Below are 140,196 nucleotides of genomic sequence, written 5' to 3' on the forward strand. Positions count from 1 at the left end.
ATTAAGAAGGATTAGGGAGTTGGATGCAAAAGATGATGATTTTGATTTGAATGAGCAGGAGAGGGAGGAAAGAAGGTCATTAGTAGCAGAGCTTAATAATAATTTGCTTAAGCAAGAAGCGGTTGTAAAGCAAAAAGCAAGGCAAAATTGACTGAAGCAAGGAGATCTAAATACGAAGTTCTTCCATTCGTCAGTTAAATGGAGGAGGGCTAAGAATGAGATACATGGGGTGCTTGAGAACGGTCAGTGGTGTGAGAATAAGGAAGAAATTAAAGATAAGGTCAAAGATTTTTTTGAAGCCAGATTTGTCGATAACGAAGAGTTGTTGGTAAAGTTAGATAATGTCTGCTTTAATACTATTTCTGAGGAGGATAATCAGATGTTGGTCGAAGCTTTTTCAGAAGAGGAAATTAAGGAAGCAGTGTGGAGTTGTGAAAGTTCGAAGAGTCCTGGTCCAAATGGTTTTAATATAGGTTTCATAAAGTTCTGTTGGGAGTTCATTAGAGTGGATATTATGGCAACGGTGAAGGATTTTGAGTTAAGTGGAAAATGGCATCGGGGCTCAAATGTGTCGTTTTTATGTTTGATCCCAAAAAATGACAATCTGCAATAGCTTGGGGAGTTTAGACCTATTTTGTTGGTCGGATGTCTGTAAAAAATTATTTCGAAGGCGTTATCTTTGCGTATGAAAATGGTGATTAGCAAAGTGATTGATGTCAGGAAATCTGCTTTCCTCGAGGGGAGGGGTTTGCTGGATAGCGTGTTAGTTGCTAATGAAGTTTTGGATGAGATGAAAAGAAGGAAGAAAAATGGTGTTTTCTTCAAAGTTGATTTTGAGAAGACGTATGATTCAGTAAGATAGGAGTTTATTTATTATATGTTAGAAAGGGTTGGATTTTGCGGCAAATGGATTCGTTGGATTAAAAGATGTTTGGAGTCTTTTTCTGTGTCAGTTCTTGTGAACGGTAGTCCGACTAAGGAGTTTTTACCAAAGAGAGGTCTTCGACAAGACGACCCACTAGCTCCATTATTGTTTCTCATTGCGGCAAAAGGTCTGGTGGGAGTGTCTAGGATGGCAGTTGAGAAGAACCTGATTGATAGTTTGGAGATTGGCAGGGAGAAAGTGAAGGTAAACATGTTGCAGTACGCTGATGATACTTTATTCTTTTGCGAAGCAAATGTCAAAAGTGTTTTCAATATAAAGGCGACTTTGTATTGCTTCGAACTCTCTTTCCGGCTCAAGGTGAACTTCTTGAAGAGTAAGTTAGGTGGCTTGGGGGTGGAGCAGATAATGATCCAGTGCTTCGCGGCGATTCTCAATTGTGAAGTGATGGAGACTTCTTTAGTATATTTGGGGATGTCGGTAGGAGGGTGTCATAAGAGGAAGGCGTTTTGGGATGGAGTGGTTGGTCGAATGAAGAAAAGTTTAAGTAGGTGGAAAGGTTGATTTTTGTCTCTAGCAGGAATGATTTGCATGATAAAGTTAGTATTGTCATTTATTCCATTGTTTTATTTATCTTTATTCAAAATGTCGGAGGCGGTGACAAACGAGCTTGTGAAAATCCAAAGGAATTTCCTTTGGGGGTGGGGTTCCGAGGGAATAAAAGTAGTTTGGGCCTCCTGAAAAAAGGTGTGCGAAGCTCGTGAGGACGGGGGTCTCAGGATTATCAATTTAAGGACTTTTAATTTGGCGCTTCTCGGTAAATGGGTATGGCACTTGGGGTCAGACAAAGGTGGTTTGTGGAAGGAGATTATTGTTTCCAAGTACGGGGGGTTGGAGAAGTCTGAGAGAGGAAGGGAAAGACAATAAGGAATCTATATGGTGGAAATATTTGAGGAAGGTTTGGAATTCAAAGGGTTGGGGTCGGAATTTTGAAGATTCCATTAATTGGAAGGTGGGGTATGGAAAGAAAGTTTTGTTTTGGGAAGATAATTGGGTGGGGAGCGGAACTTTGAAGAATGTCTTCTCGAGGTTGTTTTCCCTGAGTTTGTCAAAAGATTCTGCAGTGACAACTTTCAGGGGATGGAATTATGGAAAGTGGGATTGGAATTTTGTTTGGAGAAGGAATCTATTTGAATGGGAGAAGCAAATAGTGGTTCTATTTTCTCAGGCAGTCCAAGGTGCAAGTTTTGACTTGGATAAGGAGGATAGGTGGGAGTGGAAGGAAGGGGAGAAGCTCGGGTATATGGTTAAATCGGCTTACCTCCCGTCTAAGGGGGGCAAAGTTGGAGAGAATGGGACGGTGTATAAAAAGTTCCGGGTGAGTAAAGTTGTACCTATTGCACTAGTTACAGCTTGGAGGGTGTAGGAAAACAAGTTGGCCACTAAGACTAACATGGTTAGGCGCGGGATTACGGTTGCAAGTTCTATTTGCAACCTGTGCAGGGTGGAGGAGGAGACTAGTTCCCTCTTGTTCTTCGAGTGCAGATTTGCTTGGTTATTGTGGAACCATTGTTGTGTATGGCTGGGTGTGCAGGGTGTGTTTCATAATGTCCCATTGTTAAATTTTTCTCAGTTTAGGATGAGTAGTGCACCGACTTTGATGGATGAGGTTTGGGAAGGGATTTGGATTGTAGTAGTTAATGAGGTCTGGAGGCATAGGAATAGGGTTATCTTTAAAGGAGGAGGAGTAGATGTACTAGAGGCTTTCACGTTGGTCCAACTAAAGACTTGGTATTGGGTTTCATCCAGGTCACAATCTGTGTTTTTTTCCTTTTTTGATTGGTGCTTAGATCCGATGGTTTGTATTAGGATGATCTTATGAGATGTTTACTTAATATGTCAGGTGTCTTTCTCTGAATTAAGTTAGGAGTGTCTTGTAAAGCCATACTTAGGTGTATGTCTACTGGGTGTGATTAAAATTGTTATTATGTATAAGGGTTGAATCACCCCTAAAGTGGTTCATATTTATTTATTTATTATTGCCGATAAAAAAAACTGTGTTAAAAAGAAAATATCATATTTACAAAATCTACTAAGCACGCTTCTGTCGGAAAATTATTTTCTTTTGACCGTTAACTCTATTTGGTTTGTTTCAATATATATTTTAAAATATTATTACAAATTTCATATCAATTAAAAATGAAATTAATTTATAATATATAAGGCACACTCTAATTTTATAAATTTGATTTTATAAATATAAGTTATAATATTATTTAGAAGATGAATTCAAATAAAAATAATTTAGTCTATCCATACAACTTTTTTTGGAATTTTAAAACCAACAAACAAATTAAAGAAAACAACCTACACTGAAAATATAAGAAAGAGAAAGGAGAAAAACAAGGGTCAATTCTTTCCTCCCTTATATATATATATGCTAGCTAAGGAACTTCATGTTGTTTATTAGATTTTTCTAACTCAATATACAAGAATTAAAGACTGAAGATATAAGAGAAAGGAGAAAAACAAGGGTCAATTCTTTCATCCCTTATATATATATATATATATGCTAGCTAAGAAACTTCATGTTGTTTATTAGATTTTTCTAACTCAATATACAAGAATTAAATATTGAAGATATAAGAGAAAGGAGAAAAACAAGGGTTATTACCAAGTTCTCCTCTTACTAATATGTTTAGAACCAAATTCTTTCATACTAATATGTTTAGAACCAAGTTCTCCTCTTAAAAACAATGATAAAAGAAAGTTGAATGCGTCATATAACCAGGACATCATCCATTACTCAAAATTAGGGAGTGGTATTTATTTGGATTTTATAAATAAAGTTTATGGGTCACTAATTCTTTTACATTACTCTTCAAATATTATTAATCACCTCAAATACAAAATTTTTATAACTACATCGATAAAAAATTAAAGATAACACAAAATCGGATCAACAATAATTTAGAAAACTTGAGAAAAAATTGAGAAATTTAAGAAAGAATCTAGAAATTTTTAAACTTTTGAAAGAACAAAAATTTTGAAACACAATTTCCATATTTACATAAATGATAATTACATTCTCTTTAAACAAGTGATCTTTCCACCTTAGATACATGCTTATACTTTTTTGAAGTTCACAGAGTTCTCCTTAAAAATTGATAAAATAAAGTTGAATGTGTGTGCATATAAGAAGAACATCATTCATTGTCCGATATTACAAATTGAGCTTTTGGACCACTAATTTTTCTTACATTACTCTTAAAATATTATTAATCACCTCAAATACATTTTTTTTATAACTACATCACCTACGTCGATAAAAAATTAAAGATAACATAGCATCATCAATCAATCAATACTAATTTAGAAAACTTGAAAAAAAAATCTAAAAATCTGAGAAAGAATCGAAATTTTTTCGACCTTTGATAAGAATAATAATTTTAAAACAAAACTTCCATACTTACAAAAATAATAATAAAATAATAATTACATTTTCTTTAAGTAAGTAATTTTGTCATTCTGAAACACGTTCCAAAAGTTTAGTATAAACAAATCATTAAAATACATAATAATATTTAATTATAGTATATAAAATAGTTTGATATTACTCCTTTCATTTATGATTTAAATTTTTGATAAATTTTTAAATTTCTGAATTTTTTTAATATTACTCTAATTAAATACTAATTTAAATTCTTTCATTAGTCATAAACTAAACACGTGAGGGAGAAACTATTGCTTAACCATCAATAATGCCTTTACAAACTAATTAGATAAGAGAAGAAATTAATATCTAATTATTTAGAAGAAGAGTATAAATAGATTTTAGTAAAAAAAGAATCTATTTGCTGGTAAGATAAAATAAATTGGAGGGAGAAAAAATAGTTTTGCCATTAATTTTTATGTTTTATTGTGAAATGCAACAGAATTACTTTCTTCTCTAACATTTGTCTTCAGTGTTCAGACGGTGAAGAATTGTTGTGATCCAGATAAACTGGGTTGGATAAATTCCTTCAATTAATAACAAAACAGTTTGATAAGAATATTTTGGTTAGGTAATAATGATTACAACTAACAGTCTCACCAGATTTAACTTTTGGCCCTAGAGAGCGCTAAGTTACACCAAGGATGCGCGGTGCGCACCCTCCCTCTATCGTCTCTTCTTCGTCAGAGTTGGCTAGTTAAACTAGAATACGGCTTCTTATAAATTCCGATCATCATCACTTCCAACACCTTTCGCCTTCTCTCACTCTCACTTTCGCGGGTCGTTTTCTGGGGAAAGCTCGAGTCAGTGAGAAAATTGATTTTCCCGGAAACAGACTCGCGAATCTCCGATGTGGATCGTTTGCTCGATTGCTTCCGCGGTTTCGCTTTAATTCATGACGATAGCTAGTATGTGCTCGCCTACGCGTTCGCCGTGGGATCAACCGATGGATCGTTGCTTCCGAATTTTTCCATGTCTCGCCGATCCTGGTAACACTGTTTGGTTCCCGAGAAAGCAACACTGAATTTTGTTTTATGTTGATTTTGAACTTTAATGTTTCTATTATCGGAATTTATTTTCCTTTTTCTGGAAATGTTTTTGTGGTAGCTTAATTTTTTTCCTCATTGTTGATGTCTGTTGCTGAATTTCAGGTCGAAGGTCTTCGTTGTGCTTGAAGTTGGCCTTAGTGACGATTCACCTCATTTATGCTGGCGTGCTCTTCTTGTTTGACGGGGATTTGATAGAAAACACTAAGAAGGAACCGTGGTGACTGCTTCCTACTCTTGTTTTGTCTTTTGTGATATAGATTGAAGTAGCATTTTCTGCGTTGTGTATTATGCACAATGCACGACTAATGTATAATACAAGTTAGTATTTCCTGGCAGTTTTGATTATTGCTGTAGTTTTTCTGATTTTCTGTTTTTTACTTGCTTTTTCTGTCAGGTACACTGCTTTATACTTGCTGCTGTTCGTTGTTACTTTAATTCAATACTTTGCTACCTCTCTTTCTTCTCCAGGGTAATAAAACAATTGCTTACTTGTGATGAACTGAATAATGAGTGTGATCAGGAATTGCAGTATTTTCGCTTGTATGTCTACCTGATGGATTTATTTTCCTTTGCTAATTTTCTGTGTGCAGCTACGTTCTTGATGCCATGATGACTGTTAACGATAATACAAATGTGGCATACAAAAAGGCATCAGACACATCCAGGTAGGTAACCCTGCTTTTCCTGTATAAAATTTATTATTAGGAAAAGGGATGTAATAACATGTGAAGTAAAGTTATGTTTCTGGTCTCGCCTAACTATTTATTTCCAATTTTATATTGATTAAGCAAAGTCAATCAGCTTCGAGCAGAAATGGGAGTTTCGTTGTTTCCATGGAGGGTAATCAATTGGGAAGAAGTCTTTCAGGAAGCAGTACAACATCTTGGTCAAAGTTAGTGGCAGACTTGTATCCTTTGGGATCACCAATCAGGTAGATAGGACTGTCACCACTGGTTAAATTTTCATAAACTGTTATTTATGGCTTATTTCTCATTGCAGAACATGGACATGCACCTACTGCAATGTGGAGCAGGTATTTCAAATGACATTCTAATATTCTATAATTCTGCGTTATGTTATTGTGTATGCTAATTTCATATTGTATTGCTTCTTCAATTCATCTTTGGGTGATGGTTTTGCATTCATTTGATGGTTTTAGTTGTCCACATTCATTTTGTACAGCATCATGATAATTCACTGTAAGGATGTAAGAAACCAAGTGTTGACGCTTCCATGTCTTGAAGCATCTTTATTGAATAATTAAGTACAATTTTAATAATATTGTTAGCCTTTCCCAGATGCTACTCTCAATCTTGTATCTGTGAAAGCGTTTTTTGGGTTTTTGGTTTTGTCATTTGTGATCTGAATTTCGCCTGCCTTTTGACAGAAAGAAGTCAGCATGATGTGAATGCTTTTTTTTTTTGTTATTTGTTCAAGACAAAAAAGTAATTCATACTCAATAAAAATGATGGAATATATTTTTCTCTCTGGCTTGGTTGCCTGTATTAGAAGCATGGGAAAGCAATATTTCCACGGATAATGAAATATTTTAACATTAGGAGTTCCTTCTATGCACAATGACTTTCAGGCTCTAATAGTTTGACATCTAGATTTTGATGATTGATTATTCTATTGGTGACCATTATGCAGCCTCCACGAGCGAAGCATTGTCATGATTGTGACAAGTGTGTTCTTCAATTTGATCATCATTGTGTTTGGCTTGGCAACTGCATTGGACAGGGTAATCACTGTAAATTTTGGTGAGTTATTATATTGGATGTGAAATTCATAATTTACATTTGTCAAGATTTTCTATTGAGACTTTATCTAAGCTATAAAATTCCACCTTGACCAATATTGGATTTTTTTTTGCTTCGTAATATTATTATTTCATTTGTAATAGTCTTGATATTCAGATGAAGGATCAGTGGCCTGGAAATTCAATCACTGCTAATTAACAGTCGAATGTCTTTTGTTTGTTTCATTATGATGACATTGTACAAGACTTTTAGTTTCAATGTGCGCTCAGTCTTCTTTTTTCAATATTATTTAAAGGGCAGGAGATGAGTGGATAAAGCCAGAAACGTATTTAGAAACTTAATTAATTTGTTATCCTTGCGTTATATATTTTACTTTCTCTGCATATCTACTTCTATTTTCACATTTAGTTATATGTCCTACTAAGCTTTAATTAAATTATTGATAGTTTTATACTTTTTTTTCTGCATATCTACTTCTATTTTCACATTTAGTTATATGTCCTACTAAGCTTTAAGTAAATTATTGATAGTTTTATACTCTTTTTTTTCTCACACTCATCATGATTCGTTTTTCAAATGAGAACAATTCTCACTTGACATGCTTCCTCTATATATATGTTAGTGTAAGCACGGTGGTTTACTATGCTTGGAGACTTGTCATGTGAAATTTGTAAATGAGATGTATACATCCTTGTGAAGATTTTGCTATGTTTACCTTGTAATCAATATGTCAGCATTGTACAAGGAAGTTACTTATTTTTTAAAATTTGTATATATCTTAGTCTAAATATATTTCTCTCACTGTTATTTTTTCTTCCTTCCTGTCTAATTACACTTAGGTGGTACCTTTTTGAAGATACAGCTTTGTGCCTTTGGACTGGTGTCTTGTATATTTCATACCTGAAGGCTCACATTACAAGGGTTTGGTATGATATCTTGATTATTGAAACTACCAGATTTGTAAAATCTTCTTCATTTGAAAAATCCTCCCTTGGAGAAAGTTATGCACATGAATATTTGGGTGGGGGTGGGGGGTTTACTACCTTGTGTATGCCAATAATTATACTTTTATGCCAAAGGTCACCCTCTCTAGGATTAGGTGATTCTTGACATAAAGGTAAGGCTAATTGTTCAATTTTACATTTTAAACTTATCTTGAGGTCTTCCATAAACAAAAGGGAAAGAATCCAATGCTCTTTATTTCTTTATTTCTGTACTCTGACATTAGATCGTTACTTTTTTATGCTTTCAGGTGGCAGGATGCAATCTTGATACTACTCTTGATCACTCTGTCAGTTTGTCTCATCTTTCTTCTCCTCCTACTGCTATTTCATAGGTAACTTTCGTGGTTGTGTGCTGACCTTTGTATCTAGCATAAGATTTCTTTTTATATAGGTCTTTCTTCGGTTCCTTGCTGTAAGTTCTTTTGGTTGAGAAAATTGGGGGGAGGGGGGGTTGTTCAATGTCAGAATACTAGCTTTACTAATTTATTTTTATGTATCTGAAACATCAAATACTATTCTTTGTTCTTGTCATTAAATACATTTTAGTTTTATATCCTTGAATCTTTTCATTCCACATTGATGCTACAAAAAGTAGGAGTTGAGAAACCATATCTTTTGTCAGACAAAGACCAACTATAGAGATGTCATTATGACAAAACATTTGCTTCAAGGAGAACTTAAACTTAAATCTAATACTCCTGATCTCAGAATCCAATTTTTTATGTTTACTTTAATAAAGTATGCATAATGGAATTTCTTAGTGGTTTGCTACTATTTTCATTTTGCATATAATCTAATATAACTATATGTAAAATGAAATCTGGAACTTGTTCTTCCTCTTTTACACTCTGGCCCTTTCTCTCCATTATGTTAAATGTATAGTCGAGTATTCTGTTTCAGAATGACAGCTGTTTTGTCTTTTCTGCAGTTATCTTATTTTAACAAATCAGACTACCTTTGAACTTGTAAGGAGAAGACGGATTCACTATCTAAGGTTAGATAAGTTAGTTTTCTGATGTTTTTGTATGATTTCATATTTTTACCTTAAATCAATAAATAAAACATTTTGCAAGAATGTGATTCTTTTGTTGGGTTCAATTTATCAGCAACATATATATATGTTGGTGTTAAATGGTTTCTCTTATTTTGGGAATTTTTTTCACTTGCCAACCATGTTTTGGGGATATCTATGATAAACACATCCAATTAATCGTCAGGGGAATTCCGGAAAGAGTGCATCCATTCAGTAGAGGAGTTCGAAGAAATTTATACTACTTCTGCTGTGCAAGGAGCGCCGTATACAGATTCGAACCCTTGCCTACCCCTCAAGAGATAGAGGAAAGAGCAAGGTCGTACACATGCTCGGATGCTTTAACATGTCGATGTTGCTGATGGTTTTTGTATAAGTAAAAGTCTTTTCGTCCAACAGTTTAATTGTGAAAACTCAGAAGTATGTCGGTGTGCGCCGGTGCTTAGACGGATGTGTTATCTTTAGGCAGTTTGGTTTATGATATTCATTCTTTGCCTAATTTTTGGAGGTAGAGTTCCAAGTTTGATGTACAGTTGCAGTGGTAGTGTGCTGTTTTGCCTTTACTTGTTAGTTTGTAGACCTGATACCTAGCTATTATCAAACTCACTATTGCTGTTGCCGTGGAACACCAGAGAATATACAGTATTCATCTTATTGCATGCTTAGGGGTGCGGCATCCTTGATCTCATGATGGGCGTTTGCTTCTCTCCACCTCAACACATGTTTAATACACTTCTGAGTTCTCTTATTTTTACCCCCAAATACTTAGTTTCGACCTTATCTAGCCTCGCCCATGTTGCTAGAAGTCGCAGCATGTTGCACAATTGCTTTCATTATATTAGAAGCTACAAAATACTCATCAGATTCTCATGGCCTATGCCAAAACAAAGTCTTTAACACTCTTGAGGAGAATGTCTTGAAATATATCGGCTTACCATTTCCATTTCCAAATTAAATTGAACTGAATTGTTTGAGAACTAAATTATAAAACAAATTGATTTAAAAAGTTTTAAATTAAACTATTTATTAGTTTCATGAATTGTTTTGTCAAAGTCAAACTGAACTGTGTCTTGAGCTGAGTTACACTATTCTGAATTCAATCAATATTTTTTACATTAATATTGGAAGGAAGAGAATCTTTTTACCCCTCATATTTTATAGTTTGGTTCATATTGGTTGTTAAACAGTTTAGTTAATTTTTTTTTTATATAGAAACAAGTTATGTTTGATTTAGTTTTTTTAACAACCCTATTTGAGAAATGTTGATAATAATGTGTACGACTCACTACAATGATAGTTTAATTCAGTTTAGATTTTTCTGGCCTAGAACATAGTTTATAATATGTTAATATTGTCTTGAAAAGAAAATTGAAAAGGTCAAGTAGAGAAAATAGTTACCAGGCCTTATTGTGTTTATTGTCTTTAGTCTATTTACCTAAGTAAACATAGTTACACGATAACTAAAGTTTCGCTTAATGAAAATATTTTTTTTTAATTTTATTTATATTTTATTATATTCATAATACAGACAAGACTTTGTTAAATATTGTCAGTTATATGATAACAATATTTTACTCTCTCTTTTTCTATTGTGAAATCTACTTTTCATGACTTTTCTTTCTGATTGTACACAGAAGCTGAAATAGATATGTGGTGGTGGGTTTAATTTAATTGACACACATAAAAAACTCTTGATACTAAACACTCTCCAAGGTCTGAATAACTCATTTATTGCTTTCTTAGAAAAAAAAAAGTTTGATAAATTAATAAACTTATAATTTTCAAGCTAAAAATACAATATAAATCATATAGTATTGGTTCTGATTCTCTGAGTCGTAGTAGAGGGGCTGAATATGAAGTGGTATACAACCTTATGTCATGTGAAGCAGCCAGTGACAGTGTCAAAGGCGACGAACGGTTCATTAGGAAATTTAGAAAAATAGGGTACTTCATTTCAAAGAAAAGAGGTTACTTCAAAGGGCCAACGTCACAGTTGGTCCACCTTCTAACTTCTAAAGCGATGATGGCGGCCAGTGGTATCAGATACGTGTTCATACAAGTTTTGTTTCTCATTGAATTTGGTAAGGACTAGTTTGATAACAATATGATATACCAGTTATGAGTGGATAGAATTATGATAACATAGGAATAAAATATGCTTTTATTGTATGCTTGTATTTAATGATAAGTATTCAATATTAATAGGTAAAGGTTGTACTCGTAATAAATATAATGAAAGTAGCGTTTATATAGCTATGATATTGATATAATTAAAGTGATATATTAATTGTAGTTGATGTAATTAAGGTAGTGAGAATGTATAATGTAATAAACTATTTTATCTTATTTATATATGATAAAAATATGATAAAATAGAATAAGATAATATAATAATATAATTTTGGTGGACTAAATAATTGACTACAATCCCATCTTAATGTAAAATTACCAACTATATAGAGTAAAAACATTTATACTAATTTTTATAATAAAATCATCCAAACATAGATTACATTATTTCAGAATCAAATTTAAAATAATTGTTTTATTTAAATTTGTACACTTTTTACTATTGAATTTGTATGTTAGTATTTAAATTATATTTTAAAATATTTTTTATTTAAAAATAATAATATTTAAATAACCTACTTTAAAATTAAAATAAATATCTTTGTAAATACCCATAAATATAATATAGTTTATAAATATTTTTTGAAGACGTAACAAGATTGATAACGAGACGAATAGTGGATAACTGATATCTGCATTTGCGCGTTACCATCCGGATTTGATTTAGATCCTAACTTTTTTATATCAAAATTCTTATGTATGCAATTTTGTTTTTTCTATTAAATATAATAATGCATATAGTGGTTAAATTTTCTTCTTTTATGCTTTACGGGGCTTTTTAAAAAAAAAATAGTATAGCATAACAGTATCGAATGAGTATATTATATTTTCATTACCTGTTTTTATTATAAAAAAAATTATTATATTCAATATATATTTCATCAACAAATAATAATACACTTTTTATAATAAGTAATGCATAGTCTTTTCATTTAATGTAACAGAAGCATGGTAATAATATTCAAAAAAATATTGTTATTGTGGGAGGGATGAGAAACTGGTTGAATAATTAAATTTCTTTATTCAATCGTTTTATTTTTGTGTTTTTATCTTTTGAATTTAGATTCTCAGAACACTTGCAAGTTGTTCGATATTCAAATAAATATTAGTATTTAAATGTAATAAATATTGTGACAATGAAGTACATTTATCTTAATGTATTTATTTATAGTATATGAACATATTTATTATTAAATCTTGATTAAGGTGATTAGGATTCACATAACCTAATTTTTTATGATTTAATTATTGTTAATATACATTTTAATTAATACAATCAAACTTATACTATTCGGTTCGTACATAGGCATATTCGATCCTTGATGATAGAATATAATTAATTTTTATACTGTCAATGTTTAGGCTAAAAAAAATCCTTTGAGCACATTAATTTCTAAAAGTGAAAAAAAAAACCTGCAATCTTTCAGCCTCTCTTTAAGTATTTTTCAATTTCCAAACAAGAAATTTATACAACCTTGATTTACCTTCACCTCCCCTTATGCAGTTAATGATAAATATCATTATTAGGACAAATCAGCCCATAACTACAAAGTGGGGTACAAATTTGAATTTATATATAAAAAAGAAAACAAAATGAAAGAAAGACATAATTCTCTTACATAATTTCTCTAGTACTTTTTCTTTCCCCCTTTATGTTTTCACTACTGAGGATTGAAAAAGCTAACATTAACACCAGTATCAATGATAACATATAAACTAGCTGCAATCAACACCACACTCAAACACACACCTAATGTCCCCAAGAACCAATTCAAACCCCACATCGCACTATACTTCTTTGGCTTCTTTGTCTTTAGCCACATAAAACAAGGGTATGCGAATGTCACTGGCAATGCCACTCCTCCAATTAACCCTGCCAATTGAGACAAGAATGGAACAGCCACTCCTATGAAGAAGCACATAAACCCAAAGAACAGACGAATCAATGCACGCAGCCACCATGGGCATGGCTTCTTCATCCTTGTAGTGTATTGTGACTCCATGTCATCAAATGCTGGCATGCCATAGATTTGAAACGAGCACAGAGCATTCACCACCACAAAGAAACTTGTCAATCCCAGCACAAATCTTGACACATCATGGGAGTGGAATTGGTATAGGGCTGTCAGCATTCCTCCATTTGATGGAATCTGTAAGTTTTTATCACATTTAATATGTTAGAATATATTATACTGTCTGGTAGTATTCCATAAAATGTTCATTCATTTATTTTAGTTTATATAAAGTAACAAGATATGATAAATGCTTACCAATTGCCCATAAGCCCAATAGCCACCAATGGTTAAGGGAAACAAGCATGCTGCAATGAGTGTGTAAGAAACCTTCACCCCTTTCCACATTGGCACATGTGATGGGTGCTTCTCACTTGAAGGCATTGTGGACTGCAAGGAAAATAAAATAATTGTAAGAGTGCTCATATATTGAAAACTATACATTAGATTACAAATAGAATAGTTTTAAAATTGCATTAGTCCAAACGTAATAAATTTATGTCTTTCAATATTTAGTTCTGAAAGTAACATTTTTTTTTTTTACTTTTAATAATTAAGATGATGTTAAATTTTTTTATAACCCTACACCATGTTACAAATAGAAGGGGAAATAAATTTTGACTAAAATACAAAACTCCAAAAAAGATGAAATAATTTTAAGATTAAACTGTTAGCACCACAGTTGTAAAGTGGTAATCTTTCTACATCGATGGTTTAACAAGAAATGATTTTTTATTTGATTAGTTAATGTTTCCAACACAGATAAAAAAAAATCCACTTATCTAACTGCAGTGATGATGACTTTCTTAACCTTTAGCTCAATTCAATGAAATAATAATTGAGATTTGGATGGTAGTGGCAACGAAAGCCACTTTCGAATCAATAAACAATGAAGTCACCAACTCAACTAACTGTTATCTTTTTCTATTTTAATGAGATTGATTATACTCAATACTTATCTTGATTTCATGTCTTTCTTCCACGTTGGAACATCATTGTAGACTAATTATTAATTAGTATAGAAAACAAAGTCTTCAGCTAAGTTCAATAATGTATGCTTGACCCGTTCTACACAATTTTTTCAACAATTTTGATCTTTACTTTGAAAGCAGCTCTAATGTCAACTAAGAAATGTACATATTTCATTCTACCCAGTCAAAAGATAAAAGGTAAATAAACTTCAAATGCTTTCTGCTTATGTAACTCTATGACTAGTGACAAGTGCACCTTATTCTGTTCTTTGATCTTTGTTCTTATAGTTCATCATTCACCAGTTTCATAAAATTCAACTATGTGAGAGGAATATAAAAATGTACAAAATTCAACATGTGATGTTCCCTTACCTGAATTTCAAGGATGAGATTGTGGCCCCGGAAAGCAAAGGCAATTATACCTAAGGCATTAAGCACACCAAAGGCATTTTCAACACTGTTTTCACCCCTTATAGGATCATAGTTCACACCATCTAGGGCACCCTCTGCTACAGAGGTAATCCAAATGGAGGTACAGTACCCTACAGCAGTGACAGCTCCAATGAGTGATATCCCAGCAATGGAATTCAAGTTTGGCAACTGAGATAGCACCACAGCTGCACAGGTAAACACCAAGTACCATTCCACAGTGGTCATGGGTTTGGCAGTGCATGAATCACCACACACCACTTCATAAAATGTCCTTGCAGTGGATCCTCCTATGATGATTAGTGTGGTGCATGTTCCAGCTGATAGGTACAGTATTGGGAACAGAGCAAGCAATTTCCCAACTTTCTCTCCTGCAACAACACATCATTCCACACATTAAGAAGCTGAAACTATCACTTCAATTTTTTCTTTATATGTACACACTTCCTAACTGAAGCCTAATATTAAAAGAGATTAATATAACAAAAATCTCATTTAGCTTTCACAGAAGTTCGTTTAGTTAATTTATCAGTTAAAAAGTTATTCAAGTTAGAATAATAATATGATGAAACATATAGTATTCGTACCAAAGGTAGCACCACAAAGTTGAAGGTATCGACAGTAGCGTACACCATGTTCCACTGACTCGTGAAGATTGACTAGAAGCCATAAGGTGTAAAGTTGCCATATGAAAGCCAGAGTCAAACTTATGATTCCCCACGTCCTTCAAACACAAAAAAAAAATGTTAGTTTAAAATAATACAATTGTTATTAACTCTAACTCAAGTTTACAAAACTAGATTATAAACTAATTAAATTTTGTATATATATTATAAAATGTTTTTATCTATAGTAAACGTTATGTAAAATGAAGGTGACCATAAAACAAATTAGTTATGTATTTTATTTGAAATCAAATAATTGAGCACATAAAGAAACATTGAATAATGACACAAGAAGAAGAAGAGAAACATCCAAGAAGACTACATGGAACGTGCATCGTTTACTATTATAATAGAATGTTGTCATTTTATATCGTACAAGTTGACAAGTTGTTATTATGATTATCTTTTCATAATAATTCCAGCTATACTTTTACCTACCAAGTATCCTAACTGTAATTTGACATATTATATATTTTAACATATGAAATGAAGAAGGAAAAAGTTTATTATTTTGGGATTACAGATATTTTTTAGTTCTTCTACTTGAAATTGAAATATCTCTATGTATCGGTTTAAATGAACGTTTACAAAATTATTTTTGATGAAGTGAAACGATTTATGTTCAGATGTTTTTACCTAGAAAAAGATTTAATGTAACTTTTCTATTCAACACAAAGAAACTTTTCAGTCAAAGAATTGAGTTTTTGCAGACAAAAATGACTGGTATTTTTCATTCTGAAAACAAACACACGTTAATCAAGAAGCAACAGACAGAAAAAATTACTAACACCAACAAGGAAAGTGAATAAAAGATTGAGGGGGAGAAACCACAGGGATCAAAGAATTAATATTATATTGGGGACTTACCAACCAAGAACAGTTAAGGCAACAGGGAGAACAAGAGCCTGAATTCCAATCCCAGAACAAAGGGTATGAAAAGCAGCATAGTACTGGTTACCATTTCTAGACTCAGTGATTGGAAGCCAAGCATCCTGAGGATCAAGCTTGGTGAATCTAAGAGCTTTTCTCACAGGGCTTCCCAAAGGGGTGATAAACCTTGGAGTTAAATTTGAGATCCTAAGTGGGGTTCTTGGTGTCTTAGGAGTCTTACTTTTAGGATGTGGTGCATCTCCATTCTCTGATTGAAGAAGGGGTGACCTAGTTAGAGATGGTGAGTGAAGCTGAGAGGGTGGACATGACACAGGTGGAGATGCCACAACAGGTGTTCCCACAACTGAAGTTGTTCTAGGGGTTATTGGTGCTGACCATATTTCCTTAGCTTCAGCCATTTTTACAGACCAAGCAACCTAGTCCTTAGTGTCTGTTTTGAACTTGGTTTGTGTTATGTTGTGTTCTCTCCTCCACCTTGTGTGTGCTGCATTTTCTCTCAAACATTTGGATGTATATATAGTGGTGTGGAACAATACAAAATGAAGGACGGGGCATCATAATAATTCAACATTACTTTATTGACCAATTTCAACATATAATATTTTCATTAGCACACTCATTGTGCATGTATATAAAACAAACCTTTGGCTAGGATTTTAATTTAATAATGAAATGAGGGACATGAATCACTTTCAAAACATATATGGTCAATCTAATTAGCATGCCAATTATGGCTCAAATTAACCATGTAGAAACGTGGGTGGAATAATATCAGTGCACCATTATTTTGGAGACTTTTGTGTGACCTTCTTAAATGTTAAAGTAGCCACCCTAGGTTGGCCAAGAATTTTCTGTATTGTATTTTTGACGGCAATATTTATCAGCATTGTTTAAGCAGCAAGTTGGTGGTGAACTCAACCCTGTTTATTTTCAAGGGCGAGTTTGACCAACAAAAATGGCTGCCAATCTGTCCTACTTGTAAAATACTATCACATAATATAATATAATATAATATAATTAGCGGCTGTAATGGACACAATAATCAATGTTTCTTCATATAACTATAAACTTTGTAATACATAAATAACTATCTGTAAAACCCTATTGTAAATGATTTTACAACTACTTTACTTAACCGCTATAATACAGAACATACATGGTTATTTTTATAAGTATGTTGTTATCATCAAAACATATAAATACTTTTATAATGATATTGTCTTATAAATATTTATTTGTGTACTTATTAGAGGACTCATTTTTCTTTGGACTTGTTATATTTTACTTTCTTTTGCTTTTCGATTTTTCTTTTATAAAAACAACTATTTTCTTTTTAAGAGTAATTTTTCTTCTTCTTTTCTTTACACAATAAACTTATTTTCCTTTCTTTCTCTTTCTTTATCTTGCCTACCCAAAATCTTGGGTACAATTACTTATCTTTGCAACAGAGATTCTTGCCTTCTTACGTCCATAGCAGTTTCTGTATTATACAAAATAATTATTCTAAATTTTGTGCACAATCAAATTATGGTAATCTTGTTCCAGCACATACAATTTTAGAATGGATCGTTAAAATGGATGCAAGTTGTTACTTTCTTCAATATAGTAATAGAAATGGTCCCAAACCTACATTTAGCACTAAGATATGCATATATATTATGTAAAAAATAAATGAGTAGTTGGTCAACAAAATGCATCTCATGTCAAATGAGACTTTCAACTCAACTACCGGGTGTGGTGATGAAGGTTCTGGCTATGTTCAGAAGCACGTCACCATTGCACAAGAAATTTACAGTACCATGATAATATATGAAACCATAACGATCACATCGCATGGTCACTTTGTTTTACGACAAGACAAACACTATAAGACAAAACATCAGAAAAATATCTTCTCATTCTTTTCTTTTTGGTAGCATTAATCAATTTCCTCTTTATCAATTTAATATATCTCAGTATAACACGTTTCTCAGATCGCTGTGAATTTTTCTCCCTTCGTGTCAAAGCACTTTTGGTGGTATTTTTGGCGTCACGTATATATTAATTTCATGGCAGAAGGCCAAGTTTGGCAGGATATCTTGATTATTCAGAGGATTGTCGAAACTAAGAGACTTTTGAAATGAAAATTACGTAAAATCTCTATTTTGTCAAATCTCTTCTTTGAAAGTTGTACCATGTTTGTGCAATTACATAAGAGGATTTGATTATTGTGGTGGTAGAACTTTCCAAGGGCGTAGCAGAGTTTGAACATGGTTTTAGTGCTTTGGTCCTAGTTGATTTTTGGATGTTTATATATATATATATATATATATATATATATATATATATATATATATATATATATATATAGTCTTGCAAGGAAGGTAAAAAGTTATTGGCTTGGGTTGGTGGTCAATGTACACACATACTACGACATAATCAGTTGAATAAAACTAGGGTTTCCATAAACAAAACCAAACAAAGTCTTACCAATCTTCTTCTATCACTTGTATTTTTGTAACATAAAACTAGATAGTGATTTTAACTAAAATATATATGTATTAGGTATATGATTATGATAATCAAAGTTTTTAGTGTAAATATGAGTTTCTTTGTTACGAACTAGCATATTAAAATAATAAAAAATAATATTTAAATTAGATAAGATGATTTTGAATAATAAAACTCTTTTATTACATTTAATATAATTGTATATTTTCAATTTGAGATTTTTCATTAGTTAAACACCAAACAAGTTGAAACTTGTTAATCTATGATGGTAACGGCATACATTCTATATTCTCACCAATTAAAATGACATCTTGACAAGTTTTTGGCCTTGACTTTTCTTTTATCTCTTCGGTATATAAAAAGAAAAATATACTTTGACAACTAGCTTTTTTTTTTTCCAAACAACTATCTAACAGCTCCTTTTAATAATAAAAAATTATATTTACGTAATAACACTAAATATAAATAATAATTTAATATAAAATAATAATATATTTAGTGTTAGAACATTATATAAAATTAGGGAACACGCACGTGTTTTTCTATTAAAAAATAATTTATACTTAAGAAATTAATTATTAAAATAAAAAGCCTATACATAAACTAGTTATATTTTATTAATTTTTCATTATAATAACTAATAAAATTAATTATTTTATTATGAGGATAAATTCAGTAGAATAATATAAGCACAGAAGAACTGTTACAGAGCATAATCTTCATTAGTTATGTTTATAAGGATAGAAAAGATAGAAAAAATGTGTAGACTGGTAACAATTACCAAATACATATTTTTTATATATTTATAAATAATAAAGGTGACTCGAATTATATGAGGTGATCCATGTATATTATTCCACCAACTTCTTGCAGATGTTGTTTTACAAGAATCCATTAGTAATGATAATAGTCCTATTATAGACACTCTTTGTTCAGTCAAAGCATTTTCTAATGCATTAACTTTAGCTTGGAGGATGGTAGAGTTCCAATAAGGACGAATTTAGTAAGGAGAGGAGGTATTGTTTTTCTTTCAGAGTTTGCTCATTCTGTAATGAAACAGAGGAAACTTTCCAACACTCTTTTTTGGATTGCAAAATTGCCTATGAAGTCTAGTCCACACGTTACAAATGGGTTATAAGGTAATATATGCTAAATTTGGATTCCAATATTAGGAGTATAGTATATTAGTCTCTCATATTCTCTATAAACACATTAAAGTATTGTATTGGTCAGTATCGATAAACGATCGATCGTGTTAGAACATGTTAACGAACCAATTACGTAACTAATTACGTAACTCTCTTTGTCTTAGTCTAGAGCATTCTGACTTTTCATTCTATAAATACACCAATTTATCCATGCACTCAATAATAAGAAATATATTGTTCTACCTTTTATCTCTGCACCTTACCTTTTTCTCTCCCTTCTCTCATTACCTTTACATGGTATTAAGAGCTGGTGAATTTTTTTTTCATCATGGCAACGTCCCCTTCCTCTGTCTCAGCCACGTCTTCCTCTTCTTCTTCATCTTTCCATTCCTCCCCATTGCTTCACACCTTCTCCACTCCTCTCACACTAAAACTTAATGATGAAAATTTTCTTGTTTGGCGCCAACAGATTCTTGCTCAGGTTGAAGGGCTTGATATTCTCCATTTCTTGACTTCCTCTTCTACACCGCCCAAGCATCTCACCCCTGATTCAGGTTTTGTTAATCCTACCTATCTTTTGCACAAACAGCAAGACCATCTCCTTGTTGCCTGACTGCTTGCGTCTATGTCCACCTCCATGTTAACTTCGATGGTTGGTCTCTGCAATGCGCATCTTATTTGGGATAAACTCACTGTCTATTATGCTTCGCATACACGTGGCAAGGTTCGTCAACTGAAACTTCAACTTAAAACTGAGAAACGTGAATGTACTGTTTCCACGTATCTCCTTGCTCTTAAGCGTGTGGTTGATTCTCTTGTTGTTATTGGCTCTCCAATCTCTGCCAAGACCATATAGATGCAATTCTTGATGATCTCCCTGAAGAATATGACAACTTCGTCACGTCTATCACCTCACGGCTTGATCCTTACACGGTTCAAGATATTGAATCTTTGCTTTTGGCTCAAGAAGATCGCTTTGATAAACACAAATTTCTTGATTCATCTCTTGCTCAAGTGCATTTCTCTTCCACTGGTTGGGTACCCTCGTCGTCTCTAAATCTTCTTCGCGAGGAGGTCATTCTTCCTCTCGTGCGTCGTTTCACCAAAAACGTCAGAATTACTCTCGTCTCCCTCACCCTAATTCTTGGAGATCTGTTGCTCCTTCTTCATCTTCTCAACCACGGGTTCAGTGTCAGCTATGTTTCAAGTTTGGCCACACAGCTTTAACATGCTAGACCCGATCTGACGTTGTTTCTTCTTCACCCATAATTGCTAATACATCTTCTTTTCAGCAACCTCTTCATGATCCTGAACCATCTATTATGGGTACTCCTTCCATAGTGAGTGATCCTCTCTAGTACCAAGATACAGGAGCTACTCATCATATCACCAATGATCCTGCTGTTTTCAACAAGAAACAGATCTATAATGGTTATGAGAATGTTCAACTTGGTAAGAAACAGATCTATTCATAGTGTTAGCTCTGCTTCTCTACGTAATTCTTCTTCTAATCATCTCTTTACTCTTCATAATCTTCTACATGTACCATATATTAACAAAAACCTTCTCAGTGTTTCTTAATTTGCACGTGATAATGAAGTCTTTTTTGAATTTTTTTTCCTAATCATTGTTGTGTTAAAAATCAGGTTACCAAGCAGATTATTCTTCAAGGAAGAATTCATGAGGGTCTTTACATGTTTCCCACTTTACACAAACCTTTATGTTCCTCTGTTAATGCTACTTCCTATAATTTTACTGTGCATAGTTATGATCTTTGGCATAAACGCCTTGCTCATGCTTCATCTAAAACAGTAAAACTTGTTATGCGTTCCAACAATATTTCATGTAATATTGATGCTTCTTTTTGTGACTCTTGTGCACGAGCCAAAGCTCATCAACTTCCTTTTATTTCGTCTCATACTACTTATACTGCTCATTTACAACTTGTGTTTGCTGATATTTGGTGCCCCTCATGTTGCTTCCACTAATGGTTCTCTATACTATGTTGCATTTGTTGATGCTTTTTTCTAAATACACATGGCTTTATCTTATTTCACACAAATCTCAAGCTACTTCTATTTTTCTAAAATTTAAAGCTCTTGCTAAAAACCAAATTGGTTTTTCTTTAAAAACTCTTCAAACCGACAATGCTAAGGAATTTATATCGCTAATCAAACTCTTAAACACATATGGCATCACTCATAGACTCACATGTCCTCACACCCATCAGCCGAACGGTTCGGTTGAACGTAAACATTGTCACACAGTTGATACCGGCTTAGCTCTTCTTGTTGTTGCCTCTCTCTACCTCTACCTCTTGTTGATACCATTCTGAAAGTTTTTGGATGTGCCTGTTATCCTTTGCTTCATCCATATAATCAACACAAATTTGATTTCCGTTCGTCTTTATGCTTGTTTCTTCTAACCGTAAAGGATATATATGCTTAACACCATTTAGTAAATTTATTTATTCACACAATGTGCTCTTTAATGAATTCATTTTTCCTTATTCTATGCCTAGTAGTTAGTCCACGGGTTCTACCAATATCAACACTGATTCTCCTACTTTTTCACCTGTTCTTACGGTTATTTCTGCTCCTCCTACAACATCACCTCTCTCTCTCTCTCTCTCTCTCTCTCTCTCTCTCTCTCTCTCTCTCTCTCTCTCTCTCTCTCTCTCTCTCTCTCTCTCTCTCTCTCTCTCTCTCTCTCTCTCTCTCTCTCTCTCTCTCTCTCTCTCTCTCTCTCTCTCTCTCCTGAGTTCCATCTTCGTTGTCTTCTGCACCTTCACCTCCGATCTCCACTACTTCTTTGTCTATCTTAATGTTCACCCGATGATTACTCGTGCTAAAAATGGTATTTTCAAGCCCAAAGCTCTCTAATCCTCTTTCTTTCTGTTGATTTGCCTTAACCCTCAACGTACAAACAAGCATTGACTCAACCTCATTGGCTTCACGCGATGAAAGCTGAATATGATGTTCTTATCCAAAACAATACCTGGACCCTGACTACTCTTCCTCCAACTTCTAATGTTATTGGGTGCAAATGGGTGTTCAAAAAGAAGTATAATGTTGATGGCTCTCTACAATGATACAAGGCACGCTTGGTAGCAAAAGGTTTTCATCAATGCGAAGGCCATGATTTTACAGATACGTTTAGTCTTGTTATTAAACCCACTACTATTCGCTTAGTTGTCACCATTGCGTTATCTTCCTCTTGGCCAATCCACCAGATTGATATCAACAACGCTTTTCTTCATGGTGACCTTGATTTTCCTGTCTACATGCACCAACCTCCAGGATTTTCCAGCACTGATTCATCTCTTGTCTATCGTCTCAATAAATCCATCTATGGTCTCAAGCAAGCTCCTCGATCTTGGTTTCAAAAACTCTCCACCACACTTGTCCGCATGGGTTTTTCATCCTCCAAAAGTGATATCTCTCTATTTACCCGCTTCACACCTACTGACACAATTTTTTTATTGGTCTATGTTGATGATATTCTCATCACTGGTAGTTCCAAACCTCTAGTGCAGGATTTCATCCACAACCTCAACACTACTTTTGGGTTAAAGGACCTTGGTCCACTCCATTACTTTCTCGGAATTGAAGTTACATGGCTCCCTGATAACACTCTTCATCTTTTGCAGCAGTAATATATTCACGATCTTCTTCGATGTGTCCACATGCTCGACTCCAAACCTCAACCCGCACCCATGGTCTCCTCCCTTTGTCTCGTTGCTGATGCTTCTGTCGTGGTTGCAAATCCTACTCTCTACCGCTCGGTTGTTGGCGCTCTTCAATATATTACACTCACTCGCCCTGGATTCTCCTTCTTTGTCAACAGAGTTTGCCAATTCATGCACAATCCACAACTCCCACACTGGACTGCGGTTAAACGTATTCTTCGGTATCTTGCAAGCACTACAACTCAAGGTCTACGTCTGTGTCCTTCTCCAAGCTACTCGGTTGAAGCATTTAGTGACTCGGATTGGGCCACTGATCTTGATGACCGCAAATCTGTCTCAGGGTATTGCATCTATGTTGGCCGCAACCTTATTTCCTAGTCCTCGAAGAAACAGAAGGTTGTCTCCCGCAGTAGCACTGAGGTCGAATACAAAAGTGTTGCAGCTGCTCTTGCAGATATTGTTTGGATCAAGTCTCTAATGGCTAAACTCCATCTTCCCACTTCTACACCGTGCCTTTATGTTGATCAAGAGTGATCAAGTGCTTTGAAGAATCCAAATCCAAGATGTTTGATGAAAGGTTGGTGTTACTGCTGTGTTTGGGTGAGATCTGGGTAAAATAAAATGTGATCTACTCCCTTGTTGAATCTAAAACTAATCTGAATTAAAACCTTTTTGAAATTAAGTGTTTTTCCAACTAAGTGAAAAACAACATGTTGTTTTTGTTAGAAAAGATGGCTTTAAACTAAAGGGGGGGTGAATTGTTTAAAAGAGTTTTCGCAAACTTTTCAAAGCTAGAATGAATTTATCTTAGAAACCAAATGATTCAGCAACTTAGTTAGCCAAAACAGCAAGCAAAAGTTGTAGTACCAGAAAAGCAATCGGTTGTTTCGTAGAAACAATCGGTTGTTTATACCAGCAAACAACAAATAAACTGAATTTTAAAGAGTTAGAGATAGAGAGATTGTACACAGTTGTTTATACTGGTTCACTCCAAACCAGAGCTACATCCAGTCTTCTCAGAAACCCTGAGGATATCCACTAAGCAATCACCACTTGATCACTTACACAACAACCAAGAGAATGACCTTGAACACCTCAAGAAACACACTCTCCTTGGCCAACACTAAGATTGCTGATCTTGAACACCTCAAGAACACACAACCAATCTTAGCAAACACAGAAACGAATTGTTCTACAGATTACAAAGATTACACTTGTTACAGATGAATATCTGAAATCAATACAAGTAGAATCCTATTCCAGCACCTTGATCAATCACAAACTCTTAAGCAATCTCAGCACTTTCAAAAACTCTTTAGAAAAACTTTGTCAAAAGATTCTTTTTTTTCTCAAATCTGTTTTTCTGAATTTATACAAAGATATAGTTTGTTGTCAAATCTTAACAAACTCTTAAATTGCTTTAAAAGATTGGTCAAAGCATTTAATGATTGGAGCGTATTCAGTTAAATCATTTAAAGCTCAGTCAAACACAAAATAGTTTTTCTGTTATGGTTCCAAAACAAACAATCGGTTGTTTCCTCGAATCAATCGGTTGTTTTGGTACTTAACAGTTTCAACCATTCAAAAACAGTTTTCAATCTTTCTGAAAACACCTAAGTATAAACAATCGGTTGTTTCGACAAAACAATCGGTTGTTTCAACTTAGTTTGAAAAGCCTTTTACTTTGATAAGGATTGAGATGCTAATTGCTTGAGATTTAATACAGGGGTGGATTATAACATATAAACTACCCCAGAACAAAGCTTAAACCAGCACAGCAACATCAAGCAAAGCAAAGGCTTCAACATCCTTCAAAGGATTTGGATTCTTCAAAACATTGAACATCACAAGGTTCAACAGTTTTGTCGAATCAACTGGTTGTTTTACTCTTAAGAGTTTTGAAAAAGGTTGAAAGTTGTTTGACTTGGTTGACTTAACTGTCAAACCAAATCAATCGGTTGTTTCGTGGTTTCAACCGATTGATTCTTTAAAAATCCTAACAAAATTCAGTTTTGAATGGTGAATCTGTTTTAAATGGTTTCTAACTGAATATGTTCCTTCATTAAATGCTTTGACCAATCTTTGGAAAATATAAATGGTTTGTTTATGTTTTCAAACAAGGTAAGAAAACAGTTTAGAGAAATTCACTTTGACAGATTTGTTTTTAAGATTTCAAGATTCACATCTAGCTTTGGATTTTCAAGTGAGAGTGGAATAGGATTGCAATTGTATTCAATTCAGATTGTACTGTAATCAGGTGTAATCCTTTCTAAACCTACTGTATTTCTGGTGTTGTGTTGCCAAGGAGTGTTCTGTGTTCTTGAGGTGTTCAAGATCAATACTCTTGGTGTTGGTGTGGTTTGCCAAAGGTAGTGTGTTTCTTGAGGGGTTCAAGGACACTACTTTGGTGTGTGGTGTTTTGTAATTTGGTTTGATTACATACTAGTTTACCCAGTGGTTTCTGAGAACTGCATGTAGCTCTTGGCTTAAGAGTGAACCAGTATAAACTGTTTGTGTGATTCTCTCTTACCCTGAACTCCTTTAAATTTTGTTTTAAAGTTGTTTAAGTTTAACTGGTATAAACCACCGATTGATTCGAAGAAACAATCGATTGTTTTCCTGTGCTTTGCTTTAAAAACAGTTTGTGTTCTTGGCTAACTTGATTCCTCTTCTGGATTTCTACACAGAATTTCATTGAACCTCCAAAAATTTTCATAAATGTCTTATAAACAATTCACCCCCCCTCCTCTTGTTTAAGGTCATATATTCTAACCCTTTATTCTGACAATATGGGAGCTGTTCAGCTTGCTGCAAATCCTGTGATGCATTCCCAATCTAAACACTTTGAGTTGGATTTGCATTTTGTTAGGGACTATGTCCAAGATAAACGTCCCATCCTTCTTCACCTTCCAGCCCAGTTTCAAGTCGCGGATACCCTCACCAAACTTGTCTCTGGTGCTTCGTTTCACAACTCCAAACGTAAACTTAAGGTTCTTGATCTACCCACCTTAGTTTTAAGGGAGGTTGTTAATGAACCCATTACGTAACTAACTACGTAACTCTCTTTACCTCAGTCTAGAGCACTATGGCTTTTCATTCTATAAATACACCAATGTATCCATGCACTCAATAATAAGAAATATATCGTTCTACCTTTTATCTCTGCACCTTACCCTTTTCTCTCCCTTCTCTCATCACCTTTATAGAACACATCTAAAGTAGTAAATAGCAGTTAAAGTACTTGTAGAGACTCTCCGAGAATCAGGATCACATCCCATCAAATTTGAATAATGTTTTGGGAAATCAGGAACCTTCCTATAAATAAATTACCACTGATATTTGATAGATTCGATCAATCACAACAAATATTCCATGACCAAACATTATAAATAAACTCTGCGCAAAGAAGTAAAATATATTTTTAATCAGTATTGAGTACTTTCTTAATCGTTAGAATACCTTTTTCATGTCAACCCCAACCGAATATCATGGAATTAAGAAAAAAGTCTTAAGAGTATTGAAAAACAAGAGAGTAACTGAACGACCAACACCTCAACAATTATACAATCAATTTCAAGTATTATTTAAACATACTATCTAGTTTCACTTTCTTTATATAAATACAATTTAATTTAACTTTTTGATTAAAAAAAATTCCACCAACTCCTTTCTAATGACTATGTATATTAATAATTTGATTGGTAGGTATCAAAATTCATAGTTGGCATACAAAAACATTACAGCCGTACATATTTCAACAACCGACAAAAAAAATCGATGCACTCAATAATAAGAAATATATCGTTTTACCTTTTATCCCTGCACCTTACCCTTTTCTCTCCCTTCTCTCATCACCTTTACAGAACACATCTAAAGTAGTAAATAGCAGTTAAAGTACTTGTAAAGACTTTCTGAGAATCAGGATCACATCCCATCAAATTTGAATAATGTTTTGGGAAATCAGGAACCTTCCTATAAATAAATTACCACTGATATTTGATAGATTCAATCAATCACAACAAATAGTTCATGACCAAACATTATAAATAAACTTTGCGCAAAGAAGTAAAATATATTTTTAATCAGTATTGAGTACTTACTTGATCGTTAGAATACCCTTTTCATGTCAATCCAACCGAATATCATGGAATTAAGAAAAAAGTCTTAAGAGTATTGAAAAACAAGAGAGTAATTGAACAACCAACACCTCAACAATTATACAATCAATTTCAAGTATTATTTAAACATACTATCTAGTTTCACTTTCTTTATATAAATACAATTTAATTTAACTTTTTGATTAAAAAAAATTCCACCAACTCCTTTCTAATGACTATGTATATTAATAATTTGATTGGTAGGTATCAAAATTCATAGTTGGCATAAAAAAACATTACAGCCATACATATTTCAACAACCGACAAAAAAAATCGAATGCCTTTAAAATTTAACCTTCAATTTTTTAAAGGTAAAAATGACATGTATATTAAGAGAAACATCAACCTTTTTATAAAGAAGAGAAAAGTTTTGTTAATACTATAAATAATAAAAACTACATACATTTGATTTTTTTATAATAATATAATAATATTTTTAAATTAAAAATAAAACAAAAATAAATAAAATATTAATTTATTAAGATGTAAAGTCTAGCCTTTTACGATTAAGAGTGTTAATATATGGTCACCTTATAAAGAATTGGTGTCATCTCCTTACAAGTTCATGTATAGTCTAGTTTAATATATGATAAGAGGAGAAAAGACAAAAGTGAAAAGTTTTATCTGTGTTATCCTTAACCATGTAATCAACATCATGGAGACAGGAAGATCAGAGAGTAACAGAAGAACAAGTTCAACATTTTATATTTCATATTTAACCTTAAATAATTTGAGATAAACTTTTTAAGGAATTTGATTCTTCTTTGGTTGTTGAAATACATGTGAATTGTTGTTGTTTTTTTTTTTTTGCCAACTGGGTTTGTGAGATATGTATACATTTAATTAATCTACAAGGATATTCTAGAACGAGTACATCCATTAGTAAAGGAGTTGGTAGAATTTTTATACAACTATTCTGCAGTGATGGAGCAGCACATAGAGTTTGGAACCTACCTTTGAAGAGAAGTCAAAGTAGATACACGTGCTCAAATGCTGTAACTTTTTCCACATGTTGCTCATGGTATGTAGAAGTAAAATTCTTTTTCTCCAACCTATTTTTGAGAGTTAGTGCACATACATAAGATACAAAATAAAGAAGAAATTTATTAAGTTGGATACAAAAATACATTTGATCTGCTTATTAACATTCTAAAACACAATTAATAAGGTGATATACAAGCAATTAAAATACTCAATTTTAAGTTTATTAAGGCATTATCGAGTTTAATCCTTATTGCAAACAATTTTTCAGCTAAATTAACATGAGAAAAAATATAAAAAAAGAACACATACACATTTGGAAGTGAGAAGACATAAAAAAAATAAAAATCGTATTAAGAAATGAACTTTAAGCCTAACTTAATCCTATAAAACCAACTCATGAGGTAAAATTTGCACTCACTTATCTACCATGAAATATTCTCATCTCTAGTCGATGTGGGATCTACAACACATACCCCTCACGCCGAATGCGTGAGATAACATATTATGGGTGGTCCGATAGGTGACCTGATAAGCCCAACAAATACTTCGTTAGGATAAACTTTAAATGACTTTGATATCTTATTAATAAGTGGACTTTAAGTCTAACTCAACCTCATAAAACCAGTTCATCGTGATTTTGTTTTTTTAATTTAGATTAGTAAAAAAACATTTTTGGTGAGAATTTAAAGTATAAACTAAAATCTAGTTAACTAATTAAATATTAATTTTTAAATTTTATTAATAATAAAAATAATATATTAATATTTTTTAATCTTTTTAGTTAATATAGTAACTATTTAATTTTTGTTTTTAAAATTAAATAATTTTTTTAGTGATTTATAGACTCTGATTATAAAAAAATTATTATTTTTAATACTTTAAAATTTATTGTAGGTATACCTTTTAAAATAATTGTTAGGAAAATTAATAATATTTGTCAACTCTAATATATACTTGAATGATAGCATATGATCAAACTAGTTCAACAGATAATAATGCAACTAACTTATAAATTTTTCTTAATACAATTGAACCACAAAAAATATCACTATTATTTTAATTGTAGAAAGTTAAATTACAAACCCAGGCTGCCCCAACAAATAAAAATGTGCCTACGGCAAGGTCACCCTCAAAAGTCTTAGACTTCACTTTTTTTAAAAATTTCAAAATTTTTAAAACAAACTTATGCATACGTTTGTTTTAATCTATTCAAAACGATCTTTTGAAATGTATTATAAAACTGAAATTTCAGTTGAACCTCCGACAACACATAGGTATGAAAAAAAAAAAAAAAATTCTTTTGAAACTCTATGTCCATGCTTAAGTTTAGGATTAATGTATTATCCGATTATCTGGTGACAACATACAACAAGACGTCCCAAAATGAATTAAAGAATAAATGTTGATGATTGTATGATACATTATACTTTAAAGAATTACGTAAAACATTTTTTTTAATCCTTTATAACATATTTTTAAAGTGCATAATTTCTTATGAGATTGTTGGGTAGGAGTGGCAACGCAGACGGATTCGTCCTGCATAAGTCCATTTCGTGTTTAGTCTGCAAAATGTGGGTTGGGTTGGTCCGTCCCGTGCAAGGGAGTGTGAACTCATTTGACTAACCCACCTCGCATAGGAGGTAATCCGTGGACCTACGGGCCAGCCCGATAAGAAAAATATATTTTTTTAATTATAAAAAAAAAACTTATTCATACTGTTGAATTAAAATTTTATTTCTGTTTCACTTAATTCAATTAAGATAAAAATATAAATTCAAGTATGAGGACGTTTAGAAGGCTTGATTAAACTTGATTAAAAATAATTACAAGTTTTGTTTTGTATCTATTTTTCCTGTATATGTATGTAAAGGTATAAGAATATGTTATCAAAGTTTTGCTCCACAATATTTTAATGAAGATGACTAATTTTTTAACTATCCTATTGATTTTTTTTTATTAACAAATTTTAAATATAAGACTTTACTTAAAACTAAACCAACCGTCACTTTTCATACTAACTCCATGGCTCAACTAAAGGTCTGGTCCTGAGTATCTCTAAAGTCCCTTCTGCTTGTTTTTTCTTTTTTTAACGGGTGTCTGAATCCCTTCATTTTTATGTATTCGACTAAACATAAGTGGATTTAGGTTGATTAGTATTTAGATTGTCTCTTTATGTGCGATTTTGTATTGGATCATCCCTAAAATGATTATTATTTTTTTTATTGCTGATAAAAAAACTAACTCCTTTAAATGATTAAAATAAAACATTATTTTTTTTACTACATTAAATTTAATTTTTTAAATAAAATAAAATAAATGTCACACTACAATAATGAATGAATGAGGTATAATTTTTTAAAAACAAAAATAATTATTTTCTTATTTATGCGAGTTAACGGGCCAATCCGCCTTGCCACACGAGCTGCAGATTATGCGTAACGAGTCTAAACAAGTTAACAGACTAAATTAATGAGTTCACCTCACATTTTTTTGGTAGCGGACCGTGGACCAGCTCACATGACCCGCCCTATATTGTAATTCCTATTGTTCGGCAGGAATGTTGTTTGGCAGGAATGTTTGGAGTTAGTCCCATGAATAAGGATGGCTAAGAAGGTGTAAATTGGATTTTTTAGGTGCAAGAATAAAAAGGCTCTTAGAAAAAATATTATTCGGGCCAAGTAAAGAAAACACAGAAGATTTATTCATACACTCCTATACATTTCTTTTGCATTCCCATAAATATCAAAATTTTCATTTTACCTTTATGAATTGGACGATCCAAAAGTTAAAAAATATTTTTCGTTTTACACAATCTAGAAGTTGTACAAATTGCATAATTTAAAAATTATTTTTGAATTTTAAATTACACAATCTAAAAGTAGTATTTTTTATTAAAAACAGATTTTCAAACTGTATAATCAAAAAGTTATTTTTTGATTTGATTAAGTAATTAATTTTCTTATAAAAGGATTTTAAATTGCATAATTAAAAAATGTGAAATTTAAAAGTCATGTCACTTTCTCTATAAAAAAAGGGGTGAGTGGTAGGTGAGATCGTGTTCGGTGCTTGTGGTCCTTTGCATAAGTCATGACAACAAGATAGAAGACGATCTCATTGACGAGAAGTTCAATATTGATGGTAATTTATTTTTAATGGCTAATACTGTTAAAAAAGATAACTAAAATATAATTCATTCAGATTATATAATCTAAAAGTTAAAAATAACTAACAATTTATAATTCAAAATTATTGTTTTTTTTAAAAAAATAAATTTAAAATTGTCTAATCCAAAAATCACATTCAAATTATGTATTCTGAAGATTTTATTGAAGATTTTATTGGATTAGATAATGTGAAATATATCTTTTATTTTTAGATAGGTATCTTTTATTTTTAGATTACACGTACAAAGGCATTTTTTTTTTTATATTTATAGAGGTGCAGAATAAATGTACGGAGCTGGAGGAAGAATTGCCAAAAAAAAGAATAGCAGGTAAAGGCCATCAAAAGGTAGCCCAAATGTGTTTGCGAAAAGCCCAACCCCAATTTCAAAGGCACGCACCACTCTGATACTGTTTGTTCGCTTCACGACATTGAACGCAGTACAGTGACAGTTCTCTGAACTCACTCTTACTTCGTCGATATTGAAACTAAGCGTAATAATTTTGTGAATTAGCATAACTATTACTTACAAAAGCATCATCACCTAAATTATATGTTGCTGAAGATTTAACAATGGGAGTGATAAAGGATGGAACAATCTCAGGAGTTATACCCGAACCTCAAGGATTTTTGGTGCATTATCCTGCTTATCCTTCGTCTATCTCTCGAGCTGTTGACACTCTTGGTGGAATTCAAGGGATTCTCAAGGTATGTCTAACCCTAATTTCGTTATATGAATCGAATAATTAATCGATGTCATTGCCTATTATTATTATCATTCAAATTATGAATTTTGTATGCCTTTTTCTTTCTGGTTCCTTCACGCTGATTTCAGTTTCTGTTAATTTTTGCTTGTCGAGTGACACTTTAGGCTCGTAGTTCACAATCGAACAAATTAGAGTTCCGTTTCCGCCCCGAAGACCCGTATTCACACCCTGCATTTGGGGAGCTTCGTCCCACCAACACTCTGCTTCTCAAAATTTCGAAGAGAAAGTCTCGATGTGTTGGTGATGCCGAAGAAGCTTCTAGCAGCTCCGGAGTGAAAAATGGGGAGCAAGAAAATCAACCGGAAAGTGAGCGGAAGCAAGAGGAAAGTCTTTGTGCCGATATTGTTGCTCGAGTTTCTGACGCTTATTCTTTTGATGGTTAGACACTTGAAAATGGGCTTGATTTTTTTTTTGTAGAGATTAATTAGATTTATGCAACTTCTTAAGTGAGTTATTCGTTGATTTCGTTTTTGTATTTTAAAAAAAATGAAGGGATGGCGGACTACCAGCATGTGATTCCCATTCATGCTGATGTTGCCCGGAGGAAGAAGCGTAACTGGTCAGAGCTGGAAGAACCGCTTTTTGGTGAATATTTTGTTTCAATGTTTCTGTTACTTCAAATTAATGTCTGTGGTGCGTTTAATGGCTGTTGTTAAAGTTAGTGCCTTGTGTTGTGTCATAGATAAAGTTGGTTTCATGGATCCGGATCATGAGGATGTCATGATTATAGTGCCTCCAATTTTTGCTCCAAAAGATGTGCCAGAAAATTTAGTGTAAGTTTCTCTAAATTTCTTCTTTAGTGATCATATACTTAATTTAAGAGAGAAGTCAGGGAACAGCATGCAATACCATAATTGTTCTACATACAAAGAAAATCATGGCATGGTTACTATGACCTGGATATCAATCTTCATGATGAAGAAAAGTCTTGAGACTCGCTTGAGAGGATATTTATTGTGTTATCTGTTATTCTTTTTGTTTTAGCTCTTCTGATTCCTTTTTAGTTTTCATGACTTTTTTTGTTTAAATTATTTTGTCATCTTTTGTACATTTATAGTGTATTGCCCCTGTGGTGCCTTTCAGCGAGGCTTTATTTCTTTTCCATTTATATATGTATATTCTGTAAAAAAAGTTCTGCAGTTTAAAATTTATGCATTTAATATCTTCATTTCTTGTGTCTTTTCTCTCCACTGATGGAATGGGAGTTGGCAATGAAGTTCTCAGTTATACTTGGTTTTCCTTTAGTTAGGTTATATCCATAAGTTTTTTATTGTAACTTATGTTAGTTACCCTTGTAAAGTTTTGACTCGCAGTTTCATCTTTTGTTAACTTTACACTGAAGTGACTCAGTAATTTTCTTATGTCAGCTTGAGACCAGCTACCATGCCATGCTCAAAAAAGAAACAAGAGGAAGTTGTACAGCAACATTTTGAGGTAAGGATATTTCTTAATAGGTTATAGGCATAAAATTTAATCATTTTGGTATGTTGGAATATATCAGTAACCGTTGGTAAGTGTTGATGACTAGTTCGAGTCTCTTTGGCTCTGAGTTACCATTACTTCTCTGCAGAATCCTTCATATGAGTCTATTGATTCATAGTTTTTATTAATTAGTCTTATCCATTCGTCTGTGCAATCTTCTATCATCCTGACATTTCATACATATAAACATGTAAATACCTTTTTCTTGCGTGGCAGAATAATAAACTATATTAAAGTGAAAATGGGTTCTGATACATCTAGACAGAGCTGAATGAAATACCTATCAAACTAAATATAACATTAAACAAAATACACACACACAAACTCAAGAACACAACAAAGTCTAGGAGGAAAAGAGACCCTTTAAATATTTTAGGATCTAATTGCAAGGTATGAGACTTGAATCCTACATTGGTAGTATTGAATGCTAGTGTGATGTTCATAAGGCTTTGGGCTCTCCAACTACAATGGCTAGCTTCTGTGGTATGGTCTTCCAAGATTCTTATAAATTGGTATTAGAGATTTCCACCAAGTCTCTGCTGCAAACAAGTCGTGCAGAATGTGATGCACATTGCAGTGTTTGCTGAGGACTCGTCAAAGGGCTGATAAGTATTTAGCTGCCTGTGTGGTTGCTAGGGCTTCAGGGTGTGGTGTAATGTTAGGATTCAACTGTAAGGTATAGAGCATGAACCCATGTTGGAAGTATGAGATTCAAATAGGCAATTTTTAAGCCCTTGGGATTTTCAACTATAATAGCCAGCATTTGTGGTGTGGTTCTCCCAAGGTTCTTGTCATAGGACAAACAAGTGTCTGTCAGACTTATGAATATTTAATTGGCAGTTGTATGTCACTAGTCCTGTTAAGAATCACTATTCATATAAAAGAATTGAACTTAGAGGGAGTGGTTTAATGAAATAGGGACCTTCAATTGTTAGTGTTGCATAATTAGGAGAATTATGTTATAATTAAGTGCAGATTCCATTTTATATTTATTAGGACAGATTTGTTAGTGATTTTATTTTATTTGATTTGTACAGCTTTAAACACTCATTATTTCTGGCTTTCATTGCCTATTATTTCTTTCTTTAATTAGGTTGTAAAACAGTCTATAAATAGAGACTGTAATCACATTTGTAAGATATCTCAGAAATATATTTCATCTATTTCTTTCCACTTGGTATCAGAGCCATTTCGAGCCTATCCTAGCGAGTATTTGTTGGGCTTATCAGGCCACCCGCTATCGGGCCGCTATCGGACCACCCATAATATATAGTCCCACGCACGAGTTGGCAGTCTCAGCGTGAGGGGGGGTGTGTTGGAGATCCCACATCGACTAGAGATTAGAGCCTTTCATAGTATAAGTGGGTGCAAACCTCAACCTCATGAGCCGGTTTTATGGGGTTAAGTTAGGCTTAAAGTTCACTTTGTAATATGGTATCAGAGCTTCTGATCTAGGAGACTCTGCTTCCGCAATTTTTTTAGCCTTCATTGCTGTAATCATTTTCCTTGACAGCCTTTATTGCTGCAATTATTTTTTTTTTTTTTTTGGACAGCCTTCATTGCTGCAACTTTCTATTTTCCTTATCCTCTCAGATATGGCTTCAACACAGACGTCTTGGTCATCCTCCATTTAGTACCCTAAAGTCCTTATTTCCTGTTTTATTTACAAAAGTGTCTGCTGAGTCATTTCATTGTGATGTTTGTCAGTTTGCTAAACACCATCGGACAACTTTTCCTCCCAATGGTAATAAAAGTTCTAAACCTTTTGATCTTATTCATTCAGATGTATGGGGACCTTCATCTATTCCTAATATCTCGGGTGCAAAATGGTTTGTTTCATTTATTGATGATTGTACTCGGGTTACTTGGATATTCCTCATGAAAGATAAGTCTGAAGTTTTTCACTTGTTTGTAAAGTTTTACAGAATGATTCAAACACAATTTGAAAGTCCAATTAAGAGATTGCGTTCTGATAATGGAAGAGAATATGTGAACCAAAACCTTTCCAAGTTCCTTGAGGAAAATGGAGTTGTTCATGAATTAACCTGTGTGGACACTCCTCAACAAAATGGGGTTGCTGAAAGGAAAAATCGTCATCTACTTGAGGTTACTCGAGCTTTACTTTTCCAAACATCTGTTCCTAGATCTTACTGGGGGGAAGCAGTCCTGACTGTCACTTATTTGATTAATAGATTACCCTCTCGGGTTCTAGAGGGTGTTACTCCTATTCAGGTTATGACCACATTCTATCATTCTATTCCCATGTTGAATAGTCTTCAGAATCGTGTCTTTGGTTGTCCTGCTTTTGTCCATGTTCATAGTCCTTATCGAGGTAAGTTAGATCCTCGTGCCATCAAATGTGTCTTCATAGGTTATGCCCCCAACAAAAAGGGATACAAATGTTATCATCCTCAAAGTCGTAAAGTGTATATTTCCAAAGATGTCACCTTCCATGAAACAGAGTCTTTCTTTCCTAGTTCTCAGCTTCAGGGGGAGAGTATTCAAGAAGCTGAGGACCTTGAGTTGCCACCTTTTCCTTTGTTGCAGGATTTCGTTCTTAGGGAGGATGACAAAGACCCTGCACCAACATCATTACCAGAGAAGAATAATGAAGACAAATATTTTGGAAAACAATATCAGCGAAGGCAACAAGAACCCGTCCTGGTCGAACAACAACTTCAATTGTCTGAACCGGAGGTAAGAACTCATACCAGTGAGACTCTTGAGGACACCTTAAATACTGCTTTTGAACCTAACCTAAATGATTTACCTATTGCCTTGAGAAAAGAAAAAAGATCTTGTGCCAAATATCCTATATCCCAATTTGTGTCTACAGAAAAACTTTCTATGCAGCTCCAGAGTTTTCTTTCAGCTATTGATTCTATCAAAATCCCTTCATCGGTACAAGAAGCCTTAAAAGATGAGAACTGGATGCGAGCCATGAATGAAGAAATGAGCGCGTTAGAAAGGAATGAGACTTGGGAGATTGTAGAGAGACCAAAAGATAAGAAAGCAGTGGGTTGTAGGTGGATATACACAGTTAAGTATAAGTCTGATGGCACACTGGATCGGTATAAAGCAAGGTTGGTTGCAAAAGGGTACACTCAAACCTATGGGATCGATTATGAGGAGACTTTTGCTCCAGTGGCAAAAATGAATACCGTTAGGATTATTCTCTCCCTGGCAGCACACTTTGGTTGGGCAATGCATCAATTTGATGTTAAAAATGCCTTCTTGCATGGAAGCTTGGAGGAAGAAGTATACATGGAGATTCCACCTGGTTATGGTATTGTTAATGAAGGGAATAAGGCGTGCAGACTTAAGAAGGCCCTATATGGTCTTAAACAATCACCTCGTGCTTGGTTTGGAAGGTTTACTCAAGCTATGGTATCTTTGGGGTACCGACAAAGCCAAGGTGACCATACTCTGTTTATAAAACATTCTCAGAATGGTAAACTCACTCTACTTTTGGTCTATGTAGATGATATGATTATTACAGGTGATGATGAGATTGAAAAACAAAATTTGAGGGAGAGACTAGCTGCTCAATTTGAAATGAAGGATCTTGGGAAGCTGAAGTACTTCCTTGGGATAGAGGTTGCTTACTCGAGACAGGGCATCTTTATTTCTCAAAGGAAATACATCCTTGATCTTCTCAAAGAGATTGGTAAGTTGGGTTGTAAGCCCACTGGAGTGCCAATAGAGCAAAATCATAGGATTGGGAATGATGAGGAAAACCCAAAAGTGGAGAAGACACAATATCAAAGACTTGTGGGAAAACTCATTTATCTTTCACACACTAGGCCAGATATAGCCTATGCAGTTAGTGTGGTTAGTCAATTTATGCATGATCCAAGAGAAAGACACTTGCAGGCAGTAGATAAAATTATTCAGTACTTAAAAGCCTCTCCAGGAAAAGGATTGCTATTCAAAAAGGGGGAAAACTTATCCATGAAAGTATATACTGATGCTGACTATGCAGGATCGATTGTTGATAGGAGATCCACCACAGGCTACTGCATGTTCTTGGGTGGAAATCTGGTGACATGGAGGAGCAAGAAGCAAAATGTAGTTGCAAGATCAAGTGCAGAGGCAGAATTTAGAGCCATGGCTCAAGGGGTGTGTGAACTCTTATGGATGAAGATCATACTTGATGACCTAAAAATAAAATATGAAGCTCCTATGGGTTTGGCATGTGATAATAAGTCCGCTATCAGTATTGCACACAATCCGGTTCAACATGATCGAACAAAGCACGTAGAGATAGACCGACACTTTATTAAAGAGAAGTTGGATGATGGTCTTATAGCCACTGAGTACATCCCTTCAAGACTCCAATTGGCAGATATGTTTACTAAGGGACTTCCCATAAAACAATTCGAAGATCTTACTTGCAAGTTGGGAATGATAGATATACATTCACCAACTTGAGGGGGAGTGTTGCATAATTAGGAGAATTATGTTATAATTAAGTGCAGATTCCATTTTATATTTATTAGGACAGATTTGTTAGTGATTTTATTTTATTTGATTTGTACAGCTTTAAACACTCATTATTTCTGGCTTTCATTGCCTATTATTTCTTTCTTTAATTAGGTTGTAAAACAGTCTATAAATAGAGACTGTAATCACATTTGTAAGATATCTCAGAAATATATTTCATCTATTTCTTTCCACTGTTAGCACTTGAGAGAGTGCATTAGAAGCTAAAAGAAGGCTATAGAAGAAAACAAACTAGAAGAATCCTACCAAAACCATCCTATATAAATTCGCAGAGAAATTATAGGATCTAATAAGACCTAAAGGGTTTGTATTGACTGGCTTACATCAAGTTTCTCTGACTCGTGAAACTATAATTCCAAATAAAAATAGGGTCTTGACGTAAAGGAACATTAATTATGGTTGACTTGTGCAAAGTAGATAGATAATAGTGATGTAAAGGTTCAAAAAAAGGAAAAAAACCAGAGTTTCCTTTGAAAAATTTATACTCTTGTTCCGTTTCTGAAAAAAAAATTCGTAACTGAAATTAAATGACTGTTTTTTTCATGGTAATAAAAGTTAATTTGTCATTTATTTTCAGCCAGTGATGAAAAATATCACATGTCAACCTGTGGATACTAGGTGACATATACATTAAAAAGAATTAAAATGAATTCTGTGTAATTTTTTTGTTTTCATATGCATTATTTTAAGAAAAACTTTTCTTGGGATGTGTGCAGATGGACATGGAGATGGAGCCAGTCCTTGCAATTGATTTTGATATTAAAGATATCCTTTTATCAATTGGTAGAATCATTGTATTTCAAACGTATTTAAGTTGAAAAGTTCTATGTTATTATATTATGCCTATTTTTATCATTTTAGCTTTTTGAATGTAATTTGTTTCTTCTTAAATTTACTCTAGAATACATATATTTGAACCATTTCTTGATTAATTTTAGCACATTGCTGTGCTGATATCAACAAAGTACTTACAAATTAGTACTATTATTTAGTATCTTACTATTGCTGTCTGTTCATTGTATTTTCCAATTTGAACCTATTAATTTTAATTTTAAATTTTGTATAAATTCTATAGGTTGTCTCTTTGTTGATATTTCTTCACTTTTTGAACAAAATTTTGAAAAAAGTTTTGCAACAAATAGATCTTCATGCATAACCAACTTGCATTTTGTGGTTCTAGTTTTACTTAGCTGTCTTACAGATTCCTAAGAAAGTGAATTGGGAGGAATACATACCACAAGGTTCTGATCAGTGGGAGTCACAGATGGTTGTATCCAGAATGTTTGATGAGAGACCTATATGGTCCAAGGATTCGCTTACCGAACGCTTGCTCAAGAAGGGCTTAAGCTTTTCGCATGGCATGCTCAGAAGGTGACAAGTAAATTCAGCTTATTACCTTTTAGAATTTGTAATATTTGAATTGTAGGTGACCATTCATTCTCTCTTGCAGGCTTCTATCTAGAATTTCTTACTACTTTTCCAGCGGCCCATTTCTAAGGTTCTGGATCAAGAAAGGATATGATCCACGCAAAGATCCCAATTCTCGCATGTGAGACTTACTGCTAATTTCTAAATAATCTCTTGGATTCTAGTCATGCATTTGCCCTAAAAAGGTGTTTGGCAGTATGACAAGATATTTATTGCATTATTCTTTCGAAATGATGAGAAAATATAAACCATTATTTTTCATTCCATTTGGTTTCCTATTTCCTCATTTTTTAGTGTGTCTGGCTTAACCTAATTCTTTTTGGTTAACTTTCTCGATAATGGTTGATGGAAGATGTAGGGTAGTATGACCTGGAATGTCCAGTTAATTTAGAGGATTAACTTTGAATTTTCAATATTGTATGATATTAGGTTTAAAAAGGCTTGTCGTACAACATGGGCTAATTTCATGGAAAATGGTGCCTTTACTTTAGGTGCTTGCATGGGCTTAATTCAAGCCTTTTTACCTAGTATTACTCTAGAATTTCTTATTACTTAATAATTTGCTTAAGAGCCATCATGTTGATCCCTACAGTAGTGCACCTTAGTCTGGTCATACTTATTGACTTCCTCTATTAGTTTTGTGAGGCATCAACCAATGACTTGTTGGTATCTATCAGAGCAGTAAAACACAAGAGTCAGAAACATGTGTTCCAGGGGTGTACCCTCTGAACTAGGATCAGTTTTTCTTAGGAGCTTCACAGTTTTTGGTAAGACAAATATGAGTTGGCTTGGCTTTATTGCTAAATGTATGCTATTTTTTGTGTATGTAGCTTTAATCCTTTTTCAAGTACACTTTTTAGATTTTATATCAAATCAGGGAGAGGATTGTTTTTATAGATTATCTAGTGTTTGTTCCATGCGTTTTCTTAGCAGTCCCTCTCACGGATATGAAGAAAATGGATGGCTTATTTGTTTTAATGAGTTTTTTTTGTTTTTCGTTTTGAGCTTTTGATGGGTTGATACCAAATGATGGGTTGTTCTTCTTGGAGATTTGAAAAGGGTGGCGGAAGCAATGGATGTGATGGATCAAGGAGGACTCATATAGAGCTATGGGTTCCTTGTAGGTGCATGAAAGGTATGGAGAGTGATTGGTTGGGCCATATCACTTGGAGAAAGGTGGAGGTGAAAATCAAAGTGTCTAACCTAGAGATACTAGACAAGGGAGTAGAAGCTTGCAATATTTGGCAGCATTTTACTCATAAAATTGATCTTACAAAACATGAGTCAAACACCCTATTATATAGGTGCAAGTGCCTTGGGGAATACACAAAAGAGCGGCTGCTAGGGTTTTGACTAAAGTCAATGCCGCATCCTAGGAGCAAAGTTCTAGAAGCTAGGTTAACTTCTTACCCTAAAAGGCTTTACTCAATCTACAATGATAAGCACACCTCCCCCATTATTCCTAAGGAACCCTATTCTACTGAAATTACAAATAAAGAAATTAGCTCTCATGGCTTGGGCTTTACTTCTTGTGGTCCTCTTTGAACATATAAAGAAAAGTTTCTTTGCCATCAGTAGCAAAGTCCCAATCTTCTTGAATCCTCTTTGCCATGGACCTAGTTGTTGGGCTTGAACTAGGGTCTGAGCTTGGGCCTCTTCCATCAGCTTTACATAGTATTGTTAATCTGGTTTCAGATTCCATTCTGGTTCATGTTTGATATCCATGAGATTCCTATGATATTTTCATATAAAAATATTGAATATGAAAAATTTATATATTTTTTACCAGGGTCTACTAACACAATCTTCTTTCTGTCAAATATTTTACTGAACTTTTATTCTCTGTATTTATATTATTCGAAAAAATTGAATCTTCAATTTGTTGACTTCGTTTAGATTTTTGGTTTAGCAGTTATCAAAGAATCGATTATCGAGTACCTGTCCCGTTAAGAAGTTACTGTGATGCGAATTCAGCCAATAAGTAAGTCTTTTTCTTCATTATATCTCTTGCTGTGTTTACAAAGCTGTTGACTGTAATTTGGAAGCAATTCCATTCATGCGTATCCACAAGAAAGTGGAAATAAAAAACCACAATGTAGATTTATGTATATTGACACGCAAAAGTGAAGAGAAAGAGATCACTGGAATTTATTACAATCACAATCAAATTTATTTGCCGACCTCTCGGTTGATATAACATATCTGGCTTTTGTCACTATAAGTTGTTTTCTCATTCGTTATTATCTTGTCATATAAGTTGTTTCTCATTCTTTGGGCTATTGTTTCATGCAGATTAAAACATAAATGGGAGGATATATGTGCCTTTCGTGTCTTCCCTTACAAATTCCAGACTTCCTTGCAGTTTTTTGACCTTGTTGATGATTATATTCAATCAGAAATAAATAAGCCTCCACTCCGAGCAACTTGCACTGTACATCTTTTATATCAAGTTTTATTTAATATCTCTAGTTACGCTGACACACTTGATATTGCCAGACATTTAAAAGACAAGCATGCTTTACTTATTATTGTGATATTACGTGTTTCATATTTTTCCTATTCCGTAGCATAGAGGTCCCTTATGGGTTATCTATGAATGATATGGAATTGCTCATTTTTCCTTTTTTGCTTGAGCAATCAAGGAGTAGCAAATTTATTCTATGTAATATTGTTTTACTCTGAAATTTGTGCATATTGAATTGTTGTGTAATTTATGCCACAAAAGATAAAATATAAAAAAATGCTTGATTTAATATTTCATGCTTGAAGTTATAAGAAATACCATTAACTGAGTTGCATATAAAATGCTAATCTTGCAGTTTGGAACTGGTTGGTTCTCACAACACATGATCAATTGCATTAGACAACGTCTTATGGTGCGATTCCTATCAGTCTTTCCCAAACCTGGTGCTGAGAATCTACTCAGAGCTGCTACTTTGAAGTTTGAAAAATTGAAGAGGGAGAGCTACAGGCATGCCATGAAGGTCGATGAAGAAGAATGCCAACAAGCTAATTTAGGTTGTCTCCTTTTTTTTGTCCATTTTTTTCACAATTCTTTATATCTATTATTGATATTGCTTTAGTATATTAATAGAGCCAACAGATTAATTCCACATCTAATATTATGACGTATGAAGAATGATTAAATCCCCTTTTAAACTTTGTCTACTTCCTAGCCTTTTTTCAGTTATTACTTCTATTTCTCAAGAAGTCCCTACATATTTATTGTTTATTTAATGATTGAAACTTGTAAATGAGAATCCTTTTCAGGTATTTCCGAGCCAAAGTTTTCTAATTCGTTTCCTCGAAAGGTTATTTGTAGCAGAATTTATTAATGTAGCTAGAATTTATTTTGTTAATTTGTTGCTTAATATGATTGTGAACCAATTGGAAGATTTGTTATCGTTGTAAAACAATAGTTTAATTTATTTTCAAGTAAAAATTACTCTTTTTTCTGATCTGTTGAATAACATTTTGAATAAGTAATTATTGCTAAAAAAATGTCTATCTTGGACACAGGCTTGGAAGAGCATGAAGAACTTGACAATGCTGAAGATGAAGAGGAGGCAGCTGAGGGTAATGATAGTGAAGAAGAATGGGAAGAAGAACTTGATCTGGTAATTTTTGTTATCTATTTTCTGCTTTAATGTTTTCTCAGATTGTGTTAGTAATGACTTTGAAATTGAATATTTTTTTATTTATGTTGTTGACACATGTAGGCTGGAGATATTCAAATTCCTCTGCCGTCTGAGTCCTGTATCCTTTTCTATTTCAACTCTAAATTTAGTCATGTAAAGATTGAAACATCATTACTGCATCGCACCAATTTTTCTGACGAGATGGTGGAACTAAAAATTCGTAATTATATAATTCATACATACTACCTCATTGCTATTGGTAGGTGTTAAGAGAAGAGGATGAATTTTTATCATGTCAAGTCTCTCAACTTGCTTTTTTTTAACTCCATTACAATATTCAGACACCAACATTGAGAATATTTCAAGGATTCATTTACAGGAACTTTTTGGTAGCTTCCCGCCTAATGATGGTGCCAACCTGCAAGCAAATGGCAGCGACGAAGAATATCACATATACGAGGAAGATAGTGAGGAGAATTACTCCGATGAATGATTTCAGACGTTCTTTGAGTTACATACGAGGGTAAATATCATCATACATTTGTTGATTAAATTATCATCATCTAACCTAGTGTTCATTGTTATCATAAGAACAAGTGTCTTTAATTACATCAGTGAAGACATAAGAAGAAAAATAGTAGATGTAGATAGAAAATAGTCGAGAAATGGGCAATGGTTGATTTAAGAAAATATTGTATCATTTCATGTCTATTGTCAATAATTATAAAATATATCATTTTATTTTTAATTTATCTTTTGTTTTTTTGAAAAGATGTTTGTAGAAGGCTAAAAATAATTATTAGTAAATATGAGAAAACAATAAAATATGCAATTTTGCTGTAGAAACGTAGTTGATGAATGTTATCGAATGACAAATATTGTAGCAAATTGATATAGATAAGATAAATAGTTAGTCACGGAAGTTTTTTGGTATACTTTTTTCAATGGCTGAGACAACTGGAATTGAATCCAAGTCTTTACGCATTCTAAGCTGATTGAAATTGTGATATTTGGGACTTTGAAAAATAAAGTGATATCTCACTAATTATAAATAGAGATGTCTTTTTCATTGCTGTAAGTTACAAGTATATATTTACACTTACATGTTATAAATGTAATGTGAAAACTTTAGATAATTGATTTTGGTCAAGTAACTAGAAATCCTAGGGAGTATTTTTTATGGGCAATTCTTGCATAGACACAAATCATGCAAGTTTTGTACTACACCAAATCGTATATGTATTCCTATATCATCCAACTTGAATGGGTCTTGTCTAAACTCAGGCCTATTTGAGTCTATTTGGTCTTGTAACCATAAAAAGAAGGTATATAATTAACTTTTTGGTCTCTACATTAAGGGTCAATAGTTAATTTGATTTAATGATTTAAAAAAAAATAATCATTTTTATTCCAAAATTTGTTAAAAATTATGTAATTTGATTATTTTTGTTAGATTCACTTGAACGACATTAACTGATAATGATGATGTGACAAGTGTGAGTGACACTATTATGCATACATGTCTCTACGTCAGAACCTTGTCTTAAACCCTCTTTTCTTTGCTCTCTCTCTTAACCCTAACCATCTTCCTTCATAGGTGGCCACTTTCGCATGCTTTGCTGCTTGATCTTCGACGTCATCAGTTGCAACGACACCTCTTGCTACTGGTGTCTTCAGCGTGACAATGATGAAGGAGAAGTCAGAGAAGCTGTCAACCTACTAAACGCAACAAAGATGAAAACGGAGGCAAAGGTAGAGAGGAAGGAAGAGGCATTGACGAAGTTGAAGTGATATTATTTGGACGAATTTTAGGGATGTTGTTATGTGGTGCCATCTCCGCTCCTCTTTCACAATGTCTCCATCTCGACCAAGTCCTTTGAAAACTCTTTATCGCATCCTCCTCCCCCTACACGATGACTACCCACTATGTCGTGCAGGGCGGGGCGGAGGGGTTGGATTTGGAGGAGTTGAACGCAATGTTCATAGCAATGGGGTTCCCACGTTGAGACCTGAAGAAGATGCACTTGGCGCTAGAGCACACACATGCGATGTTATGGGTGGAGCATCGGAAAACGCATCGGTGGAGGAAGATAATTAGGATTGGGAGAGAGAGAAGAGAGGAACTGATTTAGGGTTGAAGGTGATGATGAGACTTTGACGTGGAGACATGTGGGCATAGTAGTGCCACTCACACTTGTCACATCATTACCACTTAACGTTGTTCATGTGAATTTAGACATAAATAACTAAATTTTGTACATTTTAACAAACCTTAGGACGAAATTAAATTTTTTAAAAACCACTAGATCAAATTAATTATTGATCTTAATGTAAGGACAAAAAATTAATTATACCTAAAAATAAAGAAGGCCCCATCCAATTTATATATTTAAACACATAAATTTATCATGTTATGAAAATATATGATATTATACACTCCTTATTCATTAAATGCACCATTCCTTTCCCATTCTCTCCCCAACTTCACTACAATTTACTAGTTAGAGTTGAAGACACTGTTTGCAGTTATCCGATGAGATGCATATAGCTTATGGAAAAATGATCTTCTTCTAGTAGTGATCTTTGTAATTTATTCTTTGAATGGATGATGAAGGAGATATGAGGTACAGAAGCATTAAAGAAACTCAAGATAAGTTTTCATGGATTGAAATGGAGTTAGGAATTTGTGAGAGTGAGAGGTAAGGACAACTCATTAGGAAAAAGTCTAGGCTAAGTCTTGAAGGAGACTAACCTAGGGAGAACTTAAGAACAAGTAGAATGACCAAAATCACGCAACATTTCATTATTAATTCCAAATTGAAAATGCATGTATAAGAGACTCCTATTTATAGGGGAAAGTTTCTCAAAACCTCTCAAATGAGAGAGTGACAAGTGTCACCACCTTATTGGTGCAAATCTTTTTCATTGAGGAGAAGACATGTGGAGTCTCATGCATTCCTTGCCTATATTTATATTTACACCCCTCTTTTATTATTTTACACTTTACTTTCTTTTCTATTTACATACTCTCTACTTTGGCCCAAAATACAAGGTCCAAAACTTCCTAACTACTCTATACAATTTTTACAAGGCCAAGAAGAAGAAAAAGACTCTACAAACTCTTCATTAAAGCTCGATTTTCATCTATCTTTTTGGTCGAAATTTTCGAGGTTGGACAATTGTCATCATCCCCTCCCTCCTGAAAAGGATTTGTCCTTAGATTTGAATGATGCTCAATGACAACAACCTCTGTTTATTTGATTGAGTATGTTCCTCCATGGTCAAATATTAACCTATAGTAAACATCAAAGAAAAGTGAGATAAGAAAGTTAAGTCAGCGATATTCGAATAAAACAGTAAGAAAATAAGGCCCTTTATTTTTATAAAAGTTTTATTGAAAAGAAATAGGGTCCTTTTCAAAAATATTTTTGTTTCCTTTATGTTGTTCATTGCCCAAGATAAGCAACAACATCAAAAGTGTTGTTTTTGTGATTTTTTAGAATAAGAGTAAGCATCATGATTTGAAGAACAAAGAGAGTTCAAAGTATTGCAATCTCCTCATTAAGGATTTTTTTTAACTATGCTTGTAGGAGCTGTTGTAAGATACTCATTGTCCTTTCTAGATTCCTCTTCTTCTTTTTCAAACAACCTCTCATTTGGCTTTTCTGTGGAGGAAAGATTTATATCTATATCTGGTTTAGCTCCAGACATAGATTTTTTTCAAGCATATTCTCACAAGGGTTTTCTATGGAAGAAGAGTTTATGTCAATGTCTGGTTCAACTCCAGACAAAAGATTTTCCTTTAATTGTTTTTTTTTCTCTCTCTTCTTTCTTGTATCTTTCTTTCTCTAAGAGCTTGTAATTTTTCTCTATTTTTTTTCTCTTCTATCATATTCTTTTTCTCCACTTATAAAGTTTCTTCCTTTTTCTACAAGCTCTTTCATTTCTTCTCCAAGCTTCTTCTTTCTCACATATGAAGGCGGAAACTTTCTTCTCATACACATCTTCAATCCATCCCAATTCAGTACTTTTGATTTTCTGCCAATTCTAACCTCAGTTTCTCTCTGTATTCATCAAGACCTGACATATTCTTGAAAACTTAGAGTAGCCATTGAAAATCTGCTAAATTCATCCAATTGGTGTTTATCAAAGATTTGATCAACCTTTGTCTCCCATTCTAAATATGCTTCAACATTTTTATTTCCATCAAAGTAAGGAATGTTTACTTCAAGCTCGATAAAATAATATAAACTTTTAGGCTCAAAACACATCCCTTCCTTTTTTTTGATAATGAGGGTTATAAATCTTTCTTCTATAACTATTGCCTTTTTGGCCCAATTTTTCATGTTTATACTTTATCTTCCTAAGCTTTTGTCCTAGGAGAGCTAGACAAATTTCTCCTTTTTTTTCTTAAAATTCTAAGTTCCTTCTAAAAAATGACAAGATGAGCATCTCTTTCAATCTTTTCCTTTTCTTTTTGAATAATCTCTTGTTGCCTCCATAGTTGAAGTGACTTAAGTTCTTGAGAAATATTTTTCAATTGTTTTGATGAAGAACTTGAATCACTTTTATTATGACGAGAAGTATACATAAACATATTAAACTTTGTATTTAAAAGATTTTTCACAAGAAGAAAAGTGAGGTGGGTCACAATGGACACTCAAGTACCAAATTTTTCCTAGCAAGAACTTATCCCAATGCACTTCACAAATCTCTTTCCAATGAAAATTTCTTCAACACAAACATTAATTTAACTACACAGATAAATAAAAAATAATAGTTCAAACTTTATACATAGCCTCCACTTTTGAGTTATAGAATTTAGTTGTACAGTGCTTTCCAAGTTATGTGTAACTACCAGCTTGGTCTTTAGTCTTTTTTTGATCTATATTGATTTCAATTTTCTGCTGCACAATTATGACAATAGTTTTAACTGGACAATAAGAACTAAGTTGATAATGGATAACTTCAAATTTTAAGTTTTTTACTACACCCTTAGTATCCCTTCATTCTTTTGCTACTTGTCTATGTTGTGCATTAATGACACATCTGTCTTACCTTTTTTACTAGGTATTGATGGGGTTAAGCTTAGAGATGGCCGCTTATTGATTGCTTATAATACTAAATCGAGGGTGTACTTAAAGTGGCACAACTTGGATGCATCAAAATATGGTGGCTTGGTCAGGTGCTTATATTCTAACTAGCCTAAATCAATAAACAATGGTCAAGATAGAGGAAGAGAAAAACTTTCTCCAAGACAACAATCACTATGCCACACTTACAAAGCCTAAAGAAAAAAAAAACTAGGTTTGAAGGTGTCTAGTGAGTGTAGTCCATACATAGGGTTAGGGTACTGAAGAGCAACAAAAGAGAAGATTTTGGTGCATTAAAGTCAAAAGTGATTATTATAACATACAAAACAGGATTATGTTTCCTGCCTACTGGACATGGAGAGAAATTCATCTAACAAAATTAGCTTTTAATCAAACAAACAAATACCAATATTCATTTCCATGTAATGGTGATTAAACAAGTACATCAAACTACTAAAAAGTAGTTTCTATTGAATTTGATGACTTCATTTCAGATGCACTAAGAGGTACTGGATTCTATCAGAAAGCACAACTAGAAATTAAAAGGGCTGATGGCAAAGAGGCTAACATTGCTGAAGAAGTTTTTGAGAAAACAAAGGAAAAATTCAGAATGTATTGAGTCTCTATTTTCCGAACACATCTCATGAAGCTTGTTGCTCTCTAAATCCAAATAAATATCAACTACTAACTGAATGATGCCAATCAAAATAAAAGTCTCACTTTGTACTATATGATTACATTTTCACTTTGTACTAAATTCAATCCGAACCAAAATGTAACTTTAAAGTTCAAACACATTTTTATTGAATATAACTTCAGTTTGGGGGAGTAAGGTGTTGGACCAGTTATGGGTGGATTAAAAAGGATTGGACCAAATTTAGGGCAATATATTTTATTCTCATTAAACAAAACTTGCAAATAATGACAACCTACCAGATTTCATAGATATAGATGATATAAGAGGATCATATACTGATCTAGTTGGGAGACTAGTTGTCTCTTTTTCAGCCCAAGACAAGCGTATCTCCAAGGTATTACTACTCACAACACAATAAACTCTTTTGTGATTGCCTTACCAATATCTCCTGCAATATTGAAGCCCTCATTCACCAGTTCTCTCTGAAACATTTTAATTAAAAAATTTGAAGGCTCCATGATGATTATAAGCCATACAAATCTCAAATCATTTTGAAAAATGGTAGCAGATGACCATGAATTATATGAAGTTAAACTAGTAACATAGAAAGTAGAAAATGTATATTGTTATGGTATTCTATTTATGAAAACAATCCAACATGTTCTTAATACAACCTATATGGTGACGACTTCCATTTTCAATATGAAAAATCCCAATGAGAAAGGTTAAAAAAATTGTGAACCTGCCACAGACAATGACAATAACCTACTATGAACCTCCCAATTTGTTATTATAATATACTTTGCCATTATGTTTGAGTGTGTTAAAAACATGGCACATTCCTTCCAAAATTATTATTATTATAGTAAGACTTACTCTCTCTCATATATATATATAAATAAATATAGAAGACATTTACAACACAATAACCAAAAATCAACTTTATATATTCTATTGTTTTCTGATTCCTTTAAAGATGGGAAAACATAAACATTTTGTACGTAGAGGGTAGACACATGATTGATTAACAATAAAACGTATAATCTAATTATCTATATCTCTGTCATCGTACAAACAAACAACAAAGCCGAGCTCATCCTTGTGAATACAAACATTTGTATCTTATGTTAACTATATTACGAGAAATTTGTGTGTTTTCTATCACTCTTTTTAGCTTAATTATATTAGTTTTAATTTAATATGACCCATCTATTTAATTTTTATTAAGATCAAAATAATTGTTTTAACCTTCTTTCACCATCTTCTATATGTTTTCCTTTTTAAGAAAGAAAAATATAATTATTAAAAAAAAATACTTGGGTACCCAAGCTGTCTAGAAACAAGATATTTACATACATAGGCCAAACCATTTACATAAATATGTTGTAAGATCATCTTAATTTAAGTTTCATGAGAAGTTAACATACCTTGATTGACCGAGAGACACTTCTCAAGAAAATGCAAGCTGCAGTACATACATTGGCATCTCCATGAGTTAAGGCACAATTAGTAGGTTCAAGACCTGTATCAAAAAAAGTGTATTAGAAATTGAAAGTGGACTTGGGCTTTGAAATCATAGTTCACTAGTGCAAGGAAGCAGAATTGATGGATTGTACAATAGCATTATTGGTATAAATGAAAATAAATATTTGACAGCAAAGGAAGTGAAGAACAGGCTTACTGATCCTGTCCTTGCCCCACAGTTTAAACTAGGCATGCAGATGTTTCCAATTAATGAACAGGAGTCACAATATCTTTGTTATTATCCACGTAGAGGTTATAATGAGAGCAATCATTTCTATATAGCTAATGGAGAAAAGAGATATGATTGAAGCCTAAACATACAGTACCAATAGTAATGTAATGTAATGTGTACAGTACCAAAACCTTAACAATAAAGCAACTTCACCGCTTCATGACTATCTTAGTAATAAAACATTTTGAGGACATTTTTGTATATAATAATCTATAGGGTTGGAAGATTTCTTGTGTAATTAAGATTAGTTCTCTAAATTGGATACTTACAATTCCAATCCAAGTCCAGAATTTGGGGATGGTTAGGTGTTTTTGGAGATGTTGGGAGAAGAACACGCGATTTAAACTTCTGGATTCTTTCTTGTCTGCATTTTAATATTTGTAAGAAAGTGAATAAGTGAGAGTGAACATTTTTAATGTTTTTTTTTAATAAAGTTAGCGTCTAATGTTAGAACTACACTACACGTAATAAAATATAATTTATTAGTATAATTTATATACAAATTTTAATATACAAGACAAAATTTGATATTTATTTTTGTGTTTAGTTTGTATAGGTTTTATGAATACTAATAACTTTTTTTTTATCCATACTTTCTCTTATCAATTAAAATCCATTTTCCTTCTAGTGAAATGTTCATGATTTTAAGTTTCTTCCTATTGTATTCTTAATTATTTTAGTTTATAATTTATTTTCATTTATTTTCCTTTAGTTTATAATTAATTTGTTTATGCTTGCTGTGTTTGTCCGATTTTAATGCAATGATTTATTGTTTTTTAAATTTTCTTATTTTTATAAGTATTAGTCTTCAGACAATAAAGAATAATTTGTATGATGATATGATCTATTGATTATTTTAACCTCTTTAACTAATTACACTTTCAGATAGATTAAACTCAGGTTTAAAATTATACACATAATAGATAAATAGACCGCATCCAAATTTAAGAAAGTGGAGAATGAGTATGCAGTTTAGCTTGAAAGGCCCTTATTCTTGAAAACAATGTACCTTGTTATATTATTTGCACAAATTAGAAACTTCAGCGTAATACACTTCTGTTTGAGTAATTTTTTTTAATAAAGAAATACATTAGAAACTAAGAAATACATATTAATGTTACTTATATAAAAATTAATGTTTTGTATTCTTAGGCTTTTTTTTTATAATTCAATTTAAACTTATAATCTCATAAAATCATCCAAAATTTTCACCACTTCATGATTTCTTCTTAAGTTTTTTTTGGCAAGTTTTACAATGATTTCAATCTATCACTTCTATGTTAATTTCCAATACTCTAACCGTGTGGTATGTTAGTATGCTGATATGCTTCTGTATTCCTCTTAATTCTATCAGAAAAGTAACACCACCACTTACATTGTTCCTGCTTCCTGAATTGCAAGAATATGATGAATATGCTGAATAAAAAAGAAGTAGGAAAGTTAAAAATAGTTCTATGAACGAAACCAAGTCACAAAAGAAGGCCCAATATAAAGCTAAAAAAGGAGGAAAACAGAGAAAAGAAAATGTAAAATTGCTTCAAAGACAACTTGCTCTAATTACTGATAGAAAATGTCAGTGTATGGTTAACTTGTTTGTAAATATCCTCTGACAAATTGTGAAATCTACATGTGTATCATATTCTACCTTAGGGAGACACTATGTTAAGAAAAGACACTCGAGTATCAATAAGGTGCTTAAACAAGCAATCCAATCCATATTCAAGCCCTTCAATGACTACCACCACAGCCTCAAGCTCTTTATGTGCACATTGAATATTCTCAACTTTAAAATCTTTGGCTGGATTATCCATGACCATTCTACAAAGTGCCAAGTCCACTTTTTCCAATTCGTTCACATTCTCCTGTTGATTGTTGCATTGAAGAAGTGCCCCTTTCCTCATCACTCTTGACACAAATGTCCACTTGTTATTAAGCTTTGACCTTAAGATTGGTGAAGAAAGAAACGACACTAGTGACTGAAAGATGGAGCTGGTGATCAAGCTAGCTTCTCTTAGAACCCTCACAACTGCTGAAAGATGGTGATTAAGATCCAAAGGAAGAGAGGCCCCAAATGATGACCCTTCAGTGTGCTTCAACAAAACAAGAGATTTTGTACATTGTTTCCTTGTGTTTCTTCTGAGACTCCAATATGAAGACAAATGGCTTTCAATCACCAAGTCTCCAACCTTTCTCCTTCTAAGTGCTGATTGAAGGTCTCTAACATTTCCCTTCATTAGCATGATGGCATCCCTTGTCTCTCCCAGTATGTCCAAGAATCTCACTGGACAATCCAGCAACTCATCAACCCATTTTTGGTTGTGATGATGAGACAGTGCTTGTTGAGTGAGTGGCAATTTCAAAAGATCTTCCATGCACTTGTACAACTCTGCAAGGCCTGAGAGACCAAAGAAAATTCTCTCCACTTCAGAGGAAGATGAAACCTCCCATGATTTGAGCTTGTTAAGCTCCTCTTCAATTCGAACTGTGTTTGGATGTGATCTAGTTGGCAAGCTTATGGATCGAATGGCATAGCCATGAGAATGTTTTGGTGAAAAGGTAGAAGCCATAGCTGTTCTTTTCATGTTATCAGTAAAAGGGTGGTGCCTATTAGGAATGTTATGATCTTCTCCTTTCAATAATATATATATACCAAGGCATGTACGTGTGGTTTTCCCATAACGTGGGTTGATAATAATAACAATAACAATAGAATGGTGTTGTAATTGGGATGTTGTTGTGAGGTCTTGTCATGTTTTAAATGGAAAGCTTATGTATGTGTAACAAAGAGTGTAAGGTGGACCTCTCAAATTGCCTCTGATGTCTTTTTTATCTCACAGTCCCTCATGCAGAGTCACTCAACTTCCATACAAAATCATGCACATCAAGGCCCCATGCAAGCCTCCACTTAGGTCACAATTTTGTGGGGAATCACTCAACATTCATTGTCTAAATCTTCATAGAGTCATAATGGTTTCACATATCATTTTATTATTATAATTTTAATATAATTTTTTTTATGAAAAAATATATTATCAAATTTAAAATAATGAGTTCCAACTTGATTTTTCTAAGATGAGTTCTTCTCAACACAATTTCTTATAGTTATTTTTATATCACTTTTAAGAACTAAATAATAATGCTGTTTATTCTTAATAATCAAAATACTTTTTTAGGTTCATGAATATATTCATACAATAATATATCTCAAAGCTGAAAATCAAGAACTAATATGTTCCCAGGTCAACCCATGCCCTAGTAGAATCTACGACCAAAATACTTTGGTCTGATGAGATTTTAAATCATATAACTTTTTTTTTCCTATATTTTTCCTCACCTTCTCTATAAGTTCTTATACGTTCCCTTGTTATCTGTCTAGGTTTAATTTGTTACATATTCATTTTTTTCTTTTCAATTTTGTATTCTTTATATGTTTTAGTTCTTTATTTTAACTTTCGTGGTATTCTATGATTTTACTCTAATTTGAGATATTAAATAATTTCCTTTTATTAGCATAATACATGTGAAATGATGATTTTGATTGTATTTTTTAATATATACTAACAAGTTTTGATAAATAAGAATGTAGCAAAAAAGAATTAGTATTTAAAAATAGTTTTGCAACTAACAAAACGAAGTCAATTACTATTCATGACTTAACACAGTGTATACCATCACATACAAAATAGCATAAAATTATAAAAAATAAATAAAAACAAAAACAAAAAAACTCTTGACCCAACGTTGGAAATTTTAAAAAAAAATTTGGTTAAATTAGCACCTGAGATAACAAGTATTAGGAATGGTACCTAATTTGGTGGCAAAAATCACTTGCAAGTTGCAACCAATTGGAGCAATTATTTTGATTTTTGTTATCAACAACCAATTATTCTCTGACTCCAAATTACAAATTGTGGCTGAAAATTAAATCAATTGCTACAGTCATTAGCGATGGAGGATTTGACAACTGCTATGTTCACCAAATCAATTATGTATTAATTGTGGGACAGAAATTGTTAATACATTTAGCAACAAATTGATTCTCGGCACTGGTAGTTATTATAGTTGAAAAAGAAACATAATAACATAATTCAAATGAAAACTTTTTGTTTTCAATATTTTATTTTGGATAATTATACTATTTGCATCAAATTCATTGACTTGGTTGGTAATACTTTAGTCTTACACTTTTTTTCATCTACAAGGTTTCACTTAATATTATATTATTTATCAATTAGTTAAAAATATCTTTTTTTAAAAAACAAATTAATCTATAACAATATATTAATGACATTTTATATATAGATTATTTTCTATTTTATCTTTTATACTATTTCTAAATCTAAACATAAAAGGTCATGGTAAAATGTGGTTATATTATATGAGAAAAGTAATAGAGAAAAACCATCTACCCTAAAGTAGTAGCTGCATATACCAAGCTTATTTATGATATAAGATTATAATTAACACCAAATAAAAATATTTCATTATATATTATTATAAATTAAAACAATATATCACATGAAGTATCATATTATATATATATATATATTGATATAAGTTATATACAAATATAAATACAATAAAAAACAAATAAACTAAAAAATAACATACACACACATATTATTTAGTATGTTTAAAATTAAAATTAACATAAAAATTAAAATTGAACTTATTAAAATAAAATAATTCCTTTTTATTGGTGTGATAAAAATACAAACAAGTTTACGCGTATTTTTATTGTTAGTAAATATATATATATATATATATATATATTATTTTATTTTTATTTTATTTTAAATTGTGTTTTTTTTAAATGAAGCTTAATTTAATTTAAGGTAGGTCTTCATTTGGGTTATAAAATGGCAAAATGATTAGATGTATAATTGCAACTTGCTCACTAACACTTATGTCTGTTATTAATTGTAGTAATATAAACTGTATTCATCGATTTATATATATATATATATATATATATATAAGTTATTTTTTCTCCTAAAAAGACTAATTTATTTTATCACTTTCTCTATTCCTCTATTCTCTTTTCTTCTTCTCTTCTGGTTGCAAGAAAAAAAACATGATTTAAAGCTATTTGAAAGATCATTCCCTATGAACTTGGAAAATCTATGGAGTTAGCATTGAGATGATTGAAGTTATATTACATATATGACAAATCCAGGTTCACAGGGCACTATTTTTTTCTTTTTATTATTATTATTATTATTATAATTTTGAATTGCACGAACAACACTTCCACAGAGTTCCTTTTAAGGATTGCAATAATCATCATTAGTTGTTACACCTAAAACGTGTTCACGTGTAAATGTATCTTTCAAAAGGGACATTGTTTTCCAAATAGTGACGGACACTAACGTGAAAGTGTCTTTTAACAAAATTGAAACCTTAATTAACCAAAGGCCAAACAAAATCTTGTATTAAACCTACTTTTGTTTCACTGAAGTAAAATGATAAAAATTATTCATGCATGTAAATATAAACTAACTTCCAAAGTGTAACCTTGGTTTCAACTTGGATTAGAAGTTACACTCCCCTATACTCAATATTAATATATTAAGTGTTGAGACAAAATGACAGTTTAATTATATATATATATATATATATATATATATTAATCAATTGAAGTGTCTTAATAGTTATAATAAAATTTTCTAAAATATTTGAATGATAATTAACCAAATGATATTATGTTAATACTGGAACTAAAAACATTCACGATCTTATACTTATTGCAACAAAATATTATCTGTCTTTCACATGACTTGAAAAATTTCTTAGACTACATATGAGGAATGATTAAGGAGGTAAGACATAACATCAGCTTCACATGAGTGAAGAAAGGTGAGAGAAGGCAACATGAATTGCTTATGTATCACATCTGTGTCACTACTTCACAAACTGTCCTTTCTTGACATGCACAACTACCAATGTACACTGCTATGAAAATTATTATTTTTTTTACATCTTACATCTGGAAAAGAAACTGTATTTGTACAATAAACTTGCAGCTGATAAAAAAACAATAAACTTGCACACAACAAAAAGACAGTAGAAAAAAAGGAGATGAAATAGATAATGGAATACATACAAAATAAAAGAATATTATAGAAAAAGAGGGATCGAGTCTATTTGAAAATGACTTTAAAGAATTATTTCTCATTTTTAGTATTTTATTTTATTTATTTAATATAATGATAAAACATGAATTACTCATTATTTAATATATTAAAAGGAAATTAAAAAAAGATAAGTAATTGTTTTTAAAGTTACTCTAATCCCTCAATGTTTTATTAGTTATATAATTTTAATCTATAGTTAAGGGATTCCTACTTTAACTGTTTTAATTTAATTTAATTTAATTTTTATTTTATATTTTATTTTATTGATTTATTTTGATTATTTTGACATTTTATAATTTCAAAAAGTTAATAAAACAATTTTTTAATTTTAAAATTTTATTTTATTTGTTTTCATTAGTGGAAAAATTGGTAAGTTACTTTTAGTCATCTCCTTTTCTATTAAATAAAAAATTCAAGATATTCTATAAATTCTTTTCTTATTTTATCCTTACTTCATATTTTATTTTATTAATTTATTTTAGTTATTTCGACATTTTATAATTTTATAAGTTAATAAAATAGTTTTTAATTTTAAAAATTTATTTTATTTGTTGTCATTTACGAGAGAGTGAAGAGATTAGTACGTTATTTTTTCTGTTTTAAAGTGATCTCCTTTTCTATTAAATAAAAAATTCAAGATATTCTCTAAATACTTTCCTATTTTATTCTTACTTCATATTTTATTTTATTTTGATTATGTATTGATAAAATTTATGTGTCTTTTTATTCAGCTTGAATTTAGTTTAAAAAAACATTATAATACTTAGCAATGATAATAAGTTCCTCTTTTTTAATTTTGATAAGAATATGGAGGTAAGAAAATAATAAAATTTATAAATTTTAAAAACTTAAAAAATATGGATGACGTGTTTTGTACAAAATTACAAAGGATCATTTAAAGGTAAATTATGTTTTCTACTTAAGTAATATAAATTTACTTAATTATTGATATAATTTAATTAGTAAAGATATTTGTTAAGAATAATTTTATTTTTTTAATGTCAGGAAAGATAAAAGATATCTGGAATATTAATTTTTATTTGGTCTCCCAATAAGAATTCATTACAATAAAATCTTAACATTTCAAATGAATGTTTTCTCCTTTTTAGAACATATGTATATAGACAAATTAATGTTTAAAAATTACGAATACACATAAGTTTATACTTCATTTCAATAAATATGAATACACATAGGATTATGATGAAAATAAAAAATACGGATATACATAAAGATAATAACATAAATACAAATTTATATTATTAATATAAGTGTATTAACTATAATATTGTTTATTCAAATTTTAATATTAAACATAAATACATATAAATGAAAAAATAAAAATGCGAATAGCCGCTAGTATAAATAATGAGCTAGTTTTTTTAAAATATTTATTTTAAATTTAAACAAAGTGGTCACTTTTTAATGTATACAGGATAATGAATAATGTGAAAACTAAACACGGAGGATGAATGAAGGGAGTATGTTACATAAGTCCAATCTATATATATGATGGGCTGTTAGAAAATCACACAAACAAGGCGTTTTCTATCTGCACCTTTTTTATGCACATCATATTTTGTGTGAAAAGTTCAATTTAGACTTTTTAAATTGTAAAATTCGAAAAATATTTCAAAAATACTTTTTGAACTATACAATTCGAAATACAAAGAAATAATTTCTAAACTCTACAATTCAAAATACAAATTTGTATTTTAGATTGAATAATTTAGAATACAAATTTTGTATTCTAAATTCTAGAATTTAAAACATAAAATTTTGTATTGTAAAATTCAAAATGGAATATTTGTATTCTGAATTGTAAATTTCAAAATGGACAAGTATTTTTAAAAACATGTGGTGCCAAAAGAAACTATGAAGGTGCAAGAAGAATTTACCCACAAACAATTATTCTACAACAGCTGCTCACAAGTGTCCAACAACCTAGTGTTGTCTTGCGTTAGGCCATTCTGTTATGCACCCCATAGTTTTCGTATGCACCTCACCACTCTTGTTTATAAGAATGGATTAAAAAAACGTTTCTTCAATTATGCAATCCAGAAGAAGTCATCTTTTGCATAGAAAAAAATTTTAAATAAAAAAATGATTTTTGGATAGTGAATTTAATTTTTTTTTCATATAGAAAAAAAGCAATTCAAATCCAACAAACCTTTTTATATCAAAATCTAATTTCCATACTGCAAAATCTAAAAATAATTTTTAGATTATTTAATTTAATTCACATATGAATACTAGATTTAAATTAAAATAAAAAAGGGATTTCAATTAAAATGTTTAATTTATTAGATATCTAAATTAAAATTTATATAGATAAACTTATTAGGTAGGTTAACTTTTTTAAGGCATGAAATTTCGATTAATTTTTATTCAAATAGGGTTTTTTTAAAAGGTTTAAGTATAATTTTTATAATAAATGCATCACATGAGATTAACTCTTATGATTACTTGACTCATTTCTTTCCTCCAATCTGATAAAAAGTATTAGTGAATTGATGGTTTTCTTATTAAATTTCTCTAATGACCAATAATTATTTCACTTGGCTATTGGACATGGTTGTTTGCCCAGTATTATTCACTAGTGTTTAGGCAGATGAGAACAACACATTAAAAGTAATTCTATGTCTCACGACAAAGAAAAGCCGAGTTAAAGCAGAAGAAATCAAAATATAGTCTATGAACTTTTGGTTGTATTTGTTTATGTAACTATTGAATCGTGTATATACACATTTACAAATTTTTAGGCAAAATTTGCAGACAAAATTACGACTGAACACTCTCTATGGAGTCATTATGTTCAGAAGGTTGGCTCTTGTTCTAACTAAGCGTCTAAACATTCTCTCCAAACCATTTTCTATGTTTTCAATGGCATTCTCCAAAGCCTCTAATCCCTCACGCACAGCCTGCATCTTCAAAACATTGGTACCTTCACTTAGAAGGGTGCTTAAAGATCCTTCCACACACTGCAACTCATTGAAATTCTGGGAGTTTTCTTCACATGATATTACCCTCTTCTGCATCAATTTTGCCACCATCAACCATTTAGTTGGCTTTGCTTTTGAAGCTGGCAGAGCCAAGTAAGACAAAAGTGTTTGAAAGATGGACATGTTCATTGTAATGACCTCCCTAAGAACTCTTATCACAGCATCAGAGTCTTGATCTTGATTCAACATTGGGGATGCTCCAAATTTACTTTCCATCTGCTTTAAAGATGAGATCAACTTCTTGGCACTCTTCTTCATCTTTCTTGTGAATAAATTGTACTCAGCTACACTTTTTTCAATGCTTGAGTCTCCCTTTCTCCTGCGGAGAGCAGAATGAAGGGCTTGAACATTTTCCTTAACTTGTGAAAGGGTGTTCCTTGTAATGCCACAGATATCCAAAACTCTCACTGAACCATCCAACACCTCTTCCATGCATTTCTCACCTTGATGGTTCGAAATCACTTTTTGAGCTGATGCCATGTTGAGAAGATCTTCCAAGCAAATGAACAAATCTTCAAGGAAGGATAGGCCAGTGCCAATTGACTCAGAAGTGGACGTAGATGTGGCTTCCCATGTCCTCATTTTGCTTAGCTCCTCCTCTATTCTGATGGAGCTGGGATGAGAAGCAGAAGGAAAACTATTTGAGCGAACATGGTACATGCTTGCCATTGCTACTTTTTCTTTTGTTGTTTGTTCTTTTTTGCAGAATTGTGCACTCATACTTAGTCCTTTGCCTCATTATTTATAGTGGCTATCGATAATCATTAATCATTCCATGATTTCAATATATGCCTAGAAAAAAAGACGAGCACCTCCCTTAATCAACATGCACAGAAAACATGTGGTGCCCTCATGGATTCCCTTTGAATTAGGTAAGATTGTCCCACCTCTGTCCAACATTGTGATATTCTGTAAGACACAACGGTAATAAAATAGGTTTTTGGTGCATAACTGGCATGTTCTCCGAGTGTTGGTAATCAGAAAACATCATAACTCATAAACTAGTTTGCTGTTTTCACATCACCCTCTTGATCTCAAATATAAACTACACTGTTTCTGTTTCTTGCTTCAGAGATGTCCACTGAGTTGTCTCTATATGAAGGAGCTAAAACTGCAACGAATGAAATTGTTTTTGCGAGATACAGATCTTGATCTCATGAGATATACTAGAAAATGCACAATAATTGAAGTGAGAGATAAGTTTATTACAATTCAAATGACAAAATGATGCACAAATTATAGCATTAGATTAGTTAGGTGTGTGCACGAGTGGCATTTGTGCTTTGTTCTAAGTTCGACACTGCTAATAATAAAAAATGCAGATTATATAATCACTTGTAACATTTACTTGGGAATGGTTTATGCCTCTTTTATAACTATGTAAAAAAAATTTCTTCCCCCTAATCTCTGTTCATGTTTCTTCCTCCTTATTCAAGTTTCGCTTTACGTTCTCTGTGATAACCTCCATTAATTTTCTTAAGCAAGTGAGGCAGAGGATAGGAGGAAAAAGAAGAAGAGGAAGACTAAAAAAGGTTGAAGATTGAGATTTTGAGATGGGTTGAACTGTAAGGGTGAAAAGAAACTTAAATAAGTTTAAGAGATCAAAAGATAAACTTGGCAAAGCATGCTATGTCTACGTTTGTTAATAGTTTTTTTTTTTCCGGTTGGTTTAGTATGATCTATGATTCATTTTCTTAAGTGATCTTGAGTAGATTTTCTACTTGTTATAACATATAATCGATTAGGATATAAGGATATGGTTTTTATCGAATATAAAACTTTCAACTCACAGTAGAATTTATTCTTGTAGAGTCTCAACTGTGCTATGCAGTTTTTGTTTAAGAAGCATTGCATTTGAATTCCGCTTTGGAGGAAGGTTTCGTGAAGGGGTTTGCTCGTCACACATTATTCTTAGTAATTATAATGTTTAGTCAGAGGAACACTATAAATTTGAAAGAATATTCTCAAGGAAAAAGGTGACTTGAAACAAAAATATATGGAATATAGGGTTAACATTTTTTTGTATTTGATTGTAATGACTATTGAATTGTGTACATGTACAAAATTGATAGGACAAAAATTTCCAATCTTCATTGATCCCTAAAACTTGGATGCTTTGAAGGATTTGGAGAGAAAATCATGACTGAACACTGTCTAATATCTATTGAGTCATGATATTCAAAAGGCAGGCTCTTGTTCTAACCATGCGCCTAAATAAGCTCTCCAAACCATTTTCTATGATTTCGATGTCATTCTCCAAAGCTTCCAATCTCTCATGTGCAGCTTGCACCCTTGCAACATTGGTACCTTCATTTAGAAGGTTGCTTAAAGATGCTTCCACACACTGAAACTCGTTGGAATTTTCTGTGTTCTCTTCACATGTTATCACTCCCTTGTGCATTAATTTTGCTACCAATAACCATTTGGTTGCCTTTGACTTTGAAGCAGGCACGGTCAAGAAAGCTAACAGGGATTGGAAGACAGACATGTTCAGTCCAATGACTTCCCTAAGCATTCTAATCAAAGAAACAAGTTGTTGGTCTTCATCCAAGAGTGGGGATACTCCAAATTTCCTCTCCATCTGCTTCAAAGATGTGATCAACTTCTTGGCATTCTTCTTCATCTTCTTTGAGAACAAGTTATATTCGGCTATAATTCTTTCAATGCTTGAATCCCCCTTTCTCCTTCTAAGAGCAGAATGAAGGGCTTTAACATTTTCCTTAATTTGTAACATGGTGTCCCTTGTGATGTCACAGATATCCAAAATTCTTACTGAACCATCCATTAGCTCTTCCATGCATTTCTCACCTTGATGGTGGGAAATCAGCTTTTGGGTTGAAGCCATGTTGAGAAGATCTTCCAAGGAAATATGCAAATCTGATAACAAGGACAAGCCAGTGCAAATTGATTTTGAGGTGGACGTGGAAGTGGCTTCCCAAGTTTTGAGCTTGCTTAGCTCTTCCTCCACTCTACTGATGCTAGGATGAGATCCAGTAGGGAAACTATTTGAGCGAACATGGAACTTGTTTGCCATGGTTACTCTTTTTGTATTCTTTTCTTTTACAAAGGAAGCTCAATGTTTTTCTGCTATCACCAAATCCCTCACTCTATATATATAGGTGCAGTTCATGATTTCTATCTGTTATTAAAAAAAATAGGCAGCACAGCTAACCTCTGATGATGAATGTGAGCAAGTGGTAGTAGCATGTGTTTCCTTCTCATTAGGTGAGTTTGTCACATCTCAGCCAAACATTATGCACTATTATTGGTGATATAATACAGAACAAAATAGTATTGAAATGGGTTTGTTTTGCATAACTGGCATGTCCTCCCAGTGTTGGCAATCAGAAAACCTCATTACTCATCACCTAGTTTGCCTCCTTTGCTGCCACATTGCCTTTGATTTCACAATAAAAAAATGGTGTTGTTTCAGCTCCAAGGATATCCATTATCTGGCTTGTCACAATGGTAAGGAGCTAGAATTGCCAAAATAAATGGTTTTTTGTGGATGAGATCCGGATCTCGTGGGATATGACAACAATTAGAGTTGCATATAATTTTGATTACAGATTTTCAGAACAAAATGATGGGTTATTTGCGTGCACGAGTGGCTTGTAACCCTTTTGTCTTCCTTGCTGATTTCACCAACTCTTTCACTATGTTTTAAACCAGTAATGTCCCTCACATTGCTTTATATGTTTTTCTTGAGAAATCATATGGTACATATAAAAGGACATGTACCTTACTGCCCCATTATCAAGGGGTTGGTGTGTATATTTTTTGAGTGCTCAGGAGAAAAAAAATATTATGGAAACATCTCAGATTTCCAAATCTCAAAATCAAAGGTGATGCAGGATTAATGGTTTTGTGTGAATAACATATTTTGTGCATGCACACATCATTTTGGTCTATTAAAAACTTAAATTTTCCAATTGCATGCTAAAGACTTAACTTTACTGTGTTTGTTTCCAATTAATGTTAACACATGTACTTATTTCAACTTTTTTCTTTCTCAATGTCCAAATTATTGTTTAAGTTATACATATTATCACACTAGCATTCAAGTTGACACTCGAGCAATAGTAAGCAGAATATGAATTTTCATTAACATATCACCTAATAATCTATTTTTAGTACACAATCTATGTTTAAATCACATCCCAAATTTATTAATTTCGTCACCTACTATGACAATATAACACTGTGATAATAAAACATACTTTTTAACAAGTTAAATGCATTGATTGATAATTGTACTGGTATGGACGAGACCGAGACACGTGTCACCCTGACCGAGACACGTGTTATCCTTACCGAGACACATGCCATTTTGACCGAGGCATATGTGGGATTGGCCGAGACCTCGGGAACTTGGCCGAAACGTTAGGAATCGTCACGGTCGGCCGACCCATATTACCGTTAACGCTCAAACCAATGTTAGTGAAGCTAACCCGTCATTAAGGATTAGGTAATGCAACCTAAGTGAGATCCACTTCGCTAATCAGGCCCAATAAGGTAAGCCCAATAAAATAATATAAATAGCACACATCTCAAGGAGAAAGGTACGTCATTTATTACTGTGCACCTACCCGAATACTGATCACTCGCTTTGCTGACTTGAGCGTCGAAGTGCCTTCGCAGGTACCCCATTCGGTGTTCACCCGAGACCGAGTGCCGAAGGAGGAACATGAGGACGAGAAGAATCACAGTTCATCACCCAACAACCTGCCCGACCGAAGGAAGGAGAGGAAGACTTCAATAGTTTTATAGGTCTCATCTCCCTAGCAGGAACAATAATCACTTCTTAAAACGACTATTACCTGAAGTTAATGTGTATATCTAACGATTCTTCCTTTATATACTTTGTGTCTATTTAACGATTTTTCCTTTATATACTTTGAGAAATTCAATTGAGCTCTTATTTAGTTTCAATTATCAAACTCTACACCAAAAACCCCTCTTTACAAACACCCAAAAAAGAAAGAAAAAGGATAAAATCCTAGTTAAAAATTTACTTTAAATCAAGAATTAGTTGGTTAAATTTCATCATCATCTTGCTATCTTCTAAGAAATATAATCTAAAATAACAACCATGTTCATATTATTTTTTATTCATATAAAGAGTTAAAGAAACTAAAATTTAAAAAAATTGAATTAAAATTTAATAAAATAAAAAATAACTTCTATACTTTATTTATACTGTACCTTATATTCATTTGAAATTTATTTTTACTAAAGCATCGGTTATTATCCTTATACTCTAACTAATTTTGATAACAAAATAATTCAACTATTGTAATAATGAACCATGGTAGCATTTGCTTGCTACTAAAGCCTCCATAACCTACTTTTTAAGGTACTATTTGAAAGGAGAAACAATGATTTATTTGTATACTTTATTTTTTAATTTGTAGTTTGAAAATATATTTTTATTTCATTTACAGATTTGAAAATATAATTTTATTTACATTTTTTTTATTTCAAATATTAAGTTGTATATGATGAATAAATCGTTTTTATTATTATATTCAGCAAATTTTAAAATAATAAAATAAAAATTAAGCATTTTATGTGTTTGAATACAAATAAATAATTAAAGCTAAATTTTTTTTTTCCAAACAAAAATACTCTAGTAAATCTCTATTTTTATTAATTTGACTTTGACCAAATAATTTAATATATTTTTAGTTTAATTACCTTTTTGTCTCTCGTTATCAATAGTCAATTTGATCTTGTAACATTATAAGAAAAATTTAATTTATCTACGAACTTTAGTTCAAGAATAATTCACAATATTTTATTTTTAATGATTATTTGAATTTTTTTTATCATTTTTAATTATTATTTATACATATTACGTATAGCAGAGCGGGTGGTACTCAAAGCCAAATCTCTTGAATGATCACAAATTCAAAAGTTTTAACCATTAATGCAGTCAAGTTTTGTTGTCATGTTATGATTATTATTATAATTATTAGTATGATTATCAATATTAATATAATTAATAACATAAAAATTATTAATATTATTCATATATTTAATATTATTTATATTATTAATTTCATTATTATTATTATTCAAATTAATAATATTATTAATTATTATAATAATATTATTCATCATACTAATATTATTAATATTATTGTTAATATTATTAATATTCATAATATTAATATTATTAAAATTATAAATGTTATTAATATTATTAAATATTATTTATATTATTATATATTGTTCATATTATTAAATATTAATAAAATTATTAAATATTAATAATATTATTAAATATTATTGATACTATTAAATACTAGAGGGAACACAACCACTAACGTACCTCCATATTTTTTATTTTTGTCATTTATATATAATTATATTTAATATTAAAATTGAATAAAGGATATCATTATTCACACTTATATTATCAATATAAATTTACAGTTCATTTTAATAAATACGAATACATGTAAGAAGACACATAAATTTTATCAAAACATAGCTAACATATAGTAGTAATACATGGTAAATTTACCGATTATTCAATTTAGTTTTATTTTAATTAAATATAAATTTTAATCAAATTAAATAATTTTACAATGCAGATTGTCACCAATAAAAAAAACATAGTATGGAACATTAATAACATAGTATGAAACACTAATAACATTTTTGTTACCTGCATTTTGTATTGATTGATGCAAATATCAAATAGATGTAATCTCATTTATGAAGTAATATTTGTCATATTAATATTGTTGTTTCTCCTTTTTCGATAAGTTCTTCTTCCTGTATTCATTTCTCCTCTCTATTTCAAACATTTAGTCTTCCGTCTTCAAATTTGTGTTTGTCGTTCTAGTGTTGATATTTTATCACTTATATTTTTCATTTTGTTATATAATCTATTAAAACGTGGAAAATTAATAAACACTAAAAAAATATTTAAAAAATTATAAAAATTAAATATTTATATTTACTTTTAATTAGACAATTTTAAAATTCCAAATATTTTTTTTAAATAAGATTATATAATTTTTTTAATACTAGTTTTTGATAAAATTACAGTAAAGAAAACTAAGTTAGTAAATAATAAGATAAATATAGAAGAGTATTGATATATTAATTTCAAGTAAAATTGATATTTGTTAACAATATTAATTTTCTCTACAAAGTAACTTATCTAATATTTCCTTATCATAAAATTTAAAAAAATAAAAAAGAAAACACCCGAAATATGAAATGGATCGATTTTAAATGCAAATGATAACATTATAAAAGATTTTCTTTAACTGATTTCATAACACTGTTTTTGTCTATAAAAACACTTACATATTACAACATAATAAAAATTGAAAATTTATAACTATTAATAAAAGATGCAAAACATACTATCAATTTATTCCTAATCTTTATTTCTCTCTCCAATTATTTTTTCTTTTTTTTCTTATTAATTTTTTTTGTAATATATCAATTTTCCACAAAATCAAGATGTGGTTACAAAATTTTACATTAGTTAATTATCATCAAAACAATCCACTACTGATGTTATCAATTTTCTTACAATCTTTATTTATCTTCACAATAGTTTTTTATTCCAAAATATATTTTTATGAAATTATTTTGATTGTACGATTGTAAAATAAGTATTTAATTTAATTTAATTTAATTTTTTACATCTTATAACTAATGTTATATATATATATATATATATATTATAATGTATTATATTTTTAAGATGTATTCTAAAGTTAATTTTCGTGTTTATAGTTTATTTTTGACTTTTAAAGTATAAGAAGACTAAAATAAAAATAAACATATTATGTATATCATAACAATAAATGTACACTATTTTATTTGAATTTTTTTTTCCTCTTTAAATCCCACTGTACATCCATATAACAACCATAATTACATTCTTTTCAAAAGTTTTTGTTTATTCTAGCAAGTTATTGTTAAAATCATGTAGTGTGAAAAAAATTCTAAAAAATTTTGTACGTAAAAGATCAAACTTATAATTTTTTTATGTTTCATTGTTACTTATAATAAAATCACTGTGATTGAATTTTAAATAAGAATGAAATTTGAAAAAATGCCAGTAACACCCTTCTAAAAACACTTTTTTTTAGTGGTTTAAATTTATTTAAAACTACAAATTCAAAATAGAAAATAATTAAATAAAATTTTGAGTTTCATATTTTTTTTTAATTTTTAATATTTTATTAATTATGGATAAAAATATATATCTTGGTAATAGTTAAAATTTATTTAAAACTACAAACTCAATTGAAAAAATAATTAAATAGAATTTCAGTTTCATATTTTTTTTAATAATTTTTAATATTTGATCAATTATCGGAATTAAACCAATATTTTTCATTAGGTCTATGCACAACCAATAATATATGACAATTATTGCAACACATGTGACACCATTAAACAATAAACAAAAAAATTCATCCTCAATTGTTCAATCAACTTTAATCATTGAAAATATTATATAGAAAAAAAGAAAAAGCAATGAAATCAACTTTCCTTTTCTTCGCCTAGGACCCGTATAGAGATTCATTTAAATTATTCCTATCTTTCACACCAAATCAAGGTTACACACCGCTCTTAACAATGTTAAGAAAAAAATTATTTATATATATATTATTGAATATAATAAAAAAAGTATTATTTTAACCTCAAATTATTGATAATATCATTTTTTTTAATTTTTATCTTTTGTAAAAAAAATATTTAATAAATATTTGGATGCGTATTAGTGTGAATATGAATATTTTCATTATGTATTGGAATGAAGATGAGAAACAAATATATACGAGTTTTAAGGAAATCATATTCTTTTAACCCTTTGTATGCATTTCCATTTTTTTTTCTAATTGAGTTGGTTAAAATTAAACTTTCTCTCCCCAAATTATTAAATTAATTACATATAACTATATACAATAACTACGTATAATTTGATAATTATTATTTTTTTAATAAGACGTTATTTGTTATGTTGTTTCAAAATGTATGCAATTATAATTTATTTATATATTTATTATTGAATATAATAAAAAGTATTATTCTAACATCAAATTATTGATAATATCATGTTTTTTTATTAATTTTTATGTGAAAAAATATTTAATAAATATTTGGATGTGTACAAATGTGAGTATGAATGTTTTTATTATTGTATTGGAAGGAAAAGGAGACACAAATATATAAAGTTTTAAGGAAATCATATTCTTTTAACCCTTTATGCATTTCCATTTTTTTCTAATTGAGTTGGTTAAAATTACTATTTCTAATTAAGAAAAGTTTCTCTTTGAAACAACTTCTTCCCGCACAATATAATTAATAGTTTATATTTATTATTCTGAATTTTCAAATTTAAAATAAGAATAATTTTGAAAATTTCAAAAAATATAAGATGACAAATTAAAATTGATATGGTCCGAAATGATAAGATGCCATTTTTTTTGCCAAACAGAATGACATTTGAAACAACTCACACCTTAAGGCCATATCATATCAGTGCCAATTTACATTAATGTCGAAAATACATGTAAAAAATGTAAAAAACCTTAGAATTGATGCCAGGAACTACAAGCAAACTGTAGTGAAGCTAGATACAATTGTATATTGAAAAAAAAAGATTTTTTATAATTTAATCTGGAAAATAAATTAAAACCACCCTATTTGATTCAAAATTTGAATAAATCACTAAACTTTTCATGACTTCCACAACTTAAATGATACACATGATTAATTCTAACATGGAGTTTAATTTTCCAAACTATAAATCCTTATTTCACTTCTTATAATATCCAAATTGATTAAAGGAGGATAATGATAAAGGAAAATGATGTTTGAGAAGTCTAGAGCGGTATACATATGAATTTAAAAATAAATATACATAATAAAAGATAAATTTATAATTAAATAATATAAAAAAATATTGAAATAATAATTTTAAATATTGTAATGTGGTTAAATAAAAAATGTGGATTGTGAGAATAATCTTTTCTAAAAAGTTTTGGAGAAATTTTTGGCTGCTATGAATGACTCGGTTGTGTCAACGCTCCTTTTTGAACCAAGAGCAAAACCTCCTCATAAATAAAATCATATATGTTATATAATAAATAGAATTTGGGTTTCATCCCGTGGATGTGGGTGAAACTGTGTACAGATATATTACCATAGTGCATGTTGTCCCACCATATAATATATTGTCAGTATTATCATGAAATTCTATCATTATTAAATTAATTGCATATAATTGCATACAATATCGTACAATAGTTGCATACAATAATTGCGTATAATTTGATAATTATTATTTTCTTAATAAGACACTTTTGATTTATTTGCTATGTTGTTTCAAAATTTATGCAATTATAATTTATTTATATATTTATTATTGAATATAATAAAAAGTATTTAACATCAAATTATTGATAATATCATTTTTTTTTATCTTTTGTAAAAAAAATATTTAATAAATATTTGGATGCGTACAAATGTGAGTATGAATATTTTCATTATTGTATTGGAATGAATATCAAATACAAATATATATAAGTTTAATCAAGTTTTGTGTAGGTTTCAAGGACTGATCTTAACAAAGATTCTAAACAGCTTAAACTAAACTTAAACCCAGAAAGCAGCACAACTTCAGGCTTCATGTGGATTTGATACATCAAAGCTCTCATCTTCAACAATCTTCCCCTATTTGATGGAGACAAATTCTTGGGATGCTTTTAAGAAAGTTATTTTTTTAGAATATGTTGAATCCTGCATTCATTGAGCAAACACAGGATAATCTAATCCAAAACAGATAAGAACCAGAAACTAGTTCTCACTAGGTGATTTCCAGAAGGAACATCAGCCAAATCAGATGAGAAACCAACACACATACACAGGTGCAAAACAGATAAACAATCGGTTATTTCGCAGGAATAACTAGTTGAAATTTTGTAAACCAGAAATAACATTTTAACATACTTCAAAATTAAACCAGGTAAAGCAGTTTATAACAACAATGTTCTAAGCAGTAATAAATACATTTATTAAGAACATTACAAAACCAACACAAACCAATACTTCTCCCCCTATTTGTCTCATCAAATAGACAAATGGTAGAAAAAAAAAACATAAGGAAAAAGAAAATTGAAAGCAATGAACTAGAATGAAGGACTATCCTCTCTTTCAAATTGTAGTTCCAAAATCTGTCTTTGGACTTCTTCATTTTGCTCATCCAGTGTTGAAAATCGTGTATCCATGTTGCTAAATCTTGATTCACACATGTCATAGAGGTTCCTTTGATTGTCAGCAAAGGTGTCCATACGATTAATCATCAACCTTTCAAAAGGTGACATTGTAGTCATCCTTTCTCCCATGTTGGTGTCATTTTGATCATCCTCTTGAACTGTAGCAACTGGTTCATCTTCATTCGTACCACTTGGGCTAGCTTGGTCACCATCCTTGCTTACCCATCTTCCACCAATTTTAGTAAATCCCATCTTACTTAAGGATCCACTATTGATCTCACTAGAGGGCTTGATTACCTCAACTAGCTCTCCTTCTATATTTACTTCAAAATAATGAAGAAAATTAGAGATCAAAATAGCATAGGGATAATGAAAATTACATAACCTCATGGATTTTTACATGTGTTCTTTGATTGTGTGAATCCAGTTAATCTTCACTTTGTTTATGATACAGTAGATCAACAGGAGATCTTCTTCAGAGAGTGATGGAAGAGGCCCAAGCACAAGCCCACCAAATAGTAGATTTCAGCCAACAAGTAGAGTCATGACCAAGAAGATTCAAGAAGATTGGAATGCTGCTACTGATGGCAGGGAAACCTTCCTATACATGTTGAAAATGCCACAAACTCTAGTGTAGATTAGAATTTAATTTCTTGTTAAAATTAGCATAGGAAATTTATTTGTATTTTTTGTTAAAATGAAGTTTGGTACCTAAATACCAACCTAGATTAAATTAGGGTTTCTTAAACTCCTAATTTAACCTAGGTTGGTCCTAGACAAGCCCATTAGGAAATGCACGTTCCAAGAAAGGAAGCATGCTTTCCATGTGCTTCATTTAGGCGCCAACTTCAAAGCTAGGATAGTTTGAATTTCCCTCCTTTTCATTTGATTCAAACTGGCCCTCCTTTGCTATATAATGAGTGGCTTGGTTCATGTAATTGGAAGATTAATCATATGAGTGAATTGATGCCCGATTTGAGCCAATCACACTCTTATCTCCTACTCTCCCTAGGATAGACGTTTGATCTTCATTCTTCACCCTCCAAGTGATTAGGCCTCACCTATCACTCACCATACATCTCATGCACCTTCAAGGATACCACACATCTTAGGAGATCCTTGCAGGCCTCTTTCATAAGCTTCCGTCACCATCCATTCAAGTTTCGTCACACATGAAGGCACTTCTTCCATCATTTGGTATAATGAGCTATGGTCTTCAAGAGATAAGTGCCTTATCTTGATTTTAATTTTGTGTTCTTATTAATTCCGATTTGTTTATCATATTCCTTACATGTCTTGTTGTTTTAATTTCGTTTTTGGTTCATGTTGATGTTTGAACAATTTTAATCGGTGCATTTGGCTCAAATTGTTCTTAAGTTTCCATTTACAAACAGTTTTTAGGTTCCTAATTGTGGTGTTGTTATGTTTTTGCTTTGTTTGAGTCTTTATTGCAATTTTAATTGGTTCATATGGTGTTGATTTGAGTCATTTTAATTTTGGAATCCAATTGTGTTTTGTTAAGTCATGTGTTTCCAAGAATTGTCATCAAATCCTATTAGTACTTTTCTTGATTGATTTGGTTTCTTGATTTGATTTTGAACCCAATTTATAATCTGAATTGTTTGATCCTTTGGTACATTTTTCTTTTAGATTTGAATTCATGCTTGACTGTTAGATCCACACAAGTTCTTACATATCACTTCCATTGTTTTTTTTGAAGTTTCTTAAAACTGTTTTTAATTCCAGAACTAGGCTTCCTCTGTTTTTGATTTTGTGTTGACTGTTTTAGCTTATGAAATTAAAAATTCATTGGTGAAAAATTATGAAATTTTGGATCTGAATAGTTTGAAGTGTTAAAAAAAAGTGAATCAAAATTCAAAATAGAAAAAAAATGATAAATCAAATTCAAAAAGTGTGCATTCTGGCGCAAACAAAAGCGGTGATATGGCAACAAATTTGAAAACTTTATCACAATTAATTGGTGTATTGTTTTGGTGTGATTCTAGCGCCAAAAATTTTGCTAAGATCTTGAACTGTTTGTGATTTAAATTTCAAATTCAAATTCAAAATATACAGCTCATCATAAATGTTTTAAGTCACGCATTTTGTGCCTCAAAATTCTAGTAGTACTGTTTTGGTTTTATTAATCAATTCTAGTGCCATTCTTTAGGTTCAATTTGTGTGACACCTTTTGTTGAGTGCCTTATTTGTTGATTGTCATATTTATTCAATACTCTTTCAAATTGTGTCATATAATTACTTCCTTTGTTGTTGTCCAATTCCAAATTGATTTGTTTCTTTGCTTTGAAATTTGTTGACCTCTTTGATTGGTGAATTTTTTTTTCAAAAGTGGTGCTAGATTAAGTTGGAGCTAACCTTTGTCACTTAGTAGGTGCTGTTTTGAAGATCTAAATTGAATATTTTTGGGAGGTTGAACAAGAGTGCAACAGCAAGTGAGTTTACAAAAATACACAGAGAGTGGGTGTCAATAACAAGAGCAACAACAAAAAGGAGTGCCAACAAGAAAAAGAAGAACATAGAATAGGATTTCTAATTTTTGTCAATTCAATTTGTCATTGTATTTCATTGAGTTGTAATTGCATTAAACTTGATTAATTCAATGGTTCTAAGTGCCTAGAAGCCTCACCATAGGATTCATCTATCTTAAAAGTTTTCTAGATAGCTACCTTTAATTGTGTTTTAGTTAATTGCTTTGCATTGTTTACTTGCTTTGTATTGTTTAATTTCTCTGCATTCTTCTTGCGTAAAATTGTGTTTTTCATCCTTAATTGTGATCTAAGTGAATTACATAGAAAAAGATTTGTGAAAAGTCTTGAGGGATAGATTCTGGCAAGGAAAGGCTTGGTACTTAAGAGATCCAAGTGATCCACCTCCCTTTCCTGGGAAGCTACCTTCATTACTCTCCTTCTATTTTTTGGGGTAAATTACTTACAACACATAGTTATAACCATGTCTTTTCCTTCTAATGAAAGTAAAGGAGAGTCTGTTAAATCTCTTTTGAAAAAAATAGCACAAGACGTTCAAGCACTTTCATATAAACAATTGCAACATGAGACCCTACTCAAAGAAAGTGATGCTCAATTTTCTTTGACACAAGATGAGTGGAAAATGGTTAAAGAGAGAGATGAAAATACCAAATCCAAAAAGAGTACTCATGCATCTAGCTCTAGGAGTAGTGAATCTTTTAGGGAACAAAGTCTTAGAATTAATGAATACTATCAACCATCCCTTAGGAAAGCTAGAAAGGAAAGGAAAGAAAGCCCAAGAGAGGTTAGGGTAGAGCTACCTCATTTCTATGAAAAAGACAATGTAGAAACATACCTAGATTGGGAAATGAAGGTTGAACAATTGTTTTCTTGCCATAGAGTAAATGAGGAAAGAAAAGTACCCTTAGCCACTCTAAGTTTCCAAGGTAATGCAATGTATTGGTGGACGGCCCTTGAGAGAGATAGGCGTCTTCATAAGGATCCTTCCATAGAGTATTGGAATGATCTTAGGGGAAACTTAAGACGTCGCCATATTTCCTCCTACTACAATAGGGAATTAATGGAAAAGCTTCAAAGACTCCAACAAAAGACCATGAGTGTAGAGGAATATAGGCAGAAAATGAAGTTATATATGATGAGAGCCTCAATTAGGGAGTCTGAACCCACCACCATAGCAAGATTCTTAAGTGGGCTTAACTTTGAGATTAGAGATAGAGTTGAACTTTTGCCCTACCAAGACTTGAATGATTTAATTCAATTGTGTATCAAAGTTAAACAATAAAATTTGAGGAAAACTTCAAGTCATAGGGAAAGCTCATACTCTAACTCTTATCCAAAAAAAGAGTATAAGAGGGAGGAAACTGTACCTAAAGAAAAACCAAAAGAAACTCCCAAGAGTGTAGGAAAAGATGTGCTCACTCCACCCACCCGTAGTAGGGATGTTAAATGTTTTAAATGTTATGGTAGAGGTCATGTTCAAGCCCAATGCCCAAACCAAAGAACTATGTTCTTAAGAGGGGTAGATGAATATAGTAGCCATGATGATGAACCTAGTGGGAAAGAGGAGGAGAATAGTGAGGGAGCATATCCATGTGAGGGGGAGTTAATGATGATTCAAAGAACCCTCAACAATCAATCTAGCGTGAACCTAGAGACACAAAGAGAGAACATTTTTCATACAAGATGCAAAGTTTTAGAAAATGTTTGTTCTCTCATTGAGGATAATGGCTCTTGCTGCAATTGTTGTAGTGCTAGAATGGTTGAAAAGATAAATCTACAATTAATACCTCATCCTAAACCTTACAAACTTCAATGGATTAATGAAGATGGGGAATTAACTATAGACAAGCAAGTGAAAGTCGATTTTTCTATGGGAAACTACAAAGATAAAGTTTTATGTGATGTAGTTCCCATGGAAGCTTGTCATATTTTGTTGGGTAGACCTTGGCAATTTGATAAGAAAACTATACACAATGGTCTAACCAATGAGATTACCTTCACCCACAAAGAAAAGAAGTTTATACTTTATCCTTTATCACATTCACAAGTGGTAAAAGATCAAGTACAAATGAAACAAAAGAGGGATGAAGAGAAAATAAAAATAAAAATAGAAAAACAAGAAAAATCCCTTAGGGAGCAAAAGGCGTGGGAGAAGAGTATTCCTTTCCACAAGGTCATTCAACAAGAAGAAAGAATTGAAAATACATTTGAAAACATGCTTCTTGTTGAACAACCCTCAAGCCTTTTAATTTGTAAAGGAACACTTACGTGCACTGCCACACTTGTTGAGACTTGTGTTCTACCTCCTCAAGTAAAAGAACTTTTAAAAGAATTTGATGATATATTCTCTAAGGAAGGCCCCATAGGACTTCCTCCTTTTAGAGGTATAGAACATCAAATCGATTTAGTTCCGGGAGCTAGTCTACCCAATAGACCAACTTATAGAACTAATCCTGAGGAAACTAAGGAGATAGAATCACAAGTACAAGATTTGTTGGTGAAGGGTTGGGTTCAAAAGAGCTTAAGACCTTGTGTTGTACTTGTCTTGTTGGTCCAAAAAAAAATTGGCAAGTGGAGAATGTGTTGTGATTGTAGAGCCATCAATAACATCACCATCAAGTATAGGCATCCAATTCCAAGACTAGATGACATGCTTGATGAATTGCATGGGTCCATCATATTTTATAAAATTGATCTTAAAAATGGATATCACCAAATTCGAATTAAAGAGGGTGATGAGTGGAAAACCGCTTTTAAAACCAAATTTGGACTATATGAATGGCTAGTGATGCCTTTTGGTCTCACTAATGCACCTAGCACTTTCATGAGGCTCATGAATCATGTCTTAAGGGATTGTATAGGTAAATACGTAGTAGTTTATTTTGATGATATACTAGTCTATAGTCAAAGTTGGAAGACCACCTAAGACACCTTAGGGAAGTTCTCTTAGTGCTTAGAGTTAATAGTTTGTTTGCTAAGTGTGATGCATCGGGAGTGGGCATAGGTGTTCTATTGTTGCAAGGTGGACATCCAATTGCTTACTTTAGTGAAAAACTTCATGGAGCCACCCTCAACTATCCCACCTATGACAAAGAGCTCTATGCACTTGTGAGGGCCTTAAAGACTTGGGAGCACTATCTAGTTTCTAAAGAATTTGTCATTCATGAGTCTTTAAAATATTTGAAAGGTCAACATAAGTTGAACAAACGCCATGCAAAATGGATGGAATTCCTTGAACAATTTCCTTATGTTATCAAATACAAGAAGGGTAGTACAAACATTGTGGTTGATGCTCTCTCAAGGAGACATGCCCTCTTTTCAAAATTGGGAGCCCAAATTCTTGGATTTGACAACATAATTGAACTTTACAAAGAAGATCATGATTTTGCATCCATCTTTGCTAAGTGTGAACGTAGAGCACAAGGAGGATTTTATGTGTCTGAGGGGTATCTTTTTAAAGAAGGAAAACTTTGTATACCCCAAGGAACCCATAGAAAACTCCTTGTAAAGGAATCTCATAAAGAAGGTATCATGGGCCATTTTGGAGTTGATAAGACTCTTAAGCTTTTAAAAGGGAAATTCTTTTGGCCACATATGAGAAGAGACGTCCAAAGACATTGTTTTAGATGTATATCATGTTTAAAAGCTAAGTCTAAAACAATGCCTCATGGACTCTATACTCCTTTACCTTTTGCAAGTGCTCCATGGGAAGACATTAGCATGAATTTTATTCTAGGACTCCCTAGGACCGCAAGAGGTTTTGATTCCATCTTTGTGGTTGTGGATAGATTTAGTAAAATGGCACATTTCATTCCATGCCACAAGGTGGATGATGCTCAAAATGTTTATAAACTCTTCTTTAGAGAAGTGGCAAGACTTCATGGGTTACCTAGAAGTATAGTTTCGGATAGAGATCCAAAGTTTATAAGTCATTTTTGGAGAACCCTTTGGGAAAAACTTGGCACTAAACTACAATTTTCAACGTCTTGTCATCCTCAAATGGATGGTCAAACGGAAGTAGTCAATAGATCTCTTTCTACTATGCTTAGGGCAGTCATAAAGGGTAGTCGCAGATCTTGGGATGAGTTCCTTCCCCATATTGAGTTTGCATACAATAGGGTTGTCCACAAGACTACTAATATTTCTCCATTTGAAGTTGTATATGGGTTTAATCCTCTTACTCCTTTGGATTTGTTGCCCCTTCCTAATCCACATACCTTTGTGCATAAGGAAGGAGTTACAAAAGCTGAATTTGTTAAGAAAATGCATGAGAGGGTTAAAAGACAAATACAACAACAAACAGAGAAATATATAAAATATAACAATAAGGGGAAAAGAGAGATCATCTTTGAGGAAGGAGACTTAGCTTGGCTTCATCTTAGAAAAGATAGGTTTTCGACTAAGAGAAAGTCCAAACTTAGTCCCCTAGGTGATGGACCTTTCCAAGTCCTCAAAAGAATCAATAACAATGCACATAAACTTGATTTACCTGCGGAGTATGGAGTACATGATACCTTTAATGTCATTGATTTAACTCCTTTTGTAGGTAATAATGAAGAAGAAGAAGCATTGGATTTTCGGACAAATCCTTTTCAAGAGAGAGGGGATGATGGAAGAGGCCCAAACACAAGCCCAAATGCAAGCCCACCAAAGAGTTGATTTGGGCCAACCACTAAAGCCATGGTCAAGAAGATTCAAGAAGATTGGAATGCTGCTACTGATGGCAGGGAAACCTTCTTATACATGTTCAAAATGCCACAAACTCTAGTATAGATTAGAATTTAATTTCTTGTTAAAATTAACATAGGAAATTTATTTTTAATTTTTGTTAAAATGAAGTTTGGTACCTAAATACAAACCTAGATTAAATTAGGGTTTCTAAAACTCCTAATTTAACCTAGGCCGGTCCTAGGCAAGCCCATTAGGAAGTGCACGTTCCAAGCAAGGAAGCATGCTTTCCATGTGCTTCATTTAGGTGCCAACTTCAAAGCTAGGATAGTTTGAATTTCTCTCATTTTCATTTGATTCAAATTGACCCTCCTTTGCTATATAATGAGTGGCTTGATTCATGTATTTGGAAGATTAATCATATGAGTGAATTGATGCCCAATTTGAGCCAATCACACTCTTGTCTCCTACTCTCCCTAGGATAGACGTTTGATCTTCATTCTTCACCCTCAAAGTGATTAGGCCTCACTTATCACTCACCATACTTCTCATGCACTTTCAAGGATACCACACCTCTTAGAAGATCCTTGCACACCTCTTTCATAAGCTTCCGCCACCATCCATTCAAGTTTTGTCACACATGAAGGAACTTCTTCCATCAGAGAGAGTTGAATGATCGCTCCCCCTAGGTGTGAGGATCCATGAAACTATGAAAGGCACAAGCCTTTCATCAAGCTTTAGTCCACAAACTGAAAAATTCCTCACTTTGGAGTGAGGATTCTCGAGACATCCTTTGTAGAACGGTATTTTGTTGAACTCTTCAACAACTCCAAGATTTCCTCTATTGATCCTTAGTCCAGAGGATTTTAGCCCAGTCACAGCAGACCATACATCACTTGTGATGACCATATCTACTCCTTTAACATGTGAAGTAAGTGAGTCACCACTAATTTGAAGGTTAGTATAAAATACCTTCACCAAATCTGGATATATGTTTCAAGTGAGCTCTAGGGAATCTTTTCAGTCTTTGCTCCTTGAGAATGCTTCTCACAGAATCCAGTTTTTGCTGTTTCATCCAAGTGAAAGAGACCACCTTGGGTGTGTTCACACTCTTTCTACTGTTTCAAGTAGATACTTGTTTATGAGATCAACATCACCTGAAAACCACCCTTCCAGTTTTCCACTACTCTTAACACCCTTGGATTTCATTCTCTTAGCCGAGGGAGGAGTTCCAGCCATTTCAAAAACTCAGAAACAAGCTTTGGCACACTACAAAACAAGCTTAAAACAGAGAAGAGAAAAAAAAAACAGATTGTAGGCGTGAGAGATAGCAACTAATTTCATTGCCTTATATAGCTAGAGTTCATAGTCAAAGATGGCACAAAGAGAGATGTTTTTAAACAGAAAAACGAATCAAATCTGAACCATAAAGCTAACATTGTCAGTCAAATCAGAAAGGTACAAATTCACATGTGATTTTGACCAAACATTAAAGGTAGTTTTGATTTTCAAGATTTGGAGGAATCTGATTTATTAATAGCATATACAACAAAGTTAAACTGTATTCAAACATGCAATTAAAGCAATTTTGACCATACACGATACTGGGTTAAACAAAATCACAAATCAGAATTTAAACTTTAAAAAAAAAGATTTGACCAGTGTTTGTCAGAAAGAAAACAATCGGTTGTTTCAAGGAAACAATTTGTTGAATTTCTGGAATGATAAAAAAAACAAACAAATTTTCAATTTCACATGTTGTATACAATTATTGCTTACCATGTTTACAAGATTTCAATTGTATAATGAATAGATGGAATACACATTAATTACAAATCAGACATAGAGTATAACCACATAATTGAATTTAAGAAACGCTTGTTCTTAATAAAGAATAAGAATTTTATTCTCAGATTTCAAATTACACAAATACAGGGAGTTCATGAAATCAACACTAGACTTTGGCATGTACAAAAATCCTCTTGAGGTCATGTCCTTATTGAACCTTCAAGCAAGGTTAGAATTCTGCAAAACAAAACTTTGTCAAATAACAAAATTCGATCCCTTAAAATATTTGGGACCTTCTGTATTAGTTTTGTCTTTTGAACCAATAATACATCCCGTAATCCATTTAAAGATGCCTTTAAGCACAAAGGTACAAAACCTGTAGTACCTGACAGAGTGACCTTTCTTCATGCAATAGAAGCATGTAACAACTGGTTGAATCGTCCTTTTAACCGATTTTTTTTGTGGAGCATGCGAAAAAGGTTTTGAAATTCTATTTTTCTTGCTTTGAGGATAGAAACCTAGACCTGCTTTTCGAAAAACACAGCTTTGAGGTGCAAGAACATCTTCAAAATTGGACTTTCTAGTTGTAAGCTTGTCCAAGGTTTTCAAAAGATAGTGAATTTTCTTTTCAAGAATTTCACTATTTTCACAAGCTTTTGTCTTACAACTGCAAGAAGATTTTTTGTAAACTAATTCCAGGTTTTCAACATCTTCTTTTGTGTTGCTTAGCTCTTCCTTTAGAGACTTAACTCTATTTTCCAACCAGTTATTCAGACCTTTCAACCGGTTGAGAGAAAGTGCCAATCGGTTGGCTTCATCATGGGTTTCATTAAAAACATCAAGCAATTGGTAGTAATTGTTACATTTACTTGATGGTGTGGAACTCATGCTACTTGTTACTAAAGCTTGAAGGCATAGATTAGCTTCCTCATCATCTAAAGAACTTGAAGATGAGATATCATTGTCATCCCATGCAACGTAGACCTTTTTATCTTTTCCCTTTTCTTTCTTGAAGTCTCCATTTTCTTTGACTTCATTGTTGGTACATTAAGCCTTGATATGACCTTGTTCTCCGCATCCATAGCAAGTATACTTATTAGAATTAAATTCACTAGGTTTCTTGGAACCATACCTTTTAGAAGCTTGTCTTTTCTTCAAGAATTTGCTGAATTTTCTTGATAACAAACTTATGTTTTCCACTTCACTTCCATTGGAATTTGGTTATTGCTTGCAAGCCTTAAGAGTTATGCTCTTGTTGTGCTTGTCTTCACTCTCTTGGACAACAGGCCTATGTATTTCAAGCTCATGCTCTCTAAGCTTACCAAACAGAGATGCAACCGTCATTGAGGTGAGATCCTTTGATTTAGAGATGGCAGTGACTTTTGGTTACCATGTTCTATCAAGACACTTTAGTATCTTGGTGTTAAGCTCTTCCTCATCAAAATTCTTACTAAGACTCATAAGATGGTTCACAATGTGAGAAAACCTCTTCTACACATCACATATAGATTCTCCCTTTTGCATCCTAAAGAGTTCATACTCTTGAATCAGAGAATGCTTCCTAGCTCGCTTGACATCAGTTGTGCCTTCATGTGTGACTTCTAATATATCCCACATTTCCTTGGTAGAGTTACATTGTCAAGCTGAAATCAAGGATGGGCTTTATCACATGCATGCAGATAGGAAGGATAGTCTTGTTAACTCTGTGCATAATGAAGTTGTTTTTAAAACAGCTAAAAAAATTGATATTTGGCATGTAGGATGGGCCATGCTTCAAATAAGGTTTTAGAACACTTAACCAAAACACACAATGATATACATTTTGATCATGATAAATATTTGTTCTCATTGTCATCTTGCAAAGCAACACAAATTACCTTTTCAGCTTAGCAAAAGTTTTAGTAAATATGTTTTTAATCTTATTCACATTGATATATGAGGTCCTCTTGGTGCTCCTTCTATTCAAGGTCACAGGTACTTCTTAACCATTGTGGATGACTTTAGTAGACATACGTGGGTTCATCTTATGAAAAATAAGAGTGAAACTAGAAATCTTTTACAACATTTTATTATTCACGTTAAGAACCAATTTGATAAGAGTATTAAAACCATTAGAACGGATAATGGAAAATAATTATGTTGGAATGATTTTTATGATAAAAATGGTATCATACATTAAAGTTCTTGCAATGAAACTCCACAACAAAACTCTATTGTGGAATGAAAACACCAAAACATTCTTAACGTTACTCGGTGCATAATGTTTCAATTAAATCTACCTAATGCATACTGGTCTTTTGTTGTTTTGCACTCCGTTTATTTGATAAATCATTTACCATCACCTGTAATTCAGAATAAAAGTCCCTATGAACTCCTGTACAAATGCATGCTTGTTTTAACTGATATTAAAGTTTTTGGATGTTTCTGTTTTGCCTCCACTTTGGAACAAAATAGGCACAAGCTTGATCCTAGAGCACGCAAGTACATTTTCCTTGGTTACAAACAAGGAGTGAAAGGTTATATTGTCATGGACATACACTCTAGAGAGATTTATGTATCAAGAAATGTTGTTTTCTATGAAACTAGTTTATGTGATCTGAAAAATAAGAATAGTCAATCCAGTCAGCCTGTTACTCGAGAAGGGGACAATTTTATGATGTATCTGAATGATGGTCTTGAGCAACCCGAAGAGAGCCACTTCGAACGTGAAGAATAGAGACAGAACGAGAACAATGTTATTCATGATGATCTGAGGCGATCCACATGGATTAAGAGACCACCCACTTATCTGGAAGATATTCATCATCAAATGATGATTACACTGTGCAATAAGAGTCTGAACCCAAAGGTACGTTATCCTCTTGATTTTGTCATTTCATACATTAAACTATCTGATAAACAGTTAAACTACACTATGTCCCTTTCATCACAAATCGAGCCTCGAAATTATGAAGAAACAAAGAGACACTCTGAGTGGTTGAAGGCTATGAAATTTGAAATAAAAGCGCTCTAATTCAATAGAACCTGGGAAATCACAGATCTTCCTCCAAACAAAACTCCCATTGGATGTAAATGGGTATACAAAATAAAGTGAAGAGCTTATGGGAAGATTGAGAGGTACAAGGCAAGACTTGTTGCAAAGGGATATACACAACGAGAAGGAATAAACTACATGGAGACCTATTCACCAGTTGTGAGACTCACCACTTTGCGATGCATCTTTGCAGTTGCTTCCATTATGGACTGGCACCTTGAACAGCTAGACGTTGACAACGCTTTTCGGCATGGGGATTTACGAGAGGAAGTCTACATGGACATTCCTCCCGGGATCACCACAGAAAAAGAAAACCAGGTTTGTCGCTTGACTAAATCCTTATATGGTTTGAAGCAAGCAAGCAAGCAAGCAATGATATGATAAACTTACTACCTTTCTTTACTCAATTAATTTCACTCATTCAAAAGCTGACAGCTCTTTGTTCATTAGAAAGACTGAAAACACTTCACATATATGTCAACGATATACTGATTGCTGGGAATAACATGAAAGAGATACAAGTTGTTAAGAGTTCTTTGAATACAGCTTTTGCCATCAAAGACGTTGGGCAATTATAAATCATTTTAGGTTTGGAGATTTCTAGAACAAAGAAAGGGATCCACGTCTGCCAGAGGAATTATGCACTTGAAATTCTATCTGATGCAGGTATGACTGGTGCGAAACCAATTTCTACACCTATGGTCAAGAAAAATGAAAAGTTGTTTGAACAAGCTGTTGTGCATGATGTCTTCGCATATCGAAGGATCATTGGTCGTTTGCTTTACTTGGTGAACACAAGACCTGACATCAGTTTTGTTGTGCAATGTCTTATTCAATTTATTCAAGCACCCACAAAACAACACCATCAAGCTGCACAGAGAGTTCTCAGGTATATCAAATCCTCCCTTGCTAGGGGCATTTTTTACCCGAATACATAGATATCCAAATCAAAGTGTTCAGTGACTCTAACTGGGCATCTTGCATCTTGACGCGTCGTTCAACCACTGTTTCTGCATTTTTCTTGGAGAATCTCTAATATCATGGAAAACCAAGAAACAAAACACCGTATCAAGGTCTTCTTCAGAGGTAGAATACCGTGCGTTAGCAACAACTTGTTATGAAGTTCAGTGGATCACTTTCTTGCTGGAGGATCTGGACATTACCACTAATAGCACAACAAATATGTTTTGTGATAGTCAGTCTGCTAGACATATCGCTCAAAATCACAGCTTTCGTGAGAGGACCAAACACCTTGATATAGATTGTCATGTGGTAAGAGAAAGGCTTCAGCAAGGTCTCTTCAATCTGTTACCCATAAGTACTGAAGATCAACCTGTTGATCTTCTTACTAAACCACTTGACAATGATGTTTTCTATAGACTCCTTCACAAGCTAGGCGTGCTGAATATCCACTCACCAGCTTGAGGGGGTATTGAGTTTTGGGCCTTTCAATTTTGTAAGCCCAATCTATTGTATTTTGTAATTCATATATAATGTGCATCACAAAACGTAATAAAAAAAATTCAATTGCAGTTTTTCCCCTTTTCCAGAAACAAAATCATCTTCTCTTTTCTTCCTTCATCTCTTAGTTTCTTTGCGGTGCATATCACCTCCTATCTTTCTTTTGCGTATCATGCAGAAATTCAAGATACAAGTAGGTAAATACTATTATGACATGAAGTACCCAAAGTAGGTATCTACTTTGTCATACTAATGCAAAGACTATTAAAAGAACAGTTTCAATTCGTTGGAGTGGTCTTTGCTGGACTTGTATTCTGGTTGTGGAGCAATGTCCACGGGGCTTTGTTTAGGTGCATCCTTGGCTGGGATAAAACTTGTCACGGTATGCAGAGTGGTTCTTTTGAACAATTTGGTTTATTTGGCTGTTTTTTTTAGTAATTTATAATGATTTTATATTTCACTTTAAAGAGATGGGTCGTAGACATTAATGCCCATGCATGTAAAAGTTTGAAGCAGAACCATCATGAAACTTAGGTAAGGTTGTGTCAACATGCTTTAATTGTCATTTTTTATTGGATATTCAATCTTGTGATATTACTTTCAAAAAATAACGTTCAGGTTAGAAATGAAACTCTGGTGAACACTTTTTGGAGTTAATAAAAGCTTGGGCCAAACTTTGTGAAGAATTTTCGTTATTAGGATCAAAATGTTATTAACTCCAATCTTGTCAATGGTAAGAATGTTATGATGCTTTGTATGAAATTACCAAATCACTCATGGTGAGATTCTATTATTATTAAATTAATTATATATAATTGCGTACAATATCGTACAATAATTACATACAATAATTATGTATAATTTGATAATTATTACTTTTTTAATAAGACACTTTTGATTTATTTGCTATGTTGTTTCAAAGTGTATGCAATTATAATTTATATATATATATATATATTTATTTATTATTGAATATAATAAAAAGTATTATTTTAACATCAAATTATTGATAATATCATGTGTTTTATTAATTTTTATCTTTTGTAAAAAAATATTTAATAAATATTTGGATGCGTACAAATGTGAGTATGAATGTTTTCTTTATTGTATTGGAATAAAGATGAGACACAAATAAGAAACCATATTTCTTGTAACTCTTTATATGCATTACCATTTTCTATTTGAGGTTAAGGGGAGAAGACGAACTCTTATTGTTGCTTCTGAAGTTTTTCCTTCTCTTATTCCTCTATTTTGCTATGAATATTAACTTTCTACAATTAACAAATAAAGAACAAACAAAATATCATTATAGAATGTAAAAAAGTATATTAAGAACACAATGACATACCTTCTCTACATAATGCTCTCTGGTGACCAATCTTATTTTGAAGGTGGTCTCTAGAATCATAAATTTATGAAAAGTTAAGATGATTGTAATATCGAAAATCAAAATCCAAAAGAAGAAAATATAGAGGAAGAGCAAAGATAGAGAAATGGTGATGACAAAAAACCAAAAAATCAAATTGGAAGTAACTTTTCTGTAAAATATGAGGAAATGAGAATATAGTTTAGTTAATGCTCTGTATGATTTTATTTAAATCCATAAAATTGTTACTGAAAAACGTCTTATGAGGACTTCCATCATGTACCTCTTCTGAGTCTTTCTTATCCCTCTAGTAACATGTTTCAATCACAATTTTAGAAGACAAATGTCAAATTAGTGTTTCACAAATTGAAATGCACATAAAGAAAATTACCGATTGTTGTGATGGTGCACACAACTCCTTTTGTTGAGTCTTTCTCCTCCCTCTAGTCACAAACTTCAATTACAATTTCATAAAACAAATGTCAAATTAGGATTTTAAAAAAATCAAAACATAGAAAGAGAAGTGAGAATGAACATATGATTTTACATGAAAAGGGAAAGGAAAGAAAAAGTGGGAAGTAGGATAAAAAAGAACGTGGAAAGTAGGATAAAAAAAAATGTGGGGAGTAGATAAGTGAAAAGGAGAAAAAAATGTGGGAAGTAGGGAAGTAGGGTACTTGAGGTAGGTGTAATTAAGAAATAACAAAAATAATTATTTCAAAATTCAAACTTAAGGATAACAATAATGAAATATATTTTTTGTTGGTTTGAGGGAGTTAAAAGTTAATTGTCCATCAACCCACGTTTCAATTCAAAGTTTTATTTGACTCATTCATTTTAAATGGACGCAACAAATATCTTTAATTTTTTATATAATAGAGAAGAAGAAGAAGATCCATTTAAAATAGAAAAGTAATGTACCAATCTCTCCACTCCGTCCACATCTAGCAACAAATATTAACAAATATCTTTAGTTTTTTATTTAATAGAGAAAATCAGTTTAAAACGATGTACCAATCTCTCCACTCTCCTACCAGTTAATGATAACAAATAAAATAAAATTTTAAAATTAAAAATCTGCTTTATTAAATTCTGAAATTATAAAATGTCCAAATAACCAAAATAAATTAATAAAATAAAATATTAAGTAAGGATAAAAAATAGAAAAAAATTAGAGCAGTTAAAGTGAGGAATCCCCTTTATATATAAGTATAGATTATAAATATAATTAAATATTATAAATACTAAATGATCCTGCCGACAACTCGAGCGTGGGGAATTGCCTTGTCGCTTGCTTGACCCGCCTCTGGCAACTGTGCTATCTGCAAGAACACTCTTAGAACCTCCTCCTTGGAACTCCGAACGCAACCTGCAAACACACAGACGGCGCCTCTAGCGGCCGTTTGCACTCCGACGCTCAAGTTAGATCCCAGAATCACTAGAAAATAATGTGTGTAAAAAACAGTGTGTGTGTATTTCTCTCTGATTCTCTTTTTATCCCCCTCTGTGTCTGTGCCTAACAGAATTCTGCTACGCTGTCCTCTGCGCGTGTCAGAATTCTGTTATGCTTTTGTACGAAAACGTACCACAGTCAGGGTCGTGGGTGTCTGGGTTTTCTGTCTGTACCTTTCACGACACGGAGTGCACCTTTATCTGGGTCGCGCCCCTCTCAGACAGTGACACGTGGAGGCATGCAACTCGCATCTAACCGTTCACGTGCCTCCACCTGAAGGGCTCTAGCGCATCTCTTGTGCGCCTAAGTTATTCCCTTGCGGAGTAACTTAGCGCGTTTCTTCCATATGGGTGAAATCGCACATTCTCAAGAGAACGCCAGGTGTGGCTGGACTAGGCACACTCACCAAGCATTGCTCTCTGCATACACGATTTCCCCTTCACGATGCCATGCACATAATGGGTTGAGAGAGTAACCAATCACTGACCGGTTTACTGACTCCCTCAGGCCACCCTCGTGCACGACTATACCGACGAGGAGCTCTTCTTTCTCTGAGGTATGATCATGCGAGGTCCATGCGTAACGCTCTCGCTGGGAATCTCAGTCCCAGTGTAACTGCGTGTAACACGAAACCCCGATGACCATGCACCCGATGACTGATCGGTGCTCTATTGCTTCTAGCGTTCTCCCCCGGGTGTTTATCTTGGAACTGATCTGTCGGTGGCCACTCGGTTACTGACCACCAATAACCATACCGGGTGATCTCCTCCCCGATTTCTCTGCCACCCGATCCACGTGTCACTGTACGAGTGGTCCACGTGGTTATCTGTTGCTGACGTCATCGACTACCGATGACCGACCGGATCACAAGCCCCCCAGTCACGAGCTGTGAACTCGTTCTCAGCGAAGAGACTAAGTGGTCGCGCTCTCGGTCCACGTGGCAAGTGGGGCCGCATCACGTGCCACCTCACGTGTTGCCCTTTAACGTTACAACTTCCTTTCTTAATCTTGCGACACGTGGCCGCATCAACGGCCAGCGTGGAGTGCCGCTGGCGCTTCCCTTATTCAAATAGGCGCGCGTTTTCACTGTTTCATCATCTTCTTCAATACTCTCAGGCTCACTTTGAATTCCCTCTCTGCGCGCCCATCTCCTTCAAGCTTTCTACCTCCCAACCTTTCGCGATCACTCAAAGGTATGGTTTTTCTTCTTCCTTGGTCTATTTAGGCTCTTTTCACCGATTGCATTCGTCCCTTTCATTATCATGCATTCATCTTCTCTGTTTTTCCTCTTCTCGACCCGCGCTAGGGTTTTCGCGCCCCTCACTCTGCTTTCTGCTTCTCCCTCTTCCTCTTTTTTGCCTGGACATCTTTTTCTTCTTCCCTTCCTCTGTTTTTCACCGAACCATTCATCATTTCTTCTTCTTCCATTCCTCTGACCCTTCATTTTTCTCCATTGCAGTTATCTCGCAATGGCTCGCTTAAAACAAACCGCTCGAATCGTCGCTTCGTCTTCTGGTGCACAGCCTTCAGCAAGTGCACCGGCGCCGCCACCACCCGATGCAACCTCCTACCATGACAACGCCAGGGTCTATGACTGGGCTCCCTTGGCGTTGCTGGCCGAAACCTCCACCCTACTACCGCAGGGTCACCTCAAATCCCTTCTGAGTAACGACCCAGATGAGCCTTCTTGCGCCGTCGACAGGGAAAACGATTTTAATATCCGTATACGCATTCCTCCTCGAGGGATGCCCATCTGTGCGGATGACAGGGCCACCAATGGGGTGCCCTTCACCTTCGTCTACTCCGCCATCTTCAAGAGGTTGAAGTTGCGCCTGCCCTTCACCTTTTTCGAGAAGAAGGTGATGATGGAGCTGAACGTCGCACCCTGCCAACTCCATCCAAATGCCTGGGCTTTCATCCGGGCATTTGAGATTCTCTGCAATTACTCCGGGCTTAACGCCTCCGTGGATGTGTTTCTCTACTTCTTCGAGGCGAAGAACCCTGGGGACAGGTCCTGGGTTAGTCTGAATGGGGTTGCTGGACGGGTGCTCTTGGGCCAGTATCAACAATCCTTCAAAGATTGGAAAGGCAGGTTCTACATGATATCTGCCACCCCACAAAGTCCAACATTGCTCGAGGGGTACCCCCTCTACTGGGTTCCTGGGGTTGAGTTCAAGAAACCCCGGGGTCTCGAAGCCATGGCCCCCTACGAGCGCGAGTTATGTGGACTGTTCCTGGGGGCCAAGTACAACTCTGCTCTTCTCATCAAACATGAGTTTGATGTGTTGGCTTTGAAAAAATACATAGGTAGGCTCTTCTTCTTTCACCTCTTAGGATACTTGCACATTCTCATGCATGCTTGCATACATTTTGACTCACTTGCATAACTATGCCATCTAACTCTTCTTTTTCCCTTCGATGTAGATACGATGTCAGGGAAGGAAAGGAGGAAAGCTTTGCTGGAGCTTGCCAGACTCAAAGGGGCCAAAGGGACTGGCTCCTCTTCTTCCACCACCGATCCTATCGCCGCTCCTCCTCTCTCGGTCGCGCCAGCTGAAGGCCCCAAGCCAGGAAGGAAGAGAAGAAAGCTGGCGAAGGCCTTTCCTTCATCTGCTGCTGCTGCTGCTCCTGCTCCCTCAACCGAAGAGGAGAGCTCTGGCTCTCCTCTCGTACACCGCAAGAGGAAACTTCCAGCGGTTGGGGGGGCTTCATCTCTTCAGCCTGGGGAGATTGAGGTAGTGAAGATAGAGGAAGGTTCGCCCTCGCCTCCTTCTGTTCAACCTGCCCCAGTGCCAACATGCTTTCCCTCTCCTCAACAACTGCCATCCCCAGCTACTCGATCACCATCTCCTTCCCCAGCAGGCCAACCACTTGGTCAATCCACTCCACCTGCTGGGGGCGATTCTGCTCGCTCGGGGGATCTCCCGGGACCTCTCGTGACGCCACCACCACCGCCAACCTCCGCCGAGACCGCTGAAGGCGGCGGGGCCAGCTCTTGACCAAGCGGCTCTGGAGCAAGCAATGAGAACTTCAGCCGAGTTATTGCCTTGGTCCGACAGCTCATTCGCAGCCGGGAGCTTGTCGAGTGGAACGGGGAGGAGGTGGACATGCACCTGGCGAAGCAGATAGTGCTTTCCCTGGAGTTTTCCACCCAGCACCGCAAGCAGCTAATCCTGGAGAAAAGGATCAAGGAGCTTGAGCATGACAAGGAGTCACTGCAAAGTGACTTTGAGGCTGCCCAAGGGTCCGTAGAGCTGATGAGGGGTATGGTGGAAAAAGCTAGGGGGGAGTACCTAGCGCAGGTCCAAGAGACCATCAAGACAGAGATCTTGATGGGACAAGCCATCAATGTCTTGGACTGCGAGGTGGCGGAGTTGCGGGGCAAGGTGACCCACTTGGAGGCCGAGACTTCCTCCCTACGCCAACTGAACTCACAACTGGCGGGGGATCTCGAGTCTGCCAGAGAAACGACCACTACTGAGGAGAAGAAGCTTGAGGAGGCGATGAGCAAGCTGTCTGAGGCAAAGGGCCAATTGGAAGAAGCTGCTTCTTCCATTGCTTCCCTTACCACCGAGAAGAATGCTGCGGAGGCCTCCAAGCAAAAGCTCGAAGTGGAGAATGCTGACCTTATGGGCGTGGGCGCTGAAGCCCTTGCTGATGGGTTCGAGCTGGCACTCGAGCAGATCAAATGCATTCTCCCGGATCTGGACCTCTCCCAGTTCAGCATTTATCACGAAGTGGTAGATGGAAAACTCATCCCTCCTCCTTGAGCTCTTTCTCTCTCTTTTTTTTTTTTGTTAATTTTACGCTTCTGCACAATTTGTTGTACTTGAACTTGTATAAACTTTGTCGCTTAATATATACTAGTTTCAGACGCATATCTTTCTCTTCGCATTTTCTTAAGCTTTGTCTTTCTCTTTGCACACGAGTAACTGTTAACCAGCTTAGGCTTAGCGCGATCTGCCTTCTTTGATATTGGCCTCTACTTTGATCACGACTAACAACTCCCTTAGCTTCGTCCTTAACAGTCCTTGTGCACTGCTTTGTACTGGATGACTGACAAGGCATAGCCTGTCTGCTAGCTTGTTGTGTAGGAATTTGTTTGGAAAAGTTTCCTCCGACAAGGCAAGACTGATCAGTCATCGTTCTTCAAGCAGCGTACCCACCAACAACTCATCAGTCATCGCTCTTCGGGCAGCGTACCCACCGACAACTCATCAGTCATCGTTCTTCGTACTTCACTTTGCTTCTCTATCGCTCTAGCGCTAAGTGCATAGAGGACATCGATCGTCAGAGGTGATACCTTGTTTGGCGAAACTTGCTCAACTGCGTGAACTCAGCAATACTTGAACTTGACCCTCCATGTACCACTTTTAACACGAGCAAGTTGTTTAACCTTATAACAAACTTGGCAAACTGTTAACTCAAAGTAAACTTGAGCAACTATCAATTCTTCGGCGATGACGTTCAATAAAACTTGTGAACTTAAGGCAACAAACCTTAATATAAAATCACTTACTAGGCAGCAGGTTTTGACTCAAACTAGTATTAAAATACAGTTTACCTAATCTGCCAAGTGAAATCCCCCCTACTTCTGTCATCGCCCGGAACTATTCTGATCTGGTACTCGCCGCACAACCCCTTCACTGTCTCAACTTTCACGCCATAAGGTTCTGGCGATGTTACCTTTCTTCTTTTCCTGACCTGATCATTGTTCCCTCATCTGGGGATAGAGGCGCCTTTCGGATCCTTCTCTACCTCCCTGAGTTTCAGAACAATGATATGGTCTTACTGGGTCAACATTGATGTTTCACTTAAAGGGGGAAAGGCATTTTCCTTCCCTTCCCACCATTTAAGGTCACAAACACCCCTGACCTTTCAGCTCATTTTGCCTGGACTCACTCGGTGAGAAAGGCTTTCTCTTGCCTGAACTCACTCTAAGGTGAGAAGGACTTTATCTTGCCTGAACTCACTCTAAGGCGAGAAGGACTTTATCTTGCCTGAACTCACTCTAAGGTGAGAAGGACTTTATCTGGTGCCTCAACTTGCCCAGGGTGTACATCTCCACCCCCCCTGGATGCACTGGGGACTTTAATCTTGCCTCTATCTGCTGGTGCAGAGAGGTCTTTTAACCTGTTCTTGTCTGCACTCGCACAAAGACGAGGAGGACTTTATCTCTTTCTCGCCTCAAGACGCGCGAGGGCGTTGAGGTCTTTAATCATTGTTGGTGCCTCCGATCGCCGAAAGACGACGAGGTCTTTAAAACTTTTAACTGATGTCGCCGATCGCCGAAAAATGATGGGGACTTTAAAACTTTTAACTGATGCCGCCGATCGCCGAAAAACGATGGGGACTTTAAAACTTTTAACTGAGAGCATGCAATACGATTTTACTGTTGCCCTAGATCACATACGAGTAATAAGGCCTTTTTCCTAAAACTCTCGAAGCCATAAGCATGCAAACATAGAAGCTTTAAACTTTGAAAAACTCTTCTTTATTGGGTGGCCTCATTAAAAACCCTCCTTAGGGAAAAAAGAGTGCCCCCTTGAAATTGTTTTAACAGAAACTATTCAAATCTCTTCATATTCGTCTTTACTTAAAAGGCTTTAACTATAATACGACTTGAGATGTGTGGCGTTCCAAGTGCGAGGAATCGCCCCTCCTTCTAACGTCTCCAAGCGGTAGGCGCCATTCCCGAGCGCCTCGGTTATTCTGAACGGTCCCGTCCACTTGGGCGATAACTTGTTCTGCATCTCATACTGATGGGCCTTCCTCATCACCAGATCGCCGCTTCTAAACTGCCTTGACGTTACCTTAGAGTTGTACCTTCGCTCAACTCTTCTCTTTACCGCTTCGGCTTTCACTTTCGCCTCCTCCCTGACCTCATCCAGCAAATCCAGATTCATTCTTCTTTCTTCGTTCGAGTCTTCCGCCACGAAGTTCTGGAATCTCGGCGAGCTTTCCTGGATTTCGACTGGAATCATCGCATCACATCCATAAACCAAACTAAAGGGGGTCTCGTGGGTTCCTGACTGCTCAGTGGTATGGTATGCCCAAACTATGCGGGGTACCTCTTCAGCCCACGATCCCTTAGCTTTCTCTAATATTCTCTTTAAACCTCTCAGCAACACCCGATTGGCAGACTCCACTTGGCCATTCGTCTGTGGGTGCTCGACAGATGCAAACACCTGTTGTATCCCCACCTCTTCGCACAACTTTTTCAAGAGGTGACTTGCAAACTGAGTCCCATTGTCTGACACCAGGCGTTTAGGCACACCAAACCGGCACACTATGTTCTTCCATACAAAGCTCTCGATCTTGTGTGCGGTGATCTGGGCCACTGGCTCCGCTTCGATCCACTTGGTGAAGTATTCAATCACCACCACCAAGTACTTCATCTGCCTGATCGCCAATGGGAAGGGTCCCAGAATGTCAATTCCCCAAGTATGGAACGGCCAGGGGCTGTAAATCGACTTCAGCTCTTCTGGGGTGCCTTGTGCCAATCGGTGTGCTGCTGGCATTGCTTGCAACGCTGGGCGTATCTCTCGCACTCTTCTTTCATCGTGGGCCAGTAATAGCCTGCACGGATAGTCCTTGTCGCCAGCGATCGACCTCCAATGTGGCTCCCGCAAATTCCCTCGTGGAGCTCAGCCATAATCCTCGTGCACTTCTCTCCGTGTATGCATACAAGAAGGGGGGTGCGTGAATCCAAACCTGTACAGCTCGCCGTCAATAAGGGTAAACTTGCTGGAGCTCTTCTTTATTTTTCTGGCCTTAGTTGAGTCCACTGGAAGCACATCATCCGCTAAATAACGTTGGTAAGGCGTTATCCATGTGTCTGGCTCGTGGACAGCGCAAATCTGCATCGATCTTGCCCCTTCTTCTGCTGGGCGCGCTCTGACCCTCGGCGCCCTCAGAGTTTCCTGCGTTAGGGACCTATGACTTCTCGCCGGTCTTCCCAGTGATCTACAAACATGGAGAACTTGGTGGTCTGCCACGAATGCTCGAGGCGCTTTCAAAGTTTCTTGAATGACAGTCCTCTGCCTACCCCCCTTGCCCGAACTGGCGAGCTTGGCTAGCAAGTCAGCTCGGGCATTCTGTTCTCTTGGCACGTGCACCACTTCAAACGAAGCGAAAGATCTTCTTAGCTCCTGCACGTACTCCAAGTAGGTTGCCATCTGCGGGTCCTTGGCTTGGAACTCGCCAGTTACTTGTCCCGTGACAAACAACGAGTCGCTCTTGGCCATCAGCACTCTCGCCCCCATTTCCTTAGCCAGCAAGATTCCAGCGATCAAAGCCTCATACTCTGCTTGGTTGTTGCTTGCTTTGAAAGCGAACCTCAATGACTGCTCTATCAACACTCCGTTGGGCCCTTCCAAGATGACCCCAGCCCCGTTGCCCAGCTGGTTGGACGACCCATCAACAGAGAGTACCCAACGAAAGTCACCCTCGGCGTTTTGTGCCACCTCGGAGGACAACTCGACCACAAAATCGGCGAAGACTTGCCCTTTGATCGATCCCCGGGGTTCATACTTGATGTCGAACTCCGAAAGCTCGACCGCGCACTTCACCATCCTTCCAACCACATCGGGCTTCTTCAAAACCTTCTAGATCGGCAGATCAGTCATCACCAGTACCGTGAAGCTCTGGAAGTAATGGCGCAATCTCCTCGCCGAGAATACAACCGCTAATGCTGCCTTTTCTAGGGCCTGGTACCTTACCTCCGGGCCTTGCAGCACCTTGCTAACGAAATATATAGGCCTTTGGGTCTGGTCCTGATCCTGCACTAGCACTGCGCTGATCGCCCTCTCAGTTATGGCAAAGTACAGCCTGAGGGGTGTTATGTCTTGGGGCTTGCACAGAACTGGAGGGCTCGCCAAATATTCCTTGAGCTTTACGAAGGCCTCCTCACACTCCTTTGTCCAAACAAATCTGTTGTTTCTCTTCAAACATTGGAAGTATGGGTGGCCCTTCTCTTCGCTTGCCGATACAAATCGAGACAGGGCGGCCATCCGCCCCGTGAGTTGCTGCACCTCCTTCACATTGGCGGGGCTCCTCATTGCCAAAATGGCGGCGCACTTCTCGGGGTTAGCCTCAATTCCCCTCTCTGACAGAAGAAACCCCAGAAATTTCCCTGCTTCTACACCAAGAACGCACTTTTCAGGATTCAGTTTTAGCTTGTACCTGGCTATTGTGGTGAACAACTCTTCCAAGTCTGCGACGTGCTTGTCTTTCTCCAGGGACGTCACGACCATGTCGTTGACGTATGCCTGCACATTCCTTCCGAGCATGGGCGTGAGCACCTTGTCCATCAGCCTTTGGTACGTGGCCCCTGCATTCTTCAACCCGAAGGGCATCAACTTGTAGCAATAACATGACCTTTCCGTCATGAAGGCGGTCTTCTCTTCGTCCATGGGGTGCATTTTGATTTGGTTGTACCCCGAGAAGGCATCCAGGAAATTGAGTAGCTTGCACCCTGATGCACTGTCTACTAGGGCGTCAATGCTTGGCAAAGGGTAAGAGTCCTTCGGGCAGGCCTTGTTCAAGTCTGTAAAGTCAACGCACATCCGCCATTTTCCGCTGCTCTTCTTGACCAGGACGACGTTAGCGAGCCATTCTGGATATTGGATTTCCCTGATGTGGCCCGCTACAAGTAGTTTCCGTGTCTCTTCTTTGATCGCCTGTCTCTTCTCCTCATTGAATTTTCTTCTTCTTTGGCAGATAGGCCGGACTTGGGAGTCCATTGCCAACCGATGGCACAAGAAATCGGGGTCGATCCCCGGCATATCTGAAGCAGCCCACGCAAACGCATCCAAGTGTCTACTTATTACCTCGGCGATCTGGTCTTGCGTCTTGCTATCCAGGGTTCTTCCCAGCTTAAACACCTTACCACTGATCTCCTTCTCGAGCCATTCCTCTACTGGCTGAGGTTTCCTCTCGCTGGAGATCAGCGCCCTCGCGATACCGGTTTCTCTGGCGGTCTCCGAGCAGTTTCTCTCCGACCTCGCCTCTACATTCCCCATCGACACATCGCCCTCGACGACCACCTCTAACGCCGCATCCGAAGCTCGTCGGGGTTCGCGCTCCGGCTCCACACCAGGGGGAGGCGTTGTGGTTACGTGGCACACAGACCTCTTGTTCTTGAGGCTGTTTTCGTAACACTTCTTTGCCTCCTTCAGGTCGGAGCAAATAGTGATGATCATACCCTCCATAGACGGCAGCTTGACCTTCATGTGCCTTGTCGAAGGCACAGCTCCTGTTCTGTTGAGCGTTGGCCTCCCCAGCAGTATGTTGTATGCTGATGGGGCGTTTACAACAAGGTACCTGACCTTCTCCGTTCGTGAGGCCAAGCCGTCGGTGAAGGTCGTCCTCAGCTCGATATACCCCCTCACCTCCACTTGGTCGCCAGCAAAACCGTACAAGCAGCCCCCATATGGTCTTAGCTGATCAGGGGATAGTTGTAACTTCTCAAAGGTTGGCCAAAACATCACGTCTGCTGAGCTTCCTTGGTCGACCAGCACCCGGTGGACGGTCCTTCCCGCCGTGACAAGCGAGATCACAATAGGGTCGTTGTCGTGAGGCACTACGTCCCTGCGGTCCACCTTGGTGAATGTGATGTCCACGTCAGGCGAGTGATCTTCAAAGACTTCCATTGACATTATCGACCTCACATACCTCTTTCGTTGCGACGCTGTGCACCCCTCGCCGGAGAATCCGCCAGCTATGGTATGGATCTCGTCGTGAATAGGCACCTCGTGCTGTTGCCCTCCGCTGCTCGCCGGTTGAGATCCTGATGCTTGGTCCGCTTGCTTCTCTAGCAAGTAATCCTTCAGGAAACCACATTTGACCAGTTCGGCGAGCTGGTGCCCAAGAGCCAAACACGAGTTGATAGAGTGGCCAAAACTCTTGTGGAACTCGCACCATGCGTCTGGTTTTGCCCCCAAGACCTTCTCCACCGTTTTCTCAGGCACTTTGAGCCTCGCAGCGATGTTTGGGATGGTGATCAAATCAGCCAAACCCATCACAAACTCATACCTCGGGGGGCGATTACTCTCCCTGGGGCGCCCTGGTCCCTTGCTCTTATTTTTCTTAGGGTCGTAAGGATGATGCGTCCTTTGATCTCTCTTTCCCGCCGCCGCCTCCATTACCCTCTGAGGTTGTACCCTTGCTTGGGTGCGCGGTTTAGCTGGGGCCACATTTCCTCTCTTCTCGGTGACCTCGCTCTCGGCGGCTATATGAGCCACAGCACGTCACCGGATTTCGGCGAACGTGGCGGGGTGGCTCCTGATGAGCGACTCACTAAAAGGCCCAGGCAACACGCCCTTTTTGAAGGCGTGTACGAACATCTCTTCGTCCTTTCCTGGCAAACGGACTATCCGAGCTCCGAATCTGTTCAGGAAATCCTTCAAGCACTCTCCTTGGTACTGCCTTATATCAAATAAGTCGTAAGACACCAAAGGTGGCGCCTTGTTCACTATGTACTGCTCAACAAACATCTTGGAAAACTGTTGGAACGTGGTAATGTGGCCAGTGGGTATACTGACGAACCAGTCCAACGCCGTCCCGCTCAAAGTGCTCATGGACACCTTACAATACACCGCGTTTGAGCCCCCTGAGAGCATCATCTGAGTATGAAACGCCGTGAGATGGGCTTCAGGGTCCTCCACCCCAGTGAAAGACGCTTTCACTGCCACAGTGTTAGCCGGGACCACCCAGTCCATGATCTCTTGGGAAAATGGCATAGGAAAGCTGCGTGGTGGGGATGGGGGTCTGTCCCCTGCCGCACGCTCCTCCCGCTCCTGAAGGGCTTTGCGCAGCTCTTCGTTGATCCTGTTGAACTCTTCGTTCCTTGCTTGCAAGGCCACCAGCGCCTCGTGCATCCTTTCCTGCTCAGAACGCGATGCAGCCACGTTCTCCTGCAGCGTCCTCATCATGTCCATCACTTGCGTCATGGACACAGCATCTTCGTCGGTTGATGGCGCAACTGAACTGGAGCGCGTTGTCCTCATCCTTCCTCGGCAAACTCGGCAGCTCAAAGAACTCCGAACAAATGGTGAAACCTCCAGGAGTCGACTGTGATAGCGAGCAGTCGAACAGAAAACACTCGAAGCACCACCAACACAAACTATGGGTGGGAATCACCTTTTATACGTGCCCCACGGTGGGCGCCAAATGATCCTGCCGACAACTCGAGCGTGGGGAATTGCCTTGTCGCTTGCTTGACCCGCCTCTGGCAACTGTGCTATCTGCAAGAACACTCTTAGAACCTCCTCCTTGGAACTCCGAACGCAACCTGCAAACACACAGACGGCGCCTCTAGCGGCCGTTTGCACTCCGACGCTCAAGTTAGATCCCAGAATCACTAGAAAATAATGTGTGTAAAAAACAGTGTGTGTGTATTTCTCTCTGATTCTCTTTTTATCCCCCTCTGTGTCTGTGCCTAACAGAATTCTGCTACGCTGTCCTCTGCGCGTGTCAGAATTCTGTTATGCTTTTGTACGAAAACGTACCACAGTCAGGGTCGTGGGTGTCTGGGTTTTCTGTCTGTACCTTTCACGACACGGAGTGCACCTTTATCTGGGCCGCGCCCCTCTCAGACAGTGACACGTGGAGGCATGCAACTCGCATCTAACCGTTCACGTGCCTCCACCTGAAGGGCTCTAACGCATCTCTTGTGCGCCTAAGTTATTCCCTTGCAGAGTAACTTATCGCGTTTCTTCCATCTGGGTGAAATCGCACATTCTCAGGAGAACGCAGGTGTGGCTGGACTAGGCACACTCACCAAGCATTGCTTTCTGCATACACGATTTCCCCTTCACGATGCCATGCACGTAATGGGTTGAGAGAGTAACCAATCACTGACCCGTTTACTGACTCCCTCAGGCCACCCTCGTGCACGACTATAACCTCGGAGCTCTTCTTTCTCTGAGGTATGATCATGCGAGGTCCATGTGTAACGCTCTCGCTGGGAATCTCAGTCCCAGTTTAACTGTGTGTAACACGAAACCCCGATGACCATGCACCCGATGACTGATCGGTGCTCTATTGCTTGTCGCGTTCTCCCCCGGGTGTTTATCTTGGAACTGATCTGTCGGTGGCCACTCGGTTACTGACCACCGATAACCATACCGGGTGATCTCCTCCCCGATTTCTCTGCCACCCGATCCACGTGTCACCGTGCGAGTGGTCCACGTGGTTATCTGCTGCTGACATCATCGACTACCGATGACCGACCGGATCACTAAACAATATTATTCAATATTATTAAATATTATACATATTATTAAATATTATTAATCTTATAAATAGTATTAATAGTATTAATTTTATGAATAATATAAATAATAATAATGTTATTTTTGTTAATATTATTAATGTTCTCGAACGGGTTAGGGACCTAGAGAACGATTGCTCCTGCTCCTACCTTCGATCGGCCTGCTATTCTCCAAACTCCTTGACGCACTCCAAACTCTCTGGTGCACTCCGCTCCTCTCGGTCGTCCTGCTCCATAGGCGAGGGTGGTACCTGCAGAACACACTCCAACGCTCAAGTCAGTCAGGGTGTCAGTGCTCAGATGTCAGAGTATTGTAGATAATGATGTACCTTTCTCCTTGAAATGTGTGCTATTTATATTACCTTAATGGTCATTCACTGTTGCGCCAGGTTAAGGGAGTTGGTTTACGTTTAGGGTTGTGTTAAGACACCCTTAACCGTGGATTAGCCTTGCTAATCTGGTCAACCTTTGACTTGAACGTTATGGGTCGGTCGGCCACGCGTAGCGACGCGACCGTCTCTTTATTACTTGGGTGGCGGCGTGGGTCGAGTGCTAGCCGACTCACTAAGTCGTCCGGTCATGCCAGTACAGTTGCCCCCAGGCTCGAAAGCTGGTACAGCCGAAGAGTCTGAAAATGGGACTCGGGCGGTGGTGTAATGATGGATGAAGTGACTGGAAAACGGCGACTGAGTGAGTGGCATGAAATGCATTTATGATCGGTTTTTTGGGCGCCAAATGACGTAGGTCGTTGGATCAAACAGATCTAACGATTGAGATATTGTGATGTTTGGGTTTCTGAGACATCTTCGGGCTATAAATAAGGGTTGGGAATAGTGGCCTCTTACGCATTTTAATACTGATTGAGCTCTGACACCCGAACGAATCCGAGCGATCTTAGCTACTTTCTTCGTTTGTCCAAAGCTTAGTCATGTCTACTCATTCGCATCCAACTTCTTCTTCTTCTCTCGCTCGGTCTCCTCTTCTTGAACCCCCTTCTTGTTCGTCTTCGTCTTCTTCTTCTTCTTCCACTTACTCTTCCGACAAAGCTATCTCGGTCGGGGCGATTCAGGCCGTCACCCCAACGGTGGGGGAAGTGAGGGGTGATTATGCTAGCAAGGCATTAGACTGGTCTAGCTCTTCTGAGCGACCGCGCCTTCACGAGGGCCCTGCTTAGGTTGACTCCAAGGTGTGTGAGATTGCGTCCGTGTTTCCATATGGATGCCTCAGTGGCTGAATTTTTGGACAAGGTTCCAGTTTTGAAGGCCTTGGCCGAGGAATCCTTACTAGCGTTCGGTCCTTGTTCATTGGAGGATCGGGTGTGTAGGGAACGATCATCTACCGAACCCCCTTTCTTTTTCATGTACACTTGTCTTTTTTCGAACCTCCATGTGTCTCTTCCCTTTGATGTGTTTACGGTTAGTGTCATTCAAGCACTCAACGTGTCTCTAACTCAGTTGCACCGTAATACGTGGGCGTCCATGCAAGCTTTTCGCGTGGTGTGCCGAACGTTTGGGGTGTGTCCTCTTTCTTCTTGTTTTCTGCATTTTTATGCTTCTCACCCTTCCGAGCTGGTCGGTTGACATTCCTTGGTCAACCGTTCAAGTAGTGTGTTGTTCAAGGCTTTCACGGCCTCCTATAAGAACTTCAAAGAAAAGTTCTTTAAGGTGTACGTGGAGCCGGCGGGCACACGCTATTTTTTTGATGAGGTAAGTTAGTCCAAGTTCCCTTTGTTCTGGACGAGGAACCCTACGAAGATTAAGGACTGGCCACGTCCAGCCAGTCCATGCGAAGGCGAGCGGGAGGTTTTTGCTTTGTTCGATAGCCTTCCGAAGACACTTCCCGCCCGACCGCTGATGTCTTTGTACACAGAGACCGATCATGCGACGACCTTCGAGGGTATATTCTACATGTTTAGTCTTTCAGTTGCTCTCTTTTTTCTTGTTGGCTAACACATTGTTTTTTGTTTCAACAATTGCTAAAAGGGGAATACCCCAAGCGGTCAGTATGTTGTCGGGCTTTAAGAACAAGTTGAACCAAAAGAGGAGTGCCATTGGCACCGGGCCCACCCCCACTGAAGCTGCTCGAGCGAGTTCTTCAAAGAATCCTAAGAAAAGGCCAAGAGAAGGAGGTAACACCGTCCGCACCTTCAGGGCTCGTGGGGAGATGCCAACTCCTCGCCCGAGCAGAACGGTCACTTGCCTTGCCTCGCCGCCGACGAACACATTTAACCGTCCGATTCCAACAACGGTCGCCCAAAAGTCTTCTTTGGCTCTGTTGGGGGGTGACAGGTGCTTCACCTGGGCGATGAACTTCAACTTTCCCCCTAGTGTTGAGGAGCTTATCAGGTCGGTTCTCGAGGAAGATATTCTTGACAGTGGAGTTGAGATGATATGTCGTGGGCTAATGCTGACCTGCTGAGGGGCCGAGGCTCGCAGGCGGCGAGTCGAGGAGCTATCGCGCCTCGAGCATCAACTGCAGGAGGCATCCAACAACCTACAACAGGTCGTTGATGCGAACACAAAGTATGAAAAGAAGTTGTATTCGCAAGGCGCGGAGCTTGAGTTGGGCGCGACTCGGTTGGCCGAGGTGGAAAAGGCTGACGCCGACAAAGCCGCGAAGATTGCGCTGTTGCAGAAAGCGCTAGAGACAGCCGAGCACAGGGGGGCGCTTCTGGAGGTGGAGGTCGCTACTGAGCATCGAGAGAAGGAGGCGGCGGAGGCTGAGGTGTTGAAGACCATAGAGGACACCATGGTCTTGATAAACCAAAGTTTTGACCTGGCCGTCCGTCAGGCCGAGGTGCTATACAGGGGGCCTCCACTTTTTGGTCAATTTGACCAAGATATGGAGGTCGTCGACAGCCGCTTGGTACCTACGAGCGACGTTCAGAATGCTTAGAGTGCTAACGAGCCTGTTCCGATTGAGGATATTGAAGACTAGGGCTTAGGCTTTAGGTTTTTAAACTCGTTCTTTTTCTTCCCTTAGGGCCGGGGTGTGGCCTCCACCTTTTTTTTAATGAATGGAATCGGTCACCTTTGTTTGATTTTTATTTGTACAAGTCTTTTCTTTTGGTCGATGTGAATGTGGGTTAAGACAATTAATATTAATGAACCCAGTTGGCGTGTGTTAATAACGAAATGAACTAAGATGGCGGTCGGCCTATGAAGTATAACTTGATAGTGAACGTTTATTTGCGCAAGTTAAATTACTCGCTCGGGTGGTGCCTCATTCGGTCGTTGTTAGTGGTATTGAGGTAGGCCGGTGTGCCTTCACCGGTATCGGGAGGGTATGTCGGTTAAAGCTATATCCTGGCCGAACCATGGGTGAAGTGTTGGGAGGGTATACCGCTTGAGGTTTTATCCTGGCCAAAACTTGTGTTTGGGTTTTGGGAGGGTATGCCGGTTAAGGCTTCTTCCTGGCCGAACTGTAGATGGGGTGTTGGGAGGGTATGCCGTGTGAGGCTTCGTCCTGGCCAACACCCACGTTTGGGTCTCGGGAGGGTATGCCGGTTAAGGCTTCATCCTGGTTGAGCCATGTGTATGGTTTGTAGTCTGCGCATTGCTTGAAGAAAACGCCTCGTTAAAACCTCTCCGACTGATGGTGCTGTCGGGCGAGGAAAGAGTGCGTGAATTTATTTCATGTTTAGCTGAAATAAAACTTGAGGTGCGTGGCATTCCACGTCATCGGTACAATTTTGTCTGATAGTCATTTTAGATGGTACGCTCCCCCTTCTCCTACTTCTCGAATTCGAAACGGTCCTTCCCAGTTTGACGAGAACTTGTCATCCGTCTTCCTAGCGTTGCTTCGCATCCTCCAGACGAGATCACCTTTGTGGAAGCTTCTTGGCCGAACCTTCGTGTTGTATCTTCTTGCCGCCCAAAGCTTGTATGCTGCTTCGCGGATTTTTCTCTTGTCGCGAAGCTCGTTAAGGAGGTCCAGTCAGACCGCTAGACTTTCCTTGTTGAGGGACAACTCAAATAGTTGTCGTCTGATGGACGGTTCGCCCACTTCCACCGGTATCATCGCCTCCGTGCCGTATGTGAGGCTGTAAGGGGTTTCTTGTGTGGTGGTTTATGGGGTGCATCGGTATGCCCATAGAACTTCAAGTAGCTCCTCTGTCCATCTTCCTTTTCCAGTGCCAATCCTCTTTTTCAATTCGTTTAAAAGGAATTATTGGCCGCTTCTTCTTGACCATTTGTTTGTGGGTGCTTGACCAAGCTCGTGACGGATTTGATGCCAAGGTCGTCATAGAAGGTCTGGAGGCCTTGATCGATAAATTGTCGGTCTTTGTCAGACACGATTGTGTTCGGCACCCCAAACCGACACACTATGTTCTTCCATACAAAATTTTGGACATTCTTGGCGGATATGGTGGCTAGGAGCTCGTCCTCTATCCACTTTGTTAAGTAGTCCACGACGACCAATAGGTGTTTCGTTTGGCCTTTGCCGGGCGAGAATGGGCCGATAATGTCCATTCCCCATATGGCGAACAACCAAGGGGATGTCATGTTGTGTAATTCCTCTGGTTTCAGATGATGGAGTGGGATAAACTCTTGGCACTTCTGACACATCTTGACGTACTCTATGCAATCTCCATGAACGTGCGACCAGTAGTATCCTGCCCAGATAACTTTGGCCGCCATCGTTCGAGCCCCGGAGTGGCAGTCGCAACTCCGTCGTGTATCTCTTGTAACACGTATTGGGATTGTTCTTTGGTAAGGCAATTTAGGAGCGGTGTCGAGTATCCCCTCTGATAGAGATCTTGGCCGATCATAGTGTATCGGGCGCACTGTCGTCTGATATTCCTTTCCTTGCCTGGTTGGCATGTTCCATGTTCTAGGTATTGGATAATTGGGCTCATCCAGGTATTGGCCTCGGTGACTGCTAGGCATTCGACATCTCCCACGCTTGGTTGTTGTAGGCGCATCTGGACGATCGAGCGATGGTGGCTTTGCTTTTTAGATGAAGCGAGATGGGACAATGCGTCTACTCGTTCGTTGTCTTACCATGGTGTATGCTCGATGATGACTTTATCAAACTTGGCCATAAAGTTGTTGACCGTGTGATAATAGCGCTGGAGGAAGGGCTCTTTTACTTCAAATTCGCCCTTTATCTGGCCGACGACCTGCTGTGAGTCGGTCTTGCATGTGACTTCGCGTGCTCCAAGATCGTGTGCGAGGTTGAGGCCCACCAAAATGGCTTTGTATTCGGCTTGGTTGTTTGTTGCTTTGAAGCCAAACTGAAGCGCTTGTTCAATTAAGAGGTCCTCTGGGCCCTCCAGGACAACCCCTGCAGCGCAAGCAATTTTATTGGATGACTTGTCCACTTAGAGCACCCATTTGGTCGAGGTGTCGGGGTGCACTGCTAGCTCTGCTGAGAAGTCCGCCAAACACTGAGATTTGATGGCGCTTCTGGGTTCATACCGAATGTCGAATAGAGATAGTTCAACCGACCATCCTATCATTCGTCCTGCAAGGTCAGGTTTAGACAGTATTTTATATATAGGATAGTTGGTTATTACTGTAATGGCGTGATTCTGGAAGTACATCCGCATCCTCTTAGCGGTCAGCACCAACGCCAGTGCCACCTTTTCAATCGTCTGATACCTTGTCTCGGCCGCGTGGAGTGTGTGACTGACAAAGTATACTGGGCGTTCCTTGTTGTTGAAGTCTTGGACTAAGGCGGAGTTGACCGCCTCCTCTGCAACAGCCAGGTATACCACGATCGACAGATTGATTTTTGGCTTCTGTATGACGGTCGGTGATGATAAGAACTCTTTCAACTGGCTGAAGATGTCCTCGCATGTTCCATTCCAGCTGAACTTTGATGTTTTGGGAAACATTTACGCCATTGGTATGATTTGTTCGACTTATCGAGGGACAAATCTTGATAACACTGTCAAACGACCAAGCAGCTGTTGGACCTCCTTCAGGTTCTTCGGGCTTCTCATTTTGGTTATGGCTTTGCACTTGTCGGGGTTGGCCTCGATTCCCCTATGGGTCACCATGAAATCGAGGAATTTGCGCCCACAACGCCGAATGCACATTTCTCGGGGTTGAGGCGCATGTTGACTCTCCTCAAGGCATCAAAGACTTCTTGCAAGTCTTTGACGTGTTGGTCGCACGAGTTAGACTTCACCACAATGTCGTCCACGCAGACTTCTACACTTCTACCTATCATCCCCTTGAAGATCTTATCCATCAACCTCTGGTAGGTGGCTCCTGCATTCTTCAGGTCGAACGACATTACCTCGTAGAAGTAGGTTGCACCATCGGTTGTGAAAGTTGTCTTTTCTTTGTCCTTGGAGTGCATGCTTATCTGGTTGTAGCTAGAGTAAGCATCCAAGAAACTCAGTATTTTGTGGTCGGCTACCCCATCAACAAGTCGGTCGATGTTAGGTAGAGGGTACGAGTCTTTGGGACATGCCTTGTTTAAATCTTTATAGTCGACGCACATTCGCCATTTGTCGTTCGGTTTTGTGACCATTACTACGTTGGCCAACCAGGTTGAGTACCGGGCTTCACGGATGAACCCAGCCTTGAGGAGCTTTTCAGCCTCGGCCCTGGCTTCGAGCCTCTTTTCTTCACCAAGGTTTCTTTTCTTCTGCGAGACCGGAAATGCTTCCTTGTATGCCGAGAGTTGTTGAGTGATTACCTCGGGGTTGATGCCTAGGACATCGACGTCTGTCCATGCAAAAAGTTCCATGTTTTTCTTCAATGTTTGATGGATGAGATCGGCATCAGCGGCCATCATGGATGTGTCAATGCTCATGTACCGCTCTTCGTCAATGAGAGGGGTGCGACGTAGCTCGTCCTTTGCTTCGAGTCTTTGTTCGACCTCTCTCGGGTCGAGGTCGATCATGGTGACCGCGTGCTCGGTCTGTTGCGCATGCCTCCAAGGGGATCTCCATTGTCCTGACACCTTGCGCCTGGGTGAATGGTTGTTGCCAACCTTCTGCCGAGTGGGCTCCACTCGCAAGTTTTCTGCGTAGCATTCCCTTGCTATTTTCTGATCTATGTGAATAGTCAATATGTCGCCCGATGGGGAGGGGAACTTCATCGCGAGGCGAGGGGTGTAGACGATCGCCCCGAGCTTGTTGAGGGACGACCGCCCTGTTGAACAAGATGCTTTGATGTCTCCAAATCCAAAAGGAAAGCTTGAAGACCTTGCTGCTGGATGTGTGTATGTTGTCTAGTTGTTTGAAACTTGTTAATTCACTCCTTAAGATGATCCAAGTTCATTTGAATCTTTAACCTTTTGAAAAGATGTGTTTTCTAAAAAGCTGTAAAAAATTCAACAGGTTGTTTTTCAAAACAACAGGTTATTTTACCTTAGCTGTTTTTGAAAAACTTGGTTGACTTTGCTGTCAAACCAAAACAATCGATTGTTTCGACAAAACAACCGACTGTTTTCCTGCAAACCTTAACAGAATTCTGTTAAGCGGTTTTAATATGTTTTAAATGATCCTAACTAACTTGGCTCCTTTATTAAATGCTTTTGACCACTTGGTTGGTCTATATAAAGGTGGTTTTACGCTCCTAATCTTGGAGTAACAGAAAAAGTTTATCAAAACAGTTTTTCCAAGATTTGAAAGAGCTTTGGATCATTCTTAAGTGTGATTCCTTGATTTCTTTTTCTGTAATTCCGCATTGATTTTCATTATACCTTCAAAGTTTGCGAAAATCCCTCTTAAACAATTCACCCCCCTCTCGTTTAAGGCCATATATTCTAACAATTGGCATCAAGAGCTAAGTTCTTGAAAGTTATTCAAGTTTTCGATCCTAAATCTTTTTTCTATGGCTGGAAAACTACCTTTTGGGGAGGGTGCCTCAATTAACAGGCCACCTCTGTTTTGTGGACTGAATTATCAATTATGGAAGGTTAGAATGAAATTCTTTGTTGAATCTATAGATAGAAAAATCTGGAATGTTATTACAAATAGCTATCTCATGCCTATATCTGAAAATGTTTCTTCTGAAAGAGAACATCTTGATTGTGTAGCTATGAACATCATTGTATCTGCACTTGATTCTAATGAATTGCTCAATGTTTCAGAATGTAGTTCTGCCAAAGAAATGTGGAATACCCTTGAAGAGTATCAAAAGAATCCAAGGAGTGCCTTGATGGACAAAGAAGAATCTTTTGTTGAATCTTTCTTTTTAGAATCCAGAAAAGAGGTTTGTCTTATGAAAAAACAAGAATTTGGATCAAGTCAAGCTGCTGGGAACAAAAACTGTCAATACTCAAGTGATGAGAGTGAAGAGGAAACATTTAGGTTGCTGTTTAAGAAATTCAGCAAGTTCTTAAAGAAGAGAAACAACAAAAGTGACTCATTCAACAGGTATGATAACAAGAAACCTACTGAGTTTAACACTAACAAACATACACGCTTTGGATGTGGTGAATAGGGTCATATTAAAACTGAATGTCCCAACAAAAAGAGGAAAAACTTCAAGAAGCATGAGAAGAAAGGAAAATCAAGAAGAGCTTATAATGATGACTCATCAAACTCCTCTTCAAGTGATGAAGAAGAAGCAAATTTATGTCTAATGACAAAACAAGAAAGTGACACAAGCAGTGTAAGTTCAAGCTCTTCAATTAATGTTGAAAATTATAGCCAACTTCTTGAGGCTTTCAATGAGACTCATGAATAAGCTAATAGGTTGGCCCTTTTGAACAATCGGTTGAAAGGTTTAAACAACTGGTTGGAAAATCGAGTCAAGACTTTGGAAGAAAAGTTGAACCATTCAAAAACAGATTTTGAAAGTTTGGAAATGATTTACAAAAACTCTTCTTGCAAGTGTGATTTTAGCTTTTGTGAAAATTGTGAATCTCTTGAAAATAAGGTTCACTATCTTTTAAAAACCATGGACAAGTTTTCCAAAGGCCAATCCAATCTTGAAACTGTTCTTGCTTCTCAAAAATGCGTTTTTGGAAAGGCTGGGTTGAGGTTTAATCTAAACAGCAAGAATAAATCTGTTTCAAAACCCTTTTCAAGTTTCTTTGAAAAACAACTTGTTGATTTATCGAAACAACCGGTTGAAAGTTGTCATTATTGCATGAAAAGGGGTCGCACTATTAGATTCTGCAGAGTAAGAAGGTTTTCTGTTCCTAAAGGTATTTTGAAATGGGTTCCTAAGGTTCCTAAGGTTCCTACTAACATCATTGGACCCAAATTCATAAGGGGACCAAATCTTGCTTCTTAATCCTCTCTTGTAGGTATCCTTTGCAGCCAAGAATCACCTTTGGGCTTGAAGAATGACTGTCAAAGGGAAAAGTGACAAGGGTAAAGTCAATCTTTGTACCTACACTTTCAATTGTATATGTCTTGCAAGGTTCTTTGAAAGCCAAGAGACATCTTGGCACATGCATAGTGGGTGCTTAAAAGAGAAACTTCAAGAATAAAGAGAGTATGTGTGTTTTCATTTCTCAATTTATGTAAGTGTGTCTTGTGACCATATGAACATCTCAAAGTCTTCTTTTTGAGTGAATCTATTGGGGTTCTCTGTGAAAAGGTATGAACAAATTGCATACTGCATTTTCATCAATTTAAAAGGAAATTTTTGGTTATGAAAAATGTTCTTTTTGTTGTCACAGTAAAACAACCGATTGTTTCTGCTAAACAACCGATTGTTTTTCCTCTGCACCTCTGTATAATACTGTCAAGTTTGCTTATGCATGATTAAACCTATTTCTCTTTTTCAAATCTTGCTTTTGGACAAATATACATTGAATGTGCCTCAGAATCTGATAATAAAAATTATATCCACTTGTTTTCTTGAAAGCTCTATATCATTTTCTATTTCTTGAAATGTCAAACTTGTTTGTATTGCTGGTCTACTATATTATCATTCTGTTTTCTGTTTTGTACAACCCTTCTCTTTTTCTATTTGTAGATCAAATAGGAGGAGCTTTTTATGCTTGATTTGGTTGTATAAGATAGCTTTAAAATTGATGCATTATGTTGTTGCTTCTCTACACTTGAAAGCACTTGATTACTTTAATTTTTTCTGGTTTTTCTACTAATGTTGTATATGCAGAAAACTGGTTTGTGTGTGTCTTGTTATCTTGTTGCTATACTTGCTTTGTATATGCATAAATTATGTGTTACATGACCTTTCAAGTACAGGTGTTATGATGAAGAATGATCAAAGTAATGCTTATGGTTCAAGAGCATACACCTTACTCAAATTCTTGACAAGTCAAAATTCATGACCTATGTAAAAAGAGAGAATGTGTCTACCAAATCCAACTCTTGAGCAATCATTTGACCAACTAGAAGATGAACTTTTTGAAGTACTCCATTGTTGGGTGTTGCTGGATGAAGAAAAGATTGGGGGAGAAATTGTGGTCTCCTTGCTAAAATTTCTGGGGTCTATGGTACTTTGATTCTGCTACTGTCATAACTCTGATACACCATAGATTTTGTTGCAATTCTGATATGGTATCAAAGATTTCTTGCTGCAATGGTGCTGCTACAACACACAGGTTTTCTAGTTTATCATGTTGCTGCTATATGCTGGTTTTCAATGCTGGAAATTTTGTTGTTTGTATCCCTTCTTTCATTCTATTTGAGAAGACAAATAGGGGGAGAATGGTGTGGTTTTATGTGTTGTGTTGCTGCTGCTACACTATGGTGTTATCTGGTTTTATCATGGTTTAAATTCTGTTGTTGCCATGCTCTTATTCACCATAGTTCTACTGCACACAAGTCTCATTTTGGAACTGGTGTTTATGGCCATTTGACTGGTTTTTCTGCTTAAAGGCTTATGCAGAAAACTAGTTTTGTGTGCCTTGGTATCCTGCTGGTATACTTGCTTTGTATATGCACAAATTCTGTTTTGCAGGACCTTTCAAGTTCAAAAACAACAACACAAACAAACCAGGGATTTGTCTTCATCAAATAGGCGGAGATTGTTGAACAAGATGCTTTGATGTCTCCAAATCCAAAAGGAAAGCTTGAAGACCTTGCTGCTGGGTGTGTGTATGTTGTCTAGTTGTTTGAAACTTGTTAATTCACTCCTTAAGATGATCCAAGTTCATTTGAACTTTAACCTTTTGAAAAGATATGTTTTCTAAAAAGCTGTAAAAAATTCAATAGGTTGTTTTTCAAAACAACAGGTTATTTTACCTTAGCTGTTTTTGAAAAACTTGGTTGACTTTGCTGTCAAACCAAAACAATCGATTGTTTCGACAAAACAACCGACTGTTTTCCTGCAAACCTTAACAGAATTTTGTTAAGCGATTTTAATATGTTTTAAATGATCCTAACTAACTTGGCTCCTTTATTAAATGCTTTTGACCACTTGGTTGGTCTATATAAAGGTGGTTTTACGCTCCTAATCTTGGAGTAACAGAAAAAGTTTATCAAAACAGGTTTTTCAAGATTTTAAAGAGCTTTGGATCATTCTTAAGTGTGTGGAATAGGATTGGGTTGTAATTCTGAACTTTAAGCTTTGTAATACCCAGGTGTATTCTATTCCCTTCTTCCTTGGTTACTGTATTTATGTATTTGTGTTGTCAAGGAGTGTTGTGTGCTCTTGAGGGATTCAAGATCAACACTCTTGGTGTGGTTTGCCAAAGGTAGTGTGTTTCTTGAGGGGTTCAAGGTCACTACTTTAGTGTGTGGTGTTTGTAATCTGGTTTTGATTGCATAGTGGAATACCCAGTGGTTTATGGGGATTGGATGTAGCTCTTGGTGTAAGAGTGAACCAGTATAAATTGCTTGTGTGCTTATCTCTTACCCTTAACTCTTTAAATTCTGTTTTTAAGTTGTTTTTATAAACTGCTGATAAAAACAACCGATTGTTTTTCTGATATCATCTTCAAACAATTTAGGTTTTTTGTTTCCATGATTTCTTTCTCTGTAATTCCCCATTGATTTTCATTATACCTTCACAGTTTGCGAAAATCCCTCTTAAAAAATTCATCCCCCTTTCGTTTAAGGCCATATATGTTAGAGTTAAGCAGTGTCTAAGATCAAGAGGGGAGGGGTGAATTGAGCTTATCAAATTTTCGCAAACAATCTAATTTACTATGTAACAGAGGTGAAAAGAACAGATTGATATTAAAAGGAACAGATTGTTTTTACAGATGAATCTGGCACAATTAAAACAAGATCAGCACAGTTTAGATCAACCAGCAGCAATATCAGAACCAAATTGATTACCCTTCACTGTTTATAAAGTTGCAGTTTAAGGTACATAATTAATCAATTTTTACTTAACATAAGCCATCTAGAGTAATGAACCAAATGTCACAGCTTAGTTAAAGAAACCAGTTTACTCTTCTTATCTTATTACAGATTCACACAGCAGCTTGATTTATGATTGGAGGATCGATTAACAAGTTAGAACAGCAGATCTAACCAGGTCCAGAATTAACAGATTTAGTTTCAATATAACAGATTCCTTTCCTGACGGATTATGTGAAATTACAGAATTAAGTGCAGGGACGAGAGAAGAACCACACAAGAATTTTTATACTGATTCACTCATCAAGAGCTACGTCCAGTTCACCTCACTCCAAGGTGTAATCCACTAAAACCTGATACAATCAATTACAAACACACAGCAGTTCTTGAACCCTTCAAGAACCTCAACTATCAAGGCTGAAAAACACTATTCCAGCATACCTTGCACTCCAAGAAACCCTATCTAGAGTGACTAACGCTCAAAACCAATACAAGAAGGAATAAGGAAAAGATTACACCTAAAACAATGTTGCAAGAACATAAACCAGTTGTTCTATTTGCTCCAAGACAGTACCAGCACCTTCATCCAGCACAAGGTTCCTCAAGAACAAGCTCACATGTATTTCACTTTTGAAAAACCCTTTGCAAAACCTTTCCAATTCACTTTCTCACACACAAAACGTTGTATCTTTGTTAAAAATGTGATTGTTCAGCATCCCTTTACGTGAGAAAGGGCATTTTATTTTATAGAGAACAGTTTCTAACCACTTTTAAAAAACAGTTACAGAGCAGTTAGTAAAACAATAGATTGATTTTGGAAAACAACAGGTAAAACGATGATAAAGCTGCCAGCTCAGCTTAACTGAAATAACAAACTGAGTTGTACCTTTGGTGCCCTAACAGAATTTCGAAAAGCCTTTAACAGAGAAGAAATAAACCGATTGCTTCTCAATAAAACAGATTTATTTTTATACTGAATCAAACCATTTAAGAAAACTTTCAAAAGCTTTTCCAAAACCGTTTAACCACATCATGAGCTTGATCTTACTACCCTGATTTGGCATCTAGGATGGGTCATGCAGCAAAAGGCAACCTTGAATACACACAACCTTAAAGGACGAGATCATCTAAGACATACAACAACCTACAAAGCAACCTAGCTAACATCTACATCAAACAACTCAAGTCTAGATAGAGATGAGCTTCATCCATCTTCAACAATCTCCCCCTGTTTGATGGAGACAAAAATTCATTTGCTTTGCATACTTTGATGATCAAAACCTGCACTGTATTAACTGCCAAAACCTGCACAACAACATTTAGAAATAAAACCATAATATAGCAGTGTGTGAGTTTTGTGCTACCTCCCTGCAGCTTTAACCAGACCCTCAACCTTTTTGAGATGTTTCTCTGTTCTTCTCCCCCTTTGGATTCATCTAACAGAATAAGGCATGGGATAAAGACATACCATAGACATTCATAACAGTTCAAACAAACAACCAGTATAGAGTTCTATTACAGCCCAAAATAAAACCAACTAAAACCAGTGCAGAATAAAGACAAACAAACTAAACCCAAATTGTTCAACAAGATATAAAAGATAAAAACTATGAAATAGGATCACTTGTTGTTGTAGTAAAGCTTAGCTAGCTGCTCCTGAACTCCTTCAATTTGGTCATCCAAGTGTTGAAACCTGGCTTGAGCCATTTCATAAGGTGCCTTTTGGTCATATGTGAGTATGTCCAGCCTGCTTAGAACTTGTCTTTCGAACATGGACAGAGGTTCACCTCTATACACAGGTTCCTCATATGCAACCAGTGCATTTTGGCTTGTAGCAGCAACATCCTCATTTCCAGAAGAGTGCACTGGTGACTCATCCATGTGCTGCACCCCATCAGCATTTTCTTCTTCTTCATTTGCTGGATCAGCTGCTTCATTTTCAGCTTTATTTGCAGCATTCCTTCTATATACCCAGCTATCATCCTCCTTTTGGAACCCCATCTTCAAGAGAGAGTGGAGTTGTCTATTTCACTTGCTGCCTTAATGGTGTCATTTCTCTCATTTGCAGTGTCAACTTCAAAATAATCAATTAGCTTTGACACAAAAATAGCATATGGAAAACGATAATCTGGAAGCCTTGTGGATTTGAGCATATGCTCTACCATTGTACTCACCCAATTTACCTTGAGTTGATTCATTATGCAGTACAGCAGAATCAAATCCTCTTCATGGAGAGTAGCATGATTACTTCCTCTTGGAGTAAGCTGCCAAACAATTATGTAGGCTAGGAGTCTTGGAATTAATGTCAGATTTCCAGCATGAAATCTAGCTACTGGTTCAGCAGGATTCCTAACACAGCTCCTATAAAACTGCATTTTGCTAAACCCTTGAATTCCAGCAGTATTCCCTTTGCTAACCTTCATTCCTGAATACTTGATTCCTCCCACATTGCTCCATATTTCCCTTGTAATTTTCAGCTTCACACCTTTCACATGGGAGACCAGATTTTTGCCATCTTGAACCAGATTACTGTAGAACACTTTCACCAAGTCTGGATAGACATTTCCAGTCATTTCTAAGAAATTTTTCAGCTTTTGATGCTTGAGCAGAGTTTTTGCTTCAGTCAGATTTTCTTCCCTCAACCAAGAGAATTCCAGAACCTTGGGCGCATTGACTTGCTTTCTGCTTGTTTCATGGATGAACCTAGTCATGGCTTCAGAATCTCCAGCAAACCATTTTTCCAGAATGCCTTGGCTGCTGTTAGATTGTTCTTTGGATTTCTTCTTTCTGTGTGAGGAGGATGCCATTGCTTAGTATGTTGTTGCCTGCACCTATTCACCAATAGACAATTCCAATTAGAAAAAAAATAGTTTGCAGTTCATATTATCAATAATAACAGAAATGAAACATGTAAAGAATCAGATTTGAACCTGGACAGCTTATAGCATAGATGAGAAGGTGTGAGAAAAAAAAATTTGATTAGTGCCAGGTTTATATAGAGTCTTTGAATCAGATTTTGAAAATCACAAATTTTAAAGAAAAACAATTTAATCAGATTTCAAGAATTATGGGTTTTAAAAAAAAATCAAATCAAACAGATATGCTTCAGATTTTATTCTTATGGTGCAGCAGGTTCAGGTGTTGATTTACGTAAGAATATATTGGAACCAGATTTTGGCAAATCAAATCTGTTGCACCTACACAATATCCAATCAATTAGGATACCCACACGCTAATTGGCATAGACCTGCTGGTTAATAACCGTAAAAGCAGTCAAAGATAGAGAGAGAGAGAGAGAAAAATCTTTCTCTTTCCTAGTCACAGCAGTAATTCTGAAATAGAGAACAAAACATGTTAAAATATAAAGTAACAGATTGAAATTTTTACTGTAGAGGACAATTTAAGTTAATGATACCCAATTCATTTAGAAGAAAATAAAACCTGTCTTTAGCAAGAGGTTTAGTGAATAAATCAGCTAATTGAAATTCAGTGCCAATGAATTTTATATCACAAGTTCCATTAGCTATATGTTCTCTTAGAAAGTGATGTCTAATTTCAATATGTTTAGTCCTTAAGTGCATGACAAGATTCTTAGACAGATTTATAGCACTAGTATTATCATAATTTATAGGTATCTTGTTTAATAAAATTCCAAAATCACTTAGCTGCTGCCTTAGCCATAAGGTTTGAGCACAACAACTTCCAGCAGCTATGTATTCTGCCTCTGCTGTAGAGAGAGCAACACAAGCCTGTTTCTTGCAATGCCAAGAGATTAGACTTGATCCAAGCATGTGACAAGTCCCACTTGTGTTTTTCCTATCAACCTTGCAACCTGCAAAGTCAGAGTCTGAACAGTTAAATTTAAAGATACATTGTTAGGATACCATAATCCAACATCCTTAGATCCTTGTAAGTATTTTAGAATTCTCTTTGCTGCATTGTAGTGTGATTCCTTTGGATCAGATTGATATCTAGCACATAAGCACACAACAAACATAATGTCAGGCCTGCTAGCAGTTAAGTATAATAAAGAACCAATTAAACCCCTGTACTTAGATTGGTCTACTGATTTTCCTGCAGAATCTTGATCCAGCTGGCAACTTGTTGAAATAGGAGTGTTGATTGCTTTGCATTGATCCATATCAAACCTCCTAAGCAGTTCCTTGCAGTATTTTTCTTGGCTTATGAAAATTCCATCCTTGAGTTGTTTCACTTGTAGTCCAAGGAAGAAATTCATTTCCCCTAACATTGACATCTCAAACTCACTTTTCATTGTTTTTACAAAGTCTTCACACATCTCTTCATTTGTGGATCCAAAGATAATATCATCCACATAGACTTGCACAAGTATAATGTCTTCTCTTTTCTTCTTTATGAACAGGGTTTTATCATAATTGCCACGGTTATATCCTTGAGAGAGCAGAAATTCACTTAGCCTCTCATACCATTGCCTAAGTGCCTGCTTCAATCCATATAACGCCTTCTTAAGCATGTACACATGCTCTGGATTTTTATGATCTTCGAACCCTGGAGGCTGAGATACAAACACCTCTTCATTAATGTAACCATTTAAGAATGCACTCTTGACATCCATTTGGAATACCTTGAACCCTTGTATGCTGGAAAATGCTAAGAGTAATCTGACAGCTTCAAGACGTGCTACTGGTGCATAGGTTTCACCAAAATCAATTCCCTCTTCTTCGTTATAACCTTTAGCAACCAGCCATGCTTTATTCCTAGTGATAGCCCCATGTTCATCCATCTTGTTCCTGTACACCCACTTGGTTCCTATGATATTCATCTCATGCTTTCTTGGAACCAAAGTCCACACTTCATTGTGTTCAAACTGGTTCAGTTCTTCCTGCATTGCTTTTATCCAATTGTTGTCTTGCAGTGCTTCTTCCAGAGTTTTAGGCTCAATCTGTGAAACAAAGGCCAATGTTCTGCAGAAATTATTAAGTGAATTCCTTGTTGAGACTCCTTTCGCAATTTTGCCAATTACATTGTCTAGTGTAAGATCCCTGGGTGTCTTCCATTCCTTAGGGAATCCTGCATTCACAGTAGATTCTTTGACAGAATTTTGATTAGTTGCATCAAGCTCACTAGATTGATTCTTTTGCAAAATGGTTCTTAAATCATCCATACCAGGTTCATCCAGAACAGATTTGGGCACAGAAAAATCTGTTTCATCAAATACAACATGTATAGATTCTTCTACTGCAAGCAATCTTTTGTTAAACACTCTATAAGCATGACCATTTATAGCATATCCAATATGTATTCCTTCATCTGATTTAGGATCAAATTTCCCCAGATTGTCTTTACCATTATTTAGAACAAAACATTTGCAGCCAAAGACCCTAAGATGACTAATGCTAGGCTTCCAACCTTTATACAATTCATAGGGAGTCTTCTTAAGAATTGGTCTAATCAATGTTCTGTTAAGCACATAAGAAGCAGTGTATACTGCATCTGCTAAAAAATATTTAGGTAAACCAGATTCATTTAACATGGTCCTAGCTAACTCCTCTAGTGACCCATTCTTCCTTTCAACTACACCATTTTGTTGGGGTGTCCTAGGGGCAGAATAACTATGTGTGATCCCATGTTTTTCACAATATCTATCAAATTTTGCATTTTGAAATTCTCCCCCATGATCACTACGAATCTGTTTTATCCTATTTTCATTTTCATTATGCAGAACCTTAACAAGTTTCTTAAAGGCTTTATATCCATCATTTTTAGAAGCAAGAAACAAAGTCCATGTATATCTTGAAAAGTCATCAACAATCACCAAGGCATAGTAATTTCCAGCTAAGCTAGCAGTCCTAGATGGTCCAAACAAGTCCATATGTAAAACATCCAAGGCTTTATTTGTAGAAACCACATCTTTAGATTTAAATGAAGTTCTTATCTGTTTTCCCTTTACACAAGCATCACACAATCTGTTATTCTGAAATTTTATGTTTGTAAACCAGAAACAAGTTCCTTAGACTTCAGCTTATTCAAATGATTTGTATGGATATGAGCTAGCCTCCTATGCCACAACCAGGACTCATCACTTTTAGACAACAAAAACACATTTTCAGAACAACTCTTCATAATATCTAAGAGATAGATGTTGTTTATCCTTTTTCCTGTGAAAAGCACCTTACCAGAAATTTCATTTGAAATTGTACAAGTGTTGGCTTCGAAATTGACCTTGTATCCCTTGTCACACAGCTGACTAATGCTTAGAAGACTGTGCTTTAGCCCTTCAACATACAGTGCATTCTCAATAGTGGTTGAGTCTGCAGTACCAACATCTCCTCTTCCAAGAATTCTTCCTCTATTATTATCTCCATATGTGACGTGTCCTTCGGCTTTAAGTTTCAGATTTGTGAATTGGGTGACATCACCAGTCATGTGCTTTGAGCACCCGCTATCCAAGTATCACTGATTTTTCCTACTGTTTTTCTGCAAAACAAAACAGATTTAACACATATGGTACCCCTTTCAAGTTTAGGGTCCAACATGATTAATACCTTTCCTTAGGAAGCCATTTGGCCAATCCTTTAGGAACAAGGTACCTTCTAGCTTTACATGTTCTAGATATATGACCAGACTTCATACATTAGAAACATGTTGCAGTATGCATTGCTTTTGAACAACTAAAAGAAGAAAACCCTGTTTTGGAAGGAAAAAAAAACTAGACAGCTTTTTCACATTGCTTTTCATTTCATAATTATATCCTAGACCATTTTTATTAAAAACAACATTCTGTGAACCTAATAAAGTTTCAAGATTTTCTCTTCCTTTGGTGAAATTTGAAAGTGTTTTTAACAAATATTCAACCTGCTTTTCCAACTTCTTACAATTATCTCAAGTTTTTATTGATGCATGCAAACAAGTTAATTCAAGACTGACCAATTCAGTTTTAGCTTTGTGCAGCTCTTCTTCAAGAGCTTTGACCTTAGGTTCAAGTACCCTATTTACTCTATTCAATTTGTTACAAATTACAGCTAATTTGTTTGCTTCATCATGTGTTTCCTTAAATGCAATTAACAACTGATCATAATTTTCAGAATCAGTAGAAAAATCACGTACTGAATCAGAGTTATATTCTTCCTCATTCACCATAAAGCACAGATTTGCTTCCTCACTTTCGGTTGAGGAATTACTAGATGAGGATGCATCATTTTCTTCCCATGAGATGTATGCTTTTTTGCCTTTCCTTCTTTCACTCTTCTTGCTTGTTGATTTTTCCTTGTTTTGATTGTTTGGACAATCAACCTTTATATGACCTGGTTTACCACATCCAAAACAAGTGTAATTGGAAGAATACCTCTTTCTTTGTTGAGTTATGTCACGGTTTTTCTTTCTAAGAAACCTGCTGAATTTTCTGGTGAGCAGACTCAAAGTCTCATCATGTTCAGGATCATCTTCTTCCTCACTTGTATCATGTTCCATGGTAGTTTTCAGGGCAATTCCTTTGGCTTTCTTCTCCACAGTTTCTCGTTCTTTCAATCTTTTCAGCTCTATTTCATGCTCCATCAGCTTTCCAAAAAGTGCAGCAGTGGACATCTTGGATTATGAGATTGCTGTTACCTTAGGTTGCCAGCTCCTATCAAGGCATTTTAGCACCTTTATGTTGAGCTCTTCCTTGTCAAAGACTTTACCAAGGCCAGTGAGGTGATTTACAATATGTGTAAACCGTTTCTGCATATCTGCAAGACTTTCTTCTGATTGAATTCTGAACAGTTCGTACTCCTGAATTAGTGAGTGCTTCCTTGCCCGTTTCACATCATCAGTCCCTTCATGAGTTACCTCTAGTACCTCCTACATCTCCTTAGCTGAGTTGCATTGAGAGACTCTAAAGAACTCATCCATATTCAGTGCAGAGGTGATGATATTCTTGGCTAAGGAGTCATATTGGGCCTTCTTCTTCTCGGTTTCACTCCATTCAGACCAAGGCTTTTTTATTGTTTCATCTTTGACAACCTGCATAGGTATAAAAGGTCCACTGACCACTGCATCCCAGATCCCCATGTCAATAGACTCCATAAAGATTTTCATCCTGATTTTCCAAAAAGCATGGTTAACACCACCAAACATAGGAGGTCTATTAATAGACGCACCTTCAGCAAAAGGCATTTTAAACTCAGACATCATGCATACACTTGAGCAAAATACAAGCCCTAGCTCTTGATACCAATTGTTAGAGTTAAGCAGTGTCTAAGATCAAGAGGGGAGGGGTGAATTGAGCTTATCAAATTTTCGCAAACAATCTAATTTACTATGTAACAGAGGTGAAAAGAACAGATTGATATTAAAAGGAACAGATTATTTTTACAGATGAATCTGGCACAATTAAAACAAGATCAGCACAGTTTAGATCAACCAGCAGCAATATCAGAACCAAATTGATTACCCTTCACTGTTTATAAAGTTGCAGTTTAAGGTACATAATTAATCAATTTTTACTTAACATAAGCCATCTAGAGTAATGAACCAAATGTCACAGCTTAGTTAAAGAAACCAGTTTACTCTTCTTATCTTATTACAGATTCACACAGCAGCTTGATTTATGATTGGAGGATCGATTAACAAGTTAGAACAGCAGATCTAACCAGGTCCAGAATTAACAGATTTAGTTTCAATATAACAGATTCCTTTCCTGACGGATTATGTGAAATTACAGAATTAAGTGCAGGGACGAGAGAAGAACCACACAAGAATTTTTATATTGGTTCACTCATCAAGAGCTACGTCCAGTTCACCTCACTCCAGGGTGTAATCCACTAAAACCTGATACAATCAATTACAAACACACAGCAGTTCTTGAACCCTTCAAGAACCTCAACTATCAAGGTTGAAAAACACTATTCCAGCATACCTTGCACTCCAAGAAACCCTATCTAGAGTGACTAACGCTCAAAACCAATACAAGAAGGAATAAGGAAAAGATTACACCTGAAACAATGTTGCAAGAACATAAACCAGTTGTTCTATTTGCTCCAAGACAGTACCAGCACCTTCATCCAGCACAAGGTTCTTCAAGAACAAGCTCACATGTATTTCACTTTTGAAAAACCCTTTGCAAAACCTTTCCAATTCACTTTCTCACACACAAAATGTTGTATCTTTGTTAAAACTGTGATTGTTCAGCATCCCTTTACGTGAGAAGGGCGTTTTATTTTATAGAGAACAGTTTCTAACCACTTTTAAAAAACAGTTACAGAGCAGTTAGTAAAACAACAGATTGATTTTGGAAAACAACAGGTTAAACGATGATAAAGCTGCCAGCTCAACTTAACTGAAATAACAGACTGAGTTGTACCTTTGGTGCCCTAACAGAATTTCGAAAAGCCTTTAACAGAGAAGAAATAAACCGATTGTTTCTCAATAAAACAGATTTATTTTTGTACTGAATCAAGCCATTTAAGAAAACTTTCAAAAGCTTTTCCAAAACCGTTTAACCACATCATGAGCTTGATCTTACTACCTTGATTTGGCATCTAGGATGGGTCATGCAGCAAAAGGCAACCTTGAATACACACAACCTTAAAGGACGAGATCATCTAAGACATACAACAACCTACATAGCAACCTAGCTAACATCTACATCAAACAAATCAAGTCTAGATAGAGATGAGCTTCATCCATCTTCAACAATATATTCTAACAATGCCCTAGCAGGATATTATACGAGGTGTTGGCGTTGATGACCAAATACCTGATCTTCAAAGTCTTGCTTGCGTTTTCCAGGCCGAAGGTTGTATACAACTCAATGTAACCTATCGTTCCTACTCGTTCTCCAGAAAAACCAACCACATGGTCGTCATAAGGCATCATCTCCTCTATCGGGATCCTCATAGCTTTAAAGGTCTTCCAGTAAAGGATGTCGACCGAGCTTCCTTGATCCACTAGGGTCTTCTTAATGGTAAAGTTGTCGATGTCGACCGATATCACCATCGGGTCTTCCTGGGAGGGGTCTATCCCCTTGAAGTCTTTGTCTGTAAATGTTATGGGTGGCATCCTTGGTCGGATGGCCACCGAGTTTACCTGGTGGACAGCACGTAGGTGCTTCTTCCGCGCATTGTTTGAACTTCCACTTTCGGCAAACCCACCGGCGATGGTATTGATGACCTCGCGGCCTCCTCCGCGGTCGTCTTTGGGGGGATCATCCCTCCTCCCCCATCGTTCTCTGCCAGGGGAACGTCTAGTTGTGCGGCTGCTTCACACGAAGCGACGTAGATGCCCCGCTTGGATTAACTCCTCTATTTTATCCTTCAGGGCCTGGCATTCCTCGGTTGAGTGGTCGGTATTCTTGTGATACCGACACTTCTTGTTGTAGTCGGCGTTGTCAAGGCTCAGAGCCCTTCTTGGTGGTGGGATCAGCTCCGCACTAAGGGCTCTTGTGGTATCTTCCTGTTGTCAATGTTGAGGGATGTGTACTGTGAGAACCGAGGCCCACGATTATCTCGCTTGGGGTCGCTTCGTCCAGATCTGGACCTTCCCTGTCGTTCCTTCTCGTCTTTCTTCTCACCACTTGCCTCAACCCGAGCCTGGTTCTGGTACTCACGTAACTATTCCAACTGCATAAACTTGGCCGCTCAACGTCTGAGCTCGTCCAAACTTGTTGCAGGCTGCATGCACAAGCTGTCTACGAAGGGCCCCGATCGGAGGGCAGTCAGCATATGGTGCATTGCCACCTCAAGGTTGAGGTTTCGTATACCCATGGCGATCTTTCCAAACTGGTCGATGAACGTTCTCAGAGATTCCCCTTTCTCCTGGCGGATGCTTACTAGTGTGATGGATGTTAGGTGGTGGGGTCGGCTTGTTGCGAACTGAATATCGAATTGCCACCAAGAATCAAAATTGCACCAGCAGTGACGCTTCTCTCGAATTCTTCACAGTCTTCACCACCGACGGTTCCGTCGTCATTGCCACCGAGATCCTCCCTGCCTTTGTCGTTGATCATCCAATTGCAACGGAGCATGGTGGTTGGATGGATAAACCGCTCCGACCCTGGATTTTGAAGTTGGTTGTGATGTAGATATTGATTTATGGTTACATTTGTGCAAAAAAATTAGGATCCAATTTGAAGGCTTGAAAAAAAAAATGACTCCAAATTTGACTCAGATTATATGTGGAGTTCACTGTTCATAAATGTGTCACTCTATTTGTCCCATAATTACCATTTAATGTCATTCATGCGAATTTAACATAAGAGACTAAATTGCATACTTATAAAAAAAAACTTAAAGACAAAATTAAATTTTTTTTAAATCAATAAACCAAATTGACTATTAACCTTAATATAGAAAAAAAAAGTAATTAAGTCTATATATAAAAAAAAGTAATTAAACCTACTAGCCCTATTCTACTACTCAATTCTAACTAACCTATTTTAATTTTAAAATTTCATTTTATGTATGCTTTTGTTTTTTCAAGCATTAGTTTGTATGAAAGTGATAAAAATAGTTTTTTAAATTAATTTTAAGAAAATATTTAAATAAGAAAAATAATTTAAACATTTTATGAGTTTTTTTTAAAAAAAAAATAAGGAAAGATGAAAACATCTTATAAAAACTAGATGAATCACCATTTTCATATATTGGACCTCGAAATAGAAATTTATTTGTAAGTGAATTTAACCAAGTAATAGCTTGTCATTAATTATAATCGTCCAAACTTTGTACTAACTTTTAGCTACCCTTTATTCAAAGGTATTGCATGATGAAAGAGGAGAATAATTTCTTATTTTAAAAAAATAAATATATTAAATTTGAATTGCTTTAATTTAAATGGATTATTTTTAAATATTTATTTAGACAAGACAATTGAATTTTAATTTATTTTTTTGAAATAAAATATTTTAATTACAATCAAATAAAAAATTATTTTAATTTTAAATAATATTTAACAATTCAAAAGTATTATTAGATTATGTTTTCCATTTAAAATTATTTTAAACTATTTTGCAATATAAATTTATTAAAAAAATCAATTAACATTAATAAGATTTTTTATTGACATCAATTAAGATTATTTTTTTGTTAATATTGTACAAAATTATTTCAAATAACATTGGTCAGAGTTTTTTTTATTGTGATATTAGTAAAAATTATTCATTGTTCGACCTTTTCACTAACCTCACTTAAAAATTTCTATTGATTAAAATAATTATAGTCAAGATCAAAAACCTACCTCATCAACATCATAACAAATCTTGATTGATTTTGAACAAAAATTAACATCAGTGATATTGATGAAAAATATCTCTACATATATAAACTAAAACATAATCCTAACAAATATTAATTAAATAAATTTGATTGACATTAAGATAAAAAAAAAAAAAAAAAAAATCGGCGTAGCTTTAAAAGAAGAGAAAATATGAATAGTTGGTTCAGCACAATATTTACATATTTTATTTTTCGTATGATAAAATAATTATAAAAACTTTAATTTACTTAATTAGTTTGAACTTAATTAATGGTAATTAATAGTTAAGGTAATTAAACATGTGTTTGTTAGCAATTATCACACATATGTCAAGAGGTAAAATTCAATGTTAATTTACAATTAACTTTAACTTTTAACTTTTGGAGATAGATTTTTATTTTTTGTTTTTTGTTTTGTAGATTTAAATTTTTTAATGATTCTTAAAATTAATTGTATACCAATGTTAATTTTTTTTAATAAACACTCGTAATAATGATTAGAAATGTGTTTAATTATATTAAGTATTAACTAGATTCAAAACAAAACTAACAAATTATAGTTTTTTTTTTTATCGTAAAACATGTCCATACTTGTTATACTGGACCAACTATTTATCCTAATTAAATTATTTCAATAAATATCAAGAACTCTAATTTCTTTTAAAAATTTCTCTCAAAATAATGTATTTTGATATAAACATTTCAATTTTTTTTAAATTAGTTAACTCTGAAAACTCTTTGTCCAAACATATTTTTTATGTTTAGTTTAAAACTTTTTTTTTACTGCAATTTTAAAATGTCCTTTTATTTACACTTTTTATTTTCTTTAGTCAAGCATTAATTTGTTAAAATTTGATAATAAAAAGTGGGTTTTATTATTTTTATCTAGATGTTTAAAATAAAAAATAAAATTAAAAATTTTTATTTGTTTTATTAAAAGTAAAGCATTAAAATCTAAAAATATCTTTTCGAAACAAAAATTTCAAAGTAGATCACTATTTTTAGTTAGGAGAAATGACATATACCTTCCTCTTGATATATTACTAATTAAATTACACTCACACACTTTTCTAGTTTCTTTTTAAATAGACATCCATCTCTTATGAATAATTTAATATTATATATTAAAAATATCATAAAACTAAATTATAAATTATCTTATAAAAATATATAAAGTTATATTTTTTAAAAACATTATTTAATATAAAATACATAAATAATTATAAGACATGGATAAGATTGTAGTTTTGTTAATAATATTAGGGAATGAATCTTTATTTTAAAAATAAAAGATGATGTTATTTTTTTTTCTATGATGGGTTTTTTCAAATCCACTTGGTTAAAGAATAATCTCACTTGCGATGGTATGTTATGCTTGTACGAAGAGCTTCCTCATTATATGGATAATTTTCTTTATTTTAAATATTATTTTAAGAGACCTTAAAAAACATAAGAACAACTTCACTAGTTAAATTATTCAATTTTTTAATGATAATTTTTTAATGTTACATTTTAAAACTTTTTTTTACATAATTTTATTCAAATTTTAATAAATAAATTATTTTAAAATAAAATAAAAAGATAAATATTACTTTATTGAAAATATAAATAAAAAAATAAACAATAAATATTTGAAAATTAAATGGTTATATGTAAGCGTCATTTAAGACCACTTTGACTTTATGGGAAGCAACTTAATTTTTCCTTTTTATTTATTGTGCTTGAGTAAGAAAGTTTTCCCTTTTTATTTATATACTGAGCTTGACTAAAAAGGTTTTCTCTTTTTACCTTTTGTTCTTGAATAAGTAATCTTATTTTATTTAGTGAATTCCCATGCCATTGTTACCAATCCTCCATGCCTTATTTAGATGTATTAATAGATGAAGGACTAACAATTGATTATTTTTTACACTTTACTTCTTGCATTTACTTTAAAAAAATTAAATAATAACTTTTTAAAAATAATTTATTTGTATAAAGGTTATTAGTTTATATTGTTTATAAGAAAAAAATTAAAAATTTCATAAGTTTTAATTAAAAGAACATAAGCTAATAGTATTTTTCAAAACAAAACACTATTTTTGTTTAGGAGTAATTAAGTTAAAATACATAATTAATTTTAGTATTTTCGATTCAATCTTTACTAAAAAAAATGGTATTGATTATTAATTTTTATCTTTATTTTTAAAGGATCTTATAGTTTAATTTTGTCGATAATAAAATCATATAACTGATATTTTTGGTTTTTTTCATCAACTTGTTTCTTCCATCTTCAATATTTATTGTTAGGTTAACTGTTGGATAATAAATGAGTAAGTAGACTAGTATTTCAGAGAGAGAAAAATAGAAGTGACAATCAAGTTTTAAAAAATAAAATAAAAAAATAAGCATTCCATAAACTGATTTTTTTAATAAAAATTCAATTAAAAGTAATTATATTTAAGATATATTTAAAAATTAATTAAATATAATTTCTAATAATAAAATTATGTAAGTTATAAATACAAAAGAGAATTTTTAAATTATTAATATAATAATAACAGTTCAAAATAATTTAAAGATGTCTCTTTAATAATTTTTGTAAAAAAATATTTATCGATTTTATAGTAAGAAAAACTAACTCAAATCAAATTATTAAATACTAATTTAATTAAATTAAATCTTATGTAATAAAAAATCAAAATACTTCATAATAACTACATTTTTTAATGGATGACGATAGTTTTCAACTATGTTTTTTTACAATTCTATTTGACAACTGATAATATTATAAATTTATTTTATAATGTTATTTTTATTAATTAAATATTTTATTGTAAAAGAAGTTGTGCAGCGAAAGAACAAGAAAAAAATTGGATGTAAAAGAATATTAGGTAGCAATTATACTGACAACACTTTGCTGCATATGCCCTGCTTTTCTTTCAACATATCATATCAGTCACTCCTATTGCTTATACAATATTCTACAAATAATATTTTTTTAACATCCACATTTTCTTTTAATATAATATAGTTGTGATGAACGTATCAGCATTACTTTTATTATATACTTAATAACTCCTTTTTATATAAAATATTATATTTAACTAATAAAAATAAATATAAAAAAAAAATCAAAGTTAACACTTTTAGTTATTGTGAGAATATTATTACTGTGTTCCCGTACCTGAAAGGAAGAACCATATACCTCTATTTGATATGAAATTATTCTTCTGATTTTTGTTAATCCCACACGGATAAAACTCATGTTCAAATAGTGAACTAAACCAAACTAAAACATTGACTAATTATAATTGAACTACATGAATTATCTGTTGATTAAATTGGTGATAAGGAATATGAGTAATGAATACATTTTTTTCTGACAAATTCTAAAATGAGAACCGAATTCATTAGTTAAAGCCACCACTAGTAGCTAGTGCCCTCTACACTACCTCTATTCTTTTTCATTCTCTAAGTTCATTCATTTACATTGCTTAACCTTGGTGAGAGCTATAAATATCCTTCATTTCAACTTGTCTAAATACACAAACTCTCAAGATTTGTGTTTTTCTTTTCAACTTGATTATATATACCTCTAATTCATCCTTCATGGCTTCCCTTGATGGTCACAACACTAATGAAACTTCATTCAATCATGTTGAGATTCCTGTTCATGCAGTTGGTGTAGAGCCAAAACCAAACCAAGAAATTGAAGAGAGAAACATAGACTATTCTCAGAGGGCGAATTGGCTGCGTGCAGCAGTGTTAGGAGCCAATGATGGTTTAATCTCAGTTGCATCATTGATGATGGGTGTTGGAGCTGTTAAGGAGAACATCACAGCCATGCTTCTTGCTGGTTTTGCAGGCTTAATTGCTGGGGCATGCAGCATGGCAATTGGAGAGTTTGTGTCTGTGTACACTCAATATGACATAGAAATAGCTCACATGAAAAGAGAGAGAGAAAATAATATTATTGGTGGAGTGAGTGAAGAAGGTCAAAGGGAGAAGTTGCCAAATCCATTTCAGGCTGCTCTAGCATCAGCTCTAGCATTTTCTGTTGGTGCAGTGGTGCCACTGCTAGCAGCTGCATTCATAAGGAGCCATAAAATCAGGCTTGCAGTTGTTGTTATTGTGGCTAGCCTCACATTGGTGGTATTTGGTGGAGTAGGAGCTGTGCTTGGAAAAACTCCACTCACCAAGTCTTGCCTTAGAATGCTCATTGGAGGTTGGTTGGCTATGACTATTACATTTGGCCTCACCAAGTTATTTGCCTTTGCGGAGCAAATTATTACTCATAAACCTGGATGAGATCATAACATATACCAGATTATTACTAATATGTTAAGAAATATTTATTAGATTTTATTAAAATAGAATAATTTTAAAATTGTATTGCATCAGTTTACACTTTATCACAACAGCTTGTTTACAAGTTAATAAGTTATTGAATGTAACACTTTTTACATTATTAGAAAATTTGTTATGTAGTGTTTTATTGGATTAGGGACACTACAACAAAATAACCAAATAACCAAGTCCCTTTGAGTCACCAAAGCTTTAACCACTACACCATACAAGTTTTTTTGTCATCTTATGATTTTTATTATACTTATTATTACTAGCGAGAGGTCAGGCGCGATCTGCATTTTCTACTTTTATCATTTATATATATATATATATATATTTAATATTAAAATTTACTTAAATAAATATGAATATTGTTGTCGCCGGTTGACTCGCTCGGCAGTCCCTGGCCCGCCTATTTTCGCCTGAGAATAGAACTTCCTTGGTTGAAGAATCTCCCACCTGCAAAGACAAATGGCGTCTTGACGACCGTTTGCACTCCGACGCTCAAGTCAGTACTAGGACAAAGAACAATAAGTGTATCAAGTAGTTTCAGTCTCAGAAACGGTGTACCTTGTTAGGGTTCTTAGCAACCTTTATATAGGTTGTAACTAGGGTTTACTTCTGTTCTGTTACCCATGTCTAGGGTTCCTTGGAGAATGTCCCTGCGTCACTATTACGCAATCTTAGCATAATCTGGCACATAAGACTTCCCTTAACTGGAGTGCAACGACTAACAGAATGATCGCCTGGGTACCAACTTGTGCACCAAATCTCTGGGGCCATCTGTTCTGTGGGTGCCCTAAGTATTCACGTGTCATGCATGCAGCTTCCCTTGGAAACCCTAACCCTAACGGGCCTTAGTGCCTCCAAGGACTATTTACTCGTGTCGCGCTTGAATGTGCTATACACACCACCTACATGGATCCCTCGTGTCTTAGGGCTTCCTCTCATATCTGATGTTTTAACCAGTAACTAGTATAATTATGGGGCCCACCTTATGTGGCCCAATATAGTTGTTCAGACCATCGACGTCCGATCTCTCCCTCTGTTGGCAAGGTTTGATGTCGATCCCTGACATCGATGTCCGAGGACTGGTCGGTACACAAGCTCCCCAGTCTCGAGCTATAACTTGTTTCAGCAAAGAGACTAAGTGATCGCCCTAGGCGACCTACGTGGCACGGGGTGACAGGTTGTAAACAGTGCACCGAAGTGACATCTCACCATACTTTTTTATCAGCAGACACGTGGCAAAATCAACAGCTAGGGCTCGTTGCCGCTTGTGCTTCTTCGTATATGTTTAAACCCTTACACTCCCTTCACTGTTTCATTACTTCACTTTAAGCATTTCATTTCTCATTCACGAAACGCTCTCTCTTCCTCTTCGATAACTTATTTCTTCAGACCCTACCTGATCAAAGGTATGATCTTTACACATATTTTGCTCTTGCTTTATGATTTTGCTGCTCATAACATGCTATAACTGTTATGGGACTTTTTATGTTTTCCGCATTTTATGTTTCCTCTGTTTTTCGCTTTGAGTCTCTGTTTTCTAGGTTTCCTGAGTCACATCCCTCTTTTTCTTCTGAAACCTTCGTTTTTCCTCTTTTCTCTTCTCTCTTTTTAGCTTCCTTATCGAGATAGCCAGAAAAAAAAACCACATTGAACCCTTCTCCTTCTGTCAACTACAAAACCCTATACAAATGGGCTCCTGATGAACTTTTAGCCGAAACTTCCCAAATGAAAACCTTCAAAGACATTGACACGTAGAAGCAGTGCAAATCTCACGACAAGTTCCATGTCTTCGGGAAGGAACTCGACGTGTACCTAAAGGTTCTGCCTTGTCGGGAAGGTGTTCCCGTGTGTGTTGACGATCGCACGGATCCTGAAGAACCCTTCTTTTTCATGTACACCACCGTTTTCAAGCGGCTCAGACTCCGCCTTCCCTTCTCGCAGTTCGAGCGCACTCTCCTTACAGAGGTCAACGTGGCCCCTGCCCAGCTGCATACTAACAGCTAGGCCTTTGTACGGACCTTTGTGATCCTGTGCCACCATCTTGGCCACCGTCCCTCCGTGGACGTCTTCCTCTACTTCTTTGAGGCAAAGAATCCTGGGAAGAAGCTATGGTTGAGCTTCAACGGAGTAGCGGAGAGAGTCCTCCTGACTCTCTTCCAGCAGTCTTATAAGGGCTTCAAGAAGAAATTCTTGAAGATATGCTGCAGCATCCACGACCCCACCTTGCTAGATGGTTTTCCGCTTTACTGGGTGAAGAAACCGGGAGTCAAGAAACCTAGAAGCCTTGAGGACTTGACCCCTCCTGATCGTGAGATGTGCCAACTCCTTTCGAGCTTGGGAGTAGTGTTTGACACTGCTGAACTGATTAAGCTCGAGTTTTGTGCCAAGGCTCTCAAGAGCTATATTGGTACCCCCTATTTTCTTTGCTTTCGCTTATCCTGTATGCACTTATCTTTGCTTGTGTGTTTACTGACACTATGCCTCTTGTGTAGAGATGGTTCTTAACGCAGAGAAGAGGAACAAGCTGGCTGAGCTGGTTGCCCGTCGCAAGGATGCTTTGGCCGATGCGGGCACCTCAACCCCTGCGGGCCCTCCTCCTGCTACTTCTGCTCCAACCTCACCTGTACCAGCCCCCATTGACAATAGGCAGAAGGGGGTGGTGGTGGCCACTGCCTCCGAAGACGAGGACACCTGCACGGGCCTCGTCTTTAAGAGACAAAGGGTGGTCAATGTCGTGGCGCCATCACACTCTGCCTCTGATGGCCATGCTCCATCCTTCAAGGACAACCCTCCCAGTGCCTCCTCCCCACGCGACTTGATTATGCACGAAGGCAAAGGGGAGAGTGCTCCCGAAGGTGACCAAGTGTTGCCCGTGGTCGAGCTCCCAGCCTTCGTCTAGCAAGCCCTTAAGTGCTTTCAGAATATAGGGGCATTCTAGAGCTTGAGTGAGGACTCCCTACAGGATCGTGTGGCTCAGAGCCTTGGGGAGTTCCTTATCGCGTCCAACCTCTCCACGAGTAAGGCGCAAGACTCGCAGGCTGAGATGGCGAAGCTGAGGGAAGAATTAGCTCTCCACGCCAAGACCTTCTCCAAGCACGAGATTGCTTTGTATCAGGAGTTGGTGAGTCTTCGGCAATCCGAGAAGGAAACCAAGAAGCTTCTCTTCGAGAAGTCTCAAAAGGCCCTCCAATCCGAGTCGAAGATCCTACCTCTCCGCAACGAAGTGATTGATCTAAAGGAGAAGGTCGAGGAGGCGCAGGCCAAGATGGCCAAACTGGAGGAAAGGGCCACTCAACGAGAGGTCCAGCTTGGTCAACTAGAGGGGGAGTTGGACCAGAAGGTCGAGCTCTTCAAGCAGACGGAAGAAGAGCCCACCAAAGATGTCGCCGATGCTTATGGCGCTGGGTTTGAAGATGCCATGGCTCAGGTTGCCTGCGTGCATCCTGAGATGGATCTTTCTCCATTCGTGGTAACGAAGGTGGTCGTTGATGGGCAACTCGTAGCCAGGGAGTAGCCTCTTCAGCATTGTAATTTAACATTCTGACGAACACTTTGTAATTTGTACATATTTTTTTTATGGAATCCGTCTTTCTTTAATTTGCTTTCTTGTCTTGGTTGTTGTTCCGCCGCGTCTTGCACTAACTTTGCTAACAACGCCTTCGACGCATACTCATACCTTAGGTAGCACACTTCTTCCCACCTACTTTACCTCCTTGCGACCTTCATGGTCTTGAGGCATCGGTGATGTGTGTACAACCCTTAGCTGGTCTTACCTTCGTTGCACGGAGATAAGGAAAACCTTTCACTTGTTGTTTCTGACCTTCTACTCGTAAGATAAAAGGAAAGGTCTCCTTATTGATCTCGTCCCTACCCTCTTCAGGTCGAAGGACATGCCTTGCTAGTGATACCAGTGAACCATGCTGCTCTCGACCTTGACTTACAAGCAAGGGAGAAGCGCACCTTTCTGACCTTGACCTTGCTCCAAGAGGGCAAGAGTGGGCTCAACTGTTGAACAGTGTTGTTTCGACCTTGGTGTTTTTACTAAAGAGGGAGGCATTTTCTGCGAACCATCCTATCCCGATCTCGAGATTTCTAACCCAAGTGAAAAGCTCGTGACTGACCTTTTCTTTGCCTCTTAGGGCAGGGGAGGATTTAACTGGTGAACCATATTGTTCGACCTTGGCGTTCTCACTCAAAGGGGGAAGGTGTTCTCTACGAACCACCCTACTCCCATCTTGAGACCTCTAACCCAAGGGAACGGTCTGTAACTGACCTCGTCCTTGCCTCTTAGGGCAAGGGAGGATTTAACTGGTGAACCATATTGTTCGACCTTGGCGTTCTCACTCAAAGGGGGGAGGTGTTCTCTACGAACCACCCTACTCCCATCTTGAGACCTCTAACCCAAGGGAACGGTTCGTAACTGACCTCGTCCTTGCCTCTTAGGGCAAGGGAGGATTTAACTGGCGAACCATACTGTTCGACCTTGGCGTTCTCACACAAAGGGGGGAGGTGTTCTCTGCAAAACTGTGTACAATGCAATAATTCAACTGAAATAAAATTTAAGGTTAGTTGCGTTCCAAATACGAGGGATCGCTCCACCTTCTAATGTCTCGAGCCTGTATTCCCAAGGGCATCTTTCACTCTGAAAGGACCAGTCCACTTAGGGGACAACTTGTTCTCTAGCTAGTATGGGTGGGCCTTCCGCATCACCAGGTCGGCGACCTGAAACTACTGAGGTCTCAGCTTGAAACTGTACTTGTACTTGTACTGGTCCACGAGGACGCGATGCACCCTCCTTCCTGTTGTCACTACCGAAATCACCATCGGGTCATTGTCATGTGTTACGACATCCCGACGGTTGGCCTTGGTGAAGACGAGGTCGACATCGGGAGTATGATCTGCCTCCTGTACCTCTATTGTCGTCACCTCTCGTGCGTACTTCTTCCGTTGGGATGCGGTGCATCCTCCTCCTGAGAACCCTCCGGAGATGGTGTTGATCTCACCATGAATGGGCATCTCGTGCCCCTGATCTATTCTTATGGCTACTAACGCCTGGTCCTCCTGCGACTTTAGGAGGTAGTCATTCAAAAAGTCGTTTTTCACTAGCTCGTCCAACTGGTGCCCCAATGACAAGCAGTTGCGTATGGGGTGGCCATATGCTTGGTGGAACTCGCACCAAGCGTTCTTGTTGGGCCCCAACTTTTTGACGGTCTTTGGGGGCACCTTCAGCCTTGCCGCGATGTTGGGAATAGCGATCAACTCCTTGAGCTCTAAATGAAAATTGTGCTTGAGGGGCAGGTCTCCCCGTGTGCGTGCTCTAGTCTAGGGCTTCTCGTAAGGTTGCTGCTTTCCCGAGCCTTTCTTTTGTGTTGTCGCCTCGTGCACCCTCATGGGTTGAGGTCGACCTGTTGCTCAAGGTCGGACAGGACCGACGAAGCCATGTTTCTCTGTGACTTGATCTTCCGCGGTGATGTGCACCATAGCCCAACGTCTGATCTCGCAGAACGTCTTCGGGTAACATCTAAGCAGCGATTCACTGAAAGTTCCTGGTAGCATTCCTTTGGTGAAGGCGTGCACCGTCATGGCCTCATCTGTGGGTTTTAGCCTTACCACCTGGACTCCAAACCTGTTCAAGAACTCTTTCAAGGACTTTCCCTGGTACTGCTTTATGTCAAAGACATCGTTTGAAATTAGAGATGGAGCCCTGTTGATAAGGTACCGCTCTTTAAACAGCGTTGCGAATTGGTCGAAGGTAGTAATGTGTCCGTCAAGGAGATTGACGAACCATTCCAGCGTCGTGTCTGCCAACGTGCTCATCAATAACATGCAGTACACATGAGTTATTGCATGGTGACGTTGTCCCCTCCAGAGGGCACAACACCAGGGGGCGCAGCAAATCCCTGCCTTGTACTCCTCATATTGTTGGTAAACTCTTAACACGATTGCAACTGGGACCTTGTTTTATCGGGCCCCACGGTGGGTGCCAAATGTTCTCGTCGGTTGACTCGCTCGGCAGTCCCTAGCCCGCCTATCTCCGCCTGAGAATCGAACTTCCTTGGTTGAAGAGTCTCCCACCTGCAAAGACAAAGGGCGCCTTGACGGTCGTTTGCACTCCAACGCTCAAGTCAGTACTAGGGCAAAGAAATAATAAGTGTATCAAGTAGTTTCAATCTCAGAAACGGTGTACCTTGTTAGGGTTCTTAGCACCCTTTATATAGGTTGTAACTAGGGTTTACTTATGTTTTGTTACCCATGTCTAGGGTTCCTTGGAGAATGTCCCTGCGTCGCTATTACGCAATCTTAGCATAATCTGGCACATAAGACTTCCCTTAACTGGAGTACAATGACTAACAGAATGGTCGTCTGGGTACCAACTTGTGCACTAAATATCTGGGTCCATATGTTTTGTGGGTGCCCTAAGTATTCACGTACCATGAATGCAGCTTCCCTTGGAAACCCTAACCCTAACGGGCCTTAGCGCCTCCAAGGACTATTTACTCGTGTTGCGCCTGAATGCACTATACACACCACCTGCATGGATCCCTCGTGTCTTAGGGCTTCCTCTCATATTTGATGTTTTAACTGGTAACTAGTATAATTCTGGGGCCCACCTTATGTGGCCCAATATAGTTGTTCAAACCACCGACGTCCGATCTCTCCCTCTGTTGGTGAGGTTCGATGTCGATCCCCGACATCGATGTCCGAGGACTGGTCGGTACAAATATAAATGAAAAGACATAAATTATCTAAGTACACCTACTGATATATTGTGAAAAACATAGCCAATATAATGTTTATATATGGTAAATTCATGCAATATGGTAAATTTACAAGTGTCATGCAATATGGTAAATTTACACAAATGTCATGCAATTTACATAGCCAACATAATAGTTAACCATGAATTTGGTGTCTTAAAAAGTTTAGTAATAAAATATAAACTTTATATATATATATATATATATATATATATATATATATATATATATATATTCTAAAGAAGAAAACACTAATTTACCATGTCATGGTTTTGTAGTAATAAATTTTAAGACACCAAATAAATATTAATATTCAAGATGCCTTTCATTTTTCCTGTCATTTAAAAGAAGTAAAGTATTTGTTCTATGCTTATCTTTTATTTGCAATATTTAGTCTCCAAGTTTGTCTTTCTCGTTCTAGTGTTAATCTTTTATCACTTATATTTTCCATTTTGCTATATAATCTAAACAAAAAATAAAGGAAAAATTATTTAAAAAATTCTAAAATATAAATATGATTAATGAAACTTGTAAAGTAAAAGTTTAAAAAAAAAGATGCAAAACAATTATAGTGTATAGTATTTGCTCTTATACCCTCCTTCAACATTACATTTTTAATTTTATAACTTTCATTCTTATTGATAACATGAACCAAAGTCTCAGAATGGAGATCTTGAACCAAAAGCTTTGTCTTCTAACCTTTTCCGTTCTTTTCAATGGACACGTTATGAGTACAAAATAATAATAACTGCTTAACACAAAAGCGGAAAAATATATAATATTCACTTGGTTCTGAGCATCTACCTACAATTATTGGCCATACCATCACTACCCATAATAAACCCTAAACCCTAAACATCTACTCACAAACTTCAATTACAATTTCATAAGACAAAGGTCAAATTAGGGTTCAAGAAAGATTAATCAAAACATAGAAAGAGAAAGAGAAGTGAGAATGAAAGTGGAAAGTGTTAGAATATATGGCTTTAAACTAGAGGGGGGTGAATTGTTTAAAGAGAGTTTTCGAAAACTTTTCAGCCTTGAATGAAATTACTTTAAGAAAACCTTAATTAAGAAATCAGTTTTTCAAAACATAAAGCAAAAGGCACAACACTAGTAAAAACAATCGGTTGTTTTACCGAAACAATCGGTTGTTTATACCAGTTAACAAATATCAAAACTTAATTTAAAGAGTTAGGGATAGAGAGAATGCACACAGATGTTTATACTGGTTCACTCCAAATCCAGAGCTACATTCAGTCTTCTCAGAAACCCTCTGAGGAAATCCACTAAGCAATCACAACTTGATCACTTACACCACAACCAAGAAAGTGACCTTGAACACCTCAAGACACACACTCTTCTTGGCCAACACATCAACACTAAGATTGTTGATCTTGATCCCCTCAAGAACACACAGCCAATCTCAGCAAACACAGAAACGAAACTTGTTCAGCAGAGTACAAGGATTACACTTGTTACAGAAGATAATCTGAAATCAATACAAGCAGAATCCTATTCCACACACTTTGATCAATCACAAACTCTAAGCAATCTCAGCTCTTTGAAAAACTCAAAAACTCTTTTCAAAATCTTGTAAAGATTGATTGATTCTCAAATCTGTTTCTCTGAATTTATTCAAAGATGTTTTTTTTTTATCAAATCTTAACAATCTTAAATTGCATTAAAAGATTGGTCAAAGCTTTTAATGACTGGAGCGTAATCAGTTAAATCATTTAAAGCTCAGTCAAAAGATAAAATAGTTTTTTTGTTATGGTCCCAAAACAAACAATCGGTTGTTTCCTCGAATCAATCGGTTGTTTTGGTTTTAACAGTTCAACCATTTGAAAAACAATTTTCAATCTTTTCTCAAAACATCTAAGTATAAACAATCGGTTGTTTCGACAAAACAATTGGTTGTTTTAACTTAGTTTGAAAAACATTTTACTTTCAAAAAGATTGGGAATGCCTATGCTTTAGATTTAATCAAAAGGTGGATTACAACACTCAAACTACCCCATAACTAAACTAAGTCAGCACAGCAACAGCAAGCACAACAAAGGCTTCAACATCCTTCAAAGGGTTTGGATTCTTCAAAGCTTGAACACCACTTGGTTCAACAATCTCCCCCTATTTGATGAAGACAAATCCCTGGTGCTTGTGTTTGAACTGATTGAATCTGAAGCAGTACCTGCAAAAATAGCATTTATACTATCCAATGCTTCTTACAGCAGCAGGTTAGATTTTTATATATTCAAAGCATAAAACATGATAAACAATCGGTTGTTTACACGAAACAATCGGTTGTTTTTATCAGCAGCAGCAGAAAACACTTTTATATCAGAGATTTTTACAGATTATACAGTATCAGATAAAGATATACAAGAACCAATTAATTCTCCCCCTATTTGTCTTCACAAATAGACTTTAGCATGTATCAAAACAGATTTAGGAGAGATTATTAAGATAAAGGTTACCTAACTCATTTCTTAAGAAGAAAAACCTCTCTTTTGATAAAAGTTTTGTGAAGATGTCAGCTAACTGCAGTTTGGTCTCCACAAACTTCACTTCACAGTTCCCATTGTTTACATGATCCCTGATGAAATGATGCCTTATCTCAATATGTTTGGTCCTTGAGTGCTGAATCTGATTTTTGGTAAGATTGATGGCACTTGTGTTATCACACATCAAAGGAACCTTGCTAATTTGTAATCCAAAGTCTGCAAGTTGTTGTTTGAGCCACAGAATCTGTGCACAACAGCTTCCAGCAGCAATGTATTCAGCCTCAGCAGTAGAAAGAGCAACACATGCTTGCTTCTTGCTATGCCATGAGATTAGGCTTGAGCCAAGAAGGTGACAAATGTCACTTGTGCTCTTTCTATCTAGCTTGCAACCTGCAAAGTCAGAATCTGAATAACCAATTAAATGAATTGGAGAGTGAGAAGGATACCATAATCCAACATATGATGTTCCTTTGAGATATTTCAGAATTCTTTTTGCAGCTTTGAAGTGTGACTCTTTAGGATTTGCTTGACATCTTGCACATAGACACACCGCAAACATGATGTCCGGCCTACTAGCTGTTAGATAAAGCAAAGAGCCAATCAATCCTCTATTTTTTGTTTGATCTACACCCTTTCCAGCAGCATCCGCATCCATGTAACAACTTGATGGCATTGGAGTGCTTGCTTCTTTGCAACTCTCCATTTCAAATTTCTTGAGAATCTCCTTGCAATACTTTGATTGACTTAAAAAGATCCCATCCTTTGTTTGCTTAACCTGCAATCCAAGAAAGAAAGACAGTTCTCCCATCATAGACATTTCAAACTCACCTTTCATTGCAGCCACAAATTCTTCACACAAACTATCTTGTGTAACACCAAAGATGATATCATTAACATAGATTTGCACAAGAATTATTTCTGCATTTGACTTCTTGATGAAGAGAATCTTGTGTACCATTCCCCTTTCATATCCATGAGATAGCAGGAAGTTGCTAAGCCTCTCATACCACTGTCTTGGAGCTTGCTTCAGTCCATATAAAGCTTTCTTCAACTTGAAAACATGGTTGGGATACTTATGATCTTCAAAGCCCGGTGGTTGATCTACATAAACTTCCTCATTGATGTAGCCATTCAAGAAGGCACTTTTGTCATCCATTTGGAAGAGTTTGAAACCACTCATACACGCAAAAGCCAGCAGCAACCTCACAGCCGCCAATCTAGCAACAGGAGCAAAGGTTTCACCATAATCTATGTCCTCTTCTTGATTGTAGCCTTTGGCAACTAGCCTTGCTTTGTTCCTTGTGATCACACCATCCTCATCTAGCTTGTTCCTGAAAACCCATTTCAAACCAATAATATTCATTTCATTAGTTTTAGGGACAAGAAATCATACCTCATTCCTAGCAAACTGATTCAACTCTTCATGCATAGCTTCAACCCACTTCTCATCCTTGAGAGCTTCCTCAATTGACTTTGGTTCAATTTGAGAGACAAAAGTTGTGTGCCTGCAGAAGTTTGAGATGGAGCTACGTGTGGAGACACCTTCCTTTATCTGCCCTATGATATTTTCCACTGACAGATCTCTAGGAATCCTCCACTCCTTGGGCAGCTCACTCTGTTGTAGAATTTCATTCGGTTGTTTCTGCGAATCAACCGGTTGTTTTTTTGCACAGATTTCCAGCTTCTCCAAACTGATGCTCTGTTCATCTTCTTCAGCACTGGTCTTTGGGATTTGATTGATTCTGCGATCTACCTCATCAAAGACAACATGAACTGATTCTTCTACAGTCATCAACCTCTTGTTGTAGACTCTATATGCATGACTTGTGAGTGAATATCCTATGAAGATACCAAGGTCCGCTTTCTCATCAAACTTTCCCAAGTTTTCCTTTCCATTGTTGAGAACGAAACAGTTGCAGCCAAAGACTTTGAGATGACTGATGTTAGGCTTCCTTCCATTGAAGAGTTCATATGGAGTTTTCTTCAAAATAGGCCTTATAAG

The 140,196-nt window shown here is 35.8% G+C and overlaps 10 protein-coding genes across 17 annotated transcripts in view; 6 read left to right on the forward strand and 4 right to left on the reverse strand.

Moving 5' to 3' along the window:
* Window positions 1-613, forward strand: part of LOC137809235 (uncharacterized) — a 1,443-nt gene extending 830 nt beyond the window's left edge. Inside the window, exons 2-3 of the mRNA XM_068610369.1 lie at window positions 1-75; window positions 205-613. The exon at window positions 1-75 is cut by the window's left edge and continues 14 nt beyond it. Of these exons, the coding sequence (XP_068466470.1) occupies window positions 1-75; window positions 205-613 (484 nt within the window). The remainder of the gene's footprint in view (window positions 76-204) is intronic.
* A 78-nt stretch (window positions 614-691) lies between these two features.
* Window positions 692-2,805, forward strand: LOC137809236 (uncharacterized). Its single transcript, XM_068610370.1, has 5 exons — window positions 692-843; window positions 970-1,405; window positions 1,728-2,261; window positions 2,478-2,674; window positions 2,787-2,805. Exons 1-5 carry the CDS (start codon window positions 692-694, stop codon window positions 2,803-2,805), a joined length of 1,338 nt encoding a protein of 445 aa, XP_068466471.1.
* A 2,027-nt stretch (window positions 2,806-4,832) lies between these two features.
* LOC137811008 (protein S-acyltransferase 10) lies at window positions 4,833-9,907 on the forward strand. Of its 2 annotated transcripts, none has more exons than XM_068612548.1 (11): window positions 4,833-5,365; window positions 5,528-5,642; window positions 5,820-5,894; window positions 6,016-6,090; window positions 6,219-6,356; window positions 6,425-6,458; window positions 7,076-7,185; window positions 8,025-8,111; window positions 8,438-8,521; window positions 9,118-9,183; window positions 9,407-9,907. In XM_068612548.1, exons 1-11 carry the CDS (start codon window positions 5,272-5,274, stop codon window positions 9,579-9,581), a joined length of 1,053 nt encoding a protein of 350 aa, XP_068468649.1. In that variant the 5' UTR covers window positions 4,833-5,271; the 3' UTR covers window positions 9,582-9,907. The 2 variants fall into 2 exon arrangements, with proteins under 2 accessions (XP_068468649.1, XP_068468650.1); XM_068612549.1 differs by having other exon boundaries at window positions 4,978-5,365; window positions 5,528-5,639.
* Window positions 9,908-12,770: 2,863 nt separating this feature from the next.
* LOC137811009 (lysine histidine transporter-like 8) lies at window positions 12,771-16,950 on the reverse strand. The gene is made up of 5 exons (XM_068612551.1): window positions 16,294-16,950; window positions 15,349-15,485; window positions 14,705-15,132; window positions 13,620-13,751; window positions 12,771-13,499 (listed from the first exon to the last, which is right to left on the reverse strand). Exons 1-5 carry the CDS (start codon window positions 16,713-16,715, stop codon window positions 13,011-13,013), a joined length of 1,608 nt encoding a protein of 535 aa, XP_068468652.1. The 5' UTR covers window positions 16,716-16,950; the 3' UTR covers window positions 12,771-13,010.
* Window positions 16,951-23,670: 6,720 nt separating this feature from the next.
* LOC137809237 (uncharacterized mitochondrial protein AtMg00810-like) lies at window positions 23,671-24,021 on the forward strand. Its single transcript, XM_068610371.1, has one exon. It carries the CDS (start codon window positions 23,671-23,673, stop codon window positions 24,019-24,021), a length of 351 nt encoding a protein of 116 aa, XP_068466472.1.
* Window positions 24,022-32,313: 8,292 nt separating this feature from the next.
* On the forward strand, window positions 32,314-48,962 carry LOC137811010 (uncharacterized). 7 transcript variants are annotated; one of them, XM_068612554.1, is made up of 15 exons: window positions 32,314-32,654; window positions 32,818-33,091; window positions 33,206-33,298; window positions 33,396-33,486; window positions 34,081-34,147; window positions 39,415-39,463; window positions 39,898-40,069; window positions 40,149-40,247; window positions 42,036-42,107; window positions 42,419-42,557; window positions 42,946-43,144; window positions 43,646-43,743; window positions 43,846-43,882; window positions 44,106-44,287; window positions 48,835-48,962. In XM_068612554.1, exons 1-14 carry the CDS (start codon window positions 32,520-32,522, stop codon window positions 44,255-44,257), a joined length of 1,677 nt encoding a protein of 558 aa, XP_068468655.1. In that variant the 5' UTR covers window positions 32,314-32,519; the 3' UTR covers window positions 44,258-44,287; window positions 48,835-48,962. The 7 variants fall into 7 exon arrangements, with proteins under 7 accessions (XP_068468655.1, XP_068468657.1, XP_068468654.1 ...); XM_068612556.1 differs by lacking the exon at window positions 48,835-48,962 and adding an exon at window positions 45,362-46,034 and having other exon boundaries at window positions 42,039-42,107; XM_068612553.1 differs by lacking the exon at window positions 48,835-48,962 and adding an exon at window positions 45,362-45,555.
* Window positions 48,963-52,896: 3,934 nt separating this feature from the next.
* LOC137809656 (uncharacterized) lies at window positions 52,897-53,832 on the reverse strand. The gene has a single exon (XM_068610755.1). It carries the CDS (start codon window positions 53,830-53,832, stop codon window positions 52,897-52,899), a length of 936 nt encoding a protein of 311 aa, XP_068466856.1.
* Window positions 53,833-60,095: 6,263 nt separating this feature from the next.
* LOC137809657 (uncharacterized) lies at window positions 60,096-61,084 on the reverse strand. The gene has a single exon (XM_068610756.1). The coding sequence runs from the start codon at window positions 61,053-61,055 to the stop codon at window positions 60,183-60,185; it is 873 nt and encodes a 290-aa protein (XP_068466857.1). The 5' UTR covers window positions 61,056-61,084; the 3' UTR covers window positions 60,096-60,182.
* Window positions 61,085-62,406: 1,322 nt separating this feature from the next.
* On the reverse strand, window positions 62,407-63,621 carry LOC137809658 (uncharacterized). The gene has a single exon (XM_068610757.1). It carries the CDS (start codon window positions 63,418-63,420, stop codon window positions 62,548-62,550), a length of 873 nt encoding a protein of 290 aa, XP_068466858.1. The 5' UTR covers window positions 63,421-63,621; the 3' UTR covers window positions 62,407-62,547.
* Window positions 63,622-128,105: 64,484 nt separating this feature from the next.
* On the forward strand, window positions 128,106-129,049 carry LOC137809659 (vacuolar iron transporter homolog 4-like). Its single transcript, XM_068610758.1, has one exon. The coding sequence runs from the start codon at window positions 128,183-128,185 to the stop codon at window positions 128,879-128,881; it is 699 nt and encodes a 232-aa protein (XP_068466859.1). The 5' UTR covers window positions 128,106-128,182; the 3' UTR covers window positions 128,882-129,049.
* Window positions 129,050-140,196: the final 11,147 nt, after the last annotated feature.

This window comes from Phaseolus vulgaris, chromosome 2 (genome assembly GCF_000499845.2).
Source record: "Phaseolus vulgaris cultivar G19833 chromosome 2, P. vulgaris v2.0, whole genome shotgun sequence".
Classification (NCBI taxonomy): domain Eukaryota; kingdom Viridiplantae; phylum Streptophyta; class Magnoliopsida; order Fabales; family Fabaceae; genus Phaseolus; species Phaseolus vulgaris.

Excerpts from the sequence above, each read along its gene's own strand:
- LOC137809237 (XM_068610371.1), top strand. The coding sequence starts at position 23,671 with ATGGTCTCCTCCCTTTGTCTCGTTGCTGATGCTTCTGTCGTGGTTGCA.
- LOC137809657 (XM_068610756.1), bottom strand. The coding sequence starts at position 61,055 with ATGGCAAGCATGTACCATGTTCGCTCAAATAGTTTTCCTTCTGCTTCT.
- LOC137811009 (XM_068612551.1), bottom strand. The coding sequence starts at position 16,715 with ATGGCTGAAGCTAAGGAAATATGGTCAGCACCAATAACCCCTAGAACA. Across the intron at positions 15,133-15,348 it reads ACTTTGTGGTGCTACCTTTG|GAGAGAAAGTTGGGAAATTG; the intron begins GTACGAATACTA and ends GTGTTGTTGCAG. Across the intron at positions 13,752-14,704 it reads ATCTCATCCTTGAAATTCAG|TCCACAATGCCTTCAAGTGA; the intron begins GTAAGGGAACAT and ends TTTTCCTTGCAG.
- LOC137811010 (XM_068612554.1), top strand. The coding sequence starts at position 32,520 with ATGGGAGTGATAAAGGATGGAACAATCTCAGGAGTTATACCCGAACCT. Across the intron at positions 32,655-32,817 it reads GAATTCAAGGGATTCTCAAG|GCTCGTAGTTCACAATCGAA; the intron begins GTATGTCTAACC and ends GTGACACTTTAG. Across the intron at positions 34,148-39,414 it reads TTGTACAGCAACATTTTGAG|ATGGACATGGAGATGGAGCC; the intron begins GTAAGGATATTT and ends GGATGTGTGCAG.
- LOC137809658 (XM_068610757.1), bottom strand. The coding sequence starts at position 63,420 with ATGGCAAACAAGTTCCATGTTCGCTCAAATAGTTTCCCTACTGGATCT.
- LOC137809659 (XM_068610758.1), top strand. The coding sequence starts at position 128,183 with ATGGCTTCCCTTGATGGTCACAACACTAATGAAACTTCATTCAATCAT.
- LOC137811008 (XM_068612548.1), top strand. The coding sequence starts at position 5,272 with ATGACGATAGCTAGTATGTGCTCGCCTACGCGTTCGCCGTGGGATCAA. Across the intron at positions 5,366-5,527 it reads TCCATGTCTCGCCGATCCTG|GTCGAAGGTCTTCGTTGTGC; the intron begins GTAACACTGTTT and ends GCTGAATTTCAG. Across the intron at positions 8,522-9,117 it reads CTCCTACTGCTATTTCATAG|TTATCTTATTTTAACAAATC; the intron begins GTAACTTTCGTG and ends TCTTTTCTGCAG.
- LOC137809236 (XM_068610370.1), top strand. The coding sequence starts at position 692 with ATGGTGATTAGCAAAGTGATTGATGTCAGGAAATCTGCTTTCCTCGAG. Across the intron at positions 844-969 it reads AAAGTTGATTTTGAGAAGAC|TCCGACTAAGGAGTTTTTAC; the intron begins GTATGATTCAGT and ends TGTGAACGGTAG. Across the intron at positions 1,406-1,727 it reads AGGCGTTTTGGGATGGAGTG|ACAAAGGTGGTTTGTGGAAG; the intron begins GTTGGTCGAATG and ends ACTTGGGGTCAG.
- LOC137809656 (XM_068610755.1), bottom strand. The coding sequence starts at position 53,832 with ATGAAAAGAACAGCTATGGCTTCTACCTTTTCACCAAAACATTCTCAT.